Consider the following 140,560-nt stretch of genomic DNA (forward strand, 5'->3'; position numbering starts at 1 on the left):
TGGTGTCAGTGAATGTCTTTGTTACTTGGTGTCAGTGAATGTCTTTGTTAGTTGGTGTAAGTGTGTGTCTGTGTTACTGGGTATCAGTGAATGTCTTTGTTACTTGGTGTCAGTGTATGCCTTGTTACTGGGTGTCAGTATATGTTTTTGTGAATGGGTGTCATTGTATGTCTTTGTTACTTGGTGTCAGTGTGTGCCTTTGTTACTTGGTGTCATTGTGTGTTTTTGTTACTGGGCGACATTGTATGTCTTTGTGACTTGGTGTAATTGTGAGTCTGTGTTAGTTGGTGTAAGTGTGTGTCTGTGTAACTGGGTATCAGTATATGTCTTTGTTACTTGTTGTAAGTGTGTGTCTGCGTTCCTGGGTGTCAGTGTATGTCTTTGTTACTTGGTGTCAGTGTATGTCTGTGTACTTGGTGTAAGTGTATGTCTTTGTTACTTGGTGTCAGTGTATGTCTTTGTTACTGGGTGTAAGTGTGTGTCTGTGTTACTGAGTATCAGTGTATGTCTTTGTTACTTGGTGTAAGTGTGTGTCTGTGTTACTGGGTATCAGTGCATGGCTTTGTTCCTTGGTGCAAGTGTATGTCTTTGTTACTTGGTGTCAGTGTATGTCTCTGTTACTTGGTGTAAGTGTGTGTCTGAGTTACTGGGTATCAGTGTATGTCTTTGTTACTTGGTCTCATTGTCTGTCTTTGTTACTTGGTGTAAGTGTGTGTCTGTGTTAATGGGTATCAGTGTCTGTCTTTGTTACTTGGTGTTAGTGCATGTCTTTGTAACTTGGTGTCAGTGTATGTCTGTGTTACTTGGTGTTAGTGTGTGTCTGTGTTACTGGGTATCAGTGTATGTCTTTGTTACCTGGTGTCAGTGTATGTCTTTGTTACTTGGTGTAACTGTATGTCTTTGTTACTTGGTGTCAGTGCTTGTCTTTGTTACTTGGTGTAAGTGTATGTCTTTGTTACTTGGTGTAAGTGTATGTCTTTGTTACTTGGTGTCAGTGTATGTCTCTGTTACTTGGTGTAAGTGTGTGTCTGTGTTACTGGTATCAGTGTATGTCTTTGTTACTTGGTGTCATTGTCAGTCTTTGTTACTTGGTGTAAGTGTGTGTCTGTGTTACTGGGTATCAGTGTATGTCTTTGTTACTTGGTGTCAGTGTCTGTCCTTGTTACTTGGTGTCAGTGTATGTCTGTGTTACTTGGTGTAAGTGTGTGTCTGTGTTACTGAGTATCAGTGTATGTCTTTGTTACTTGGTGTAAGTGTGTGTCTGTGTTACTGGGTATCAGTGTATGTCTTTGTTACTTGGTGTCAGTGTCTGTCCTTGTTACTTGGTGTCCGTGTGTGTCTATGTTACTGCGTGTCAGTGTATCTCTTTGTTACTTGGTGTCAGTGTATGTCCTTGTTACTAGGTGTAAGTGTGTGTCTGTGTTACTGGGTATCAGTGTATGTCTTTGTTACTTGGTGTCAGTGTATGTCTTTGTTACTAGGTGTCTGTGTATGTCTATGTTACTTGGTGTAAGTGTGTGTCTGTGTTACTGGGTATCAGTGTATGTCTTTGTTACTTGGTGTCAGTGTATGTCTTTGTTACTTGGTGTAAGTGTATGTCTTTGTTACTTGGTGTCAGTGTATGTCTTTGTTACTTGTGTAAGTGTGTGTCTGTGTTACTGAGTATCAGTGTATGTCTTTGTTCCTTGGTGTAAGTGTGTGTCTGTGTTACTGGGTATCAGTGTATGTCTTTGTTACTTGGTGTCAGTGTATGTCTTTGTTACCTGGTGTCAGTGTGTGTCTGTGTTACTGGGTATCAGTGAATGTCTTTGTTACTTGGTGTCAGTGTATGTCTTTGTTACTGGGTGTCAGTGTATGCCTTTGTTACTTGGTGTCAGTGTCTGTCTTTGTTACTTGGTGTAGGTGTTTGTCTGTGTTGCTGGGTATCAGTTTCTGTCTTTGTTAATTGGTGCAAGCGTGTGTCTGTGTTACTGGGTGTCAGTGTATGTCTTTGTTACTTGGTGTCAGTGTATGTCTGTGTACTTGGTGTAAGTGTGTGTCTTTGTTACTTGGTTTCAGTGTATGTCTGTGTTACTTGGTGGAAGTGTATGTCTTTGTTACTTGGTGTCATTGTCTGTCTTTGTGACTTGATGGAAGTGTGTGTCTGTGTTCCTGGGTATCAGTGTATGTCTTTGCTACTTGGTGTCAGTGTATGTCTGTGTACTTGGTGTAAGTGTGTGTCTTTGTTTTCTTGGTGTCATTGTCTGTCTTTGTTACTTGGTGTAAGTCTGTGTCTGTGTTACTGGGTATCAGTGTATGTCTTTGTTACTTGGTGTCAGTGTATGTCTTTGTTACTTGGTGTCTGTGTATGTCTGTGTTACTTGGTGTAAGTGTGTGTCTGTGTTCCTGGGTATCCGTGTATGTCTTTGTTACTTGTTGTAAGTGTATGTCTGTGTTACTGAGTATCAGTGTATGTCTTTGTTCCTTGGTGTAAGTGTGTGTCTGTGTTACTGGGTATCAGTGTATTTCTTTGTTACTTGGTGTCAGTGTATGTCTTTGTTACTTGGTGTAAGTGTGTGTCTATGTTACAGGGTATCAGTGAATGTCTTTGTTACTTGGTGTCAGTGTATGTTTTTGTTACTTGGAGTCCGTGTGTGTCTGTGTTACTTGGTGTCTGTGTATGTCTTTGTTACTGGGTGTCCGTGTATTCCTTTGTTACTTGGTGTCAGTGTATGTCTTTGTTACTTGGTGTAAGTGTGTGTCTGTGTTACTGGGTATCAGTGTATGTCTTTGTTACTTGGTGTCAGTGAATGTCTTTGTTACTTGGTGTCAGTGAATGTCTTTGTTAGTTGGTGTAAGTGTGTGTCTGTGTTACTGGGTATCAGTGAATGTCTTTGTTACTTGGTGTCAGTGTATGCCTTGTTACTGGGTGTCAGTATATGTTTTTGTGAATGGGTGTCATTGTATGTCTTTGTTACTTGGTGTCAGTGTGTGCCTTTGTTACTTGGTGTCATTGTGTGTTTTTGTTACTGGGCGACATTGTATGTCTTTGTGACTTGGTGTAATTGTGAGTCTGTGTTAGTTGGTGTAAGTGTGTGTCTGTGTAACTGGGTATCAGTATATGTCTTTGTTACTTGTTGTAAGTGTGTGTCTGCGTTCCTGGGTGTCAGTGTATGTCTTTGTTACTTGGTGTCAGTGTATGTCTGTGTACTTGGTGTAAGTGTGTGTCTTTGTTACTTGGTGTAAGTGTGTGTCTGTGTTACTGAGTATCAGTGTATGTCTGTGTTACTGAGTATCAGTGTATGTCTGTGTTCCTGGGTATCAGTGTATGTCTTTGTTTCTTGGTGTCAGTGTATGTCTTTGTTACTTGGTGTCAGTGTATGTCTTTGTTAATTGTTGCAAGTGTGTGTCTGTGTTACTGGGAATCAGTGAATGTCTTTGTTACTTGGTGTCAGTGTATGTCTTTGTTACTTGGTGTCAGTGTATGTCTTTGTTACTTGGTGTCCGTGTGTGTCTGTGTTACTGGGTGTCAGTGTATGTCTTTGTTACTGGGTGTCAGTGTATGCCTTTCTTACTTGGTGTCAGTGTATGTCTTTGTTATTTGGTGTAGGTTTGTGTCTGTGTAACTGAGTATCAGTGTATGTCTTTGTTACTTGGTGTAAGTGTGTGTCTGTGTTACTGGGTATCAGTTTCTGTCTTTGTTACTTGGTGTAAGTGTGTGTCTGTGTTACTGGGTGTCAGTGTATGTCATTGTTACTTGGTGTCAGTGCATGTCTGTGTCCTTGGTGTAAGTGTGTGTCTTTGTTACTTGATGTCAGTGTATGTTTGTGTTACTTGTTGTAAGTGTATGTCTTTGTTACTTGGTGTAAGTGTATGTCTTTGGTACTTGGTGTCAGTGCATGGCTTTGTTCCTTGGTGCAAGTGTATGTCTTTGTTACTTGGTGTCAGTGTCTGTCTCTGTTACTTGGTGTAAGTGTGTGTCTGAGTTACTGGGTATCAGTGTATGTCTTTGTTACTTGGTCTCATTGTCTGTCTTTGTTACTTGGTGTAAGTGTGTGTCTGTGTTAATGGGTATCAGTGTCTGTCTTTGTTACTTGGTGTTAGTGTATGTCTTTGTAACTTGGTGTCAGTGTATGTCTGTGTTACTTGGTGTAAGTGTGTGTCTGTGTTACTGGGTATCAGTGTATGTCTTTGTTACCTGGTGTCAGTGTATGTCTTTGTTACTTGGTGTAACTGTATGTCTTTGTTACTTGGTGTCAGTGTATGTCTCTGTTACTTGGTGTAAGTGTGTGTCTGTGTTACTGGGTATCAGTGTATGTCTTTGTTACTTGGTCTCATTGTCTGTCTTTGTTACTTGGTGTAAGTGTGTGTCTGTGTTACTGGGTATCAGTGTCTGTCTTTGTTACTTGGTGTTAGTGCATGTCTTTGTAACTTGGTGTCAGTGTATGTCTGTGTTACTTGGTGTTAGTGTGTGTCTGTGTTACTGGGTATCAGTGTATGTCTTTGTTACCTGGTGTCAGTGTATGTCTTTGTTACTTGGTGTAACTGTATGACTTTGTTACTTGGTGGAAGTGTTTGTCTGTGTTACTTGGTGTAAGTGTGTGTCTTTGTTACTTGGTGTCAGTGTATGTTTTTGTTACTTGGTGTCAGTGTATGCCTTGTTACTGGGTGTCAGTATATGTTTTTGTGAATGGGTGTCATTGTATGTCTTTGTTACTTGGTGTCAGTGTGTGCCTTTGTTACTTGGTGTCATTGTGTGTTTTTGTTACTGGGCGACATTGTATGTCTTTGTGACTTGGTGTAATTGTGAGTCTGTGTTAGTTGGTGTAAGTGTATGTCTTTGTTACTTGGTGTCAGTGCTTGTCTTTGTTACTTGGTGTAAGTGTATGTCTTTGTTACTTGGTGTAAGTGTATGTCTTTGTTACTTGGTGTCAGTGTATGTCTTTGTTACTTGGTGTCAGTGTCTGTCCTTGTTACTTGGTGTCAGTGTATGTCTGTGTTACTTGGTGTAAGTGTGTGTCTGTGTTACTGAGTATCAGTGTATGTCTTTGTTACTTGGTGTAAGTGTGTGTCTGTGTTACTGGGTATCAGTGTATGTCTTTGTTACTTGGTGTCAGTGTATGTCTTTGTTACTTGGTGTCAGTGTATGTCTTTGTTACTTGGTGTAAGTGTGTGTCCGTGTTATTGGGTATCAGTGAATGTCTTTGTTACTTGGTGTCAGTGTATGCCTTGTTACTGGGTGTCAGTGTATGATTTTGTTAATGGGTGTCAGTGTATGTCTTTGTTACTTGGTGTCCGTGTGTGTCTATGTTACTGCGTGTCAGTGTATCTCTTTGTTACTGGGTGTCAGTGTATGCCTTTGTTACTTGGTGTCAGTGTATGTCCTTGTTACTTGGTGTAAGTGTCTGTCTGTGTTACTGGGTATCAGTGTATGTCTTTGTTACTTGGTGTCAGTGTATGTCTTTGTTACTAGGTGTCTGTGTATGTCTATGTTACTTGGTGTAAGTGTGTGTCTGTGTTCCTGGGTATCAGTGTATGTCTTTGTTCCTTGGTGTAAGTGTGTGTCTGTGTTACTGGGTATCAGTGTATATCTTTGTTACTTGGTGTCAGTGTATGTCTTTGTTACCTGGTGTCAGTGTATGTCTTTGTTACTTGGTGTCAGTGTATGTCTTTGTTACTTGGTGTAAGTGTATGTCTTTGTTACTTGGTGTCAGTGTATGTCTTTGTTACTTGTGTAAGTGTGTGTCTGTGTTACTGAGTATCAGTGTATGTCTTTGTTCCTTGGTGTAAGTGTGTGTCTGTGTTACTGGGTATCAGTGTATATCTTTGTTACTTGGTGTCAGTGTATGTCTTTGTTACCTGGTGTCAGTGTGTGTCTGTGTTACTGGGTATCAGTGAATGTCTTTGTTACTTGGTGTCAGTGTATGTCTTTGTTACTGGGTGTCAGTGTATGCCTTTGTTACTTGGTGTCAGTGTCTGTCTTTGTTACTTGGTGTAGGTGTTTGTCTGTGTTGCTGGGTATCAGTTTCTGTCTTTGTTACTTGGTGCAAGCGTGTGTCTGTGTTACTGGGTGTCAGTGTATGTCTTTGTTACTTGGTGTCAGTGTATGTCTGTGTACTTGGTGTAAGTGTGTGTCTTTGTTACTTGGTGTCAGTGTATGTCTGTGTTACTTGGTGGAAGTGTATGTCTTTGTTACTTGGTGTCATTGTCTGTCTTTGTGACTTGATGGAAGTGTGTGTCTGTGTTCCTGGGTATCAGTGTATGTCTTTGCTACTTGGTGTCAGTGTATGTCTGTGTACTTGGTGTAAGTGTGTGTCTTTGTTACTTGGTGTCAGTGTATGTCTGTGTTACTTGGTGGAAGTGTATGTCTTTGTTACTTGGTGTCATTGTCTGTCTTTGTTACTTGGTGTAAGTGTGTGTCTGTGTTACTGGGTATCCGTGTATGTCTTTGTTACTTGTTGCAAGTGTATGTCTTTGTTACTTGGTGTCAGTGTATGTCTTTGTTACTTGGTGTAAGTGTGTGTCTGTGTTACTGAGTATCAGTGTATGTCTTTGTTCCTTGGTGTAAGTGTGTGTCTGTGTTACTGGGTATCAGTGTATTTCTTTGTTACTTGGTGTCAGTGTATGTCTTTGTTACTTTTTGTAAGTGTGTGTCCATGTTACAGGGTATCAGTGAATGTCTTTGTTACTTGGTGTCAGTGTATGTTTTTGTTACTTGGTGTCAGTGGATGTCTTTGTTACTTGGAGTCCGTGTGTGTCTGTGTTACTTGGTGTCTGTGTATGTCTTTGTTACTGGGTGTCCGTGTATTCCTTTGTTACTTGGTGTCAGTGTATGTCTTTGTTACTTGGTGTAAGTGTGTGTCTGTGTTACTGGGTATCAGTGTATGTCTTTGTTACTTGGTGTCAGTGAATGTCTTTGTTACTTGGTGTCAGTGAATGTCTTTGTTACTTGGTGTAAGTGTGTGTCTTTGTTACTGGGTATCAGTGAATGTCTTTGTTACTTGGTGTCAGTGTATGCCTTGTTACTGGGTGTCAGTATATGTTTTTGTGAATGGGTGTCATTGTATGTCTTTGTTACTTGGTGTCAGTGTGTGCCTTTGTTACTTGGTGTCATTGTGTGTTTTTGTTACTGGGCGACATTGTATGTCTTTGTGACTTGGTGTAATTGTGAGTCTGTGTTAGTTGGTGTAAGTGTGTGTCTGTGTAACTGAGTATCAGTATATGTCTTTGTTACTTGTTGTAAGTGTGTGTCTGCGTTACTGGGTGTCAGTGTATGTCTTTGTTACTTGGTGTCAGTGTCTGTCTGTGTACTTGGTGTAAGTGTGTGTCTTTGTTACTTGGTGTCAGTGTATGTCTGTGTTACTTGGTGTTAGTGCATGTCTTTGTTACTTGGTGTCCGTGTGTGTCTGTGTTACTGGGTGTCAGTGTATGTCTTTGTTTCTTGGTGTCAGTGTATGTCTTTGTTACTTGGTGTCAGTGTATGTCTTTGTTAATTGTTGCAAGTGTGTGTCTGTGTTACTGGGAATCAGTGAATGTCTTTGTTACTTGGTGTCAGTGTATGTCTTTGTTACTTGGTGTCCGTGTGTGTCTGTGTTACTGGGTGTCAGTGTATGTCTTTGTTACTGGGTGTCAGTGTATGCCTTTCTTACTTTGTGTCAGTGTATGTCTTTGTTACTTGGTGTAGGTTTGTGTCTGTGTAACTGAGTATCAGTGTATGTCTTTGTTACTTGGTGTAAGTGTGTGTCTGTGTTACTGGGTATCAGTTTCTGTCTTTGTTACTTGGTGTAAGTGTGTGTCTGTGTTACTGGGTGTCAGTGTATGTCTTTGTTACTTGGTGTCAGTGCATGTCTGTGTCCTTGGTGTAAGTGTGTGTCTTTGTTACTTGGTGTCAAGTGTATGTTTGTATTACTTGTTGTAAGTGTATGTCTTTGTTACTTGGTGTAAGTGTATGTCTTTGGTACTTGGTGTCAGTGCATGTCTTTGTTACTTGGTGTAAGTGTATGTCTTTGTTACTTGGTGTAAGTGTATGTCTTTGTTACTTGGTGTCAGTGTATGTCTTTGTTACTTGGTGTCAGTGTATTTCTTTGTTACTGGGTGTAAGTGTGTGTCTGTGTTACTGAGTATCAGTGTATGTCTTTGTTACTTGGTGTAAGTGTGTGTCTGTGTTACTGGGTATCAGTGAATGTCTTTGTTACTTGGTTTCAGTGTATGCCTTGTTACTGGGTGTCAGTGTATGTCTTTGTTAATTGTTGTAATTGTGTGTCTGTGTTACTGGGTATCAGTGTATGTCTTTGTTACTGGGTGTCAGTGTATGTTTCTGTTAATGGGTGTAAGTGTATGTCTTTGTTACTTGGTGTCAGTGGATGTCTTTGTTACTGGGTGTAAGTGTGTGTCTGTGTTACTGAGTATCAGTGTATGTCTTTGTTACTTGGTGTAAGTGTGTGTCTGTGTTACTGGGTGTCAGTGAATGTCTTTGTTACTTGGTGTCCGTGATTGTCTGTGTTACTGGGTGTCAGTGTATGTCTTTGTTACTGGGTGTCAGTGTATGCCTTTGTTACTTGTTGTCAGTGTATGTCTTTGTTACTTGGTGTAGGTGTGTGCCTGTGTAACTGAGTATCAGTGTATGTCTTTGTTACTTGGTGTAAGTGTGTGTCTGTGATACTGGGTATCAGTTTCTGTCTTTGTTACTTGGTGTAAGTGTGTGTCTGTGTTACTGGGTGTCAGTGTATGCCTTTGTTACTTGGTGTCAGTGTATGTCTGTGTACTTGGTGTAAGTGTGTGTCTTTGTTACTTGGTGTCAGTGTATGTTTGTGTTACTTGGTGTAAGTGTATGTCTTTGTGACTTGGTGTCAGTGTATGTTTTTGTTACTTGGTGTAAGTGTATGTCTTTGTTACGTGGTGTCAGTGCATGTCTTTGTTCCTTGGTGCAAGTGTATGTCTTTGTTACTTGGTGTCATTGTATGTCTCTGTTACTTGGTGTAAGTGTGTGTCTGTGTTACTGGGTATCAGTGTATGTCTTTGTTACTTGGTCTCATTGTCTGTCTTTGTTACTTGGTGTAAGTGTGTGTCTGTGTTACTGGGTATCAGTGTCTGTCTTTGTTACTTGGTGTTAGTGTATGTCTTTGTAACTTGGTGTCAGTGTATGTCTGTGTTACTTGGTGTAAGTGTGTGTCTGTGTTACTGGGTATCAGTGTATGTCTTTGTTACCTGGTGTCAGTGTATGTCTTTGTTACTTGGTGTAACTGTATGTCTTTGTTACTTGGTGTCAGTGTATGTCTCTGTTACTTGGTGTAATGTGTGTCTGTGTTACTGGGTATAAGTGTATGTCTTTGTTACTTGGTCTCATTGTCTGTCTTTGTTACTTGGTGTAAGTGTGTGTCTGTGTTACTGGGTATCAGTGTCTGTCTTTGTTACTTGGTGTTAGTGCATGTCTTTGTAACTTGGTGTCAGTGTATGTCTGTGTTACTTGGTGTTAGTGTGTGTCTGTGTTACTGGGTATCAGTGTATGTCTTTGTTACCTGGTGTCAGTGTATTGCTTTGTTACTTGGTGTAACTGCATGTCTTTGTTACTTGGTGGAAGTGTTTGTCTGTGTTACTTGGTGTAAGTGTGTGTCTTTGTTACTTGGTGTCAGTGTATGTTTTTGTTACTTGGTGTAAGTGTATGTCTTTGTTACTTGGTGTCAGTGCTTGTCTTTGTTACTTGGTGTAAGTGTATGTCTTTGTTACTTGGTGTAAGTGTATGTCTTTGTTACTTGGTGTCAGTGTATGTCTTTGTTACTTGGTGTCAGTGTATGTCTCTGTTACTTGGTGCAAGTGTGTGTCTGTGTTACTGGTATCAGTGTATGTCTTTGTTACTTGGTGTCATTGTCTGTCTTTGTTACTTGGTGTAAGTGTGTAACTGTGTTACTGGGTATCAGTGTATGTCTTTGTAACTTGGTGTCAGTGTCTGTCCTTGTTACTTGGTGTCAGTGTATGTCTGTGTTACTTGGTGTAAGTGTGTGTCTGTGTTACTGGGTATCAGTGTATGTCTTTGTTACTTGGTGTCAGTGTATGTCTTTGTTACTTGGTGTCAGTGTATGTCTTTGTTACTTGGTGTAAGTGTGTGTCCGTGTTATTGGGTATCAGTGAATGTCTTTGTTACTTGGTGTCAGTGTATGCCTTGTTACTGGGTGTCAGTGTATGATTTTGTTACTTGGTGTCAGTGTATGTCTTTGTTACTTGGTGTCCGTGTGTGTCTGTGTTACTGGGTGTCAGTGTATGTCTTTGTTACTGGGTGTCAGTGTATGCCTTTCTTACTTGGTGTCAGTGTATGTCTTTGTTACTTGGTGTAGGTTTGTGTCTGTGTAACTGAGTATCAGTGTATGTCTTTGTTACTTGGTGTAAGTGTGTGTCTGTGTTACTGGGTATCAGTTTCTGTCTTTGTTACTTGGTGTAAGTGTGTGTCTGTGTTACTGGGTGTCAGTGTATGTCTTTGTTACTTGGTGTCAGTGCATGTCTGTGTCCTTGGTGTAAGTGTGTGTCTTTGTTACTTGGTGTCAGTGTATGTTTGTGTTACTTGTTGTAAGTGTATGTCTTTGTTACTTGGTGTAAGTGTATGTCTTTGGTACTTGGTGTCAGTGCATGTCTTTGTTACTTGGTGTAAGTGTATGTCTTTGTTACTTGGTGTAAGTGTATGTCTTTGTTACTTGGTGTCAGTGTATGTCTTTGTTACTTGGTGTCAGTGTATTTCTTTGTTACTGGGTGTAAGTGTGTGTCTGTGTTACTGAGTATCAGTGTATGTCTTTGTTACTTGGTGTAAGTGTGTGTCTGTGTTACTGGGTATCAGTGAATGACTTTGTTACTTGGTTTCAGTGTATGCCTTGTTACTGGGTGTCAGTGTATGTCTTTGTTAATTGTTGTAATTGTGTGTCTGTGTTGCTGGGTATCAGTGTATGTCTTTGTTACTGGGTGTCAGTGTATGTTTCTGTTAATGGGTGTAAGTGTATGTCTTTGTTACTTGGTGTCAGTGGATGTCTTTGTTACTGGGTGTAAGTGTGTGTCTGTGTTACTGAGTATCAGTGTATGTCTTTGTTACTTGGTGTAAGTGTGTGTCTGTGTTACTGGGTGTCAGTGAATGTCTTTGTTACTTGGTGTCCGTGATTGTCTGTGTTACTGGGTGTCAGTGTATGTCTTTGTTACTGGGTGTCAGTGTATGCCTTTGTTACTTGTTGTCAGTGTATGTCTTTGTTACTTGGTGTAGGTGTGTGCCTGTGTAACTGAGTATCAGTGTATGTCTTTGTTACTTGGTGTAAGTGTGTGTCTGTGATACTGGGTATCAGTTTCTGTCTTTGTTACTTGGTGTAAGTGTGTGTCTGTGTTACTGGGTGTCAGTGTATGCCTTTGTTACTTGGTGTCAGTGTATGTCTTTGTTACTTGGTGTCAGTGTATGTCTTTGTTACTTGGTGTCAATGTATGTCTCTGTTACTTGGTGCAAGTGTGTGTCTGTGTTACTGGTATCAGTGTATGTCTTTGTTACTTGGTGTCATTGTCTGTCTTTGTTACTTGGTGTAAGTGTGTGTCTGTGTAACTGGGTATCAGTGTATGTCTTTGTAACTTGGTGTCAGTGTCTGTCCTTGTTACTTGGTGTCAGTGTATGTCTGTGTTACTTGGTGTAAGTGTGTGTCTGTGTTACTGACTATCAGTGTATGTCTTAGTTACTTGGTGTAAGTGTGTGTCTGTGTTACTGGGTATCAGTGTATGTCTTTGTTACTTGGTGTCAGTGTATGTCTTTGTTACTTGGTGTCAGTGTATGTCTTTGTTACTTGGTGTAAGTGTGTGTCCGTGTTATTGGGTATCAGTGAATGTCTTTGTTACTTGGTGTCAGTGTATGCCTTGTTACTGGGTGTCAGTGTATGATTTTGTTACTTGGTGTCAGTGTATGTCTTTGTTACTTGGTGTCCGTGTGTGTCTGTGTTACTGGGTGTCAGTGTATGTCTTTGTTACTGAGTGTCAGTGTATGCCTTTCTTACTTGGTGTCAGTGTATGTCTTTGTTACTTGGTGTAGGTTTGTGTCTGTGTAACTGAGTATCAGTGTATGTCTTTGTTACTTGGTGTAAGTGTGTGTCTGTGTTACTGGGTATCAGTTTCTGTCTTTGTTACTTGGTGTAAGTGTGTGTCTGTGTTACTGGGTGTCAGTGTATGTCTTTGTTACTTGGTGTCAGTGCATGTCTGTGTCCTTGGTGTAAGTGTGTGTCTTTGTTACTTGGTGTCAGTGTATGTTTGTGTTACTTGTTGTAAGTGTATGTCTTTGTTACTTGGTGTAAGTGTATGTCTTTGGTACTTGGTGTCAGTGCATGTCTTTGTTACTTGGTGTAAGTGTATGTCTTTGTTACTTGGTGTAAGTGTATGTCTTTGTTACTTGGTGTCAGTGTATGTCTTTGTTACTTGGTGTCAGTGTATTTCTTTGTTACTGGGTGTAAGTGTGTGTCTGTGTTACTGAGTATCAGTGTATGTCTTTGTTACTTGGTGTAAGTGTGTGTCTGTGTTACTGGGTATCAGTGAATATCTTGGTTACTTGGTTTCAGTGTATGCCTTGTTGCTGGGTGTCAGTGTATGTCTTTGTTAATTGTTGTAATTGTGTGTCTGTGTTACTGGGTATCAGTGTATGTCTTTGTTACTGGGTGTCAGTGTATGTTTCTGTTAATGGGTGTAAGTGTATGTCTTTGTTACTTGGTGTCAGTGGATGTCTTTGTTACTGGGTGTAAGTGTGTGTCTGTGTTACTGAGTATCAGTGTATGTCTTTGTTACTTGGTGTAAGTGTGTGTCTGTGTTACTGGGTGTCAGTGAATGTCTTTGTTACTTGGTGTCCGTGATTGTCTGTGTTACTGGGTGTCAGTGTATGTCTTTGTTACTGGGTGTCAGTGTATGCCTTTGTTACTTGTTGTCAGTGTATGTCTTTGTTACTTGGTGTAGGTGTGTGCCTGTGTAACTGAGTATCAGTGTATGTCTTTGTTACTTGGTGTAAGTGTGTGTCTGTGATACTGGGTATCAGTTTCTGTCTTTGTTACTTGGTGTAAGTGTGTGTCTGTGTTACTGGGTGTCAGTGTATGCCTTTGTTACTTGGTGTCAGTGTATGTCTGTGTACTTGGTGTAAGTGTGTGTCTTTGTTACTTGGTGTCAGTGTATGTTTGTGTTACTTGGTGTAAGTGTATGTCTTTGTGACTTGGTGTCAGTGTATGTTTTTGTTACTTGGTGTACGTGTATGTCTTTGTTACGTGGTGTCAGTGCATGTCTTTGTTCCTTGGTGCAAGTGTATGTCTTTGTTACTTGGTGTCAGTGTATGTCTCTGTTACTTGGTGTAAGTGTGTGTCTGTGTTACTGGGTATCAGTGTATGTCTTTGTTACTTGGTCTCATTGTCTGTCTTTGTTACTTGCTGTAAGTGTGTGTCTGTGTTACTGGGTATCAGTGTCTGTCTTTGTTACTTGGTGTTAGTGTATGTCTTTGTAACTTGGTGTCAGTGTATGTCTGTATTACTTGGTGTAAGTGTGTGTCTGTGTTACTGGGTATCAGTGTATGTCTTTGTTACCTGGTGTCAGTGTATGTCTTTGTTACTTGGTGTAACTGTATGTCTTTGTTACTTGGTGTCAGTGTATGTCTCTGTTACTTGGTGTAATGTGTGTCTGTGTTACTGGGTATAAGTGTATGTCTTTGTTACTTGGTCTCATTGTCTGTCTTTGTTACTTGGTGTAAGTGTGTGTCTGTGTTACTGGGTATCAGTGTCTGTCTTTGTTACTTGGTGTTAGTGCATGTCTTTGTAACTTGGTGTCAGTGTATGTCTGTGTTACTTGGTGTTAGTGTGTGTCTGTGTTACTGGGTATCTGTGTATGTCTTTGTTACCTGGTGTCAGTGTATTGCTTTGTTACTTGGTGTAACTGCATGTCTTTGTTACTTGGTGGAAGTGTTTGTCTGTGTTACTTGGTGTAAGTGTGTGTCTTTGTTACTTGGTGTCAGTGTATGTTTTTGTTACTTGGTGTAAGTGTATGTCTTTGTTACTTGGTGTCAGTGCTTGTCTTTGTTACTTGGTGTAAGTGTATGTCTTTGTTACTTGGTGTAAGTGTATGTCTTTGTTACTTGGTGTCAGTGTATGTCTTTGTTACTTGGTGTCAGTGTATGTCTCTGTTACTTGGTGCAAGTGTGTGTCTGTGTTACTGGTATCAGTGTATGTCTTTGTTACTTGGTGTCATTGTCTGTCTTTGTTACTTGGTGTAAGTGTGTGTCTGTGTTACTGGGTATCAGTGTATGTCTTTGTAACTTGGTGTCAGTGTCTGTCCTTGTTACTTGGTGTCAGTGTATGTCTGTGTTACTTGGTGTAAGTGTGTGTCTGTGTTACTGACTATCAGTGTATGTCTTAGTTACTTGGTGTAAGTGTGTGTCTGTGTTACTGGGTATCAGTGTATGTCTTTGTTACTTGGTGTCAGTGTATGTCTTTGTTACTTGGTGTCAGTGTATGTCTTTGTTACTTGGTGTAAGTGTGTGTCCGTGTTATTGGGTATCAGTGAATGTCTTTGTTACTTGGTGTCAGTGTATGCCTTGTTACTGGGTGTCAGTGTATGATTTTGTTAATGGGTGTCAGTGTATTTCTTTGTTACGTGGTGTCCGTGTGTGTCTATGTTACTGCGTGTCAGTGTATCTCTTTGTTACTGGGTGTCAGTGTATGCCTTTGTTACTTGGTGTCAGTGTATGTCCTTGTTACTTGGTGTAAGTGTGTGTCTGTGTTACTGGGTATCAGTGTATGTCTTTGTAACTTGGTGTCAGTGTATGTCTTTGTTACTTGGTGTCTGTGTATGTCTATGTTACTTGGTGTAAGTGTGTGTCTGTGTTACTGGGTATCAGTGTATGTCTTTGTTACTTGGTGTCAGTGTATGTCTTTGTTACTTGGTGTAAGTGTATGTCTTTGTTACTTGGTGTCAGTGTATGTCTTTGTTACATGTGTAAGTGTGTGTCTGTGTTACTGAGTATCAGTGTATGTCTTTGTTCCTTGGTGTAAGTGTGTGTCTGAGTTACTGGGTATCAGTGTATGTCTTTGTTACTTGGTGTCAGTGTATGTCTTTGTTACCTGGTGTCAGTGTGTGTCTGTGTTACTGGGTATCAGTGAATGTCTTTGTTACTTGGTGTCAGTGTATGTCTTTGTTACTGGGTGTCAGTGTATGCCTTTGTTACTTGGTGTCAGTGTCTGTCTTTGTTACTTGGTGTAGGTGTTTGTCTGTGTTGCTGGGTATCATTTTCTGTCTTTGTTACTTGGTGCAAGTGTGTTTCTGTGTTACTGGGTGTCAGTGTATGTCTTTGTTACTTGGTGTCAGTGTATGTCTGTGTACTTGGTGTAAGTGTGTGACTTTGTTACTTGGTGTCAGTGTATGTCTGTGTTACTTGGTGGAAGTGTATGTCTTTGTTACTTGGTGTCATTGTCTGTCTTTGTTACTTGGTGTAAGTGTGTGTCTGTGTTACTGGGTATCAGTGTATGTCTTTGTTACTTGTTGTCAGTGTATGTCTTTGTTACTTGGTGTCTGTGTATGTCTGTGTTACTTGGTGTAAGTGTGTGTCTGTGTTCCTGGGTATCCGTGTATGTCTTTGTTACTTGGTGTCAGTGTATGTCTTTGTTACTTGGTGTAAGTGTATGTCTTTGTTACTTGGTGTCAGTGTATGTCTTTGTTACTTGTGTAAGTGTGTGTCTGTGTTACTGAGTATCAGTGTATGTCTTTGTTCCTTGGTGTAAGTGTGTGTCTGTGTTACTGGGTATCAGTGTATGTCTTTGTTACTTGGTGTCTGTGTATGTCTTTGTTACTTGGTGTCCGTGTGTGTCTGTGTTGCTGGGTGTCAGTGTATGTCTTTGTTACTGGGTGTCAGTGTATGCCTTTGTTACTTGGTGTCAGTGTATGCCTTTGTTACTGGGTGTCAGTGTATGCCTTTGTTACTTGGTGTCAGTGTATGTCTTTGTTACTGGGTGTCAGTGTATGCCTTTGTTACTTGGTGTCAGTGTCTGTCTTTGTTACTTGGTGTAGGTGTTTGTCTGTGTTGCTGGGAATCAGTTTCTGTCTTTGTTACTTGGTGTCAGTGCATGTCTGTGTACTTGGTGTAAGTGTGTGTCTTTCTTACTTGGTGTCAGTGTATGTCTGTGTTACTTCGTGGAAGTGTATGTCTTTGTTACTTGGTGTCATTGTCTGTCTTTGTTACTTGATGGAAGTGTGTGTCTTTGTTACTGGGTATCATTGTATGTCTTTGCTACTTGGTGTCAGTGTATGTCTGTGTACTTGGTGTAAGTGTGTGTCTCTGTTACTTGGTGTCAGTGTATGTCTGTGTTACTTGGTGGAAGTGTACGTCTTTGTTACTTGGTGTCATTGTCTGTCTTTGTTACTTGGTGTCAGTGTATATCTTTGTTACTTGGTGTCTGTGTATGTCTGTGTTACTTGGTGTAAGTGTGTGTCTGTGTTCCTGGCTATCCGTGTATGTCTTTGTTACTTGGTGTAAGTGTATGTCTTTGTTACTTGGTGTCTGTGTATGTCTTTGTTACTTGGTGTAATTGTTTGTCTGTGTTACTGAGTATCAGTGTATGTCTTTGTTCCTTTGTGTAAGTGTGTGTCTGTGTTACTGGGTATCAGTGTATTTCTTTGTTACTTGGTGTCAGTGTCTGTCTTTGTTACTTGGTGTAAGTGTGTGTCTATGTTACTGGGTATCAGTGAATGTCTTTGTTACTTGGTGTCAGTGTATGTCTTTGTTACTTGGTGTCAGTGGATGTCTTTGTTACTTGGAGTCCGTGTGTGTCTGTGTTACTTGGTGTCAGTGTATGTCTTTGTTACTTGGTGTAAGTTTGTGTCTGTGTTACTGGGTATCAGTTTCTGTCTTGGTTACTTGGTGTAAGTGTGTGTCTGTGTTACTGGGTGTCATTGTATGTCTTTGTTACTTGGTGTCAGTGTATGTCTGTGTACTTGGTGTAAGTGTGTGTCTTTGTTACTTGGTGTCAGTGTATGTTTGTGTTAGCTGGTGTAAGTGTATGTCTTTGTTACTTGGTGTAAGTGTATGTCTTTGTTACTTGGTGTCAGTGCCTGTCTTTGTTACTTGGTGTAAGTGTATGTCTTTGTTACTTGGTGTCAGTGTATGTCTCTGTTACTTGGTGTAAGTGTGTGTCTGTGTTACTGGGTATCAGTGCATGTCTTTGTTACTTGGTGTCATTGTCTGTCTTTGGTACTTGGTGTAAGTGTGTGTCTGTGTTACTGGGTATCAGCGTATGTCTTTGTTACTTGATGTCAGTGTATGTCTGTGTTACTTGGTGTAAGTGTGTGTCTGTGTTACTGGTTATCAGTGCATGTCTTTGTTACTTGGTGTAATTGTGTGTCTGTGTTACTGGGTATCAGTGTATGTCTTTGTGACTTGGTGTCAGTGAATGTCTTTGTTACTTGGTGTCAGTGTATGTCTTTGTTACTTGGTGTAAGTGTGTGTCTGTGTTACTGGGTATCAGTGAATGTCTTAGTTACTTGGTGTCAGTCTATGCCTTGTTACTGGGTGTCAGTGTATGTTTTTGTTAATGGGTGTAAGTGTATGTCTTTGTTACTTGGTGTCTGTGTGTGCCTTTGTTACTTGGTGTCATTGTGTGTTTTTGTTACTGGGTGTCAGTGTATGTCTTTGTGACTTGGTTTAAATGTGTGTCTGTGTTGCTGGGTATCAGTGTATGTCTTTGTTACTTGGGGTCAGTGTATGTCTGTGTTAGTTGGTGTAAGTGTGTGTCTGTGTAACTGGGTATCAGTGTATGTCTTTGTTACTTGGTGTAAGTGTGTGTCTGTGTTACTGGGTGTCAGTGTATGTCTTTGTTACTTGGTGTCAGTGTAGGTCTGTGTACTTTGTGTAAGTGTCTGTCTTTGTTACTTGGTGTCAGTGTATGTCTGTGTTACTTGGTGTAAGTGTATGTCTTTGTTACTTGGTGTCATTGTGTGTCTTTGTTACTTGGTGTAAGTGTGTGTCTGTGTTACTGGGTATCAGTGTATGTCTTTGTTACTTGGTGTCAGTGTATGTCTTTGTTACTTGGTTTCAGTGCATGTCTTTGTTACTTAGTGTCAGTGTATGTCTTTGTTACTTGGTGTCAGTGTATGTCTTTGTTACTTGGTGTCAGTGTATGTCTCGGTAACTTGGTGTAAGTGTGTGTCTGTGTTACTGAGTATCAGTGTATGTCTGTGTTCCTGGATATCAGTGTGTGTCTGTGTTACTGGGTATCAGTGCATGTCTTTGTTACCTGGTGTCAGTGTATGTCTTTGTTACTTGGTGGAAGTGATTGCCTGTGTTACTTGGTGCAAGTGTGTGTCTTTGTTACTTGGTGTCAGTGTATGTTTTTGTTACTTGGTGTAAGTTAATGTCTTTGTTACTTGGTGTCAGTGCTTGTCTTTGTTACTTGGTGTAAGTGTATGTCTTTGTTACTTGGTGTAAGTGTATGTCTTTGTTCCTTGGTGTAAGTGTGTGTCTGTGTTACTGGGTATCAGTGTATTTCTTTGTTACTTGGTGTCAGTGTCTGTCTTTGTTACTTGGTGTAAGTGTGTGTCTATGTTACTGGGTATCAGTGAATGTCTTTGTTACTTGGTGTCAGTGTATGTCTTTGTTACTTGGTGTCAGTGGATGTCTTTGTTACTTGCAGTCCGTGTGTGTCTGTGTTACTTGGTGTCAGTGTATGTCTTTGTTACTTGGTGTAAGTTTGTGTCTGTGTTACTGGGTATCAGTTTGTGTCTTGGTTACTTGGTGTAAGTGTGTGTCTGTGTTACTGGGTGTCATTGTATGTCTTTGTTACTTGGTGTCAGTGTATGTCTGTGTACTTGGTGTAAGTGTGTGTCTTTGTTACTTGGTGTCAGTGTATGTTTGTGTTACCTGGTGTAAGTGTATGTCTTTGTTACTTGGTGTAAGTGTATGTCTTTGTTACTTGGTGTCAGTGCCTGTCTTTGTTACTTGGTGTAAGTGTATGTCTTTGTTACTTGGTGTCAGTGTATGTCTTTGTTACTAGGTGTAAGTGTATGTCTTTGTTACTTGGTGTAAGTGTATGTCTTTGTTACTTGGTGTAAGTGTATGTCTTTGTTACTTGGTGTCAGTGCCTGTCTTTGTTACTTGGTGTAAGTGTATGTCTTTGTTACTTGGTGTAAGTGTATGTCTGTGTTACTTGGTGGAAGTGTTTGTTTTTGTTACTTGGTGTAAGTGTGTGTCTGTGTTACTGGGTATCAGTTTGTGTCTTGGTTACTTGGTGTAAGTGTGTGTCTGTGTTACTGGGTGTCATTGTATGTCTTTGTTACTTGGTGTCAGTGTATGTCTGTGTACTTGGTGTAAGTGTGTGTCTTTGTTACTTGGTGTCAGTGTATGTTTGTGTTACCTGGTGTAAGTGTATGTCTTTGTTACTTGGTGTAAGTGTATGTCTTTGTTACTTGGTGTCAGTGCCTGTCTTTGTTACTTGGTGTAAGTGTATGTCTTTGTTACTTGGTGTCAGTGTATGTCTTTGTTACTTGGTGTAAGTGTATGTCTTTGTTACTTGGTGTCAGTGTATGTCTTTGTTACTTGGTGTAAGTGTATGTCTTTGTTACTTGGTGTCAGTGCCTGTCTTTGTTACTTGGTGTAAGTGTATGTCTTTGTTACTTGGTGTAAGTGTATGTCTTTGTTACTTGGTGGAAGTGTTTGTCTTTGGTACTTGGTGTAAGTGTGTGTCTGTGTTACTGGGTATCAGCGTATGTCTTTGTTACTTGATGTCAGTGTATGTCTGTGCTACTTGGTGTAAGTGTGTGTCTGTGTTACTGGGTATCAGTGCATGTCTTTGTTACTTGGTGTAAGTGTGTGTCTGTGTTACTGGGTATCAGTGTATGTCTTTGTGACTTGGTGTCAGTGAATGTCTTTGTTACTTGGTGTCAGTGTATGTCTTTGTTACTTGGTGTAAGTGTGTGTCTGTGTTACTGGGTATCAGTGAATGTCTTAGTTACTTGGTGTCAGTCTATGCCTTGTTACTGGGTGTCAGTGTATGTTTTTGTTAATGGGGGTCAGTGTATGTCTTTGTTACTTGGTGTCATTGTGTGTTTTTGTTACTGGGTGTCAGTGTATGTCTTTGTGACTTGCAGTAAGTGTGTGTCTGTGTTACTGTGTATCAGTGTATGTCTTTGTTACTTAGGGTCAGTGTATGTCTGTGTTAGTTGGTGTAAGTGTGTGTCTGTGTAACTGGGGATCAGTGTATGTCTTTGTTACTTGGTGTAAGTGTGTGTCTGTGTTACTGGGTGTCAGTGTATGTCTTTGTTACTTGGTGTCAGTGTATGTCTGTGTACTTGGTGTAAGTGTGTGTCTTTGTTACTTGGTGTCAGTGTATGTCTGTGTTACTTGGTGTAATTGTATGTCTCTGTTACTTGGTGTCATTGTGTGTCTTTGTTACTTGGTGTAAGTGTGTGTCTGTGTTACTGGGTATCAGTGTATGTCTTTGTTACTTGGTGTCAGTGTGTGTCTGTGTTACTGGGTATCAGTGTATGTCTTTGTTACTTGGTGTCAGTGCATGTCTTTGTTACTTAGTGTCAGTGTATGTCTTTGTTACTTGGTGTCAGTGTATGTCTTTGTTACTTGGTGTCAGTGTATGTCTCGGTTACTTGGTGTAAGTGTGTGTCTGTGTTACTGAGTATCAGTGTATGTCTGTGTTCCTGGATATCAGTGTGTGTCTGTGTTACTGGGTATCAGTGTATGTCTTTGTTACCTGGTGTCAGTGTATGTCTTTGTCACTTGGTGTAACTGTATGTCTTTGTTACTTGGTGGAAGTGTTTGTCTGTGTTACTTGGTGTAAGTGTGTGTCTTTGTTACTTGGTGTCAGTGTATGTTTTTGTTACTTGGTGTAAGTGTATGTCTTTGTTACTTGGTGTCAGTGCTTGTCTTTGTTACTTGGTGTAAGTGTATGACTTTGTTACTTGGTGTAAGTGTATGACTTTGTTACTTGGTGTCAGTGTATGTCTTTGTTACTTGGTGTAAGTGTGTGTCTGTGTTACTGGTATCAGTGTATGTCTTTGTTACTTGGTGTCATTGCCTGCATTTGTTACTTGGTGTAAGTGTGTGTCTATGTTACTGGGTATCAGTGTATGTCTTTGTTACTTGGTGTCAGTGTCTGTCCTTGTTACTTGGTGTCAGTGTATGTCTTTGTTACTGGGTGTCAGTGTATTCCTTTCTTACTTGGTGTCAGTGTATTCCTTTGTTACTTGGTGTCAGTGTATGTCTTTGTTACTTGGTGTTGGTGTGTGTCTTGGTGTCAGTGTCTGTCCTTGTTACTTGGTGTCAGTGTATGTCTTTGTTACTGGGTGTCAGTGTATTCCTTTGTTACTTGGTGTCAGTGTATTCCTTTGTTACTTGGTGTCAGTGTATGTCTTTGTTACTTGGTGTAGGTGTGTGTCTTTGTTACTTGGTGTCATTGTCTGTCTTTGGTACTTGGTGTAAGTGTGTGTCTGTGTTACTGGGTATCAGCGTATGTCTTTGTTACTTGATGTCAGTGTATGTCTGTGTTACTTGGTGTAAGTGTGTGTCTGTGTTACTGGTTATCAGTGCATGTCTTTGTTACTTGGTGTAATTGTGTGTCTGTGTTACTGGGTATCAGTGTATGTCTTTGTGACTTGGTGTCAGTGAATGTCTTTGTTACTTGGTGTCAGTGTATGTCTTTGTTACTTGGTGTAAGTGTGTGTCTGTGTTACTGGGTATCAGTGAATGTCTTAGTTACTTGGTGTCAGTCTATGCCTTGTTACTGGGTGTCAGTGTATGTTTTTGTTAATGGGTGTAAGTGTATGTCTTTGTTACTTGGTGTCTGTGTGTGCCTTTGTTACTTGGTGTCATTGTGTGTTTTTGTTACTGGGTGTCAGTGTATGTCTTTGTGACTTGGTTTAAATGTGTGTCTGTGTTGCTGGGTATCAGTGTATGTCTTTGTTACTTGGGGTCAGTGTATGTCTGTGTTAGTTGGTGTAAGTGTGTGTCTGTGTAACTGGGTATCAGTGTATGTCTTTGTTACTTGGTGTAAGTGTGTGTCTGTGTTACTGGGTGTCAGTGTATGTCTTTGTTACTTGGTGTCAGTGTAGGTCTGTGTACTTTGTGTAAGTGTCTGTCTTTGTTACTTGGTGTCAGTGTATGTCTGTGTTACTTGGTGTAAGTGTATGTCTTTGTTACTTGGTGTCATTGTGTGTCTTTGTTACTTGGTGTAAGTGTGTGTCTGTGTTACTGGGTATCAGTGTATGTCTTTGTTACTTGGTGTCAGTGTATGTCTTTGTTACTTGGTTTCAGTGCATGTCTTTGTTACTTAGTGTCAGTGTATGTCTTTGTTACTTGGTGTCAGTGTATGTCTTTGTTACTTGGTGTCAGTGTATGTCTCGGTAACTTGGTGTAAGTGTGTGTCTGTGTTACTGAGTATCAGTGTATGTCTGTGTTCCTGGATATCAGTGTGTGTCTGTGTTACTGGGTATCAGTGCATGTCTTTGTTACCTGGTGTCAGTGTATGTCTTTGTTACTTGGTGGAAGTGATTGCCTGTGTTACTTGGTGCAAGTGTGTGTCTTTGTTACTTGGTGTCAGTGTATGTTTTTGTTACTTGGTGTAAGTTAATGTCTTTGTTACTTGGTGTCAGTGCTTGTCTTTGTTACTTGGTGTAAGTGTATGTCTTTGTTACTTGGTGTAAGTGTATGTCTTTGTTCCTTGGTGTAAGTGTGTGTCTGTGTTACTGGGTATCAGTGTATTTCTTTGTTACTTGGTGTCAGTGTCTGTCTTTGTTACTTGGTGTAAGTGTGTGTCTATGTTACTGGGTATCAGTGAATGTCTTTGTTACTTGGTGTCAGTGTATGTCTTTGTTACTTGGTGTCAGTGGATGTCTTTGTTACTTGCAGTCCGTGTGTGTCTGTGTTACTTGGTGTCAGTGTATGTCTTTGTTACTTGGTGTAAGTTTGTGTCTGTGTTACTGGGTATCAGTTTGTGTCTTGGTTACTTGGTGTAAGTGTGTGTCTGTGTTACTGGGTGTCATTGTATGTCTTTGTTACTTGGTGTCAGTGTATGTCTGTGTACTTGGTGTAAGTGTGTGTCTTTGTTACTTGGTGTCAGTGTATGTTTGTGTTACCTGGTGTAAGTGTATGTCTTTGTTACTTGGTGTAAGTGTATGTCTTTGTTACTTGGTGTCAGTGCCTGTCTTTGTTACTTGGTGTAAGTGTATGTCTTTGTTACTTGGTGTCAGTGTATGTCTTTGTTACTAGGTGTAAGTGTATGTCTTTGTTACTTGGTGTAAGTGTATGTCTTTGTTACTTGGTGTAAGTGTATGTCTTTGTTACTTGGTGTCAGTGCCTGTCTTTGTTACTTGGTGTAAGTGTATGTCTTTGTTACTTGGTGTAAGTGTATGTCTGTGTTACTTGGTGGAAGTGTTTGTTTTTGTTACTTGGTGTAAGTGTGTGTCTGTGTTACTGGGTATCAGTTTGTGTCTTGGTTACTTGGTGTAAGTGTGTGTCTGTGTTACTGGGTGTCATTGTATGTCTTTGTTACTTGGTGTCAGTGTATGTCTGTGTACTTGGTGTAAGTGTGTGTCTTTGTTACTTGGTGTCAGTGTATGTTTGTGTTACCTGGTGTAAGTGTATGTCTTTGTTACTTGGTGTAAGTGTATGTCTTTGTTACTTGGTGTCAGTGCCTGTCTTTGTTACTTGGTGTAAGTGTATGTCTTTGTTACTTGGTGTCAGTGTATGTCTTTGTTACTTGGTGTAAGTGTATGTCTTTGTTACTTGGTGTCAGTGTATGTCTTTGTTACTTGGTGTAAGTGTATGTCTTTGTTACTTGGTGTCAGTGCCTGTCTTTGTTACTTGGTGTAAGTGTATGTCTTTGTTACTTGGTGTAAGTGTATGTCTTTGTTACTTGGTGGAAGTGTTTGTCTTTGGTACTTGGTGTAAGTGTGTGTCTGTGTTACTGGGTATCAGCGTATGTCTTTGTTACTTGATGTCAGTGTATGTCTGTGCTACTTGGTGTAAGTGTGTGTCTGTGTTACTGGGTATCAGTGCATGTCTTTGTTACTTGGTGTAAGTGTGTGTCTGTGTTACTGGGTATCAGTGTATGTCTTTGTGACTTGGTGTCAGTGAATGTCTTTGTTACTTGGTGTCAGTGTATGTCTTTGTTACTTGGTGTAAGTGTGTGTCTGTGTTACTGGGTATCAGTGAATGTCTTAGTTACTTGGTGTCAGTCTATGCCTTGTTACTGGGTGTCAGTGTATGTTTTTGTTAATGGGGGTCAGTGTATGTCTTTGTTACTTGGTGTCATTGTGTGTTTTTGTTACTGGGTGTCAGTGTATGTCTTTGTGACTTGCAGTAAGTGTGTGTCTGTGTTACTGTGTATCAGTGTATGTCTTTGTTACTTAGGGTCAGTGTATGTCTGTGTTAGTTGGTGTAAGTGTGTGTCTGTGTAACTGGGGATCAGTGTATGTCTTTGTTACTTGGTGTAAGTGTGTGTCTGTGTTACTGGGTGTCAGTGTATGTCTTTGTTACTTGGTGTCAGTGTATGTCTGTGTACTTGGTGTAAGTGTGTGTCTTTGTTACTTGGTGTCAGTGTATGTCTGTGTTACTTGGTGTAATTGTATGTCTCTGTTACTTGGTGTCATTGTGTGTCTTTGTTACTTGGTGTAAGTGTGTGTCTGTGTTACTGGGTATCAGTGTATGTCTTTGTTACTTGGTGTCAGTGTGTGTCTGTGTTACTGGGTATCAGTGTATGTCTTTGTTACTTGGTGTCAGTGCATGTCTTTGTTACTTAGTGTCAGTGTATGTCTTTGTTACTTGGTGTCAGTGTATGTCTTTGTTACTTGGTGTCAGTGTATGTCTCGGTTACTTGGTGTAAGTGTGTGTCTGTGTTACTGAGTATCAGTGTATGTCTGTGTTCCTGGATATCAGTGTGTGTCTGTGTTACTGGGTATCAGTGTATGTCTTTGTTACCTGGTGTCAGTGTATGTCTTTGTCACTTGGTGTAACTGTATGTCTTTGTTACTTGGTGGAAGTGTTTGTCTGTGTTACTTGGTGTAAGTGTGTGTCTTTGTTACTTGGTGTCAGTGTATGTTTTTGTTACTTGGTGTAAGTGTATGTCTTTGTTACTTGGTGTCAGTGCTTGTCTTTGTTACTTGGTGTAAGTGTATGACTTTGTTACTTGGTGTAAGTGTATGACTTTGTTACTTGGTGTCAGTGTATGTCTTTGTTACTTGGTGTAAGTGTGTGTCTGTGTTACTGGTATCAGTGTATGTCTTTGTTACTTGGTGTCATTGCCTGCATTTGTTACTTGGTGTAAGTGTGTGTCTATGTTACTGGGTATCAGTGTATGTCTTTGTTACTTGGTGTCAGTGTCTGTCCTTGTTACTTGGTGTCAGTGTATGTCTTTGTTACTGGGTGTCAGTGTATTCCTTTCTTACTTGGTGTCAGTGTATTCCTTTGTTACTTGGTGTCAGTGTATGTCTTTGTTACTTGGTGTTGGTGTGTGTCTTGGTGTCAGTGTCTGTCCTTGTTACTTGGTGTCAGTGTATGTCTTTGTTACTGGGTGTCAGTGTATTCCTTTGTTACTTGGTGTCAGTGTATTCCTTTGTTACTTGGTGTCAGTGTATGTCTTTGTTACTTGGTGTAGGTGTGTGTCTGTGTAACTGAGTATCAGTGTATGTCTTTGTCACTTGGTGTAAGTTTGTGTCTGTGTTACTGGGTATCAGTTTCTGTCTTGGTTACTTGGTGTAAGTGTGTGTCTGTGTTACTGGGTGTCATTGTTTGTCTTTGTTACTTGGTGTCAGTGTATGTCTGTGTACTTGGTGTAAGTGTGTGTCTTTGTTACTTGGTGTCAGTGTATGTTTGTGTTACCTGGTGTAAGTGTATGTCTTTGTAACTTGGTGTAAGTGTATGCCTTTGTTACTTGGTGTCAGTGCCTGTCTTTGTTACTTGGTGTAAGTGTATGTCTTTGTTACTTGGTGTCAGTGTATGTCTCTGTTACTTGGTGTATGTGTGTGTCTGTGTTACTGGGTATCAGTGCATGTCTTTGTTACTTGGTGTCATTGTCTGTCTTTGGTACTTGGTGTAAGTGTGTGTCTGTGTTACTGGATATCAGTGTATGTCTTTGTTACTTGGTGTCTGTGTATGTCTTTGTTACTTGGTTTCAGTGTATGTTTGTGTTACTTGGTGTAAGTGTGTGTCTGTGTTACTGGGTATCAGCGTATGTCTTTGTTACTTGATGTCAGTGTATGTCTGTGTTACTTGGTGTAAGTGTGTGTCTGTGTTACTGGGTATCAGTGCATGTCTTTGTTACTTGGTGTAAGTGTGTGTCTGTGTTACTGGGTATCAGTGTATGTCTTTGTGACTTGGTGTCAGTGAATGTCTTTGTTACTTGGTCTCAGTGTATGTCTTTGTTACTTGGTGTAAGTGTGTGTCTGTGTTACTGGGTATCATTGAATGTCTTAGTTACTTGGTGTCAGTCTATGCCTTGTTACTGGGTGTCAGTGTATGTTTTTGTTAATGGGTGTCAGTGTATGTCTTTGTTACTTGGTGTCAGTGTGTGCCTTTGTTACTTGGTGTCATTGTGTGTTTTTGTTACTGGGTGTCAGTGTATGTCTTTGTGACTTGGTGTAAGTGTGTGTCTGTGTTACTGGGTATCAGTGTATGTCTTTGTTACTTGGGGTCAGTGTTGTCTGTGTTAGTTGGTGTAAGTGTGTGTCTGTGTAACTGGGTATCAGTGTATGTCTTTGTTACTTGGTGTAAGTGTGTGTCTGTGTTACTGGGTGTCAGTGTATGTCTTTGTTACTTGGTGTCAGTGTATGTCTGTGTACTTGGTGTAAGTGTGTGTCTTTGTTACTTGGTGTCAGTGTATGTCTGTGTTACTTGGTGTAAGTGTATGTCTTTGTTACTTGGTGTCATTGTGTGTCTTTGTTACTTGGTGTAAGTGTGTGTCTGTGTTACTGGGTATCAGTGTATGTCTTTGTTACTTGGTGTCAGTGCCTGTCTTTGTTACTTGGTGTAAGTGTATGTCTTTGTTACTTGGTGTCAGTGTATGTCTTTGTTACTAGGTGTAAGTGTATGTCTTTGTTACTTGGTGTAAGTGTATGTCTTTGTTACTTGGTGTAAGTGTATGTCTTTGTTACTTGGTGTCAGTGCCTGTCTTTGTTACTTGGTGTAAGTGTATGTCTTTGTTACTTGGTGTAAGTGTATGTCTGTGTTACTTGGTGGAAGTGTTTGTTTTTGTTACTTGGTGTAAGTGTGTGTCTGTGTTACTGGGTATCAGTTTGTGTCTTGGTTACTTGGTGTAAGTGTGTGTCTGTGTTACTGGGTGTCATTGTATGTCTTTGTTACTTGGTGTCAGTGTATGTCTGTGTACTTGGTGTAAGTGTGTGTCTTTGTTACTTGGTGTCAGTGTATGTTTGTGTTACCTGGTGTAAGTGTATGTCTTTGTTACTTGGTGTAAGTGTATGTCTTTGTTACTTGGTGTCAGTGCCTGTCTTTGTTACTTGGTGTAAGTGTATGTCTTTGTTACTTGGTGTCAGTGTATGTCTTTGTTACTTGGTGTAAGCGTATGTCTTTGTTACTTGGTGTCAGTGTATGTCTTTGTTACTTGGTGTAAGTGTATGTCTTTGTTACTTGGTGTCAGTGCCTGTCTTTGTTACTTGGTGTAAGTGTATGTCTTTGTTACTTGGTGTAAGTGTATGTCTTTGTTACTTGGTGGAAGTGTTTGTCTTTGGTACTTGGTGTAAGTGTGTGTCTGTGTTACTGGGTATCAGCGTATGTCTTTGTTACTTGATGTCAGTGTATGTCTGTGTTACTTGGTGTAAGTGTGTGTCTGTGTTACTGGGTATCAGTGCATGTCTTTGTTACTTGGTGTAAGTGTGTGTCTGTGTTACTGGGTATCAGTGTATGTCTTTGTGACTTGGTGTCAGTGAATGTCTTTGTTACTTGGTGTCAGTGTATGTCTTTGTTACTTGGTGTAAGTGTGTGTCTGTGTTACTGGGTATCAGTGAATGTCTTAGTTACTTGGTGTCAGTCTATGCCTTGTTACTGGATGTCAGTGTATGTTTTTGTTAATGGGGGTCAGTGTATGTCTTTGTTACTTGGTGTCATTGTGTGTTTTTGTTACTGGGTGTCAGTGTATGTCTTTGTGACTTGCAGTAAGTGTGTGTCTGTGTTACTGTGTATCAGTGTATGTCTTTGTTACTTAGGGTCAGTGTATGTCTGTGTTAGTTGGTGTAAGTGTGTGTCTGTGTAACTGGGGATCAGTGTATGTCTTTGTTACTTGGTGTAAGTGTGTGTCTGTGTTACTGGGTGTCAGTGTATGTCTTTGTTACTTGGTGTCAGTGTATGTCTGTGTACTTGGTGTAAGTGTGTGTCTTTGTTACTTGGTGTCAGTGTATGTCCGTGTTACTTGGTGTAATTGTATGTCTCTGTTACTTGGTGTCATTGTGTGTCTTTGTTACTTGGTGTAAGTGTGTGTCTGTGTTACTGGGTATCAGTGTATGTCTTTGTTACTTGGTGTCAGTGTGTGTCTGTGTTACTGGGTATCAGTGTATGTCTTTGTTACTTGGTGTCAGTGCATGTCTTTGTTACTTAGTGTCAGTGTATGTCTTTGTTACTTGGTGTCAGTGTATGCCTTTGTTACTTGGTGTCAGTGCCTGTCTTTGTTACTTGGTGTAAGTGTATGTCTTTGTTACTTGGTGTCAGTGTATGTCTCTGTTACTTGGTGTATGTGTGTGTCTGTGTTACTGGGTATCAGTGCATGTCTTTGTTACTTGGTGTCATTGTCTGTCTTTGGTACTTGGTGTAAGTGTGTGTCTGTGTTACTGGATATCAGTGTATGTCTTTGTTACTTGGTGTCTGTGTATGTCTTTGTTACTTGGTTTCAGTGTATGTTTGTGTTACTTGGTGTAAGTGTGTGTCTGTGTTACTGGGTATCAGTGCATGTCTTTGTTACTTGGTGTAAGTGTGTGTCTGTGTTACTGGGTATCAGTGTATGTCTTTGTGACTTGGTGTCAGTGAATGTCTTTGTTACTTGGTCTCAGTGTATGTCTTTGTTACTTGGTGTAAGTGTGTGTCTGTGTTACTGGGTATCATTGAATGTCTTAGTTACTTGGTGTCAGTCTATGCCTTGTTACTGGGTGTCAGTGTATGTTTTTGTTAATGGGTGTCAGTGTATGTCTTTGTTACTTGGTGTCAGTGTGTGCCTTTGTTACTTGGTGTCATTGTGTGTTTTTGTTACTGGGTGTCAGTGTATGTCTTTGTGACTTGGTGTAAGTGTGTGTCTGTGTTACTGGGTATCAGTGTATGTCTTTGTTACTTGGGGTCAGTGTTGTCTGTGTTAGTTGGTGTAAGTGTGTGTCTGTGTAACTGGGTATCAGTGTATGTCTTTGTTACTTGGTGTAAGTGTGTGTCTGTGTACTTGGTGTAAGTGTGTGTCTGTGTTACTTGGTATCAGTGTATGTCTTTGTTACTTGGTGTCAGTGTCTGTCCTTGTTACTTGGTGTCAGTGTATGTCTGTGTTACTTGGTGTAAGTGTGTGTCTGTGTTACTGAGTATCAGTGTATGTCTTTGTTACTTGGTGTAAGTGTGTGTCTGTGTTACTGGGTATCAGTGTATGTCTTTGTTACTTGGTGTCAGTGTATGTCTTTGTTACTTGGTGTAAGTGTGTGTCCGTGTTATTGGGTATCAGTGAATGTCTTTGTTACTTGGTGTCAGTGTATGCCTTGTTACTGGGTGTCAGTGTATGATTATGTTAATGGGTGTCTGTGTATGTCTTTGTTACTTGGTGTCCGTGTGTGTCTATGTTACTGCGTGTCAGTGTATCTCTTTGTTACTGGGTGTCAGTGTATGCCTTTGTTACTTGGTGTCAGTGTATGTCCTTGTTACTTGGTGTAAGTGTGTATCTGTGTTACTGGGTATCAGTGTATGTCTTTGTTACTTGGTGTCAGTGTATGTCTTTGTTTCTTGGTGTCTGTGTATGTCTATGTTACTTGGTGTAAGTGTGTGTCTGTGTTACTGGGTATCAGTGTATGTCTTTGTTACTTGGTGTCAGTGTATGTCTTTGTTACTTGTGTAAGTGTGTGTCTGTGTTACTGAGTATCAGTGTATGTCTTTGTTCCTTGGTGTAAGTGTGTGTCTGTGTTACTGGGTATCAGTGTATGTCTTTGTTACTTGGTGTCAGTGTATGTCTTTGTTACCTGGTGTCAGTGTGTGTCTGTGTTACTGGGTATCAGTGAATGTCTTTGTTACTTGGTGTCAGTGTATGTCTTTGTTACTGGGTGTCAGTGTATGCCTTTGTTACTTGGTGTCAGTGTCTGTCTTTGTTACTTGGTGTAGGTGTTTGTCTGTGTTGCTGGGTATCAGTTTCTGTCTTTGTTACTTGGTGCAAGTGTGTGTCTGTGTTACTGGGTGTCAGTGTATGTCTTTGTTACTTGGTGTCAGTGTATGTCTGTGCACTTGGTGTAAGTGTGTGTCTTTGTTACTTGGTGTCAGTGTATGTCTGTGTTACTTGGTGGAAGTGTATGTCTTTGTTACTTGGTGTCATTGTCTGTCTTTGTTACTTGATGGAAGTATGTGTCTGTGTTACTGGGTATCAGTGTATGTCATTGCTACTTGGTGTCAGTGTATGTCTGTGTACTTGGTGTAAGTGTACGTCTTTATTACTTGGTGTCAGTGTATGTCTGTGTTACTTGGTGGAAGTGTATGTCTTTGTTACTTGGTGTCATTGTCTGTCTTTGTTACTTGGTGTAAGTGTGTGTCTGTGTTACTGGGTATCAGTGTATGTCTTTGTGACTTGGTGTCAGTGTATGTCTTTGTTACTTGGTGTCTGTGTATGTCTGTGTTACTTGGTGTAAGTGTGTGTCTGTGTTCCTGGGTATCCGTGTATGTCTTTGTTACTTGTTGTAAGTGTATGTCTTTGTTACTTGGTGTCAGTGTATGTCTTTGTTACTTGGTGTAAGTGTGTGTCTGTGTTACTGAGTATCAGTGCATGTCTTTGTTCCTTGGTGTAAGTGTGTGTCTGTGTTACTGGGTATCAGTGTATTTCTTTGTTACTTGGTGTCAGTGTCTGTCTTTGTTACTTGGTGTAAGTGTGTGTCTATGTTACTAGGTATCAGTGAATGTCTTTGTTACTTGGTGTCAGTGTATGTCTTTGTTACTTGGTGTCAGTGGATGTCTTTGTTACTTGGAGTCCGTGTATGTCTGTGTTACTTGGTGTCTGTGTATGTCTTTGTTACTGGGTGTCAGTGTATTCCTTTGTTACTTGGTGTCAGTGTATGTCTTTGTTACTTGGTGTAGGTGTGTGTCTGTGTTACTGGGTATCAGTGTATGTCTTTGTTACTTGGTGTCAGTGTATGTCTTTGTTACTTGGTGTCAGTGTATGTCTTTGTTACTTGGTGTAAGTGTGTGTCCGTGCTATTGAGTATCAGTGAATGTCTTTGTTACTTTGTGTCAGTGTATGCCTTGTTACTGGGTGTCAGTGTATGTTTTTGTTAATGGGCGTCAGTGTATGTCTTTGTTACTTGGTGTCCGTGTGTGTCTATGTTACTGGGTGTCAGTGTATGCCTTTGTTACTGGGTATCAGTGTATGTCTTTGTTACTTGGTGTCAGTGTATGTCTTTGTTACTTGGTGTCTGTGTATGTCTTTGTTACTTGGTGTCAGTGTATGTCTTTGTTACTTGGTGTAAGTGTATGTCTTTGTTACTTGGTGTCAGTGTATGTCTTTGTTACTTGTGTAAGTGTGTGTCTGTGTTACTGAGTATCAGTGTATGTCTATGTTCCTTGGTGTAAGTGTGTGTCTGTGTTACTGGGTATCAGTGTATGTCTTTGTTACTTGGTGTCAGTGTATGTCTTTGTTACTTGGTGTCCGTGTGTGTCTGTGTTACTGGGTGTCAGTGTATGTCTTTGTTACTGGGTGTCAGTGTATGTCTTTGTGACTTGGTGTAAGTGTGTGTCTGTGTTACTGGGTATCAGTGTATGTCTTTGTTACTTGGGGTCAGTGTATGTCTGTGTTAGTTGGTGTAAGTGTGTGTCTGTGTAACTGGGTATCAGTGTATGTCTTTGTTACTTGGTCTAAGTGTGTGTCTGTGTTACTGGGTGTCAGTGTATGTCTTTGTTACTTGGTGTCAGTGTATGTCTGTGTACTTGGTGTAAGTGTGTGTCTTTGTTACTTGGTGTCAGTGTATGTCTGTGTTACTTGGTGTAAGTGTATGTCTTTGTTACTTGGTGTCATTGTGTGTCTTTGTTACTTGGTGTAAGTGTGTGTCTGTGTTACTGGGTATCAGTGTATGTCTTTGTTACTTGGTGTCAGTGCATGTCTTTGTTACTTGGTGTCAGTGTATGTCTTTGTTACTTGGTGTCAGTGTATGTCTCGGTTACTTGGTGTAAGTGTGTGTCTGTGTTACTGAGTATCAGTGTATGTCTGTGTTCCTGGATATCAGTGTGTGTGTGTGTTACTGGGTATCAGTGTATGTCTTTGTTACCTGGAGTCAGTGTATGTCTGTGTTACTTGGTGTATCTGTATGTCTTTGTTACTTGGTGGAAGTGTTTGTCTGTGTTACTTGGTGTAAGTGTGTGTCTTTGTTACTTGGTGTCAGTGTATGTTTTTGTTAATTGGTGTAAGTGTATGTCTTTGTTACTTGGTGTCAGTGCTTGTCTTTGTTACTTGGTGTAAGTGTATATCTTTGTTACTTGGTGTAAGTGTATGTCTTTGTTACTTGGTGTCAGTGTATGTCTTTGTTACTTGGTGTCAGTGTATGTCTCTGTTACTTGGTGCAAGTGTGTGTCTGTGTTACTGGTATCAGTGTATGTCTTTGTTACTTGGTGTCATTGTCTGTCTTTGTTACTTGATGTAATTGTGTGTCTGTGTTACTTGGTATCAGTGTATGTCTTTGTTACTTGGTGTCAGTGTCTGTCCTTGTTACTTGGTGTCAGTGTATGTCTGTGTTACTTGGTGTAAGTGTGTGTCTGTGTTACTGAGTATCAGTGTATGTCTTTGTTACTTGGTGTAAGTGTGTGTCTGTGTTACTGGGTATCAGTGTATGTCTTTGTTACTTGGTGTCAGTGTATGTCTTTGTTACTTGGTGTAAGTGTGTGTCCGTGTTATTGGGTATCAGTGAATGTCTTTGTTACTTGGTGTCAGTGTATGCCTTGTTACTGGGTGTCAGTGTATGATTATGTTAATGGGTGTCTGTGTATGTCTTTGTTACTTGGTGTCCGTGTGTGTCTATGTTACTGCGTGTCAGTGTATCTCTTTGTTACTGGGTGTCAGTGTATGCCTTTGTTACTTGGTGTCAGTGTATGTCCTTGTTACTTGGTGTAAGTGTGTATCTGTGTTACTGGGTATCAGTGTATGTCTTTGTTACTTGGTGTCAGTGTATGTCTTTGTTACTTGGTGTCTGTGTAAGTCTATGTTACTTGGTGTAAGTGTGTGTCTGTGTTACTGGGTATCAGTGTATGTCTTTGTTACTTGGTGTCAGTGTATGTCTTTGTTACTTGGTGTAAGTGTATGTCTTTGTTACTTGGTGTCAGTGTATGTCTTTGTTACTTGTGTAAGTGTGTGTCTGTGTTACTGAGTATCAGTGTATGTCTTTGTTCCTTGGTGTAAGTGTGTGTCTGTGTTACTGGGTATCAGTGTATGTCTTTGTTACTTGGTGTCAGTGTATGTCTTTGTTACCTGGTGTCAGTGTGTGTCTGTGTTACTGGGTATCAGTGAATGTCTTTGTTACTTGGTGTCAGTGTATGTCTTTGTTACTGGGTGTCAGTGTATGCCTTTGTTACTTGGTGTCAGTGTCTGTCTTTGTTACTTGGTGTAGGTGTTTGTCTGTGTTGCTGGGTATCAGTTTCTGTCTTTGTTACTTGGTGCAAGTGTGTGTCTGTGTTACTGGGTGTCAGTGTATGTCTTTGTTACTTGGTGTCAGTGTATGTCTGTGCACTTGGTGTAAGTGTGTGTCTTTGTTACTTGGTGTCAGTGTATGTCTGTGTTACTTGGTGGAAGTGTATGTCTTTGTTACTTGGTGTCATTGTCTGTCTTTGTTACTTGATGGAAGTGTGTGTCTGTGTTACTGGGTATCAGTGTATGTCTTTGCTACTTGGTGTCAGTGTATATCTGTGTACTTGGTGTAAGTGTACGTCTTTATTACTTGGTGTCAGTGTATGTCTGTGTTACTTGGTGGAAGTGTATGTCTTTGTTACTTGGTGTCATTGTCTGTCTTTGTTACTTGGTGTAAGTGTGTGTCTGTGTTACTGGGTATCAGTGTATGTCTTTGTTACTTGGTGTCAGTGTATGTCTTTGTTACTTGGTGTCTGTGTATGTCTGTGTTACTTGGTGTAAGTGTGTGTCTGTGTTCCTGGGTATCCGTGTATGTCTTTGTTACTTGTTGTAAGTGTATGTCTTTGTTACTTGGTGTCAGTGTATGTCTTTGTTACTTGGTGTAAGTGTGTGTCTGTGTTACTGAGTATCAGTGCATGTCTTTGTTCCTTGGTGTAAGTGTGTGTCTGTGTTACTGGGTATCAGTGTATTTCTTTGTTACTTGGTGTCAGTGTCTGTCTTTGTTACTTGGTGTAAGTGTGTGTCTATGTTACTAGGTATCAGTGAATGTCTTTGTTACTTGGTGTCAGTGTATGTCTTTGTTACTTGGTGTCAGTGGATGTCTTTGTTACTTGGAGTCCGTGTATGTCTGCGTTACTTGGTGTCTGTGTATGTCTTTGTTACTGGGTGTCAGTGTATTCCTTTGTTACTTGGTGTCAGTGTATGTCTTTGTTACTTGGTGTAGGTGTGTGTCTGTGTTACTGGGTATCAGTGTATGTCTTTGTTACTTGGTGTCAGTGTATGTCTTTGTTACTTGGTGTCAGTGTATGTCTTTGTTACTTGGTGTAATTGTGTGTCCGTGCTATTGGGTATCAGTGAATGTCTTTGTTACTTTGTGTCAGTGTATGCCTTGTTACTGGGTGTCAGTGTATGTTTTTGTTAATGGGTGTCAGTGTATGTCTTTGTTACTTGGTGTCCGTGTGTGTCTATGTTACTGGGTGTCAGTGTATGCCTTTGTTACTGGGTATAAGTGTATGTCTTTGTTACTTGGTGTCAGTGTATGTCTTTGTTACTTGGTGTCTGTGTATGTCTTTGTTACTTGTGTAAGTGTGTGTCTGTGTTACTGAGTATCAGTGTATGTCTTTGTTCCTTGGTGTAAGTGTGTGTCTGTGTTACTGGGTATCAGTGTATGTCTTTGTTACTTGGTGTCAGTGTATGTCTGTGTTACTTGGTGTAAGTGTGTGTCTGTGTTACTGGGTATCAGTGTATGTCTTTGTTACTTGGTGTCAATGTATGTCTTTGTTACTTGGTGTCAGTGTATGTCTTTGTTACTTGGTGTAACTGTATGTCTTTGTTACTTGTTGTCAGTGTATGTCTTTGTTACTTGGTGTAAGTGTGTGTCTGTTACTTAGTATATGTGTATGTCTTTGTTACTTGGTGTAAGTGTATGTCTTTGTTACTTGGTGTAAGTGTATGTCTTTGTTACTTGGTGTCAGTGTATGTCTTTGTTACTTGGTGTCAGTGTATGTCTTTGTTAATGGGTGTAAGTGTGTGTCTGTGTTACTGAGTATCAGTGTATGTCTTTGTTACTTGGTCTAAGAGTGTGTCTGTGTTACTGGGTATCAGTGTATGTCTTTGTTACTTGGTGTCAGTGTATGTCTTTGTTACTTGGTGTCAATGTATGTTTGTGTTACTTGGTGTAAGTGTATGTCTTTGTTACTTGGTGTCAGTGTATGTTTTTGTTACTTGGTGTCAGTGTATGTTTTTGTTACTTGGTGTAAGTGTATGTCTTTGTTACTTGGTGTCAGTGTATGTCTTTGTTACTTGGTGTCAGTGTATGTCTTTGTTACTTGGTGTCAGTGTATGTCTCTGTTACTTGGTGTCAGTGTATGTCTTTGTAACTTGGTGTCAGTGTATGTCTGTGTTACTGGGTATCAGTGTATGTCTTTGTTACTTGGTGTCAGTGTATGTCTTTGTTACTTGGTGTCAGTGTATGTTTTTGTTACTTGGTGTCAGTGTATATTTTTGTTACTTGGTGTAAGTGTATGTCTTTGTTACTTGGTGTCAGTGTATGTCTTTGTTACTTGGTGTCAGTGTATGTCTCTGTTACTTGGTGTCAGTGTATGTCTTTGTAACTTGGTGTCAGTGTATGTCTGTGTTACTGGGTATCAGTGTATGTCTTTGTTACTTGGTGTCAGTGTATGTCTTTGTTACTTGGTGTCAGTGTATGTTTTTGTTACTTGGTGTCAGTGTATGTTTTTGTTACTTGGTGTAAGTGTATGTCTTTGTTACTTGGTGTCAGTGTATGTCTTTGTTACTTGGTGTAAGTGTGTGTCTGTTACTTAGTATATGTGTATGTCTTTGTTACTTGGTGTAAGTGTATGTCTTTGTTACTTGGTGTAAGTGTATGTCTTTGTTACTTGGTGTCAGTGTATGTCTTTGTTAATGGGTGTAAGTGTGTGTCTGTGTTACTGAGTATCAGTGTATGTCTTTGTTACTTGGTCTAAGAGTGTGTCTGTGTTACTGGGTATCAGTGTATGTCTTTGTTACTTGGTGTCAGTGTATGTCTTTGTTACTTGGTGTCAGTGTATGTTTGTGTTACTTGGTGTAAGTGTATGTCTTTGTTACTTGGTGTCAGTGTATGTTTTTGTTACTTGGTGTCAGTGTATGTTTTTGTTACTTGGTGTCAGTGTATGTCTTTGTTACTTGGTGTCAGTGTATGTCTTTGTTACTTGGTGTCAGTGTATGTCTCTGTTACTTGGTGTCAGTGTATGTCTTTGTAACTTGGTGTCAGTGTATGTCTGTGTTACTGGGTATCAGTGTATGTCTTTGTTACTTGGTGTCAGTGTATGTCTTTGTTACTTGGTGTCAGTGTATGTCTTTGTTACTTGGTGTAACTGTATGTCTTTGTTACTTGGTGTAAGTGTGTGTCTGGGTTACTGAGTATCTGTGTATGTCTTTGTTACTTGGTGTAAGTGTGTGTCTGTGTTACTGGGTATCAGTGCATGTCTTTGTTACTTTGTGTCAGTGTATGCCTTCGTTACTTGGTGTAGGTGTGTGTCTGTGTAACTGAGTATCAGTGTATGTCTTTGTTATTTGGTGTAAGTGTGTGTCTGTGATACTGTGTATCAGTTTCTGTCTTTGTTACTTGGTGTAAGTGTGTGTCTGTGATACTGTGTATCAGTTTCTGTCTTTGTTACTTGATGTAAGTGTGTGTCTTTGTTACTTGGTGTCAGTGTATGTCTTTGTTACTTGGTGTAAGTGAATGTTTTTGTTACTTGGTGTAAGTGTATGTTTTTGTTACTTGGTGTCAGTGCATGTCTTTGTTACTTGGTGTCAGTGCATGTCTTTGTTACTTGGTGTAAGTGTATGTCTCGGTTACTTGGTGTCAGTGTATGTCTCGGTTGCTTGGTGTAAGTGTGTGTCTGTGTTCCTGGGTATCAGTGTATGTCTTTGTTACTTGGTGTCAGTGTATGTCTGTGTTACTTGGTGTAAGTGTGTGTCTGTGTTACTGGGTGTCAGTGTATGTCTTTGTTACTTGGTGTAACTGTATGTCTTTGTTACTTGGTGTAAGTGTATGTCTGTTACTGAGTATATGTGTATGTCTTTGTTACTTGGTGTAAGTGTGTGTCTGTGTTACTTGGTGTAAGTGTATGTCTTTGTTACTTGGTGTAAGTGTATGTTTTTGTTACGTGGTGTAAGTGTATGTTTTTGTTACTTGGTGTCAGTGCATGTCTTTGTTACTTGGTGTCAGTGCATGTCTTTGTTACTTGGTGCAAGTGTATGTCTCGGTTACTTGGTGTCAGTGTATGTCTCGGTTGCTTGGTGTAAGTGTGTGTCTGTGTTACTGGGTATCAGTGTATGTCTTTGTTACTTGGTGTCAGTGTATGTCTGTGTTACTTGGTGTAAGTGTGTGTCTGTGTTACTGGGTGTCAGTGTATGTCTTTGTTACTTGGTGTAACTGTATGTCTTTGTTACTTGGTGTAAGTGTATGTCTGTTACTGAGTATATGTGTATGTCTTTGTTACTTGGTGTAAGTGTGTGTCTGTCTTAATTGGTGTAAGTGTATGTCTTTGTTACTTGGTGTAAGTGTATGTCTTTGTTACTTGGTGTAAGTGTATGTTTTTGTTACTTGGTGTAAGTGTATGTCTTTGTTACTTGGTGTCAGTGCATGTCTTTGTTACTTGGTGTCAGTGCATGTCTCTGTTACTTGGTGTAAGTGTGTGTCTGTGTTACTGGGTATCAGTGTATGTCTTCGTTACTTGGTGTCATTGTCTCTCTTGGTTACTTGGTGTAAGTGTGTGTCTGTGTTACTGGGTGTCAGTGTATGTTTTTGTTACTTGGTGTCAGTGTATGTCTTTGTTACTTGCTGTCAGTGTATGTCTTTCTTACTGGGTATCAGTGTATGTCTTTGTTACTTGGTGTCAGTGTATGTCTTTGTTACTTGGTGTCAGTGTATGTCTTTGTGACTTGGTGTCAGTGTATGTCTTTGTGACTTGGTGTAAGTGTATGTTTTTGTTACTTGGTGTCAGTGTATGTTTTTGTTACTTGGTGTCAGTGTATGTCTTTGTTACTTGGTGTCAGTGCATGTCTTTGTTACTTGGTGTCAGTGTATGTCTTTGTTACTTGGTTTCAGTGTATGTCTCTGTTACTTGGTGTCAGTGTATGTCTTTGTAACTTGGTGTCAGTGTATGTCTGTGTTACTGGGTATCAGTGTATGTCTTTGTTACTTGATGTCAGTGTATGTCTTTGTTAATGGGTGTAAGTGTGTGTCTGTGTTACTGAGTATCAGTGTATGTCTTTGTTACTTGGTGTCAGTGTGTGTCTGTGTTACTGGGTATCAGTGTATGTCTTTGTTACTGGGTATCAGTGTATGTCTTTGTTACTTGGTGTCAGTGTATGTCTTTGTGACTTGGTGTAAGTGTATGTTTTTGTTACTTGGTGTCAGTGTATGTTTTTGTTACTTGGTGTCAGTGTATGTCTTTGTTACTTGGTGTCAGTGCATGTCTTTGTTACTTGGTGTCAGTGTATGTCTTTGTTACTTGGTGTCAGTGTATGTCTCTGTTACTTGGTGTCAGTGTATGTCTCTGTTACTTGGTGTCAGTGTATGTCTTTGTTACTTGGTGTCAGTGTATGTCTTTGTTACTTGGTGTAACTGTATGTCTTTGTTACTTGATGTAAGTGTATGTCTTTGTTACTTGGTGTCAGTGTATGTCTGTGTACTTGGTGTAAGTGTGTGTCTTTGTTACTTGGTGTCAGTGTATGTTTGTGTTACTTGGTGTAAGTGTATGTTTGTGTTACTTGGTGTAAGTGTATGTTTTTGTTACTTGGTGTAAGTGTATGTCTTTGTTACTTGGTGTCAGTGCATGTCTTTGTTACTTGGTGTCAGTGCATGTCTTTGTTACTTGGTGTCAGTGTATGTCTCGGTTACTTGGTGTCAGTGTATGTCTCGGTTACTTGGTGTAAGTGTGTGTCTGTGTTACTGGGTATCAGTGTATGTCTTTGTTACTTGGTATCAGTGTATGTCTGTGTTACTTGGTGTAAGTGTGTGTCTGGGTTACTGAGTATCTGTGTATGTCTTTGTTACTTGGTGTAAGTGTGTGTCTGTGTTACTGGGTATCAGTGCATGTCTTTGTTACTTTGTGTCAGTGTATGTCTGTGTTACTTGGTGTAAGTGTGTGTCTGGGTTACTGAGTATCTGTGTATGTCTTTGTTACTTGGTGTAAGTGTGTGTCTGTGTTACTGGGTATCAGTGCATGTCTTTGTTACTTTGTGTCAGTGTATGCCTTCGTTACTTGGTGTAGGTGTGTGTCTGTGTAACTGAGTATCAGTGTATGTCTTTGTTACTTGATGTAAGTGTGTGTCTGTGATACTGTGTATCAGTTTCTGTCTTTGTTACTTGGTGTAAGTGTGTGTCTGTGATACTGTGTATCAGTTTCTGTCTTTGTTACTTGATGTAAGTGTGTGTCTTTGTTACTTGGTGTCAATGTATGTTTGTGTTACTTGGTGTAAGTGTATGTTTTTGTTACTTGGTGTAAGTGTATGTTTTTGTTACTTGGTGTAAGTGTATGTCTTTGTTACTTGGTGTCAGTGCATGTCTTTGTTACTTGGTGTCAGTGCATGTCTTTGTTACTTGGTGTCAGTGTATGTCTCGGTTAATTGGTGTCAGTGTCTGTCTCGGTTACTTGGTGTAAGTGTGTGTCTGTGTTACTGGGTATCAGTGTATGTCTTTGTTACTTGGTGTCTGTGTATGTCTTTGTTACTTGGTGTCTGTGTATGTCTGTGTTACTTGGTGTAAGTGTGTGTCTGTGTTACTGGGTGTCAGTGTATGTCTTTGTTACTTGGTGTAACTGTCTGTCTTTGTTACTTGGTGTAAGTGTGTGTCTGTTACTGAGTATATGTGTATGTCTTTGTTACTTGGTGTAAGTGTGTGTCTGTGTTACTTGGTGTAAGTGTATGTCTTTGTTACTTGGTGTAAGTGTATGTCTTTGTTACTTGGTGTAAGTGTATGTCTTTGTTACTTGGTGTCAGTGCATGTCTTTGTTACTTGGTGTCAGTGCATGTCTCTGTTACTTGGTGTAAGTGTGTGTCTGTGTTACTGGGTATCAGTGTATGTCTTCGTTACTTGGTGTCATTGTCTCTCTTTGTTACTTGGTGTAAGTGTATGTCTTTGTTACTGGGTGTCAGTGTATGTCTTTGTTACTTGGTGTCAGTGTATGTCTTTGTTACTTGGTGTCAGTGTATGTTTGTGTTACTTGGTGTAAGTGTATGTCTTTGTTACTGGGTGTCAGTGTATGTCTTTGTTACTTGGTGTAAGTGTATGTCTTTGTTACTTGGTGTCAGTGCATGTCTTTGTTACTTGGTGTCAGCGCATGTCTTTGTTACTTGGTGTAAGTGTATGTCTCGGTTACTTGGTGTAAGTGTGTGTCTGTGTTACTGGGTATCAGTGTATGTCTTTGTTACTTGGTGTCAGTGTATGTCTGTGTTACTTGGTGTAAGTGTGTGTCTGTGTTACTGGGTGTCAGTGTATGTCTTTGTTACTTGGTGTAACTATATGTCTTTGTTACTTGTTGTCAGTGTATGTCTTTGTTACTTGGTGTAAGTGTGTGTCTGTTACTGAGTATATGTGTATGTCTTTGTTACTTGGTGTAAGTGTGTGTCTGTGTTACTTGGTGTAAATGTATGTCTTTGTTACTTGGTGTAAGTGTATGTCTTTGTTACTTGGTGTAAGTGTATGTTTTTGTTACTTGGTGTAAGTGTATGTTTTTGTTACTTGGTGTAAGTGTATGTCTTTGTTACTTGGTGTCAGTGCATGTCTTTGTTACTTGGTGTCAGTGCATGTCTCTGTTACTTGGTGTAAGTGTGTGTCTGTGTTACTTGTTGTCAGTGTATGTCTTCGTTACTTGGTGTCATTGTCTCTCTTTGTTACTTGGTGTAAGTGTGTGTCTGTGTTACTGGGTATCAGTGTATGTCTTTGTTACTTGGTGTCAGTGTATGTCTGTGTTACTTGGTGTAAGTGTGTGTCTTTTTTACCTGGTGTCAGTGTATGTCTTTGTTACTTGGTGTAACTGTATGTCTTTGTTACTTGTTGTCAGTGTATGTCTTTGTTACTTGGTGTAAGTGTGTGTCTGTTACTGAGTATATGTGTATGTCTTTGTTACTTGGTGTAAGTGTGTGTCTGTGTTACTTGGTGTAAGTGTATGTCTTTGTTACTTGGTGTCAGTGCATGTCTTTGTTACTTGGTGTCAGTGCATGTCTCTGTTACTTGGTGTAAGTGTGTGTCTGTGTTACTGGGTATCAGTGTATGTCTTCGTTACTTGGTGTCATTGTCTCTCTTTATTACTTGGTGTAAGTGTGTGTCTGTGTTACTGGGTATCAGTGTATGTCTTTGTTACTGGGTGTCAGTGTATGTCTTTGTTACTTGGTGCCAGTGTATGTCTTTGTTACTTGGTGTCAGTGTATGTCTTTGTTAATGGGTGTAAGTGTGTGTCTGTGTTACTGAGTATCAGTGTATGTCTTTGTTACTTGGTCTAAGTGTGTGTCTGTGTTACTGGGTATCAGTGTGTGTCTGTGTTACTGGGTATCAGTATATGTCTTTGTTACTTGGTGTCAGTGTATGTCTTTGTTACTTGGTGTCAGTGTATGTTTGTGTTACTTGGTGTAAGTGTATGTCTTTGTTACTTGGTGTAAGTGTGTGTCTGTGTTACTGGGTATCAGTGTATGTCTTTGTTACTTGGTGTCAGTGTATGTCTTTGTTACTTGGTGTCAGTGTGTGTCTGTGATACTGGGTGTCAGTTTCTGTCTTTGTTACTTGGTGTCAGTGTATGTCTGTGTTACTGGGTATCAGTGTATGTCTTTGTTACTTGGTGTCAGTGTATGTCTTTGTTACTTGGTGTCAGTGTATGTTTTTGTTACTTGGTGTCAGTGTATGTTTTTGTTACTTGGTGTAAGTGTATGTCTTTGTTACTTGGTGTCAGTGTATGTCTTTGTTACTTGGTGTAAGTGTGTGTCTGTTACTTAGTATATGTGTATGTCTTTGTTACTTGGTGTAAGTGTATGTCTTTGTTACTTGGTGTAAGTGTATGTCTTTGTTACTTGGTGTCAGTGTATGTCTTTGTTACTTGGTGTCAGTGTATGTCTTTGTTAATGGGTGTAAGTGTGTGTCTGTGTTACTGAGTATCAGTGTATGTCTTTGTTACTTGGTCTAAGAGTGTGTCTGTGTTACTGGGTATCAGTGTATGTCTTTGTTACTTGGTGTCAGTGTATGTCTTTGTTACTTGGTGTCAGTGTATGTTTGTGTTACTTGGTGTAAGTGTATGTCTTTGTTACTTGGTGTCAGTGTATGTTTTTGTTACTTGGTGTCAGTGTATGTTTTTGTTACTTGGTGTAAGTGTATGTCTTTGTTACTTGGTGTCAGTGTATGTCTTTGTTACTTGGTGTCAGTGAATGTCTTTGTTACTTGGTGTCAGTGTATGTCTCTGTTACTTGGTGTCAGTGTACGTCTTTGTAACTTGGTGTCAGTGTATGTCTGTGTTACTGGGTATCAGTGTATGTCTTTGTTACTTGGTGTCAGTGTATGTCTTTGTTACTTGGTGTCAGTGTATGTCTTTGTTACTTGGTGTAACTGTATGTCTTTGTTACTTGGTGTAAGTGTGTGTCTGGGTTACTGAGTATCTGTGTATGTCTTTGTTACTTGGTGTAAGTGTGTGTCTGTGTTACTGGGTATCAGTGCATGTCTTTGTTACTTTGTGTCAGTGTATGCCTTCATTACTTGGTGTAGGTGTGTGTCTATGTAACTGAGTATCAGTGTATGTCTTTGTTATTTGGTGGAAGTGTGTGTCTGTGATACTGTGTATCAGTTTCTGTCTTTGTTACTTGGTGTAAGTGTGTGTCTGTGATACTGTGTATCAGTTTCTGTCTTTGTTACTTGATGTAAGTGTGTGTCTTTGTTACTTGGTGTCAGTGTATGTTTTTGTTACTTGGTGTAAGTGTATGTTTTTGTTACTTGGTGTAAGTGTATGTTTTTGTTACTTGGTGTCAGTGCATGTCTTTGTTACTTGGTGTCAGTGCATGTCTTTGTTACTTGGTGTAATTGTATGTCTCGGTTACTTGGTGTCAGTGTATGTCTCGGTTGCTTGGTGTAAGTGTGTGTCTGTGTTCCTGGGTATCAGTGTATGTCTTTGTTACTTGGTGTCAGTGTATGTCTGTGTTACTTGGTGTAAGTGTGTGTCTGTGTTACTGGGTGTCAGTGTATGTCTTTGTTACTTGGTGTAACTGTATGTCTTTGTTACTTGGTGTAAGTGTATGTCTGTTACTGAGTATATGTGTATGTCTTTGTTACTTGGTGTAAGTGTGTGTCTGTGTTACTTGGTGTAAGTGTATGTCTTTGTTACTTGGTGTAAGTGTATGTCTTTGTTACTTGGTGTAAGTGTATGTTTTTGTTACGTGGTGTAAGTGTATGTTTTTGTTACTTGGTGTCAGTGCATGTCTTTGTTACTTGGTGTCAGTGCATGTCTTTGTTACTTGGTGCAAGTGTATGTCTCGGTTACTTGGTGTCAGTGTATGTCTCGGTTGCTTGGTGTAAGTGTGTGTCTGTGTTACTGGGTATCAGTGTATGTCTTTGTTACTTGGTGTCAGTGTATGTCTGTGTTACTTGGTGTAAGTGTGTGTCTGTGTTACTGGGTGTCAGTGTATGTCTTTGTTACTTGGTGTAACTGTATGTCTTTGTTACTTGGTGTAAGTGTATGTCTGTTACTGAGTATATGTGTATGTCTTTGTTACTTGGTGTAAGTGTATGTCTTTGTTACTTGGTGTAAGTGTATGTTTTTGTTACTTGGTGTAAGTGTATGTCTTTGTTACTTGGTGTCAGTGCATGTCTTTGTTACTTGGTGTCAGTGCATGTCTCTGTTACTTGGTGTAAGTGTGTGTCTGTGTTACTGGGTATCAGTGTATGTCTTCGTTACTTGGTGTCATTGTCTCTCTTGGTTACTTGGTGTAAGTGTGTGTCTGTGTTACTGGGTGTCAGTGTATGTTTTTGTTACTTGGTGTCAGTGTATGTCTTTGTTACTTGCTGTCAGTGTATGTCTTTCTTACTGGGTATCAGTGTATGTCTTTGTTACTTGGTGTCAGTGTATGTCTTTGTTACTTGGTGTCAGTGTATGTCTTTGTGACTTGGTGTAAGTGTATGTTTTTGTTACTTGGTGTCAGTGTATGTTTTTGTTACTTGGTGTCAGTGTATGTCTTTGTTACTTGGTGTCAGTGCATGTCTTTGTTACTTGGTGTCAGTGTATGTCTTTGTTACTTGGTGTCAGTGTATGTCTCTGTTACTTGGTGTCAGTGTATGTCTTTGTAACTTGGTGTCAGTGTATGTCTGTGTTACTGGGTATCAGTGTATGTCTTTGTTACTTAATGTCAGTGTATGTCTTTGTTAATGGGTGTAAGTGTGTGTCTGTGTTACTGAGTATCAGTGTATGTCTTTGTTTCTTGGTGTCAGTGTGTGTCTGTGTTACTGGGTATCAGTGTATGTCTTTGTTACTGGGTATCAGTGTATGTCTTTGTTACTTGGTGTCAGTGTATGTCTTTGTGACTTGGTGTAAGTGTATGTTTTTGTTACTTGGTGTCAGTGTATGTTTTTGTTACTTGGTGTCAGTGTATGTCTTTGTTACTTGGTGTCAGTGCATGTCTTTGTTACTTGGTGTCAGTGTATGTCTTTGTTACTTGGTGTCAGTGTATGTCTCTGTTACTTGGTGTCAGTGTATGTCTCTGTTACTTGGTGTCAGTGTATGTCTTTGTTACTGGGTATCAGTGTATGTCTTTGTTACTTGGTGTCAGTGTATGTCTTTGTTACTTGGTGTAACTGTATGTCTTTGTTACTTGATGTCAGTGTATGTCTTTGTTACTTGGTGTCAGTGTATGTCTGTGTACTTGGTGTAAGTGTGTGTCTTTGTTACTTGGTGTCAGTGTATGTTTGTGTTACTTGGTGTAAGTGAATGTTTGTGTTACTTGGTGTAAGTGTATGTCTTTGTTACTTGGTGTCAGTGCATGTCTTTGTTACTTGGTGTCAGTGCATGTCTTTGTTACTTGGTGTCAGTGTATGTCTCGGTTACTTGGTGTCAGTGTATGTCTCGGTTACTTGGTGTAAGTGTGTGTCTGTGTTACTGGGTATCAGTGTATGTCTTTGTTACTTGGTGTAAGTGTGTGTCTGTGTTACTTGGTGTAAGTGTATGTCTTTGTTACTTGGTGTAAGTGTATGTCTTTGTTACTTGGTGTCAGTGCATGTCTTTGTTACTTGGTGTCAGTGCATGTCTCTGTTACTTGGTGTAAGTGTGTGTCTGTGTTACTGGGTATCAGTGCATGTCTTCGTTACTTGGTGTCATTGTCTCTCTTTGTTACTTGGTGTAAGTGTATGTCTTTGTTACTGGGTGTCAGTGTATGTCTTTGTTACTTGGTGTCAGTGTATGTCTTTGTTACTTGGTGTCAGTGTATGTTTGTGTTACTTGGTGTAAGTGTATGTCTTTGTTACTGGGTGTCAGTGTATGTCTTTGTTACTTGGTGTAAGTGTATGTCTTTGTTACTTGGTGTCAGTGCATGTCTTTGTTACTTGGTGTCAGCGCATGTCTTTGTTACTTGGTGTAAGTGTATGTCTCGGTTACTTGGTGTAAGTGTGTGTCTGTGTTACTGGGTATCAGTGTATGTCTTTGTTAATTGTTGTCAGTGTATGTCTGTGTTACTTGGTGTAAGTGTGTGTCTGTGTTACTGGGTGTCAGTGTATGTCTTTGTTACTTGGTGTAACTGTATGTCTTTGTTACTTGTTGTCAGTGTATGTCTTTGTTACTTGGTGTAAGTGTGTGTCTGTTACTGAGTATATGTGTATGTCTTTGTTACTTGGTGAAAGTGTGTGTCTGTGTTACTTGGTGTAAGTGTATGTCTTTGTTACTTGGTGTAAGTGTATGTCTTTGTTACTTGGTGTAAGTGTATGTTTTTGTTACTTGGTGTAAGTGTATGTTTTTGTTACTTGGTGTAAGTGTATGTCTTTGTTACTTGGTGTCAGTGCATGTCTTTGTTACTTGGTGTCAGTGCATGTCTCTGTTACTTGGTGTAAGTGTGTGTCTGTGTTACTTGTTGTCAGTGTATGTCTTCGTTACTTGGTGTCATTGTCTCTCTTTGTTACTTGGTTTAAGTGTGTGTCTGTGTTACTGGGTATCAGTGTATGTCTTTGTTACTTGGTGTCAGTGTATGTCTGTGTTACTTGGGGTAAGTGTGTGTCTGTGTTACTGTGTGTCAGTGTATGTCTTTGTTACTTGGTGTAACTGTATGTCTTTGTTACTTGTTGTCAGTGTATGTCTTTGTTACTTGGTGTAAGTGTGTGTCTGTTACTGAGTATATGTGTATGTCTTTGTTACTTGGTGTAAGTGTGTGTCTGTGTTACTGGGTATCAGTGTATGTCTTCGTTACTTGGTGTCATTGTCTCTCTTTATTACTTGGTGTAAGTGTGTGTCTGTGTTACTGGGTATCAGTGTATGTCTTTGTTACTGGGTGTCAGTGTCTGTCTTTGTTACTTGGTGTCAGTGTATGTCTTTGTTACTTGGTGTCAGTGTATGTCTTTGTTAATGGGTGTAAGTGTGTGTCTGTGTTACTGAGTATCAGTGTATGTCTTTGTTACTTGGTCTAAGTGTGTGTCTGTGTTACTGGGTATCAGTGTGTGTCTGTGTTACTGGGTATCAGTCTATGTCTTTGTTACTTGGTGTCAGTGTATGTCTTTGTTACTTGGTGTCAGTGTATGTTTGTGTTACTTGGTGTAAGTGTATGTCTTTGTTACTTGGTGTAAGTGTGTGTCTGTGTTACTGGGTATCAGTGTATGTCTTTGTTACTTGGTGTCAGTGTATGTCTTTGTTACTTGGTGTCAGTGTGTGTCTGTGATACTGGGTATCAGTTTCTGTCTTTGTTACTTGGTGTCAGTGTATGTCTGTGCACTTGGTGTAAGTGTATGTCTTTGTTACTTGGTGTCAGTGTATGTTTTTGTTACTAGGTATCAGTGTATGTTTTTGTTACTTGGTGTCAGTGCATGGCTTTGTTACTTGGTGTAAGTGTATGTCTTTGTTACTTGGTGTCTGTGCATGTCTCTGTTACTTGGTGTAAGTGTGTTTCTGTGTTACTGGGTATCAGTGTATGTCTTTGTTACTTGGTGTCATTGTCTGTCTTTGTTACTTGGTGTAAGTGTGTGTCCGTGTTACTGGATATCAGTGTATGTCTTTGTTACTTGGTGTCTGTGTATGTCTTTGTTACTTGGTGTCAGTGTATGTTTGTGTTACTTGGTGTAAGTGTGTGTCTGTGTTACTGGGTATCAGTGTATGTCTTTGTTACTTGGTGTCAGTGTATGTCTTTGTTACTTGGTGGAAGTGTGTGTCTTTGTTACTTGGTGTCAGTGTATGTCTTTGTTACTTGGTGTCAGTGTATGTCTGTGTTACTTGTTGTAAGTGTATGTCTTTGTTACTTGGTGTCTGTGTATGTCTTTGTGACTTGGTGTAAGTGTGTGTCTGTGTTACTGGGTATCAGTGTATGTCTTTGTTACTTGGGGTCAGTGTATGTCTGTGTTAGTTGGTGTAAGTGTGTGTCTGTGTAACTGAGTATCAGTGTATGTGTTTGTTACTTGGTGTAAGTGTGTGTCTGTGTTACTGGGTGTCAGTGTATGTCTTTGTTACTTGGTGTCAGTGTATGTCTTTGTACTTGGTGTAAGTGTGTGTCTTTGTTACTTGGTGTAAGTGTGTGTCTTTGTTACTTGGTGTCAGTGTATGTCTGTGTTACTTGGTGTCAGTGTATGTCTTTGTTGCTTGATGTAAGTGTGTGTCTGTGTTACTGCGTATCAGTGTATGTCTTTGTTACTTGGTGTCAGTGTATGTCTTTGTTACTTGGTGTCAGTGTATGTCTTTGTTAATTGTTGCAAGTGTGTGTCTGATTTACTGGGTATCAGTGAATATCTTTGTTAATGGGTGTCAGTGTATGTCTTTGTTACCGGGTGTCCGTGATTGTCTGTGTTACTGGGTGTCAGTGTATGTCTGTGTTACTGGGTGTCAGTGTATGCCTTTGTTACTTGTTATCAGTGTATGTCTTTGTTACTTGGTGTAGGTGTGTGTCTGTGTAACTGAGTCTCAGTGTATGCCTTTGTTACTTGGTGTAAGTGTTTGTCTGTGATACTGGGCATCAGTTTCTGTCTTTGTTCCTTGGTGTAAGTGTGTGTCTTTGTTACTTGGTGTCAGTGCATGTTTGTGTTACTTGGTGTAAGTGTATGTCTTTGTTACTTGGTGTCAGTGCATGTCTTGGTTACTTGGTGGAAGTGTATGTCTTTGTTACTTGGTGTCAGTGTATGTCTCTGTTACTTGGTGTAAGTGTGTGTCTTTGTTACTTGGTCTCATTGTCTGTCTTTGTTACTTGGTGTAAGTGTGTGTCTGTGTTACTGGGTATTAGTGTATGTCTTTGTTACTTGGTGTCAGTGTATGTCTTTGTTACTTGGTGTCAGTGTATGTCTTTGTTACTTGGTTGAAGTGTGTGTCTGTGATACTGGGTATCAGTTTCTGTCTTTGTTCCTTGGTGTAAGAGTGTGCCTGTGTTACTGGGTGTCAGTGTATGTCTTTGTTACTTGGTGTCAGAGTATGTCTGTGTACTTGGTGTCAGTGTATGTCTTTGTTACTTGGTGTCAGTTTATGTTTTTGTTACTTGGTGTATGTGTATGACTTTGTTACTTTGTGTCAGTGCATGGCTTTGTTACTTGGTGTCAGTGTATGTCTTTGTTACTTGGTGTCAGTGTATGTCTCTGTTACTTGGTGCAAGTATGTGTCTGTGTTACTGGGTATCAGTGTATGTCTTTGTTACTTGGTGTCAGTGTATGTCTTTGCTACTTGGTGGAAGTGTATGCCTTTGTTACTTGGTGTCAGTGCATGTCTTTGTTACTTGGTGTAAGTGTGTTTCTTTGTTACTTGGTGTAAGTGTGTGTCTTTGTTACTTGGTGTAAGTGTGTGTCTTTGTTACTTGGTGTCAGTGTATGTCTCAGTTACTTGGTGTAAGTGTGTGTCTGTGTTACTCGGTATCAGTGTCTGTCTTTGTTACTTGGTGTCTGTGTATGTCTTTGTTACTTGGTGTCAGTGTCTGTCTTTGTTACTTGGTGTCAGTGTATGTCTTTGTTACTTGGTGTAAGTGTGTGTCTGTGTTACTGGGTATCAGTGTATGTCTTTGTTACTTGGTGTCAGTGTATGCAGTGAATGTCTTTGTTACTTGGTGTAAGTGTATGTCTTTGTTACTTGGTGTCAGTGTATGTCTTTGTTACTTGGTGTCAGTGTATGTCTGTGTTACTTGTTGTAAGTGTATGTCTTTGTTACTTGGTGTCAGTGTATGTCTTTGTTACTTGTTGTAAGTGTATGTCTTTGTTACTTTGTGTCTGTGTATTTCTTTGTTACTTGGTGTAAGTGTATGTCTTTGTTACTTTGTGTCTGTGTATGTCTTTGATACGTGGTGTAAGTGTATGTCTGTGTTCCTGGGTATCAGTGTCTGTCTTTGTTATTTGGTGTAAGTGTGTGTCTGTGTTGCTGGGTATCAGTGTATGTCCTTGTTACTGGGTGAAAGTGTGTGTCTGTTTTACTTGGTGTCTGTGTATGTCTTTGTTACTTGGTGTCAGTGTGTGTCATTGTGACTTGGTGTCAGTGTGTGTCTTTGTTACTGGGTGTCAGTGTTTGTCTTTGTTACTGGGTGTCAGTGTATGTCTTTGTGACTTGGTGTTAGCGTGTGTCTGTGTTACTGGGTATCAGTGTGTGTCTGTGTTACTGGGTATCAGTGTATGTCTTTGTTACTTGGTGTCAGTGTATGTCCTTGTTACTTGGTGTCAGTGTATGTCTGTGTTACTTGGTGTAAGTGTGTGTCTGTGTTACTGGGTATCAGTGTATGTCTTTGTTACTTGGTGTCAGTGTATGTCTTTGCTACTTGGTGGAAGTGTATGCCTTTGTTACTTGGTGTCAGTGCATGTCTTTGTTACTTGGTGTAAGTGTGTTTCTTTGTTACTTGAGGTAAGTGTGTGTCTTTGTTACTTGGTGTAAGTGTGTGTCTTTGTTACTTGGTGTCAGTGTATGTCTCTGTTACTTGGTGTAAGTGTGTGTCTGTGTTACTGGGTATCAGTGTCTTTCTTTGTTACTTGGTGTCTGTGTATGTCTTTGTTACTTGGTGTCAGTGTCTGTCTTTGTTACTTGGAGTCAGTGTATGTCTTTGTTACTTGGTGTAAGTGTGTGTCTGTGTTACTGGGTATCAGTGTATGTCTTTGTTACTTGGTGTCAGTGTATGCAGTGTATGTCTTTGTTACTTGGTGTAAGTGTATCTCTTTGTTACTTGGTGTCAGTGTATGTCTTTGTTACTTGGTGTCAGTGTATGTCTTTGTTACTTGTTGTAAGTGTATGTCTTTGTTACTTTGTGTCTGTGTATTTCTTTGTTACTTGGTGTAAGTGTATGTCTTTGTTACTTTGTGTCTGTGTATGTCTTTGATACGTGGTGTAAGTGTATGTCTGTGTTCCTGGGTATCAGTGTCTGCCTTTGTTATTTGGTGTAAGTGTGTGTCTGTGTTGCTGGGTATCAGTGTATGTCCTTGTTACTGGGTGAAAGTGTGTGTCTGTTTTACTTGGTGTCTGTGTATGTCTTTGTTACTTGGTGTCAGTGTGTGTCATTGTGACTTGGTGTCAGTGTGTGTCTTTGTAACTGGGTGTCAGTGTTTGTCTTTGTTACTGGGTGTCAGTGTATGTCTTTGTGACTTGGTGTTAGCGTGTGTCTGTGTTACTGGGTATCAGTGTGTGTCTGTGTTACTGGGTATCAGTGTATGTCTTTGTTACTTGGTGTAAGTGTATGTCTTTGTTACTTGGTATAAGTGTATGTCTTTGTTACTTGGTGTCAGTGTATGTCTGTGTTACTTGTTGTAAGTGTGTGTCTTTGTTACTTGGTGTCAGTGTACGTTTGTGTTACTTGTTGTAAGTGTATGTTTTTGTTACTTGGTGTAAGTGTATGTCTTTGTTACTTGGTGTCAGTGCATGTCTTTGTTACTTGGTGTCAGTGCATGTCTTTGTTACTTGGTGTAAGTGTATGTCTCGGTTACTTGGTGTAAGTGTATGTCTCGGTTACTTGGTGTCAGTGTATGTCTCGGTTACTTGGTGTAAGTGTGTGTCTGAGTTACTGGGTATCAGTGTATGTCTTTGTTACTTGGTGTCAGTGTATGTCTGTGTTACTTGGTGTAAGTGTGTGTCTGTGTTACTGGGTGTCAGTGTATGTCTTTGTTACTTGGTGTCAGTGTATGTCTTTGTTACTTGGTGTAACTGTATGTCTTTGTTACTTGTTGTCAGTGTATGTCTTTGTTACTTGGTGTAAGTGTGTGTCTGTGTTACTGAGTATATGTGTATGTCTTTGTTACTTGGTGTAAGTGTGTGTCTGTGTTACTTGGTGTAAGTGTATGTCTTTGTTACTTGGTGTAAGTGTATGTTTTTGTTACTTGGTGTAAGTGTATGTCTTTGTTACTTGGTGTCAGTGCATGTCTTTGTTACTTGGTGGAAGTGTATGTCTTTGTTACTTGGTGTCAGTGTATGTCTCTGTTACTTGGTGTAAGTGTGTGTCTGTGTTGCTGGGTATCAGTGTATGTCTTTGTTACTTGGTGTCATGGTCTCTCTTTGTTACTTGGTGTAAGTGTGTGTCTGTGTTACTGGGTATCACTGTATGTCTTTGTTACTTGATGTCAGAGTATGTCTTTGTTGGGTGTAAGTGTGTGTCTGTGTTACTGAGTATCAGTGTATGTCTTTGTTACTTGGTCTAAGTGTGTGTCTGTGTTACTGGGTATCAGTGTATGTCTTTGTTACTTGGTGTCAGTGTATGTCTTTGTTACTTGGTGTCAGTGTATGTTTGTGTTACTTGGTGTAAGTGTATGTCTTTGTTACTTGGTGTCAGTGTATGTCTTTGTTACTTGGTGTAAGTGTATGTCTTTGTTACTTGGTGTCAGTGCATGTCTTTGTTACTTGGTGTCAGTGTATGTCTCTGTTACTTGGTGTCAGTGTATGTCTCTGTTACTTGGTGTCAGTGTGTGTCTGTGTTACTTGGTGTAAGTGTGTGTCTGTTACTGGGTATCAGTGTGTGTCTGTGTTACTGAGTATCTGTGTATGTCTTTGTTACTCGGTGTAAGTGTGTGTCTGTGTTACTGGGTATCAGTGCATGTCTTTGTTCCTTTGTGTCAGTGTATGTCTTTGTTACTTTGTGTCAGTGTATGTCTTTGTTACTTGGTGTCAGTGTATGTCTTTGTTAATTGGTGTCAGTGTGTGTCTGTGATACTGGGTATCAGTTTCTGTCTTTGTTACTTGCTGTCAGTGTATGTCTGTGTACTTGGTGTAAGTGTATGTCTTTGTTACTTGGTGTCAGTGTATGTTTTTGTTACTTGGTGTCAGTGTTTGTTTTTGTTACTTGGTGTCAGTTCATGGCTTTGTTACTTGGTGTCAGTGCATGGCTTTGTTACTTGGTGTAAGTGCATGTCTTTGTTACTTGGTGTCAGTGCATGTCTCTGTTACTTGGTGTAAGTGTGTGTCTGTGTTACTGGGTATCAGTGTATGTCTTCGTTACTTGGTGTCATTGTCTCTCTTGGTTACTTGGTGTAAGTGTGTGTCTGTGTTACTGGGTATCAGTGTATGTCTTTGTTACTGTGTGTCAGTGTATGTCTGTTACTTGGTGTCAGTGTATGTCTTTGTTACTTGGTGTCATTGTCTGTCTTTGTTACTTGGTGTAAGTGTGTGTCTGTGTTACTGGATATCAGTGTATGTCTTTGTTACTTGGTGTCATTGTCTGTCTTTGTTACTTGGTGTAAGTGTGTGTCTGTGTTACTGGATATCAGTGTATGTCTTTGTTACTTGGTGTCTGTGTATGTCTTTGTTACTTGGTGTCAGTGTATGTTTGTGTTACTTGGTGTAAGTGTGTGTCTGTGTTACTGGGTATCAGTGTATGTCTTTGTTACTTGGTGTCAGTGCATGTCTTTGTTACTTGGTGTCAGTGCATGTCTCTGTTACTTGGTGTAAGTGTGTGTCTGTGTTACTGGGTATCAGTGTATGTCTTCGTTACTTGGTGTCATTGTCTCTCTTGGTTACTTGGTGTAAGTGTGTGTCTGTGTTACTGGGTATCAGTGTATGTCTTTGTTACTGTGTGTCAGTGTATGTCTGTTACTTGGTGTCAGTGTATGTCTTTGTTACTTGGTGTCAGTGTATGTCTTTGTTACTTGATGTCAGTGTATGTCTTTGTTAATGGGTGTAAGTGTGTGTCTGCGTTACTGAGTATCAGTGTATGTCTTTGTTACTTGGTGTCAGTGTGTGTCTGTGTTACTGGGTATCAGTGTATGTCTTTGTTACTTGGTGTCAGTGTATGTCTTTGTGACTTGGTGTAAGTGTATGTTTGTGTTACTTGGTGTAAGTGTATGTCTTTGTTACTTGGTGTCAGTGTATGTTTTTGTTACTTGGTGTCAGTGTATGTTTTTGTTACTTGGTGTCAGTGTATGTCTTTGTTACTTGGTGTCAGTGCATGTCTTTGTTACTTGGTGTCAGTGTATGTCTTTGTTACTTGGTGTCAGTGTATGTCTCTGTTACTTGGTGTCAGTGTATGTCTTTGTAACTTGGTGTCAGTGTATGTCTGTGTTACTGGGTATCAGTGTATGTCTTTGTTACTTGGTGTCAGTGTATGTCTTTGTTACTTGGTGTCAGTGTATGTCTTTGTTACTTGGTGTAACTGTATGTCTTTGTTACTTGGTGTAAGTGTGTGTCTGGGTTACTGAGTATCTGTGTATGTCTTTGTTACTTGGTGTAAGTGTGTGTCTGTGTTACTGGGTATCAGTGCATGTCTTTGTTACTTTGTGTCAGTGTATGCCTTCGTTACTTGGTGTAGGTGTGTGTCTGTGTAACTGAGAATCAGTGTATGTCTTTGTTACTTGGTGTAAGTGTGTGTCTGTGATGCTGTGTATCAGTTTCTGTCTTTGTTACTTGATGTAAGTGTATGTCTTTGTTATTTGGTGTCAGTGTATGTCTGTGTACTTGGTGTAAGTGTGTGTCTTTGTTACTTGGTGTCAGTGTATGTTTGTGTTACTTGGTGTAAGTGTATGTTTTTGTTACTTGGTGTTAGTGTATGTCTTTGTTACTTGGTGTCAGTGCATGTCTTTGTTACTTGGTGTCAGTGCATGTCTGTGTTACTTGGTGTCAGTGTATGTCTTTGTTACTTGGTGTCAGTGTATGTCTGTGTTACTTGGTGTAAGTGTGTGTCTGTGTTACTGGGTGTCAGTGTATGTCTTTGTTACTTGGTGTAACTGTATGTCTTTGTTACTTGGTGTAAGTGTGTGTCTGTTACTGAGTATATGTGTATGTGTTTGTTACTTGGTGTAAGTGTGTGTCTGTGTTACTTGGTGTAAGTGTATGTCTTTGTTACTTGGTGTAAGTGTATGTTTTTGTTACTTGGTGTAAGTGTATGTCTTTGTTACTTGGTGTCAGTGCATGTCTTTGTTACTTGGTGTCAGTGCATGTCTCTGTTACTTGGTGTAAGTGTGTGTCTGTGTTACTGGGTATCAGTGTATGTCTTCGTTACTTGGTGTCATTGTCTCCCTTTGTTACTTGGTGTAAGTGTATGTCTTTGTTACTGGGTGTCAGTGTATGTCTTTTTTACTTGGTGTCAGTGTATGGCTTTGTTACTTGGTGTCAGTGTATGTTTGTGTTACTTGGTGTAACTGTATGTCTTTGTTACTGGGTGTCAGTGTATGTCTTTGTTACTTGGTGTAAGTGTATGTCTTTGTTACTTGGTGTCAGTGCATGTCTTTGTTACTTGGTGTCAGTGCATGTCTTTGTTACTTGGTGTAAGTGTATGTCTCGGTTACCTGGTGTCAGTGTATGTCTTTGTTACTTGGTGTCAGTGTATGTCTGTGTTACTTGGTGTAAGTGTGTGTCTGTGTTACTGGGTGTCAGTGTATGTCTTTGTTACTTGGTGTAACTGTATGTCTTTGTTACTTGTTGTCAGTGTATGTCTTTGTTACTTGGTGTAAGTGTGTCTGTTACTGAGTATATGTGTATGTCTTTATTACTTGGTGTAAGTGTGTGTCTGTGTTACTTGGTGTAAGTGTATGTCTTTGTTACTTGGTGTAAGTGTATGTCTTTGTTACTTGGTGTAAGTGTATGTCTTTGTTACTTGGTGTAAGTGTATGTTTTTGTTACTTGGTGTAATTGTATGTCTTTGTTACTTGGTGTCAGTGCATGTCTTTGTTACTTGGTGTCAGTGCATGTCTCTGTTACTTGGTGTACGTGTGTGTCTGTGTTACTGGGTATCAGTGTATGTCTTCGTTACTTGGTGTCATTGTCTCTCTTTGTTACTTGGTGTAAGTGTATGTCTGTGTTACTGGGTATCAGTGTATGTCTGTGTTACTTGGTGTAAGTGTGTGTCTGTGTTACTGGGTGTCAGTGTATGTCTTTGTTACTTGGTGTAACTGTATGTCTTTGTTACTTGTTGTCAGTGTATGTCTTTGTTACTTGGTGTAAGTGTGTGTCTGTGTTACTTGGTGTAAGTGTATGTCTTTGGTACTTGGTGTAAGTGTATGTCTTTGTTACTTGGTGTCAGTGCATGTCTTTGTTACTTGGTGTCAGTGCATGTCTCTGTTACTTGGTGTAAGTGTGTGTCTGTGTTACTGGGTATCAGTGTATGTCTTCGTTACTTGGTGTCATTGTCTCTCTTTGTTACTTGGTGTAAGTGTGTGTCTGTGTTACTGGGTATCAGTGTATGTCTTTGTTACTGGGTGTCAGTGTATGTCTTTGTTACTTGGTGTCAGTGTATGTCTTTGTTACTTGGTGTCAGTGTATGTCTTTGTTACTTGGTGTCAGTGTATGTCTTTGTTACTTGATGTCAGTGTATGTCTTTGTTAATGGGTGTAAGTGTGTGTCTGTGTTACTGAGTATCAGTGTATGTCTTTGTTACTTGGTCTAAGTGTGTGTCTGTGTTACTGGGTATCAGTGTATGTCTTTGTTACTTGGTGTCAGTGTATGTCTTTGTTACTTGGTGTCAGTGTATGTTTGTGTTACTTGGTGTAAGTGTATGTCTTTGTTACTTGGTGTAAGTGTGTGTCTGTGTTACTGGGTATCAGTGTACGTCTTTGTTACTTGGTGTCAGTGTATGTCTTTGTTACTAGGTGTCAGTGTGTGTCTGTGATACTGGGTATCAGTTTCTGTCTTTGTTACTTGGTGTCAGTGTATGTCTGTGTACTTGGTGTAAGTGTATGTCTTTGTTACTTGGTGTCAGTGTATGTCTTTGTTACTTGGTGTCAGTGTATGTTTTTGTTACTTGGTGTCAGTGTATGTTTTTGTTACTTGGTGTCAGTGTATGTTTTTGTTACCTGGTGTCAGTGCATGGCTTTGTTACTTGGTGTAAGTGTATGTCTTTGTTACTTGGTGTCAGTGCATGTCTCTGTTACTTGGTGTAAGTGTGTGTCTGTGTTACTGGGTATCAGTGTATGTCTTTGTTACTTGGTGTAAGTGTATGTCTTTGCTACTTGGTGTAAGTCTTTGTCTTTGTTACTTGGTGTCAGTGCATGTCTCTGTTACTTGGTGTAAGTGTGTTTCTGTGTTACTGGATATCAGTGTATGTCTTTGTTACTTGGTGTCTGTGTATGTCTTTGTTACTTGGTGTCAGTGTATGTTTGTGTTACTTGGTGTAAGTGTGTGTCTGTGTTACTGGGTATCAGTGTATGTCTTTGTTACTTGGTGTCAGTGTATGTCTTTGTTACTTGGTGTAAGTGTATGTCTTTGTTACTTGGTGTCAGTGTATGTCTGTGTTACTTGTTGTAAGTGTATGTCTTTGTTACTTGGTGTCTGTGTATGTCTTTGTGACTTGGTGTAAGTGTGTGTCTGTGTTACTGGGTATCAGTGTATGTCTTTGTTACTTGGGGTCAGTGTATGTCTGTGTTAGTTGGTGTAAGTGTGTGTCTGTGTAACTGAGTATCAGTGTATGTCTTTGTTACTTGGTGTAAGTGTGTGTCTGTGTTACTGGGTGTCAGTGTATGTCTTTGTTACTTGGTGTCAGTGTATGTCTTTGTACTTGGTGTAAGTGTGTGTCTTTGTTACTTGGTGTAAGTGTGTGTCTTTGTTACTTGGTGTCAGTGTATGTCTGTGTTACTTGGTGTCAGTGTATGTCTTTGTTACTTGATGTAAGTGTGTGTCTGTGTTACTGCGTATCAGTGTATGTCTGAGTTACTGGGTATCAGTGTGTGTCTGTGTTACTGGGTATCAGTGTATGTCTTTGTTACTTGGTGTCAGTGTATGTCTTTGTTACTTGGTGTCAGTGTATGTCTTTGTTAATTGTTGCAAGTGTGTGTCTGATTTACTGGGTATCAGTGAATATCTTTGTTAATGGGTGTCAGTGCATGTCTCTGTTACTGGGTGTCCGTGATTGTCTGTGTTACTGGGTGTCAGTGTATGTCTGTGTTACTGGGTGTCAGTGTGTGCCTTTGTTACTTGTTATCAGTGTATGTCTTTGTTACTTGGTGTAGGTGTGTGTCTGTGTAACTGAGTCTCAGTGTATGCCTTTGTTACTTGGTGTAAGTGTGTGTCTGTGATACTGGGTATCAGTTTCTGTCTTTGTTCCTTGGTGTAAGTGTGTGTCTTTGTTACTTGGTGTCAGTGTATGTTTGTGTTACTTGTTGTAAGTGTATGTCTTTGTTACTTGGTGTCAGTGCATGTCTTTGTTACTTGTTGGAAGTGTATGTCTTTCTTACTTGGTGTCAGTGTATGTCTCTGTTACTTGGTGTAAGTGTGTGTCTGTGTTACTTGGTGTAAGTGTATGTCTTTGTTACTTGGTCTCATTGTCTGTCTTTGTTAATAGGTGTAAGTGTGTGTCTGTGTTACTGGGTATCAGTGTCTGTCTTTGTTACTTGGTGTCAGTGTATGTCTTTGTAACTTGGTGTCAGTGTATGTCTTTGTTACTTTGTGTCTGTGTATTTCTTTGTTACTTGGTGTAAGTGTATGTCTTTGCTACTTGGTGTCAGTGTATGTCTTTGATACTTGGTGTAAGTGTATGTCTGTGTTCCTGGGTATCAGTGTCTGTCTTTGTTATTTGGTGTAAGTGTGTGTCTGTGTTGCTGGGTATCTCGAGAGACAATGGATACGCGCCTGGAGGTGGTCAGTGGTTTGTGAAGCAAACCATACAGACACAAAGTAACAAAGACATACACTTACAACAAGTAAGAGTGTGTAAGAGTGTGTCTTTGTTACTTGGTGTGAGTGTCTGTCTCTGTTACTTGGTGTAAGTGTGTGTCTGTGTTACTGGGTATCAGTGTCTGTCTTTGTTACTTGGTGTCTGTGTCTGTCTTTGTTACTTGGTGTCTGTGTATGTCTTTGTTACTTGGTGTCAGTGTCTGTCTTTGTTACTTGGTGTCAGTGTGTGTCTTTGTTACTTGGTGTAAGTGTATGTCTTTGTTACTTGGTGTCAGTGTGTGTCTTTGTTACTTGGTGTAAGTGTATGTCTTTGTTACTTGGTGTCAGTGTATGTCTTTGTTACTTGTTGTAAGTGTATGTCTTTGTTACTTTGTGTCTGTGTATTTCTTTGTTACTTGGTGTAAGTGTATGTCTTTGCTACTTGGTGTCAGTGTATGTCTTTGATACTTGGTGTAAGTGTATGTCTGTGTTCCTGGGTATCAGTGTCTGTCTTTGTTATTTGGTGTAAGTGTGTGTCTGTGTTGCTGGGTATCAGTGTATGTCCTTGTTACTGGGTGTCTGTGTATGTCTTTGTTACTTGGTGTCAGTGTATGTCTGTGTTACTTGGTGTCAGTGTATGTCTTTGTTACTTGATGTAAGTGTGTGTCTGTGTTACTGCGTATCAGTGTATGTCTGAGTTACTGGGTATCAGTGTGTGTCTGTGTTACTGGGTATCAGTGTATGTCTTTGTTACTTGGTGTCAGTGTATGTCTTTGTTACTTGGTGTCAGTGTATGTCTTTGTTAATTGTTGCAAGTGTGTGTCTGATTTACTGGGTATCAGTGAATATCTTTGTTAATGGGTGTCAGTGCATGTCTCTGTTACTGGGTGTCCGTGATTGTCTGTGTTACTGGGTGTCAGTGTATGTCTGTGTTACTGGGTGTCAGTGTGTGCCTTTGTTACTTGTTATCAGTGTATGTCTTTGTTACTTGGTGTAGGTGTGTGTCTGTGTAACTGAGTCTCAGTGTATGCCTTTGTTACTTGGTGTAAGTGTGTGTCTGTGATACTGGGTATCAGTTTCTGTCTTTGTTCCTTGGTGTAAGTGTGTGTCTTTGTTACTTGGTGTCAGTGTATGTTTGTGTTACTTGTTGTAAGTGTATGTCTTTGTTACTTGGTGTCAGTGCATGTCTTTGTTACTTGTTGGAAGTGTATGTCTTTCTTACTTGGTGTCAGTGTATGTCTCTGTTACTTGGTGTAAGTGTGTGTCTGTGTTACTTGGTGTAAGTGTATGTCTTTGTTACTTGGTCTCATTGTCTGTCTTTGTTAATAGGTGTAAGTGTGTGTCTGTGTTACTGGGTATCAGTGTCTGTCTTTGTTACTTGGTGTCAGTGTATGTCTTTGTAACTTGGTGTCAGTGTATGTCTTTGTTACTTTGTGTCTGTGTATTTCTTTGTTACTTGGTGTAAGTGTATGTCTTTGCTACTTGGTGTCAGTGTATGTCTTTGATACTTGGTGTAAGTGTATGTCTGTGTTCCTGGGTATCAGTGTCTGTCTTTGTTATTTGGTGTAAGTGTGTGTCTGTGTTGCTGGGTATCTCGAGAGACAATGGATACGCGCCTGGAGGTGGTCAGTGGTTTGTGAAGCAAACCATACAGACACAAAGTAACAAAGACATACACTTACAACAAGTAAGAGTGTGTAAGAGTGTGTCTTTGTTACTTGGTGTGAGTGTCTGTCTCTGTTACTTGGTGTAAGTGTGTGTCTGTGTTACTGGGTATCAGTGTCTGTCTTTGTTACTTGGTGTCTGTGTCTGTCTTTGTTACTTGGTGTCTGTGTATGTCTTTGTTACTTGGTGTCAGTGTCTGTCTTTGTTACTTGGTGTCAGTGTGTGTCTTTGTTACTTGGTGTAAGTGTATGTCTTTGTTACTTGGTGTCAGTGTGTGTCTTTGTTACTTGGTGTAAGTGTATGTCTTTGTTACTTGGTGTCAGTGTATGTCTTTGTTACTTGTTGTAAGTGTATGTCTTTGTTACTTTGTGTCTGTGTATTTCTTTGTTACTTGGTGTAAGTGTATGTCTTTGCTACTTGGTGTCAGTGTATGTCTTTGATACTTGGTGTAAGTGTATGTCTGTGTTCCTGGGTATCAGTGTCTGTCTTTGTTATTTGGTGTAAGTGTGTGTCTGTGTTGCTGGGTATCAGTGTATGTCCTTGTTACTGGGTGTCTGTGTATGTCTTTGTTACTTGGTGTCTGTGTATGTCTTTGTTACTTGGTGTCAGTGTGTGTCATTGTGACTTGGTGTCAGTGTGTGTCTTTGTTACTGGGTGTCAGTGTTTGTCTTTGTTACTGGGTGTCAGTGTATGTCTTTGTGACTTGGTGTCAGCGTGTGTCTGTGTTACTGGGTATCAGTGTGTGTCTGTGTTACTGGGTATCAGTGTATGTCTTTGTTACTTGGTGTCAGTGTATGTCTTTGTTACTTGGTATAAGTGTATGTCTTTGTTACTTGGTGTCAGTGTACGTTTGTGTTACTTGGTGTAAGTGTATGTCTTTGTTACTTGGTGTCAGTGCATGTCTTTGTTACTTGGTGTCAGTGCATGTCTTTGTTACTTGGTGTAAGTGTATGTCTCGGTTACTTGGTGTCAGTGTATGTCTCGGTTACTTGGTGTAAGTGTGTGTCTGAGTTACTGGGTATCAGTGTATGTCTTAGTTACTTGGTGTCAGTGTATGTCTGTGTTACTTGGTGTAAGTGTGTGTCTGTGTTACTGGGTGTCAGTGTATGTCTTTGTTACTTGGTGTCAGTGTATGTCTTTGTTACTTGTTGTCAGTGTATGTCTTTGTTACTTGGTGTAAGTGTGTGTCTGTGTTACTGAGTATATGTGTATGTCTTTGTTACTTGGTGTAAGTGTGTGTCTGTGTTACTTGGTGTAAGTGTATGTCTTTGTTACTTGGTGTAAGTGTATGTCTTTGTTACTTGGTGTAAGTGTATGTCTTTGTTACTTGGTGTCAGTGCATGTCTTTGTTACTTGGTGGAAGTGTATGTCTTTGTTACTTGGTGTCAGTGTATGTCTCTGTTACTTGGTGTAAGTGTGTGTCTGTGTTACTGGGTATCAGTGTATGTCTTTGTTACTTGGTGTCATTGTCACTCTTTGTTACTGGGTGTAAGTGTGTGTCTGTGTTACTGAGTATCAGTGTATGTCTTTGTTACTTGGTCTAAGTGTGTGTCTGTGTTACTGGGTATCAGTGTATGTCTTTGTTACTTGGTGTCAGTGTATGTCTTTGTTACTTGGTTTCAGTGTATGTTTGTGTTACTTGGTGTAAGTGTATGTCTTTGTTACTTGGTGTCAGTGTATGTCTTTGTTACTTGGTGTAAGTGTATGTCTTTGTTACTTGGTGTCAGTGCATTTCTTTGTTACTTGGTGTCTGTGTATGTCTCTGTTACTTGGTGTCAGTGTATGTCTCTGTTACTTGGTGTCAGTGTGTGTCTGTGTTACTTGGTGTAAGTGTGTGTCTGTTACTGGGTATCAGTGTGTGTCTGTGTTACTGAGTATCTGTGTATGTATTTGTTACTCGGTGTAAGTGTGTGTCTGTGTTACTGGGTATCAGTGCATGTCTTTGTTACTTTGTGTCAGTGTATGTCTTTGTTACTTTGTGTCAGTGTATGTCTTTGTTACTTGGTGTCAGTGTATGTCTTTGTTACTTGGTGTCAGTGTGTGTCTGTGATACTGGGTATCAGTTTCTGTCTTTGTTACTTGCTGTCAGTGTATGTCTGTGTACTTGGTGTAAGTGTATGTCTTTGTTACTTGGTGTCAGTGTATGTTTTTGTTACTTGGTGTCAGTGTATGTTTTTGTTACTTGGTGTCAGTGCATGGCTTTGTGACTTGGTGTCAGTGCATGGCTTTGTTACTTGGTGTAAGTGTATGTCTTTGTTACTTGGTGTCAGTGCATGTCTCTGTTACTTGGTGTAAGTGTGTTTCTGTGTTACTGGGTATCAGTGTATGTCTTTGTTACTTGGTGTCATTGTCTGTCTTTGTTACTTGGTGTAAGTGTGTGTCTGTGTTACTGGATATCAGTGTATGTCTTTGTTACTTGGTGTCTGTGTATGTCTTTGTTACTTGGTGTCAGTGTATGTTTGTGTTACTTGGTGTAAGTGTATGTCTTTGTTACTTGGTGTCAGTGTATGTCTTTGTTACTTGGTGTAAGTGTATGTCTTTGTTACTTGGTGTCAGTGTATGTCTTTGTTACTTGGTGTCAGTGTATGTCTGTGTTACTTGTTGTAAGTGTATGTCTTTGTTACTTGGTGTCTGTGTATGTCTTTGTGACTTGGTGTAAGTGTGTGTCTGTGTTACTGGGTATCAGTGTATGTCTTTGTTACTTGGGGTCAGTGTATGTCTGTGTTAGTTGGTGTAAGTTTGTGTCTGTGTAACTGAGTATCAGTGTATGTCATTGTTACTTGGTGTAAGTGTGTGTCTGTGTTACTGGGTGTCAGTGTATGTCTTTGTTACTTGGTGTCAGTGTATGTCTTTGTACTTGGTGTAAGTGTGTGTCTTTGTTACTTGGTGTAAGTGTGTGTCTTTGTTACTTGGTGTAAGTGTGTGTCTTTGTTACTTGGTGTCAGTGTATGTCTGTGTTACTTGGTGTAAGTGTATGTCTGTGTTCCTGGGTATCAGTGTCTGTCTTTGTTATTTGGTGTCAGTGTATGTCTTTGTTACTTGATGTAAGTGTGTGTCTGTGTTACTGGGTATCAGTGAATATCTTTGTTACTTGGTGTCAGTGTATGTCTTTGTTACTGGGTGTCAGTGTATGTTTCTGTTAATGGGTGTCAGTGTATGTCTTTGTTACTTGGTGTCCGTGATTGTCTGTGTCACTGGGTGTCAGTGTATGTCTGTGTTACTGGGTGTCAGTGTATGCCTTTGTTACTTGTTATCAGTGTATGTCTTTGTTACTTGGTGTAGGTGTGTGTCTGTGTAACTGAGTCTCAGTGTATGCCTTTGTTACTTGGTGTAAGTGTGTGTCTGTGATACTGGGTATCAGTTTTTGTCTTTGTTACTTGGTGTAAGTGTGTGTCTGTGTTACTGGGTGTCAGTGTATGTCTTTGTTACTTGGTGTCAGTGTATGTCCGTGTACTTGGTGTAAATGTGTGTCTTTGTTACTTGGTGTCAGTGTATGTTTGTGTTACTTGGTGTCAGTGTATGTCTTTGTTACTTGGTGTCAGTGCATGTCTTTGTTACTTGGTGTCTGTGCATGTCTTTGTTACTTGGTGGAAGTGTATGTCTTTGTTACTTGGTGTCAGTGTATGTCTCTGTTACTTGGTGTAAGTGTGTGTCTGTGTTACTTGGTGTAAGTGTATGTCTTTGTTACTTGGTCTCATTGTCTGTCTTTGTTAATTGGTGTAAGTGTGTGTCTGTGTTACTGGGTATCTGTGTCTGTCTTTGTTACTTGGTGTCAGTGTATGTCTTTGTAACTTGGTGTCAGTGTATGTCTGTGTTACTTGGTGTAAGTGTGTGTCTGTGTTACTTGGTGTAAGTGTGTGTCTGTGTTACTGGGTATTAGTGTATGTCTTTGATACTTGGTGTCAGTGTATGTCTTTGTTACTTGGTGTAACTGTATGTCTTTGTTACTTGGTGTCAGTGTATGTCTTTGTTACTTGGTGTCAGTGTATGTCTTTGTTACTTGGTGTAAGTGTGTGTCTGTGATACGGGGTATCAGTTTCTGTCTTTGTTCCTTGGTGTAAGTGTGTGCCTGTGTTACTGCGTGTCACTGTATGTCTTTGTAACTTGGTGTCAGTGTATGTCTGTGTACTTGGTGTAAGTGTATGTCTTTGTTCCCTGGTGTCAGTGTATGTTTTTGTTACTTGGTGTATGTGTATGAATTTGTTACTGGGTGTCAGTGCATGGCTTTGTTACTTGGTGTCAGTGTATGTCTTTGTTACTTGGTGTCAGTGTATGTCTCTGTTACTTGGTGTCAGTGTGTGTCTGTGTCACTGGGTATCAGTGTATGTCTTTGTTACTTGGTGTCAGTGTATGTCTTTGCTACTTGGTGTAAGTGTATGTCTTTGTTACTTGGTGTCAGTGCATGTCTTTGTTACTTGGTGTAAGTGTGTGTCTTTGTTACTTGGTGTAAGTGTGTGTCTTTGTTACTTGGTGTCAGTGTATGTCTCTGTTACTTGGTGTAAGTGTGTGTCTGTGTTACTGGGTATCAGTGTATGTCTTTGTTACTTGGTGTAAGTGTGTGTCTGTGTTACTGGATATCAGTGTATGTCTTTGTTACTTGGTGTCAGTGTATGTCTTTGTTACTTGGTGTCAGTGTATGTCTGTGTTACTTGGTGTAAGTGTGTGTCTGTGTTACTGGGTATCAGTGTATGTCTTTGTTACTTGGTGTCAGTGTATGTCTTTGTTACTTGGTGTAAGTGTATGTCTTTGTTACTTGGTGTCAGTGCATGTCTTTGTTACTTGGTGTCAGTGTATGTCTGTGTTACTTGTTGTCAGTGTATGTCTGTGTTACTTGTTGTAAGTGTATGTCTTTGTTACTTGGTGTAAGTGTATTTCTTTGTTACTTGGTGTAAGTGTCTGTCTTTGCTACTTGGTGTCAGTGTATGTCTTTGATACTTGGTGTAAGTGTATGTCTGTGTTCCTGGGTATCAGTGTCTGTCTTTGTTATTTGGTGTCAGTGTATGTTTTTGTTACTTGGTGTATGTGTATGACTTTGTTACTTGGTGTCAGTGCATGGCTTTGTTACTTGGTGTAAGTGTATGTCTTAGTTACTTGGTGTCAGTGTATGTCTCTGTTACTTGGTGTAAGTGTGTGTCTGTGTTACTGGGTATCAGTGTATGTCTTTGTTACTTGGTGTCAGTGTATGTCTCTGTTACTTGGTGTAAGTGTGTGTCTTTGTTACTTGGTGTCAGTGTATGTCTCTGTTACTTGGTGTAAGTGTGTGTCTGTGTTACTGGGTATCAGTGTATGTCTTTGTTACTTGGTGTCATTGTCTGTCTTTGTTACTTGTTGTAAGTGTGTGTCTGTGTTACTGGATATCAGTGTATGTCTTTGTTACTTGGTGTCAGTGTATGTCTGTGTTACTTGGTGTAAGTGTGTGTCTGTGTTACTGGGTATCAGTGTATGTCTTTGTTACTTGGTGTCAGTGTATGTCTTTGTTAATTGGTGTAAGTGTATGTCTTTGTTACTTGGTGTCAGTGCATGTCTTTGTTACTTGGTGTCAGTGTATGTCTGTGTTACTTGTTGTAAGTGTATGTCTTTGTTACTTGGTGTCAGTGTATGTCTTTGTTACTTGGTGTCAGTGTATGTCTTTGTTACTTGGTGTCAGTGTATGTCTTTGTTACTTGTTGAAAGTGTATGTCTTTGTTACTTGGTGTAAGTGTATTTCTTTGTTACTTGGTGTCAGTGTATGTCTTTGATACTTGGTGTAAGTATATGTCTGTGTTCCTGGTTATCAGTGTCTGTCTTTGTTATTTGGTGTAAGTGTGTGTCTGTGTTGCTGGGTATCAGTGTATGTCCTTGTTACTGGGTGAAAGTGTGTGTCTGTTTTACTGGGTATCGGTGTCTGTCTTTGTTACTTGGTGTCTGTGTATGTCTTTGTTACTTGGTGTCAGTGTGTGTCATTGTGACTTGGTGTCAGTGTGTGTCATTGTGACTTGGTGTCAGTGTGTGTCTTTGTTACTTGGTGTCAGTGTATGTCTTTGTTACTTGGTATAAGTGTATGTCTTTGTTACTTGGTGTCAGTGTATGTCTGTGTTACTTGTTGTAACTGTATGTCTTTGTTACTTGGTGTCAGTGTATGTCTTTGTTACTTGGTGTCATTGTATGTCTTTGCTACTTGGTGTCAGTGTATGTCTTTGATACTTGGTGTCAGTGTATGTCTTTGATACTTGGTGTAATTGTGTGTCTGTGTTACTGGGTATCTGTGTATGTCTTTGTTACTTGGTGTCATTGTGTGTCTTTGTTACTGAGTGTCAGTGTATGTCTTTGTTACTGGGTGTCAGTGTGTGTCTTTGTGACTTGGTGTAAGTGTGTGTCTGTGTTACTGGATGTCAGTGTCTGTCTTTGTTACTTGCTGTAAGCGTGTGTCTGTGTTACTGGGTATCAGTGTCTGTCTTTGTTACTGGGTGTCAGTGTGTGTCTTTGTTACTTGGTGTCAGTGTATGTCTGTTATTTGGTGTCAGTGTATGTCTTTGATACTTGGTGTCAGTGTATGTCTTTGATACTTGGTGTAAGTGTATGTCTGTGTTCCTGGGTATCAGTGTCTGTCTTTGTTATTTGGTGTAAGTGTGTGTCTGTGTTGCTGGATATCAATGTATGTCCTTGTTACTTGGTGAAAGTGTGTGTCTGTTTTACTGGGTATCGGTGTTTGTCTTTGTTACTTGGTGTCTGTGTGTGTCATTGTGACTTGGTGTCAGTGTGTGTCTTTGTTACTGGGTGTCTGTGTTTGTCTTTGTTACTGGGTGTCAGTGTATGTCTTTGTGACTTGGTGTTAGTGTGTGTCTGTGTTACTGGGTATCAGTGTCTGTCTTTGTTACTTAGTGTAAGAGTGTGTCTGTGTTACTGGGTATCAGTGTATGTCTTTGTTACTTTGTGTCAGTGTATGTCTTTGTTAAGTGGTGTAAGTGCATGTCTTTGTTACTTGGTGTCAGTGCATGTATCTGTTACTTGGTGTAATTGTGTGTCTGTGTTACTGGGTATCAGTGTATGTCCTTGTTACTTGGTGTCATTGTCTGTCTTTGTTACTTGGTGTAAGTGTATGTCTTTGTTACTTGGTGTAAGTGTTTGTCTGTGTTACTGGGTATCAGAGCATGTCTTTGTTACTTGGTGTCAGTGTATGTCTTTGTTACTTGGTGTAAGTGTATGTCTTTGTTACTTGGTTTCAGTGTATGTCTTTGTTACTTGGTGTAAGTGTGTGTCTGTGTTACTGGGTATCAGTGTATGTCTTTGTTACTTGGTGTCAGTGTATGTCTTTTTTACTTGGTGTAATTGTGTGTCTGTGTTACTGGGTATCAGTATATGTCTTTGTTACAAGGTGTCAGTGTGAGTCTTTGTTACTGGGTGTCAGTGTATGTCTTTGTTACTGGGTGTCAGTGTGTCTTTGTGACTTGGTGTAAGTGTGTGTCTGTGTTACTGGATGGCAGTGTCTGTCTTTGTTACTTGGTGTAAGTGTATGTCTGTGTTACTGGGTATCAGTTTCTGTCTTTGTTACTGGGTGTCAGTGTGTGTCTTTGTGACCTGGTGTAAGTGTGTGTCTGTATTACTGGGTGTCAGTGTCTGTCTTTGTTACTTGGTGTAAGTGTGTGTCTTTGTTACTGGGTATGAGCGTATGTCTTTGTTACTTGGTGTCAGTGTCTGTCCGTGTGACTTGTTGGAAGTGTGTGTCTTTGTTAATTGGTGGAAGTGTATGTCTGTCTTACTTGGTGTAAGTGTATGTCTTTGTTACATGGTGTCAGTGGATGTCTTTGCTACTTGGTGGAAGTGAATGTCTTTGTTACTTTGTGTCAGTGGATGACTGTTAGTTGGTGTAAGTGTGTGTCTGTGTTATTGGGTATCAGTGTATGTCTTTGTTACTTGCTGTAAGTGTGTGTCTGTGTTACTGGGTATCAGTGTATGTCTTTGTTACTTGGTGTCAGTGTATGTCTTTGTTACTTGGTGTATTTGTCTGTCTTTGTTACTTTGTGTCACAGTCTGTCTTTGTTACCTGGTGTAAGTGTGTGTCTGTGTTACTGGGTATCAGTGTATGTCTTTGCTACTTGGTGTAAGTGTGTGTCTGTGTTACTGGGTATCAGTGTCTGTCTTTGTTACTTATTGTCAATGTATGTCTTTGTTCCTGGGTGTCAGTGCGTGTCTGTGATACTGGGTATCATTGTATGTCTTTGTTGCTTGGTGTCAGTGTATGTCTTTGTACTTGGTGTAAGTGGATGTCTTTGTTACTTGGTGTCAGTGTGTGTCTTTGTTACTTGGTGTCAGTGTTTCTATGTTACTGGGTGTCACTGTGTATCTTTGTTACTGGGTGTCACTGTGTATCTGTGTTCCTGGGTGTCAGTGAATGTCTTTGTTACTTGTTGTCAGTGGATGTCCGTGAAACTTGGTGCAAGTGTGTTTCTGTGTTACTGGGTATCAGCGTATGTCTTTGTTACTTGGTGTGTGTGTCTGTGTTACTGGGTATCAGTGTATGTCTTTGTTACTTGGTGTCAGTGTATGTCTTTGTAACTTCGTGTAAATGTATGTCTTTGTTACTTGGTTTCAGTGTATGTCTTTGTTACTTGGTGTAAGTGTGCGTCTGTGTTACTGGATGTCAGTGTCTGTCTTCGTTACTTGGTGTAAGCGTGTGTCTGTGTTACTGGGTATCAGTGTCTGTCTTTGTTACTGGGTATCAGTGTCTGTCTTTGTTACTGGGTGTCAGTGTGTGTCTTTGTGACTTGGTGTCAGTGAATGTCCGTGTTACTTGTTGGAAGTGTGTGTCTTTGTTAATTGGTGGATGTGTATGTCTGTCTTACTTGGTGTAAATGTATGTCTTTGTTACTTAGTGTAAGTGTATGTCTTTGTTACTTGGTGTCAGTGTATGTCTTTGATTCTTGGTGTAAGTGCGTGTCTGTGTTACTGGGTATCAGTGTCTGTCTTTGTTACTGTGTGTAAGAGTGTGTCTGTGTTGCTGGGTATCAGTGTATGTCTTTGTTACTTGGTGTCAGTGTAGGTCTTTGTTACTGAGTGTCAGTATGTGTCTGTGTTACTGGGTATCAGTGTATGTCTTTGTGACTTGGTATCAGTGTATGTCTTTGTTACTGAGTGTCAGTGCGTGTCTGTGTTACTGGGTATCAGTGTATGTCTTTGTGACTTGGTATCAGTGTATGTCTTTGTTACTGAGTGTCAGTTTGTGTCTGTGTTACTGGGTATCAGTGTATGTCTTTGTGACTTGGTATCAGTGTATGTCTTTGTTACTGGGTTTCAGTGTGTGTCTGTGTTCCTGGGTATCAGTGTGTGTCTGTGTTACTTGGTGTAAGTGTGTGTCTTTGTGACTTGGTGTCAGTGTATGTCTTTGTTACTTGGTGTAAGTGTGTGTCTGTGATACTGGGTATCAGTGTATGTTTGTGTTAATGGCTGTCAGTGTATGTCTTTGTTACTTGGTGTCAGTGTATTTCAAAATACTTGGTGTAAGTGCATGTCTTTGTTACTTGGTGTAAGTGCAGGTCTTTGTTACTTGGTGTCAGTGTATGTCTTTGTTACTTGGTGACAGTGTCTGTCTGTGTTACTTGGTGTAAGTGTGTCTGTGTTACTTGGTGTAAGTGTGTGTCTTTGTTACTTGGTGTCAGTGTATGTCTTTGTTACTTGGTGTCAGTGTGTGTCTGTTTACTGGGTATCAGTGCATGTCTTTGTGACTTGGTATCAGTGTATGTCTTTGTTACTGGGTATCAGTGTGTGTCTGTGTTACTTGGTGTAAGTGTGTGTCTTTGTGACTTGGTGTCAGTGTATGTCTTTGTTACTTGGTGTAAGTGTGTGTCTGTGTATCAGTGTATGTCTTTGTGACTTGATGTCAGTGTATGTCTTTGTTACTGGGTGACAGTGTGTGTCTTTGTGACTTGGTATCAGTGTATGTCTGTGTTACTGGGGGTCCTTGTATGTCTTTGTTACTTGGTGTCAGTGTATGTGTTTGTTACTGTTTATTCGTGTTTCTCTGTGTTCCTGTGTGTCAGTGTGTGTTCGTTTGTCACACTGGGTGTCAGTGTGTATCTGTGACACTAGGTGTCAATATTTAGTTTAGTTTAGAGATACGGCACTGAAACAGGCCCTTCGGCCCACCGAGTCTGTGCCGACCATCAACCACCCATTTATGCTAATCCTACACTAATCCCGTATTCCTATCACATCCCCACCTGTCCCTATATATTTCCCTACCACCTACCTATACTCGGGGCAATTTATGATGGCCAATTAACCGATCAACCTGCAAGTCCTTGGCATGTGGGAGGAAACCGGAGCACCCGGAGGAAACCCACGCAGTCACAGGGAGAACTTGCAAACTCCGCACAGGCTGTACCCAGAATCGAACCCGGGTCCCTGGAGCTGTGAGGCTGCGGTGATAACCACTGCGCCAATGTGCCCCCCTCCCCACCCAACGTGTGCCTGTGTTACTGGGTATCAGTGTAGGTCTTTATTACTTGGTGTCAGTGCATGTCTGTGTTACTTCGTGTCAGTGTGTATGTTTGTGTTACTGGGTGTCAGTGTGTGTCTGTGTTACTTGGTGTAAGTGTGTGTCTTTGTTACTTGGTGTCCGTGTGTGTCTGTGTTAATGGGTGTAAGTGTGTGTCTGTGTTACTTGGTGTCAGTGTGTGTCTGTGTTACTTGGTGTAAGTCTGTGTCTTTGTTACTTGGTGTCCGTGTGTGTCTGTGTTACTGGATATCAGTGCATGTCTTTGTTACTTGGTGTCAGTGTATGTCTGAGTTAATTGGTGTCATTGTGTGTCTGTGTTACTGGGTGTCAGTGTCTTTCTTTGTTACTTGGTGTCCGTGTGTGTCTTTGTTACTGGGTGTCAGTGTGTGTCTTTGTTACTTGGTGACCGTGTGTGTCTTTGTTACTGGGTGTCAGTGTATGTCTTTGTTACTTGGTGTAAGTATGTGTCTGTGTTACTGGATATCAGTGCATGTCTTTGTTACTTGGTGTCAGTGTATGTCTGAGTTACTTGGTGTCATTGTGTGTCTGTGTTACTGGGTATCAGTGTATGTTTGTGTTAATGGGTATCAGTGTATGTCTTTGTTACTTGGTGTCAGCGTATGTCAACATACTTGGTGTAAGTGTATTCTTTGTTACTTGGTGTAATTGTCTGCCTTTGTTACTTGGTGTAAGTGCATGTCTTTGTTTCTTGGTATCAGTGTATGTCTTTCTTACTTGGTGACAGTGTATGTCTGTGTGACTTGGTGTAAGTGTGTGTCTTTGTTACTGGGTATCAGTGTATTTCTTTGTGACTTGGTATCAGTGTATGTCTTTGTTACTGGATGTCAGTGTGTGTCTGTGTTCCTGGGTATCAGTGTATGTCTTTGTGACTTGGTGTCAGTGTATGTCTTTGTTACTGGGTGTCAGTGTGTGTCTTTGTGACTTGGTTTCAGTGTATGTCTTTGAAACTTGGTGTAAGTGTGTGTCTGTGTTACTGGGTATCAGTGTATGGTTGTGTTAATGGGTATCAGTGTATGTCTTTGTTACTTGGTGTCAGCGTATGTCAACATACTTGGTGTAAGTGTATGTCTTTGTTACTTGGTGTAATTGTCTGCCTTTGTTACTTGGTGTAAGTGCATGTCTTTGTTACTTGGTGTCAGTGTATGTCTTTGTTACTTGGTGTCAGTGTATGTCAAAATACTTGGTGTAAGTGTTTGTCTTTGTTACTTGGTGTAAGTGTGTGTCTTTGTTACTTGTTGTAAGTGTAAAAAGAACAAAGAACAAAGAACAAAGATCACTCCAGCACAGGAACAGGCCCTTCGGCCCTCCAAGCCTGCGCCGATCCAGATCCTCTCTCTAAACATGTCGCCTATTTTCTAAGCTTCTGTATCTCTTTTTTTCCTGCCCATTCATGTATCTGTCTAGATACATCTTAAAAGACTCCATCGTGCCCGCATCTACCACCTCCGCTGGCAATGCGTTCCAGGTACCCACCACACTCTGCGTAAAGAACTTTCCACGCATATCCCCCCCTAAACTTTTCCCCTTTCACTTTGAACTCGTGTCCTCTAGTAATTGAAACCCCCACTCTGGGAAAAGGCTTCTTGCTATCCACCCTGTCTATACCTCTCATGATTTTGTACACCTCAATCAGGTCCCCCCTCAACCTCCGTCTTTCTAATGAAAATAATCCTAATCTACTCAACCTCTCTTCATAGCTAGCGCCCTCCATACCAGGCAACATCCTGGTGAACCTCCTCTGCACCCTTTCCAAAGCATCCACATCCTTTTGATAATGTGGCGACCAGAACTGTACGCAGTATTCCAAATGTGGCCGAACCAAAGTCCTATACAACTGTCACATGACCTGCCAACTCTTGTACTCAATGCCCCGTCCGATGAAGGAAAGCATGCCGTATGCCTTCTTGACCACTCTATTTACCTGCGTTGCCACCTTCAGGGAACAGTGGACCTGAACACCCAAATCTCTCTGGACATCAATTTTCCCCAGGACTTTTCCATTTACTGTATAGTTCACTCTTGAATTGGATCTTCCAAAATGCATCACCTCGCATTTGCCCTGATTGAACTCCATCTGCCATTTCTCTGCCCAACTCTCCAATCTATCTATATTCTGCTGTATTCTCTGACAGTCCCCTTCACTATCTGCTGCTCCACCAATCTTAGTGTCGTCTGCAAACTTGCTGATCAGACCACCTATACTTTCCTCCAAATCATTTATGTATATCACAAACAACAGTGGTCCCAGCACGGATCACTGTGGAACACCACTGGTCACACGTCTCCATTTTGAGAAACTCCCTTCTACTGCTATTCTCTGTCTCCTGTTGCCCAGCCAGTTCTTTATCCATCTAACTAGTACACCCTGGACCCCATGCGACTTCACGTTCTCCATCAGCCTACCATGGGGAACCTTATCAAACGCCTTACTGAAGTCCATGTATATGACATCTACAGCCCTTCCCACATCAATCAACTTTGTCACTTCCTCAAAGAATTCTATTAAGTTGGTAAGACATGACCTTCCCTGCACAAAACCTTGTTGCCTATCACTGATAAGCCCATTTTCTTCTAAATGGGAATAGATCCTATCCCTCAGTATCTTCTCCAGCAGCTTCCCTACCACTGACGTCAGGCTCACCGGTCTATAATTACCTGGATTATCCCTGCTACCCTTCTTAAACAAGGGGACAACATTAGCAATTCTCCAGTCCTCCGGGACCTCACCCGTGTTTAAGGATGCTGCAAAGATATCTGTTAAGGCCCCAGCTATTTCCTCTCTCGCTTCCCTCAGTAACCTGGGATAGATCCCATCCGGACCTGGGGACTTGTCCACCTTAATGCCCTTTAGAATACCCAACACTTCCTCCCTCCTTATGCCGACTTGACCTAGAGTAATCAAACATCTGTTCCTAACCTCAACATCCGTCATGTCCCTCTCCTCGGTGAATACCGATGCAAAGTACTCGTTTAGAATCTCACCCATTTTCTCTGAGTCCAAGCATAACATTCCTCCTTTGTCCTTTAGTGGGCCAATCCTTTCTCAAGTTACCCTCTTTCTCCTTATATATGAATAAAAGGCTTTGGGATTTTCCTTAACCCTGTTTGCTAAAGATATTTCATGACCCCTTTTAGCCGTCTTAATTCCTCGTTTCAGATTGGTCCTACATTCCCGATATTCTTTCAAAGCTTCGTCTTTCTTCAGCCTCCTAGACCTTATGTATGCTTCCTTTTTCCTCTTAGCTAGTCTCACAATTTCACCTGTCATCCATGGTTCTCTAATCTTGCCATTTCTATCCCTCATTTTCACAGGAACATGTCTCTCCTGCACGCTAATCAACCTCTCTTTAAAAGCCTCCCACATATCACATGTGGATTTACCTTCAAACAGCTGCTCCCAATCTACATTTCCCAGCTCCTGCCGAATATAGTTGGCCTTCCCCCAATTTAGCACTCTTCCTTTAGGACCACTCTCGTCTTTGTCCATGAGTATTTTAAAGCTTACGGAATTGTGATCACTATTCCCAAAGTAGTCCCCTACTGAAACTTCAACAACCTGGCCGGGCTCATTCCCCAACACCACGTCCAGTATGGCCCCTTCCCGAGTTGGACTATTTACATACTGCTCTAGAAAACCCTCCTGGATGCTCCTTACAAATTCTGATCCATCTAGACCTCTAACATTAAGCGAATCCCAGTCAATGTTGGGAAAATTAAAATCTCCTATCACCACCACCCTGTTGCTCCTACATCTTTCCATAATCTGTTTACATATTTGTACCTCTATCTCACGCTCGCTGTTGGGAGGCCTGTAGTACAGCCCCAACATTGTTACCGCACCCTTCCTATTTCTGAGTTCTGTCCATATTGCCTCACTGCTCGAGTCCTCCATAGTGCCCTCCTTCAGCACAGCTGTGATATCCTCTTTGACCAGTAATGCAACTCCTCCACCCCTTTTACCTCCCTCTCTATCCCGCCTGAAGCATCGATATCCTGGGATATTTAGTTGCCAATCATGCCCTTCCCTCAACCAAGTCTCAGTAATAGCAATAACATCATACTCCCAGGTACTAATCCAAGCCCTAAGTTCATCTGCCTTACCAACTACACTTCTTGCATTAAAATAAATGCACCTCAGACCACCAGTCCCTTTATATTCATCATCTGCTCCCTGCCTGCTCTTCCCCTTAGTCACACTGACTTCATTTTCTAGTTTCTTACAGGCTTTTGTTACTACCTCCTCACTGTCAACTGACCTCAATTGGTTCCCATCCCCCTGCCACATTAGTTTAAACCTTCCCCAACAGCGTTAGCAAAAGCACCTCCAAGGACATTGGTTCCAGTCCGGCCCAGGTGTAGACCGTCCAATTTGTAATAGTCCCACCTCCCCCAGAACCGGTCCCAATGTCCCAAAAATCTGAACCCCTCCTTCCTGCACCATCTCTCAAGCCACGCATTCATCCTGACTATTCTTTCATTTTTACTCTGACTATCACGTGGCACTGGTAGTAATCCTGAGATTACTACCTCTGAGGTCCTACTTTTTAACTTGGCTCCTAACTCCCTAAACTCAGCTTGTAGGACCTCATCCCGTTTTTTACCTATATCATTAGTGCCTATGTGCACAATGACAACTGGCTGTTCACCCTCCCCCTTTAGAATGTTCTGCAGCCGATCTGAGACATCCCTGACCCGTGCACCTGGGAGGCAACATACCATTCGGGAGCCTCGTTTTCGACCACAGAACCGCCTATCTACTCCCCTTACAATCGAATCCCCTACGACTAAAGCCCTTCCACTCTTTTTCCCGCCCTTCTGAGCAGCAGAGCCAGCCACGGTGCTATGGACCTGGCTACTGCTGCCTTCCCCTGGTGAGCCATCTCCCTCAACAGTATCCAAAACGGTATACTTGTTTTGGAGGGAGATGACCGCAGGGGACTCCTGCGCTGCCTTCCTGCTCTTTCTCTGCCTTTTGGTCACCCATTCCCTTTCTCCCTCAGCAATCTTAATCTGCGGTGTGACCAATTCACTAAACGTGCTATCCACAACCTCCTCAGCATCGCGCATGCTCCAAAGTGAGTCCATCCGCAGCTCGAGAGCCGTCATGCGGTCTAACAAGAGCTGCAGCTGGACACACTTCCTGCACGTGAAGGAGTCAGGGTCATCAGCCATGTCCCTGAGCTCCCACATTGAGCAAGAGGAGCATGATACGGGTCTGAGATCTCCTGCCATTTATAATCTTAAGTTTAAACTTAGTTAAATGAAAAAGGAACGAAAAGTTTTTACCAATCACAATAAAACCAGAGAAATCGAAAAAGTCTTACCTTATAAACACCCCACCGAGTCCTTTTTTTTTTTGGTTAGAGGAGGAGGGCGGGTGGGAGACACTACAAGTGTGGTGTCTCGGGTTCAGAAACCGCCCAAATATATAGTGTTTTACTTACCCAGCAGCCCCCTGGCCTCCGCCGAAAAACAAAAGGAAATTAAATGTACTTTCAAACTGACTTTCCCAGCTGCTCACTCGCTCACACGCTGCTCCCGAAAAAGCTGCTGCACTGAAAGGAAAGTTATTTTAAACCGCCCAAATATATAGTGTTTTACTTACCCAGCAGCCCCCTGGCCTCCGCCGAAAAACAAAAGGAAATTAAATGTACTTTCAAACTGACTTTCCCAGCTGCTCACTCGCTCACACGCTGCTCCCGAAAAAGCTGCTGCACTGAAAGGAAAGTTATTTTAAACCGCCCAAATATATAGTGTTTTACTTACCCAGCAGCCCCCTGGCCTCCGCCGAAAAACAAAAGGAAATTAAATGTACTTTCAAACTGACTTTCCCAGCTGCTCACTCGCTCACACGCTGCTCCCGAAAAAGCTGCTGCACTGAAAGGAAAGTTATTTTAAACCGCCCAAATATATAGTGTTTTACTTACCCAGTAGCCCCCTGGCCTCCGCTGAAAAACAAAAGGAAATTAAATGTACTTTCAAACTGACTTTCCCAGCTGCTCACTCGCTCACACGCTGCTCCCGAAAAAGCTGCTGCACTGAAAGGAAAGTTATTTTAAACCGCCCAAATATATAATGTTTTACTTACCCAGCAGCCCCCTGGCCTCCGCCGAAAAACAAAAGGAAATTAAATGTACTTTCAAACTGACTTTCCCAGCTGCTCACTCGCTCACACGCTGCTCCCGAAAAAGCTGCTGCACTGAAAGGAAAGTTATTTTAAACCGCCCAAATATATAGTGTTTTACTTACCCAGCAGCCCCCTGGCCTCCGCCGAAAAACAAAAGGAAATTAAATGTACTTTCAAACTGACTTTCCCAGCTGCTCACTCGCTCACACGCTGCTCCCGAAAAAGCTGCTGCACTGAAAGGAAAGTTATTTTAAACCGCCCAAATATATAGTGTTTTACTTACCCAGTAGCCCCCTGGCCTCCGCTGAAAAACAAAAGGAAATTAAATGTACTTTCAAACTGACTTTCCCAGCTGCTCACTCGCTCACACGCTGCTCCCGAAAAAGCTGCTGCACTGAAAGGAAAGTTATTTTAAACCGCCCAAATATATAATGTTTTACTTACCCAGCAGCCCCCTGGCCTCCGCCGAAAAACAAAAGGAAATTAAATGTACTTTCAAACTGACTTTCCCAGCTGCTCACTCGCTCACACGCTGCTCCCGAAAAAGCTGCTGCACTGAAAGGAAAGTTATTTTAAACCGCCCAAATATATAGTGTTTTACTTACCCAGCAGCCCCCTGGCCTCCGCCGAAAAACAAAAGGAAATTAAATGTACTTTCAAACTGACTTTCCCAGCTGCTCACTCGCTCACACGCTGCTCCCGAAAAAGCTGCTGCACTGAAAGGAAAGTTATTTTAAACCGCCCAAATATATAGTGTTTTACTTACCCCGCAGCCCCCTGGCCTCCGCCGAAAAACAAAAGGAAATTAAATGTACTTTCAAACTGACTTTCCAAGCTGCTCACTCGCTCACACGCTGCTCCCGAAAAAGCTGCTGCACTGAAAGGAAAGTTATTTTAAACCGCCCAAATATATAGTGTTTTACTTACCCAGCAGCCCCCTGGCCTCCGCCGAAAAACAAAAGGAAATTAAATGTACTTTCAAACTGACTTTCCCAGCTGCTCACTCGCTCACACGCTGCTCCCGAAAAAGCTGCTGCACTGAATGTATGTCTTTGTTACATGGTGTCAGTGTATGTCTTTGTGACTTGGTATCAGTGTATGTCTTTGTGACTGAGTGTCAGTGTGTGTCTGTGTTACTGGGTATCAGTGTATGTCTTTGTCACTTGGTATCAGTGTATGTCTTTGTTACTGGGTGTCAGTGTGTGTCTGTGTTACTGGGTATCAGTGTATGTCTTTGTGACTTGGTATCAGTGTCTGTCTTTGTTACTGGGTGTCAGTGTGTGTCTGTGTTACTGGGTATGAGTGTATGTCTTTGTGACTTGGTATCAGTGTAAGTCTTTGTTACTGGGTGTCAGTGTGTGTCTGTGATGCTGGGTATCAGTGTAAGTCTTTCTTACTTGGTGTCAGTGTATGTCTGTGTTACTTGGTGTAAGCGTGTGTCTGTGTATCAGTGTATGTCTTTGTGACTTGATGTCAGTGTATGTCTTTGTTACTGGGTGTCAGTGTGTGTCTTTGTGACTTGGTATCAGTGTATATCTGTGTTACTGGGGGTCAGTGCGTGTCTGTGTTACTGGGTATCAGTGTATGTCTTTGTTACTTGATGTAAGTGTATGTCTTTGTTACTTGGTGTCAGTGTATGTGTTTGTGACTTGGTGTCATTGTATGTCTTTGTTACTTTGTGTCAGTGTATGTCTTTGTTACTTGGTGTCAGTGTGTGTCTGTGTTACTGGTATCAGTGTATGTCTTTGTTACTTGGTGTCATTGTCTGTCTTTGTTACTTGATGTAAGTGTGTGTCTGTGTTACTTGGTATCAGTGTATGTCTTTGTTACTTGGTGTCAGTGTATGTGTTTGTGACTTGGTGTCATTGTATGTCTTTGTTACTGTTTATTCGTGTTTCTCTGTGTTACTGGGTGTCAGTGTGTATCTGTGACACTAGGTGTCAGTATTTAGTTTAGAGATATGGCACGAAAACAGGCCCTTCGGCCCACCGAGTCTGTGCCGACCATCAACCACCCATTTATACTAATCCTACACTAATCCCGTATTCCTGTCCCTATATATTTCCCTACCACCTACCTATACTAGGGGCAATTTATGTTGGCCAATTAACCAATCAACCTGCAAGTCTTTGGCATGTGGGAGGAAACCGGAGCACCCGGAGGAAACCCACGCAGACACAGGGAGAACTTGCAAACTCCGCACAGGCAGTACTCAGAATCGAACCCTGTTCCCTGGAGCTGTGAGGCTGCGGTGCTAACCACTGCGCCAATGTGCCCCCACCCAACGTGTGCCTGTGTTACTGGGTATCAGTTTATGTCTTTGTTACTTGGTGTCAGTTGATGTCTATGTTACTTGGTGTAAGTGTGTGTCTGTGTATCAGTGTATGTCTTTGTGACTTGATGTCAGTGTATGACTTTGTTACTGGCTGTCAGTGTGTGTCTGTGTTACTGGGTATCAATGTATGTCTTTGTGACTTGGTATCAGTGTATGTCTTTGTTACTGGGTGTCAGTGTGTGTCTGTGTTACTGGGTATCAGTGTGTGTCTTTGTGACTTGGTATCAGTGTATGTCTTTGTTACTCGGTGTCAGTGTGTGTCTGTGTTCCTGGGTATCAGTGTATGTCTGTGTTACTTGGTGTAAGTGTGTGTCTTTGTGACTTGGTGTCAGTGTATGTCTTTGTTACTTGGTGTAAGTGTGTGTCTGTGATACTGGGTATCAGTGTATGTCTTTCTTACTTGGTGTCAGTGTATGTATGTGTTTCTTGGTGTAAGTGTGTGTCTGTGTATCAGTGTATGTCTTTGTGACTTGATGTCAGTGTATGTCTTTGTTACTGGGTGTCAGTGTGTGTCTTTGGGACTTGGTATCAGTGTATGTCTGTGTTACTGGGGGTCAGCGCGTGTCTGTGTTACTGGCATTCAGTGTATGTCTTTGTTACTTGGTGTCAGTGTATGTGTTTGTGACTTGGTGTCAGTGTATGTCTTTGTTACTGTTTATTAGTTTTTCTCTGTTTTACTGGGAGTCAGTGTGTGTTAGTTTGTGTTACTGGGTGTCAGTGTGTATCTCTGACACTAGGTGTCAGTATTTAGTTTAGTTTAGAGATACAGCACTTTAACAGTCCCTTCGGCCCACCGAGTCTGTGCCGACCATCAACCACCCATTTATACTAATCCTACACTAATCCCGTATTCCTATCACATCCCCACCTGTCCCTATATATTTCCCTACCACCTACCTATACTAGGGGCAATTTATGATGGCCAATTAACCTATCAACCTGCAAGTCTTTGGCATGTGGGAGGAAACCGGAGCACCAGGAGGAAACCCACGCGGACACAGGGAGAACTTGCAAACTCCGCAGAGGCAGTACCCAGAATCGAACCCGGGTCCCTGGAGCTGTGAGACTGCGGTGCTAACCACTGCGACAATGTGTCCCCCCTCCCCCCAAACGTGTGCCTGTGTTACTGGGTATCAGTGTATGTCTTTGTTACTTGGTGTCAGCGCATGTCTGCGTTACTTGGTGTCAGTGTGTTTGTTTGTGTCAGTGGGTGTCAGTGTGTGTCTGTGTTACTTGGTGTCAGTGTGTGTCTTTGTTACTTGGTGTCCGTGTGTGTCTGTGTTAATGGGTGTATGTGTGTGTCTGTGTTACTGGGTGTCAGTGTGTGTCTGTGTTACTTGGTGTAAGTCAGTGTCTTTGTTACTTGGTGTCCCTGTGTGTCTGTGTTACTGGGTGTCAGTGCATGTCTTTGTTACTGGGTGTCAGTGTATGCCTTTGTTACTTGGTGTAAGTTGTGTCTGTGTTACTGGGTATCAGTCTCTGTCTTTGTTACTTGGTGTATGTGTGTGTCTGTGTTACTGGGTATCAGTGTATGTCTTTGTTACTTGGTTTCAGTGTATGTCTGAGTTACTTGGTGTCATTGTGTGTCTGTGTTACTGGGTATCAGTGTATGTCTTTGTGACTTGGTGTCAGTGTATGTCTTTGTTACTGGGTGTCAGTGTGTGTCTTTGTGACTTGGTTTCAGTTTATGTCTTTGTTACTTGGTGTAAGTGTGTGTCTGTGTTACTGGGTATCAGTGTATGTCTTTGTGACTTGGTGTCAGTGTATGTCTTTGTTACTGGGTATCAGTGTATGTCTTTGTGACTTGGTATCAGTGTATGTCTTTGTTACTGCGTGTCAGTGTGTGTCTGTGTTCCTGGGTATCAGTGTATGTCTGTGTTACTTGGTGTAAGTGTGTGTCTTTGTGACTTGGTGTCAGTGTATGTCTTTGTTACTTGGTGTAAGTGTGTGTCTGTGATACTGGGTATCAGTGTCTGTCTTTCTTACTTGGTGTCCGTGTGTGTCTGTGTTACTGGGTGTCAGTGTATGTCTTTGTTACTGTGTGTCAGTGTATGTCTTAGTTACTTGGTGTAAGTGTGTGTCTGTGTTACTGGGTATCAGTCTCTGTCTTTGTTACATGGTGTAAGTGTGTGTCTGTTTTACTGGGTATCACTGTATGTCTTTGTTAATTGGTGTCAGTGTATGTCTTTGTTACTGGGTGTCAGTGTGTGTCTTTGTGACGTGGTTTCAGTGTATGTCTTTGTTACTTGGTGTAAGTGTGTGTCTGTGTGACTGGGTGTCAGTGTATGTTTGTGTTCATGGGTATCAGTGTATGTCTTTGTTACTTGGTGTCAGTGTATGTCAAAATACTTGGTGTAAGTGTATGTCTTTGTTACTTGGTGTAAGTGTGTGTCTTTGTTACTTGTTGTAAGTGTATGTCTTTGTTACTTGGTGTCAGTGTATGTCTTTGTGACTTGGTATCAGTGTATGTCTTTGTTACTGAGTGTCAGTGGGTGTCTGTGGTACTGGGTATCAGTGTATGTGTTTGTGACTTGGTATCAGTGTTTGTCTTTGTTACTGGGTGTCAGTGTGTGTCTGTGTTACTGGGTATCAGTGTATGTCTTTGTGACTTGGTATCAGTGTATGTCTTTGTTACTGGGTGTCAGTGTGTGTGTGTGTTCCTGGGTATCAGTGTATGTCTTTGTTACTTGGTGTAAGTGTGTGTCTTTGTGACTTGGTGTCAGTGTATGTCTTTGTTACTTGGTGTAAGTGTGTGTCTGTGATACTGGGTATCAGTGTCTGCCTTTCTTACTTGGTGTCAGTGTATGTCTGTGTTACTTGGTGTAAGTGTGTGTCTTTGTATCAGTGTATGTATTTGTGACTTGATGTCAGTGTATGTCTTTGTTGCTGGGTGTCAGTCTGTGTCTTTGTGACTTGGTGTCAGTGTATGTCTGCGTTGCTGGGGGTCAGTGCGTGTCTGTGTTACTGGGTATCAGTGTATGTCTTTGTTACTTGGTGTAAGTGTATGTCTTTGTTACTTGGTGTAAGTGGATATGTTTGTGACTTGGTGTCACTGTATGTCTTTGTTACTGTTTATTAGTTTTTCTCTGTGTTACTGCGTGTCAGTGTGTGTTTTTTTGTGTTGCTGGGTGGCAGTGTGTATCTGTGACACTAGGTGTCAGTATTTAGTTTAGTTTAGAGATACAGCACTTAAACAGGCCCTTCGGCCCACCGAGTCTGTGCCGACCATCAACCACCCATTTATACTAGAACAAAGAACAAAGATAATTACAGCACAGGAACAGGCCCTTCGGCCCTCCGAGGCTGCGCCGATCCAGATCCTCTCTCTAAACATGTCGCCTATTTTCTAAGTTTCTGTATCTCTTTTCTTCCTGCCCATTCATGTATCTGTCTAGATACATCTTAAAAGACTCCATCGTGCCCGCATCTACCACCTCCGCTGGCAACGCGTTCCAGGTGCCCACCACCCTCTGCGTAAAGAACTTTCCACGCATATCCCCCCTAAACATTTCCCCTTTCACTTTGAACTCGTGTTCTCCAGTAATTGAAACCCCCACTCTGGGAAAAAGCCTCTTGCTGTCCACCCTGTCTATACCTCTCATGATTTTGTACACCTCAATCAGGTCCCCCCTCAACCTCCGTCTTTCTAATGAAAATCTTCTTCTTCTTTGGGCCTCCTTATCTCGAGAGACAATGGATACGCGCCTGGAGGTGGTCAGTGGTTTGTGAAACAGCGCCTGGAGTGGCTATAAAGGCCAATTCTGGAGTGACAGGCTCTTCCACAGGTGCTGCAGAGAAATTTGTTTGTCGGGGCTGTTGCACAGTTGGCTCTCCCCTTGCGCCTCTGTCTTTTTTCCTGCCAACTACTAAGTCTCTTCGACTCGCCACAATTTAGCCCTGTCTTTATGGCTGCCCGCCAGCTCTGGCGAATGCTGGCAACTGACTCCCACGACTTGTGATCAATGTCACACGATTTCATGTCGCGTTTGCAGACGTCTTTATAACGGAGACATGGACGGCCGGTGGGTCTGATACCAGTGGCGAGCTCGCTGTACAATGTGTCTTTGGGGATCCTGCCATCTTCCATGCGGCTCACATGGCCAAGCCATCTCAAGCGCCGCTGACTCAGTAGTGTGTATAAGCTGGGGGTGTTGGCCGCTTCAAGGACTTCTGTGTTGGAGATGTAGTCCTGCCACCTGATGCCAAGTATTCTCCGAAGGCAGCGAAGATGGAATGAATTGAGACGTCGCTCTTGGCTGGCATACGTTGTCCAGGCCTCGCTGCCGTAGAGCAAGGTACTGAGGACACAGGCCTGATACACTCGGACTTTTGTGTTCCGTGTCAGTGCGCCATTTTCCCACACTCTCTTGGCCAGTCTGGACATAGCAGTGGAAGCCTTACCCATGCGCTTGTTGATTTCTGCATCTAGAGACAGGTTACTGGTGATAGTTGAGCCTAGGTAGGTGAACTCTTGAACCACTTCCAGAGCGTGGTCGCCAATATTGATGGATGGAGCATTTCTGACATCCTGCCCCATGATGTTCGTTTTCTTGAGGCTGATGGTTAGGCCAAATTCATTGCAGGCAGACGCAAACCTGTCGATGAGACTCTGCAGGCATTCTTCAGTGTGAGATGTTAAAGCAGCATCGTCAGCAAAGAGGAGTTCTCTGATGAGGACTTTCCGTACTTTGGACTTCGCTCTTGGACGGGCAAGGTTGAACAACCTGCCCCCTGATCTTGTGTGGAGGAAAATTCCTTCTTCAGAGGATTTGAACGCATGTGAAAGCAGCAGGGAGAAGAAAATCCCAAAAAGTGTGGGTGCGAGAACACAGCCCTGTTTCACACCACTCAGGATAGGAAAGGGCTCTGATGAGGAGCCACCATGTTGAATTGTGCCTTTCATATTGTCATGGAATGGGGTGATGATACTTAGTAGCTTTGGTGGACATCCGATCTTTTCTAGTAGTCTGAAGAGACCACGTCTGCTGACGAGGTCAAAGGCTTTGGTGAGATCAATGAAAGCAATGTAGAGGGGCATCTGTTGTTCACGGCATTTCTCCTGTATCTGACGAAGGGAGAACAGCATTTCAATAGTCGATCTCTCTGCACGAAAGCCACACTGTGCCTCAGGGTAGACACGCTCGGCCAGCTTCTGGAGCCTGTTCAGAGCGACTCGAGCAAAGACTTTCCCCACTATGCTGAGCAGGGAGATTCCACGGTAGTTGTTGCAGTCACCGCGGTCACCTTTGTTTTTATAGAGGGTGATGATGTTGGCATCGCGCATGTCCTGGGGTACTGCTCCCTCGTCCCAGCACAGGCACAGCAGTTCATGTAGTGCTGAGAGTATAGCAGGCTTGGCACTCTTGATTATTTCAGGGGTAATGCTGTCCTTCCCAGGGGCTTTTCCGCTGGCTCGGGAATCAATGGCATCACTGAGTTCCGATTTGGTTGGCTGTATGTCCAGCTCATCCATGACTGGTAGAGGCTGGGCTGCATTGAGGGCAGTCTCAGTGACAGCATTCTCCCTGGAGTACAGTTCTAGGTAGTGTTCAACCCAGCGGTCCATCTGTTTGCGTTGGTCAGTGATTATGTCCCCCGATTTAGAGATGAGAGGGGCGATCTTCCTGATGGTTGGCCCAAGAGCTCTCTTCATGCCATCATACATTCCTCTGATGTTTCCGGTGTCTGAGGCCAGCTGAATATGACTGCATAGGTGTTGCCAGTAGTCGTTTGCGCAACGCCTAGCTGTTCTTTGTGCAGTACTTCTGGCTGCTTTAAGTGCTGCGGATGTTAAATCGCTGGGGGCTTTCTTGTAGTTCAAAAGTGCAGTGCGCTTAGCGGCTATGACAGGTTCCAGCTCTTCATTATGAGATTGAAACCAGTCTGCATTTCTCTTCGCACTTTTGCCGTAGGTGGTCAAAGCTGACTCATAGATGGCGTCTCTGATGTGGGCCCACTTGGTCTCAGCATCCCCTGTGGGAGTGTTTTGAAGGGCTGTTACAAGTGAATTTAGAAATTTTTGTAACAGCTGTGGGGGAGAAATTCTGCTCGTGTTGATGCGCGGGTGGCCCTTCTGCTTGGAATGATGCAACTTATTTGGTCTGAGTCTAACCTTGCTGCACACCAGGGAGTGGTCGGTGTCGCAGTCCGCACTGTAGAAGCTGCGTGTGATTTGAACACTGTTTAAGGCGGCTCGCCTTGTGACAATGAGGTCTAGCTGGTGCCAACGACGTGATCTTGGGTGCCTCCATGAAACCTGGTGACAGGGTTTAGTGTGAAAGAACGAGTTGGTGATGCAGAGGTTATGATAGGTACACAACTCAAGCAGTCTCTGCCCGTTCTCATTCATCCTTCCAACGCCATAGCGCCCAAGGCAGGAGGGCCATGGGTCATGGTCGGCCCAACCCTGGCATTAAAGTCCCCCTGCAGGAATAGGTGTTCGGTGTTGGGGATGCTGCTAATGATGTTATGGAGTTGTTCATAGAACTGGTCTTTAGCTTCAGGTGCGGAGCAGAGTGTTGGAGCATAGATGCTGAGTATGTGTACTGGACCAGATGTGGTGAGCAGTCGGATGGACAGTATGCGTTCCGAGCCATTTGAGGGAGGCTCTATCATGCTGAGCAAGGAGTTTCTGATGGCGAAGCCCACTCCATGCTGTCATGGTTCTTCAGGATCCCTGCCCTGCCAGAAGAAGGTGCAGTCTTGCTCTGCTAGAGAGCCACTCGCGGGGAGGCGAGTCTCCTGAAGTGCTGCAATGTCTACATTGAGTCTACTGAGCTCGTTGTTAATGATGGCGGTCTTCCGAGAATCGTTGATTTGTGTAAGGTCTTCCGACAGGCCAGGACACATAGTTCTGACGTTCCAGCTTGCAAAGCGAAGGGCTGGTACCTTCTTTCCTTTTTTCATGTTGTTTGGTGCGGTGTATCAGTCCACCTTTCGGGCAATGACCCTGAGCTCCAAGCACCCATTGAAGCAGGCAGACTGTGGCGGGACAGAACCTTATTGACCGGGGGCTGCCCGGTTTGAGGCGGGCGGTAGCTGTCCAGTGAGGTGCAATGACCTCTCCCACCGACAAAGGCAACCCGTGGCGCCCAGTTTCTACGCCAATTTATCTGGACTTATAACCCGTAACTGCTGCCTTCCGTGTTGTTTTAGTCGCTGTGAGGCAACTATGGAGTGACCTCTCCATGGCGCATGCCTGGGCAATTTTATGGAGGTTGAGAGTTGCCCAGTCGTCAAAACCCCCCTCTCGGCCTTTCTGGTGGGGTCCAAAGGAGTGCAGGACACGACGTTTGGCACCAGTATGGCTGCAGGAACTGCCGGAAACATGCCAAAGGTGACACATGACCGCCTACGGGGTTCCGCTCCGGATTTTCTTTTAGGGTTTACTCCCTTAGCCTTGGTCTCTCCCGAGACGCCCACAAGGCAGTGGGGTTGTTGGGGCCCCTACACAGGTGTAGGATGGTGCCGGTGGGAGGAGGGGATGCAAGGGGGAGGGGTAGAGGGAGGGGGTGGGGGGGGTGCAGGGGAAGGGGGTGCGGGGTGAAGATGGTGCGAGGGGGGGGAGTGCTGGGACGGGGTTGTGAGGGGGTGCGCTGAGAGGGTGGAGCAGGGAAGGGGACGGGGGTGGGGGGGGGGGTGGAAGGGGGGTAAAGGGGGGAGGGGGGGTGGAATCTGGTGCAGGTAATAAGCCATTTCCTCAGTGCCCACCCATTAATGAAAATAATCCTAATCTAATCAACCTCTCTTCAAAGCTAGCGCGCTCCATACCAGGCAACATCCTGGTGAAACTCCTCTGCACCCTCTCCAAAGCATCCACATCCTTTTGATAATGTGGCGACCAGAACTGTACGCAGTATTCCAAATGTGGCCGAACCAAAGTTCTATACAACTGTCACATGACCTGCCAACTCTTGTACTCAATGCTCCGTCCGATGAAGGAAAGCATGCCGTATGCCTTCTTGACCACTCTATTTACCTGCGTTGCCACCTTCAGGGAACAGTGGACCTGAACACCCAAATCTCTCTGGACATCAATTTTCCCCAGGACTTTTCCATTTACTGTATAGTTCACTCTTGAATTGGATCTTCCAAAATGCATCACCTCGCATTTGCCCTGATTGAACTCCATCTGCCATTTCTCTGCCCAACTCTCCAATCTATCTCTATTCTGCTGTATTCTCTGACAGTCCCCTTCACTATCTGCTACTCCACCAATCTTAGTGTCGTCTGCAAACTTGCTAATCAGTCCACCTATAGTTTCCTCCAAATCATTAATGTATATCACAAACAACAGTGGTCCCAGCACGGATCCCTGTGGAACACCACTGGTAACACGTCTCCATTTTGAGAAACTCCCCTCGACTGCTACTCTCTGTCTCCTGTTGCCCAGCCAGTTCTTTATCCATCTAGCTAGTAATCCTTGGACCCCAAGCGCCTTCACTTTCTCCATCAGCCTGCCATGGGGAACCTTATCAAACGCCTTACTGAAGTCCATGAATATGACATCGACAGCCCTTCCCTCATCAATCAACTTTGTCACTTCCTCAAAGAATTCTATTAAATTGGTAAGACATGACCTTCCCTGCACAAAACCATGTTGCCTATCACTGATGAGCCCATTTTCTTCCAAATGGGAATAGATCCTATCCCTCAGTATCTTCTCCAGCAGCTTCCCTACCACTGACGTCAGGCTCACCGGTCTATAATTACCTGGATTATCCCTGCTAACCTTCTTAAACAAGGGGACAACATTAGCAATTCAAATCCTAATCCTACACTGATCCCGTATTCCTGTCCCTATATATTTCCCTACCACCTACCAATACTAGGGGCAATTTATGATGGCCAATTAACCTATCAACCAGCATGTCTTTGGCATGTGGGAGGAAACCGGAGCACCGGGAGGAAACCCACGCAGACACAGGGAGAACTTGCAAACTCCGCACAGGCAGTACCCAGAATCGAACCCGGGTCCCTGGAGCTGTGAGGCTGCTGTGCTAACCACTGCGCCAATGTGCCCCCCTACCCCCCAGTGTGTGCCTGTGTTACTGGGTATCAGTGTATGTTTTTGTTACTTGCTGTCAGTGTATGTCTGTGTTACTTTGTGTCAGTGTGATTGTTTGTGTTACTGGGTGTCAGTGTGTGTCTTTGTTACTTGGTGTAAGTGTGTGTCTTTGTTACTTGGTGTCAGTGTATGCCTTTGTTACTTGGTGTAAGTGTGTGTCTGTGTTAATGGGTATCAGTGTCTGTCTTTTTTACTTGGTGTAAGTGTGTGTCTGTGTTCCTGGGTATCAGTGTATGTCTTTGTTACTGGGTGTCAGTGTATGTCTTTGTTACTTGGTGTTTGTGTGTGTCTGTGTTAATGGGTATCAGTGTCTGTCTTTTTTACTTGGTGTAAGTGTGTGTCTGTGTTACTGGGTATCAGTGTATGTCTTTGTTACATGGTGTCAGTGTATGTCAAAATACTTGTTGTAAGTGTGTGTCTTTGTTACTTGGTGTCAGTGTATGTCTGTGTTACTGGGTGTCAGTGTATGTCTTTGTTACTTGGTGTAAGTGCGTGTCTGTGTTACTTGGTGTAAGTGTATGTCTTTGTTACTGGGTGTCAGTGTATGTCTTTGTTACTTGGTGTCAGTGTGTGTCTGTGTTACTGGGCATCAGTGTATGTCTTTGTGACTTTGTATCAGTGTATGCCTTTGTGACTTGGTGTCAGTGTATGTCTTTTTTACTGGGTGTCAGTGTGTGTCTGTCTTACTTGGTCTCAGTGCATGTCTTTGTTACTGTGTATCAGTGTTTCTCTGTGTTACTGGGAGTCAGTGTGTGTTTGTTTGTGTTACTGGGTATCATTGTGTCTCTGTGACACTCGGTATCAGTATTTCGTTTAGTTTAGAGATGCAGCACTTTAACAGGCCCTTCGGCCCACCGAGTCTGTGCCGACCATCAACCACCCATTTATACTAATCCTACACCAATCCCGTATTCCTATCACATCCCCACCTATCGCTATATATTTCCCGACCACCTACCTATACTAGGGGCAATTTATGATGGCCAATTAACCTATCAACCAGCATGTCTTTGGCATGTGGGAGGAAACCGGAACACCGGGAGGAAACCCACGCAGACACAGGGAGAACTTGCAAACTCCGCACAGGCAGTACCCAGAATCGAACCCGGGTCCCTGGAGCTGTGAGGCTGCGGTGCTAACCACTGCGCCAATGTGCCACACCTCCACCACCCCCCCCCCGCCCCCCCCCCCCCCGCAGTGTGTGCCTGTGTTACTGGGTATCAGTGTATGTCTTTGTTAGTTGCAGTCAGTGTATGTCTGTGTTACTTGGTGTCAGTGTGTTTGTTTGTGTTACTGGGTGTCAGTGTGTGTCTGTGTTACTTGGTGTAAGTGTGTGTCTTTGTTACTTGGTGTCAGTGTATGTCTTTGTTACTTGGTGTAAGTGTGTGTCTGTGTTAATGGGTATCTGTGTCTCTCTTTTTTACTTGGTGTAAGTGTGTGGCTGTGTTACTTGGGTATCAGTGTATGTCTTTGTTACTGGGTGTCAGTGTATGTCTTTGTTACTTTGTGTTTGTGTGTGTCTGTGTTACTGGGTATCAGTGTCTGTCTTTGTTACTTGGTGTAAGTGTGTGTCTGTGTTACTGGGTATCAGTGTATGTCTTTGTTACATGGTGTCAGTGTATGTGAAAATACTTGGTGTAAGTGTATGTCTTTGTTACTTGGTGTAATTGTGTGTCTTTGTTACTTGGTGTCAGTGCCTGTCTGTGTTACTTGGTGTAAGTGTGTGTCTTTGTTACTTGGTGTAAGTGTATGTCTTTGTTACTGGGTGTCAGTGTATGTCTTTGTTACTGGGTGTCAGTGTATGTCTTTGTTACTTGGTGTAAGTGTGTGTCTGTGTTACTTGGTGTAAGTGTATGTCTTTGTTACTGAGTGTCAGTGTATGTCTTTGTTACTTGGTGTAAGTGTGTGTCTGTGTTTTTGGGTGTCAGTGTATGTCTTAGTTACTTGGTGTAAGTGTGTGTCTGTGTTACTGGGTATCAGTGCATCTCTTTGTTACTTGGTGTCAGTGTATGTCTGTGTTACTTGGTGGAAGTGTGTGTCTGTGTTACTGGGTATCAGTGTATGTCTTTGTGACTTCGTGTCAGTGTATGTCTTTGTTACTGGGTGTCAGTGTGTGTCTTTGTGACTTATTGTCATTGTATGTATTTGTTACTTGCTGTAAGTGTGTGTCTGTGTTACTGGGTATCAGTGTATCTCTTTGTTACTTGGTGTCAGTGTATGTCTAAATACTTGGTGTAAGTCTATGTCTTTGTTACTTGGTGTAATTGTCTGTCTTTGTTACTTGGTGTCAGTGTATGTCTGTGTTACTTGGTGTAAGTGTGTGTCTTTGTTACTGGGCATCAGTATCTATCTTTGTGATTTGGTATCAGTGTATTTGTTTTTGACTTGTTGTCAGTGTATGCCTTTTTTACTGGGTGTCAGTGTGTGTCTGTGTTACTTTTTGTCAGTGTATGTCTTTGTTACTGTGTATCTGTGTTTCTCTGTGTTACTGGGTGTCAGTGTGTGTTTGTTTCTGTTACTGGGTGTCAGTGTGTGTCTGTGACACTAGGGGTCAGTATTTAGTTTAGTTTCGAGATACAGCACTTAAACAGGCCCTTCGGCCCACCGAGTCTGTGCCGACCATCAACATCCCATTTATACTAATCCTTCCCTAATGCCGTATTCGTATCGCATCCCCACCGGTCCCTATATATTTCTCTACCACCTCCCTATAATAGGGGCAATTTATAATGGCCCATTAACCTTTCAACCTGCAAGTCTTTTTATGTGGGAGGAAACCGGAGCACCCGGAGGAAACCCACGCAGACACAGGGAGAACTTGCAAACTCCGCACAGGCAGTACCCAGAATCGAACCCGCGTCCCTGGAGCTGTGAGGCTGCGGTGCTAACCACTGCGCCAATGTGCTCCCCCCCCCCCACCCCACCCCCCGCACAACAGTGTGTGCCTGTGTTACTGGGTATCAGTGTCTGTCTTTTTTACTTGGTGTAAGTATGTGTCTGTGTTACTGGGTATCAGTGCATGTCTTTGTTACTTGATGTCAGTGTGTGTCTGTGTTTCTGGGTATCAGTGTATGTCTTTGTTACTTGTTGTAAGTGTATGTCAAAATACTTGCTGTAAGTGTATGTCTTTGTTACTTGGTGTCAGTGCATGTCTGTGTTACTTGGTGTAAGTGTGTGTCTTTGTTACTTGGTGTAAGTGTATGTCTTTGTTACTTGGTGTCAGTGTATGTCTGCGTTACTTGGTGTCAGTGTGTTTGTTTGTGTTACTGGGTGTCAGTGTATGTCTGTGTTACTTGGTGTAAGTGTGTGTCTGTGTTACTGGGTATCAGTGTCTGTCTTTGTTACTTGGTGTCAGTGTGTGTCTGTGTTACTGGGCATCAGTGTATGTCTTTGTGACTTTGTATCAGTGTATGCCTTTGTGACTTGGTGTCAGTGTATGTCTTTTTTACTGGGTGTCACTGTGTGTCTGTCTTACTTGGTGTCATTGTATGTCTTTGTTACTGTGTATCAGTGTTTCTCTGTGTTACTGGGTGTCAGTGTGTGTTTGTTTGTGTTACTGGGTATCATTGTGTCTCTGTGACACTCGGTGTCAGTATTTAGTTTAGTTTAGAGTTACAGCACTTAAACAGGCCCTTCGGCCCACCGAGTCTGTGCCGACCATCAATAACCCATTTCTACTCATCCTACACTAATCCCGTATTCCTATCACATCCCCACCTTTCCCTATATATTTCCCTACCACCTACCTATACTAGGGGCAATTTATGATGGCCAATTAACCTATCAACCAGCATGTCTTTGGCATGTGGGAGGAAACCGGAGCACCGGGAGGAAACCCACGCAGACACAGGGAGAACTTGCAAACTCCGCACAGGCAGTACCCAGAATCGAACCCGGGTCCCTGGAGCTGTGAGGCTGCTGTGCTAACCACTGCGCCAATGTGCCCCCCTACCCCCCAGTGTGTGCCTGTGTTACTGGGTATCAGTGTATGTTTTTGTTACTTGCTGTCAGTGTATGTCTGTGTTACTTTGTGTCAGTGTGATTGTTTGTGTTACTGGGTGTCAGTGTGTGTCTTTGTTACTCGGTGTAAGTGTGTGTCTTTGTTATTTGGTGTCAGTGTATGCCTTTGTTACTTGGTGTAAGTGTGTGTCTGTGTTAATGGGTATCAGTGTCTGTCTCTTTTACTTGGTGTAAGTGTGTGTCTGTGTTCCTGGGTATCAGTGTATGTCTTTGTTACTGGGTGTCAGTGTATGTCTTTGTTACTTGGTGTTTGTGTGTGTCTGTGTTAATGGGTATCAGTGTCTGTCTTTTTTACTTGGTGTAAGTGTGTGTCTGTGTTACTGGGTATCAGCGTATGTCTTTGTTACATGGTGTCAGTGTATGTCAAAATACTTGGTGTAAGTGTGTGTCTTTGTTAATTGGTGTCAGTGTATGTCTGTGTTACTGGGTGTCAGTGTATGTCTTTGTTACTTGGTGTAAGTGCGTGTCTGTGTTACTTGGTGTAAGTGTATGTCTTTGTTACTGGGTGTCAGTGTATGTCTTTGTTACTTGGTGTAAGTGTGTGTCTGTGTTACTGGGTATCAGTGCATCTCTTTGTGACTTCGTGTCAGTGTATGTCTTTGTTACTGGGTGTCAGTGTGTCTCTTTGTGACTTGTGTCAGTGTATGTCTTTGTTACTGGGTGTCAGTGTGTCTCTTTGTGACTTGTGTCAGTGTATGTCTTAGTTACTTGGTGTAAGTGTGTGTCTGTGTTTCTGGGTATCAGTGCATCTCTTTGTGACTTCGTGTCAGTGTATGTCTTTGTGACTTGGTGTCAGTGTGTCTCTTTGTGACTTGTGTCAGTGTATGTCTTTGTTACTTGCTGTAAGTGTGTGCCTGTGTTGCTGGGTATCAGTGCATGTCTTTGTTATGTCTTTGTGACTTGGCGTCAGTGTATGTCAAAATACTTGGTGTAAGTGTATGTCTTTGTTACATGCAGTAAGTGTGTGTCTTTGTTACTTGGTGTCCGTGTGTGTCTGTGTTACTGGCTGTCAGTGTATGTCTTTGTTACTGGGTGTCAGTGTATGTATTTGTTACTTGGTGTAAGTGTGTGTCTGTGTTACTGGGTATCAGTGTCTGTCTTTTTTACTTGGTGTAAGTGTGTGACTGTTTTACTAGGTATCAGTGCATGTCTTTGTTACTTGGTGTCATTGTATATCTGTGTTACTTGGTGTAGGTGTGTGTCTGTGTTACTTGGCATCAGTGTATGTCTTTGTTACTTGGTGTCAGTGTATGTCAAAATACTTGGTGTAAGTGTATGTCTTTGTTACTTGGTGTAATTGTCTGTCTTTGTTACTTGGTGTCAGTGTATGTCTGTGTTACTTGGTGTAAGTGTGTGTCTTTGTTACTTGGTGTAAGTGTATGTCTTTGTTACTTGGTGTCAGTGTATGTCTTTGTTACTTGGTGTCATTGTGTGTCTGTGTTACTGGGCATCAGTGTATGTCTTTGTGACTAGGTATCAGTGTATGTCTTTGTGACTTGGTGTCAGTGCATGTCTCTTTTACTGGGTGTCAGTGTGTATCTGTGTTACTGGGTTTCAGTGTGTGTTTGTTTGTGTTACTGGGTGTCAGAGTGTGTCTGTGACACTAGGTGTCAGTATTTAGTTTAGATTCGAGATCCAGCACTTAAACAGGCCCATTGGCACACCGAGTCTGTGCCGACCATCAAAAACCCATTTATACTAATCCTACACTAATCCCGTATTCCTATCACATCCCCACCTATCCCTATATATTTCCCTACCACCTACCTATACTAGGGGCAATTTATGGTGGCCAATTAACCTATCAACCTGCAACTCTTTGGCAGGTGGGAGGAAACCGGAGCACCGGGAGGCAACCCACGCAGACACAAGGAGAACTTGCAAACTCCGCACAGGCAGTACCCAGAATCGAACCCGGGTCCCAGGAGCTGTGAGGCTGCGGTGCTAACCACTGCGCCAATGTGCCCCCCCCCCCCCAACAGTGTGTGCCTGTGTTACTGGGTATCAGTGTATGTCTTTGTTACTTGGTGTCAGTGTGTGTCTGTGTTACTGGGCATCAGTGTATGTCTTTGTGACTTGGTATCAGTGTATGTCTTTGTGACCTGGTGTCAGTGTATGTCTTTGTTACTGTGTATCAGTGTTTCTCTGTGTTACTGGGTGTCAGTGTGTGTCTGTGATTCTGGGTATCAGTGTATGTCTTTCTTACTTGGTGTCAGTGTATGCCTGTGTTACTGGGGGTCAGTGCGTGTCTGTGTTACTGGGTATCAGTGTGTGTCTTTGTTACTTGGTGTAAGTGTGTGTCTTTGTTACATGGTGAAAGTGTATGTCTTTGTTACTTGGTGTCAGAGTATGTCTTTGTTACTGTATATTAGTGTTTCTCTGTGTTACTGGGTGTCAGTGTGTGTTTGTTTGTGTTACTGGGTGTCAGTGTGCATCTGTGACACTAGGTGTCAGTATTTAGTTTATTTCGAGATACAGCACTTAAACAGGCCCTCCGTCCCACCGAGTCTGTGCCGACCATCAACCACCCATTTATACTAATCCTACATTAATCCCGTATTCCTGTCCCTATATATTTCCCTACCACCTCCCTATACTAGTGGCAATTTATGATGGCCAATTAACCTATCAACCTGCAAGTCTTTGGCATGTGGGAGTAAACCGGAGCACCCGGAGGAAACCCACGCAGACACAGGGAGAACTTGCAAACTCCGCGCAGGCAGTACCCAGAATCGAACCCGGGTCCCTGGAGCTGTGAGGCTGCTGTGCTAACCACTGCGCCAATGTGCCCCCTCCCCCACACCCCCCAGTCTGTGCCTGTGTTACTGGGTATCAGTGTATGTTTTTGTTACTTGCTGTCAGTGTATGTCTGTGTTACTTTGTGTCAGTGTGTTTGTTTGTGTTACTGGGTGTCAGTGTGTGTCTTTGTTACTTGGTGTAAGTGTGTGTCTTTGTGACTTGGTATCAGTGTATGTCTTTGTTACTGGGTGTCAGTGTGTGTCTGTGTTACTGGGTATCAGTGTATGTCTTTGTGATTTGGTGTAGGTGTGTGTCTGTGTTCCTGGGTATCAGTGTATGTCTTTGTTACTGGGTGCCAGTGTATGTCTGTGTTACTTGGTGTAAGTGTGTGTCTTTGTGACTTGGTGTCAGTGTATGTCTTTGTTACTTGGTGTAAGTGTATGTCTGTGTATCAGTGTATGTCTTTGTGACTTGCTGTCAGTGTATGTCTTTGTTACTGGGTATCAGTGTGTGTCTTTGTGACTTGGTATCAGTGTATGTCTGTGTTACTGGTGGTCAGTGCGTGTCTGTGTTACTGGGTATCAGTGTATGTCTTTGTTACTATTTGTACGTGGTTCTCTGTGTTGCTGGGTGTCAGTGTGTGTTTGTTTGTGTTACTGGGTGTCAGTGTGTATCTTTGACACTAGGTGTCAGTATTTAGTTTAGTTTAGAGATACAGCACTTTAACAGGCGCTTCGGCCCACCGAGTCTGTGCCGACCATCAACCACACATTTATTCTAATCCTACACTAATCCCGTATTCCTATCACATCCCCACCTCTCCCTATATATTTCCCTACCACCTACCGATACTGGGGGCAGTTTATGATGGCCAATTAACCTATCAACCTGCAAGTCTTTGGCATGTGGGAGGAAACCGGAGCACCCGGAGGCAACCCACGCAGACACAAGGAGAACTTGCAAACTCCGCACAAGCAGTACCCAGAATCAAACCCGGGTCCCTGGAAATGTGAGGCTGCGGTGCTAACCACTGCGCCAATCTGCCCCCCTCCCCCACCCCCCAGTGTGTGCCTGTGATACTGGGTATCAGTGTATGTCTTTGTTACTTGGTATCAGTGTGTTTATCTGTGTTACTGGGTGTGAGTGTGTGTCTGTGTTACTTGGTGTAAGTGTGTGTCTTTGTTTTTTGGTATCAGTGTATGTCTTTGTCGCTTGGTGTCAGTGTATGGCTTTGTTACTGGGTGTCAGTGTGTGTCTGTGTTAATTGGTGTCAGTGTATGTCTTTGTTACTGTGTATCAGTGTTTCCCTGTGTTACTGGGTGTCAGTGTGTGTCTGCGATTCTGGGTATCAGTGTATGTCTTTCTTACTTGGTGTCAGTGTATGTCTGTGTGACTTGGTGTAAGTGTGTGTCTGTGTATCAGTGTATGTCTTTGTGACTTGATGTCAGTGTATGTCTTTGTTACTGGGTGTCAGTGTGTGTCTTTGTGACTTGGTATCAGTGTATGACTGTGTTACTGGGGGTCAGTGCGTGTCTGTGTTACTGGGTATCAGTGAATGTCTTTGTTACTTGGTGTAAGTGTATGTCTTTGTTACTTGGTGTCAGTGTATGTCTTTGCTACTTGGGGCAAGTGTGTGTCTGTGATACTGGGTATCAGTGCATGTCTTTGTTCCTTGGTGTCAGTGCATGTCTTTGTTACTGGGTGTCAGTGTGTGTCTTTGTGACTTGGTGTCAGTGTATGTCTGTGTTACTGGGGGTCAGTGTGTGTCTGTTTTACTGGGGGTCAGTGTGTGTTTCTAACTGGGTGTCAGTGTGTGTCTGTGTTACTGGGTATCAGTGTATGTCTTTGTTACTTCGTGTCAGTGTATGTCTGTGTTACATGGTGTCAGTGTGTTTGTTTGTGTTACTGGGTGTCGGTGTGTGTCTGTGTTACTTGGTGTAATTGTGTGTCTTTGTTACTTGGTGTCCGTGTGTGTCTGTGTTAATGGGTGTAAGTGTGTGTCTGTGTTACTGGGTGTCAGTGTGTGTCTGTGCTAAATGGTGTAAGTCTGTGTATTTGTTACTTGGTGTCCGTGTGTGTCTGTGTTACTGGGTGTCAGTGTATGTCTTTGTTACTGGGTGTCAGTGTATGTCTTTGTTACTTGGTGTAAGTGTGTGTCTGTGTTACTGGGTATCAGTGTCTGTCTTTGTTACTTGGTGTAAGTGTGTGTCTGTGTTACTGGGTATCAGTGTATGTCTTTGTTACTTGGTGTCAGTGTATGTCTGAGTTACTTGGTGTTAGTGTGTGTCTGTGTTACTGGGTATCAGTGTATGTCTTTGTGACTTGGTGTCAGTGTATGTCTTTGTACTGGGTGTCAGTGTGTGTCTTTGTGACTCGGTGTCAGTGTATGTCTTTGTTACTTGGTGACTGTGTATGTCTGTGTTACTTGGTGTAAGTGTGTGTCTTTGTTACTTGGTGTAAGTGTATGTCTTTGTTACTTGGTGTCAGTGTATATCAAAATACTTGGAGTAAGTGTATGTCTTTGTTACTTGGTGTAATTGTCTGTCCTTGTTACTTGGTGTAAGTGCTTGTCTTTGTTACTTGGTGTCAGTGTATGTCTTTGTTACTTGGTGACTGTGTATGTCTGTGTTACTGGGTATCAGTGTATGTCTTTGTGACTTGGTATCAGTGTATGTATTTGTGACTGGGTGTCAGTGTGTGTCTTTGTTACTTGGTGTCAGAGTATGTCTTTGTTACTTGGTGTCAGTGTGTGTCTGTGTTACTGTGTATCAGTGAATGTCTTTGTGACTTGGTATCAGTGTATGTCTTTGTTACTGGGTGTCAGTGTGTGTCTGTGTTACTGGGTATCAGTGCATGACTTTGTGACTTGGTATCAGTGTATGTCTTTGTTACTGGGTGTCAGTGTGTGTCTGTGTTACTGGGTATCAGTGTATGTCTTTGTGACTTGGCATCAGTGTCTTTCTTTGTTACTGGGTGTCAGTGTGTGTCTGTGTTCCTGGGTATCAGTGTATGTCTTTGTGACTTGGTGTCATTATATGTCTTTGTTACTGTGTGTCAGTGTGTGTCTTTGTGACTTGGTGTCAGTGTATGTCTTTGTTACTTGGTGCAAGTGTGTGTCTATGATACTGGGTTTTCAGTGTATGTCTTTGTTACTTGGTGTCAGTGTATGTCTGTGTTACTTGGTGTAAGTGTGTGTCTGTGTATCAGTGTATGTCTTTGTGACTTGGTGTCAGTGTATGTCTTTGTGACTGGGTGTCAGTGTGTGTCTTTGTGACTTGGTGTCAGTGCAAGTCTGCGTTACTTGGTGTAAGTGTGTGTCTGTGTATCAGTTTATGTCTTTGTGACTTGGTGTCAGTGTATGTCTGTGTTACTGGGGGTCAGTGTGTGTCTGTTTTACTGGGGGTCAGTGTGTGTTTCTAACTGGGTGTCAGGGTGTGTCTGTGTTACTGGGCATCAATGTATGTCTTTGTTACTTGGTGCAAGTGTATGTCTTTGTTACTTGGTGTCAGTGTATGTGTTTGTGACTTGGTGTCAGCGTATGTCTTTGTTACTGTTTATTAGTGTTTCTCTGTGTTACTGCGTGTCAGTGTGTGTTTGTTTGTGTCACTGGGTGTCAGTGTTTAGTTTAGTTTAGAGATACAGCACTTTAACAGGCCCTTCGGCCCACCGAGTCTGTGCCGACCATCAACCACCCATTTATACAAATCCTACACTAATCCCGTATTCCTATCACATCCCCAACTGTCCCGATATATTTCCCTACCACCTACCTATACTAGGGGCAATTTATGATGGCCAATTAACCTATCAACCTGCAAGTCTTTGGCATGTGTGAGGAAACCGGAGCACCCGGAGGAAACCCACGCAGACACAGGGAGAACTTGCAAACTCCGCGCAGGCAGTACCCAGAATCGAACCCGGGTCCCTGGAGCTGTGAGGCTGCTGTGCTAACCACTGCGCCAATGTGCCCCCTCCCCCACACCCCCCAGTCTGTGCCTGTGTTACTGGGTATCAGTGTATGTTTTTGTTACTGGGTGTCAGTGTATGTCTTTGTTACTTGGTGTAAGTGTATGTCTTTGTTACTGGGTGTCAGTGTATGTCTTTGTTACTGGGTGTCAGTGTATGTCTTTGTTACTTGGTATAAATGTGTGTCTGTGTTACTGGGTATCAGTGTCTGTCTTTGTTACTTGGTGTCAATGTATGTCTGTGTTACTTGGTGTAAGTGTGTGTCTGTGTTACTGGGTGTCAGTGTGTGTCTGTGTTACTTGGTGTAAGTCTGTGTCTTTGTTACCTGGTGTCCGTGTGTGTCTGTGTTACTGGGTGTCAGTGTATGCCTTTGTTACTGGGTGTCAGTGTATGTCTTTGTTACTTGGTGTCAGTGTCTGTCTGTGTTACTTGGTGTTAGTGTGTGTCTGTGTTACTGGGTGTCAGTGTGTGTCTGTGTTACTTGGTGTCAGTGTATGTCTTTGTTACTGTGTATCAGTGTTTCTCTGTGTTACTGGGTGTCAGTGTGTGTTTGTTTGTGTTACTGGGTATCAGTGCATGTCTTTGTTGCTGTGTATCAGTGTATGTCTTTGTTGCTGTGAATCAGTGTTTCTCTGTGTTACTGGGTGTCAGTGTATGCCTTTGTTACTGGGTGTCAGTGTCTGTCTTTGTTAATTGGTGTCAGTGTATGTCTTTGTTACTTGGTGTAAGTGTGTGTCTGTGTTACTGGGTATCAGTGTATGTCTTTGTTACTTGGTGTCAGTGTATTCAAAATACTTGGTGTAGGTGTATGTCTTTGTTACTTGGTGTAACTGTCTGTCGTTGTTACTTGGTGTATGTGTATGTCTTTGTTACTTGGTTTCAGTGTATGTCTTTGTTACTTGGTGTCAGTGTGTGTCTGTGTTACTGGGTATCAGTGTATGCCTTTGTGACTTGGTATCAGTGTATGTCTTTGTGACTTGGTGTCAGTGTATGTCTTTGTTACTGGGTGTAAGTGTGTGTCTGTGTTACTTGGTGTCAGTGTATGTCTTTGTTACTGTTTATTAGTGTTGCTCTGTGTTACTGGGTCTCAGTGTGTGTTTGTTTGTGTTACTTGGTGTCAGTGTATGTCTTTGTTACTTGGTGTAAGTGTGTGTCTGTGTTACTGGGTATCAGTGTGTGTCTTTGTTACTTGGTGTAATTGTATGTCTTTGTTACTTGGTGTCAGTGTATTCAGTGTTACTTGGTGTAAGTGTATGTCTTCGTACTTGGTGTCAGTGTGTGTCTTTGTTACTTAGTGTCAGTGTATGTCTGTGTTACTTGGTGTCAGTGTGTTTGTTTGTGTCACTGGGTGTCAGTGTGTGTCTGTGTTACTTCGTGTAAGTGTGTGTCTTTGTTACTTGGTGTCCGTGTGTGTCTGTGTTACTGAGTGTCAGTGTATGCCTTTGTTACTGGGTGTCAGTGTATGTCTTTGTTACTTGGTGTAAGTGTCTGTCTGTGTTACTTGGTGTTAGTGTGTGTCTGTGTTACTGGGTGTCAGTGTGTGTCTGTGTTACTGTTTATTAGTGTTTCTCTGTGTTACTGGGTGTCAGTGTGTGTTTGTTTGTGTTACTGGGTATCAGTGCATGTCTTTGTTGCTGTGTATCAGTGTATGTCTTTGTTGCTGTGTGTCAGTGTTTCTCTGTGTTACTGGGTGTCAGTGTGTGTTTGTTTGTGGTACTGGGTGTCAGTGTGTGTCTGTGACACTAGGTGTCTGTATTTAGTTTAATTTAGAGATACAGCACTTAAACAGGCCCTTCGGCCCACCGAGTCTGTGCCGGCCATCAACCACGCATTTGTACTCATTTTACACTAATCCCGTATTCCTATCACATCCCCACCTAACCCGGAATATCTCCCTACCACCTACCTACACTAGGGGCAATTTATGATGGCCAATTAACCGATCAACCTGCAAGTCTTTGGCATGTGGGAGCAAACCGGAGCACCCGGAGGAAACCCACGCAGACACAGGGAGAACTTGCAAACTACGCACAGGCAGTACCCAGAATCGAACTCGGGTCCCTGGAGCTGTGATGATGCGGTGCTAACCACTGCGCCAATGTGCCCCCCCACCACCCAGTGTGTGCCTGTGTTACTGGGTATCAGTGTATGTCTTTGTTAGTTGGTGTCAGTGTGTTTATTTGTGTTACTGGGTGTCAGTGTGTGTCTGTGTTACTGGGTGTAAGTGTGTGTCTTTGTTACTTGGTGTCCGTGTGTGTCTGTGTTACTGGGTGTCAGTGTGTGTCTGTGTTACTTGGTGTAAGTCTGTGTCTTTGTTACCTGGTGTCCGTGTGTGTCTGTGTTACTGGGTGTCACTGTATGTCTTTGTTACTGCGTGTCAGTGTATGTCATTGTTACTTGGTGTCAGTGTGTGTCTGTGTTACTGGGTATCAGTGCCTGTCTTTGTTACTTGGTGTAAGTGTGTGTCTGTGTTACTGGGTATCAGAGTATGTCTTTGTTACTTGGTGTCAGTGTATGTCTGTGTTACTTGGTGTAAGTGTGTGTCTGTGTTACTGGGTATCAGTGTATGTCTTTGTGACTTGGTATCAGTGAGTGTCTTTGTTACTGGGTGTCAGTGTATGTCTTTGTTATTGGGTGTCAGTGTATGTCTTTGTTACTTGGTGTAAGTGTGTGTCTGTGTTACTGGGTATCAGTGTATGTCTTTGTTACTTGGTGTCAGTGTATGTCTTTGTTACTGTGTGTCAGTGTGTGTCTTTGTGACTTGGTGTCAGTGTATGTCTTTGTTACTTCGTGCAAGTGTGTGTCTATGATACTGGGTTTTCAGTGTATGTCTTTGTTACTTGGTGTCAGTGTATGTCTGTGTTACTTGGTGTAAGTGTGTGTCTGTGTATCAGTGTATGTCTTTGTGACTTGCTGTCAGTGTATGTCTTTGTGACTGGGTGTCCGTGTGTGTCTTTGTGACTTGGTGTCAGTGCATGTCTGCGTTACTTGGTGTAAGTGTGTGTCTGTGTATCAGTGTATGTCTTTGTGACTTGGTGTCAGTGTATGTCTGTGTTACTGGGGGTCAGTGCGTGTCTGTTTTACTGGGGGTCAGTGTGTGTTTCTAACTGGGTGTCAGGGTGTGTCTGTGTTACTGGGCATCAGTGTATGTCTTTGTTACTTGGTGTAAGTGTCTGTCTTTGTTACTTGGTGTCAGTGTATGTGTTTGTGACTTGGTGTCAGCGTATGTCTTTGTTACTGTTTATTAGTGTTTCTCTGTGTTACTGCGTATCAGTGTGTGTTTGTGTCACTGGGTGTCAGTGTTTAGTTTAGTTTAGAGATACAGCTCTTTAACAGGCCCTTCGGCCCACCGAGTCTGTGCCGACCATCAACCACCCATTTATACTAATCCTACACTAATCCCGTATTCCTATCACATCCCCAACTGTCCCGATATATTTCCCTACCACCTACCTATACTAGGGGCAATTTATGATGGCCAATTAACCTATCAACCTGCAAGTCTTTGGCATGTGTGAGGAAACCGGAGCACCCGGAGGAAACCCACGCAGTCACAAGTGTAAGTGTATGTCTTTGTTACTTGGTGTAAGTGTATGTCTTTGTTACTGGGTGTCAGTGTATGTCTTTGTTACTGGGAGTCAGTGTATGTCTTTGTTACTTGGTATAAATGTGTGTTTGTGTTACTGGGTATCAGTGTCTGTCTTTGTTACTTGGTGTCAATGTTTCTTCTTTTGGGCCTCCTTATCTCGAGAGACAATGGATACGCGCCTGGAGGTGGTCAGTGGTTTGTGAAGCAGCGCCTGGAGTGGCTATAAAGGCCAATTCTGGAGTGACAGGCTCTTCCACAGGTGCTGCAGAGAAATTTGTTTGTTGGGGCTGTTGCACAGTTGGCTCTCCCCTTGCGCCTCTGTCTTTTTTCCTGCCAACTACTAAGTCTCTTCGACTCGCCACAATTTAGCCCTGTCTTTATGGCTGCCCGCCAGCTCTGGCGAATGCTGGCAACTGACTCCCACGACTTGTGATCAATGTCACACGATTTCATGTCGCGTTTGCAGACGTCTTTATAACGGAGACATGGACGGCCGGTGGGTCTGATACCAGTGGCGAGCTCGCTGTACAATGTGTCTTTGGGGATCCTGCCATCTTCCATGCGGCTCACATGGCCAAGCCATCTCAAGCGCCGCTGACTCAGTAGTGTGTATAAGCTGGGGATGTTGGCCGCTTCAAGGACTTCTGTGTTGGAGATATAGTCCTGCCACCTGATGCCAAGTATTCTCCGAAGGCAGCGAAGATGGAATGAATTGAGACGCCGCTCTTGGCTGGCATACGTTGTCCAGGCCTCGCTGCCGTAGAGCAAGGTACTGAGGACACAGGCCTGATACACTCGGACTTTTGTGTTCCGTGTCAGTGCGCCATTTTCCCACACTCTCTTGGCCAGTCTGAACATAGCAGTGGAAGCCTTACCCATGCGCTTGTTGATTTCTGCATCTAGAGACAGGTTACTGGTGATAGTTGAGCCTAGGTAGGTGAACTCTTGAACCACTTCCAGAGCGTGGTCGCCAATATTGATGGATGGAGCATTTCTGACATCCTGCCCCATGATGTTCGTTTTCTTGAGGCTGATGGTTAGGCCAAATTCATTGCAGGCAGACGCAAACCTGTCGATGAGACTCTGCAGGCATTCTTCAGTGTGAGATGTTAAAGCAGCATCGTCAGCAAAGAGGAGTTCTCTGATGAGGACTTTCCGTACTTTGGACTTCGCTCTTAGACGGGCAAGGTTGAACAACCTGCCCCCTGATCTTGTGTGGAGGAAAATTCCTTCTTCAGAGGATTTGAACGCATGTGAAAGCAGCAGGGAGAAGAAAATCCCAAAAAGTGTGGCAGCACCTATGCAGTCATATTCAGCTGGCCTCAGACACCGGAAACATCAGAGGAATGTATGATGGCATGAAGAGAGCTCTTGGGCCAACCATCAAGAAGATCACCCCCCTCAAATCTAAATCGGGGGACATAATCACTGACCAACGCAAACAGATGGACCGTTGGGTTGAGCACTACCTAGAACTGTACTCCAGGGAGAATGCTGTCACTGAGACTGCCCTCAATGCAGCCCAGCCTCTACCAGTCATGGATGAGCTGGACATACAGCCAACCAAATCGGAACTCAGTGATGCCATTGATTCCCTAGCCAGCGGAAAAGCCCCTGGGAAGGACAGCATTACCCCTGAAATAATCAAGAGTGCCAAGCCTGCTATACTCTCAGCACTACATGAACTGCTATGCCTGTGCTGGGACGAGGGAGCAGTACCCCAGGACATGCGCGATGCCAACATCATCACCCTCTATAAAAACAAAGGTGACCGCGGTGACTGCAACAACTACCGTGGAATCTCCCTGCTCAGCATAGTGGGGAAAGTCTTTGCTCGAGTCGCTCTGAACAGGCTCCAGAAGCTGGCCGAGCGCGTCTACCCTGAGGCACAGTGTGGCTTTCGTGCAGAGAGATCGACTATTGACATGCTGTTCTCCCTTCGTCAGATACAGGAGAAATGCCGTGAACAACAGATGCCCCTCTACATTGCTTTCATTGATCTCACCAAAGCCTTTGACCTCGTCAGCAGACGTGGTCTCTTCAGACTACTAGAAAAGATCGGATGTCCACCAAAGCTACTAAGTATCATCACCTCATTCCATGACAATATGAAAGGCACAATTCAACATGGTGGCTCCTCATCAGAGCCCTTTCCTATCCTGAGTGGTGTGAAACAGGGCTGTGTCAATGTATGTCTGTGTTACTTGGTGTAAGTGTGTGTCTGTGTTACTGGGTGTCAGTGTGTGTCTGTGTTACTTGGTGTAAGTCTGTGTCTTTGTTACCTGGTGTCCGTGTGTGTCTGTGTTACTGGGTGTCAGTGTATGACTTTGTTACTGGGTGTCAGTGTATGTCTTTGTTACTTGGTGTCAGTGTCTGTCTGTGTTACTTGGTGTTAGTGTGTGTCTGTGTCACTGGGTGTCAGTGTGTGTCTGTGTTACTTGGTGTCAGTGTATGTCTTTGTTACTGTGTATCAGTGTTTCTCTGTGTTACTGGGTTTCAGTGTGTGTTTGTTTGTGTTACTGGGTATCAGTGCATGTCTTTGTTGATGTGTATCAGTGTATGTCGTTGTTGCTGTGTATCAGTGTTTCTCTGTGTTACTGGGTGTCAGTGTATGCCTTTGTTACTGGGTGTCAGTGCATGTCTTCGTACTTGGTGTCAGTGTCTGTCTTTGTTAATTGGTGTCAGTGTATGTCTTTGTTACTTGGTGTAAGTGTGTGTCTGTGTTACTGGGTATCAGTGTATGTCTTTGTTACTTGGTGTCAGTGTATGTCAAAATACTTGGTGTAGGTGTATGTCTTTGTTACTTGGTGTAACTGTCTGTCGTTGTTACTTGGTGTAAGTGTATGTCTTTGTTACTTGGTTTCAGTGTATGTCTTTATTACTTGGTGTCAGTGTGTGTCTGTGTTACTGGGTATCAGTGTATGCCTTTGTGACTTGGTATCAGTGTATCTCTTTGTGACTTGGTGTCAGTGTATGTCTTTGTTACTGGGTGTAAGTGTGTGTCTGTTTACTTGGTGTCAGTGTATGTCTTTGTTACTGTTTATTAGTGTTTCTCTGTGTTACTGGGTGTCAGTGTGTGTTTGTTTGTGTTACTTGGTGTCAGTGTATGTCTTTGTTACTTGGTGTAAGTGTGTGTCTGTGTTACTGGGTATCAGTGTGTTTCTTTGTTACTTGGTGTAAGTGTGTTTCTTTGTTACTTGGTGTAATTGTATGTCTTTGTTACTTGGTGTCAGTGTATGTCAGTGTTACTTGGTGTAAGTGTATGTCTTCGTACTTGGTGTCAGTGTGTGTCTTTGTTACTTAGTGTCAGTGTATGTCTGTGTTACTTGGTGTCAGTGTGTTTGTTTGTGTCACTGGGTGTCAGTGTGTGTCTGTGTTACTTCGTGTAAGTGTGTGTCTTTGTTACTTGGTGTCCGTGTGTGTCTGTGTTACTGAGTGTCAGTGTATGCCTTTGTTACTGGGTGTCAGTGTATGTCTTTGTTACTTGGTGTAAGTGTCTATCTGTGTTACTTGGTGTTTGTGTGTGTCTGTGTTACTGGGTGTCAGTGTGTGTCTGCGTTACTGTTTATTAGTGTTTCTCTGTGTTGCTGGGTGTCAGTGTGTGTTTGTTTGTGTTACTGGGTATCAGTGCATGTCTTTGTTGCTGTGTATCAGTGTATGTCTTTGTTGCTGTGTATCAGTGTTTCTCTGTGTTACTGGGTGTCAGTGTGTGTTTGTTTGTGGTACTGGGTGTCAGTGTGTGTCTGTGACACTAGGTGTCGGTATTTAGTTTAATTTAGAGATACAGCACTTAAACAGGCCCTTCGGCCCACCGAGTCTGTGCCGGCCATCAACCACGCATTTGTACTCATTTTACACTAATCCCGTATTCCTATCACATCCCCACCTAACCCGGAATATCTCCCTACCACCTACCTACACTAGGGGCAATTTATGATGGCCAATTAACCGATCAACCTGCAAGTCTTTGGCATGTGGGAGCAAACCGGAGCACCCGGAGGAAACCCACGCAGACAGAGGGAGAACTTGCAAACTACGCACAGGCAGTACCCAGAATCGAACTCGGGTCCCTGGAGCTCTGATGATGCGGTGCTAACCACTGCGCCAATGTGCCCCCCCACCACCCAGTGTGTGCCTGTGTTACTGGGTATCAGTGTATGGCTGTGTTACTTGGTGTAAGTGTGTGTCTTTGTTACTTGATGTCCGTGTGTGTCTGTGTTACTGGGTGTCAGTGTGTGTCTGTGTTAATTGGTGTAAGTCTGTGTCTTTGTTACCTGGTGTCCGTGTGTGTCTGTGTTACTGGGTGTCACTGTATGTCTTTGTTACTGCGTGTCAGTGTATGTCATTGTTACTTGGTGTAAGTGTGTGTCTGTGTTACTGGGTATCAGTGCCTGTCTTTGTTACTTGGTGTAAGTGTGTGTCTGTGTTACTGGGTATCAGAGTATGTCTTTGTTACTTGGTGTCAGTGTATGTCTGTGTTACTTGGTGTAAGTGTGTGTCTGTGTTACTGGGTATCAGTGTATGTCTTTGTGACTTGGTATCAGTGAGTGTCTTTGTTCCTGGGTGTCAGTGTATGTCTTTGTTATTGGGTGTCAGTGTATGTCTTTGTTACTTGGTGTAAGTGTGTGTCTGTGTTACTGGGTATCAGTGTATGCCTTTGTTACTTGGTGTCAGTGTATGTCTTTTTTACTTGGTGTAAGTGTATGTCTTTGTTACTTGGTGTCAGTGTATGTCTTTGTTACTTGGTGTAAGTGTGTGTCTGTGTTACTGGGTATCAGTGTATGTCTTTGTTAATTGGTGTCAGTGTATGTCTTTGTTACTTGGTGTAAGTGTGTGTCTGTGTTACTGGGTATCAGTGTATGTCTTTGTTACTTGGTGTCAGTGTATGTCAAAATACTTGGTGTAGGTGTATGTCTTTGTTCCTTGGTGTAACTGTCTTTCTTTGTTACTTGGTGTAAGTGTATGTCTTTGTTACTTGGTGTCAGTGTATGTCTTTGTTACTTGGTGTCAGTGTGTGTCTGTGTTACTGGGTATCAGTGTATGCCTTTGTGACTTGGTGTCAGTGTATGTCTTTGTGATTTGGTGTCAGTGTATGTCTTTGTTACTGGGTGTAAGTGTGTGTCTGTGTTACTGGGTGTCAGTGTATGTCTGTGTTAATTGGTGTAAGTCTGTGTCTTTGTTACCTGGTGTCCGTGTGTGTCTGTGTTACTGGGTGTCACTGTATGTCTTTGTTACTGCGTGTCAGTGTATGTCATTGTTACTTGGTGTAAGTGTGTGTCTGTGTTACTGGGTATCAGTGCCTGTCTTTGTTACTTGGTGTAAGTGTGTGTCTGTGTTACTGGGTATCAGAGTATGTCTTTGTTACTTGGTGTCAGTGTATGTCTGTGTTACTTGGTGTAAGTGTGTGTCTGTGTTACTGGGTATCAGTGTATGTCTTTGTGACTTGGTATCAGTGAGTGTCTTTGTTCCTGGGTGTCAGTGTATGTCTTTGTTATTGGGTGTCAGTGTATGTCTTTGTTACTTGGTGTAAGTGTGTGTCTGTGTTACTGGGTATCAGTGTATGTCTTTGTTACTTGGTGTCAGTGTATGTCTTTTTTACTTGGTGTAAGTGTATGTCTTTGTTACTTGGTGTCAGTGTATGTCTTTGTTACTTGGTGTAAGTGTGTCTGTGTTACTGGGTATCAGTGTATGTCTTTGTTAATTGGTGTCAGTGTATGTCTTTGTTACTTGGTGTAAGTGTGTGTCTGTGTTACTGGGTATCAGTGTATGTCTTTGTTACTTGGTGTCAGTGTATGTCAAAATACTTGGTGTAGGTGTATGTCTTTGTTCCTTGGTGTAACTGTCTTTCTTTGTTACTTGGTGTAATGTATGTCTTTGTTACTTGGTGTAAGTGTATGTCTTTGTTACTTGGTGTCAGTGTATGTCTTTGTTACTTGGTGTCAGTGTGTGTCTGTGTTACTGGGTATCAGTGTATGCCTTTGTGACTTGGTATCAGTGTATGTCTTTGTGATTTGGTGTCAGTGTATGTCTTTGTTACTGGGTGTAAGTGTGTGTCTGTGTTACTGGGTGTCAGTGTATGTCTTTGTTACTGTTTATTAGTGTTTCTCTCTGTTACTGGGTGTCAGTGTGTGTTTGTTTGTGTTACTTGGTGTCAGTGTATGTCTTTGTTACTTGGTGTAAGTGTGTGTCTGTGTTACTGGGTATCAGTGTCTGTCTTTGTTACTTAGTGTAAGTGTGTGTCTTTGGTACTTGGTGTAATTGTATGTCTTTGTTACTTGGTGTCAGTGTATGTCTTCGTACTTGGTGTCAGTGTGTGTCTTTGTTACTTAGTGTCAGTGTATGTCTGTGTTAATTGGTGTCAGTGTGTTTGTTTGTGTCACTGGGTGTCAGTGTGTGTCTGTGTTACTTGGTGTAAGTGTGTGTCTTTGTTACTTGGTGTCCGTGTGTGTCTGTGTTACTGGGTATCAGTGTCTGTCTTTGTTACTTGGTGTAAGTGTGTGTCTGTGTTACTGGGTATCAGTGCATGTCTTTGTTACTTGGTGTCAGTGTATGTCTGTTACTTGGTGTAAGTGTGTGCTTCTGTGTTACTGGGTGTCAGTGTGTGTCTGTGTTACTTGGTGTAAGTCTGTGTCTTTGTTACTTGGTGTCCGTGTGTGTCAGTGTCACTGGGTGTTAGTGTATGTCTTTGTTACTGGGTGTCAGTGCATGTCTTTGTTACTTGGTGTAAGTGTGTGTCTGTGTTACTGTGTATCAGTGTCTGTCTTTGTTACTTGGTGTAAGTGTGTGTCTGTGTTACTGGGTATCAGTGCATGTCTTTGTTAATTGGTGTCAGTGTATGTCTTTGTTACTTGGTGTAATTGTCTGTCTTTGTTACTTGGTGTCAGTGGATGTCTGTGTTACTTGGTGCAAGTGTGTGTCTTTGTTACTGGGCATCAATGCATGTCTTTGTGACTTGGTAGCAGTGTAGGTCTTTGTGACTTGGTGTCAGTGTATGTCTTTTTTACTGGGTGTCAGTGTGTGTCTGTGTTACTTGGTGTCAGTGTTTGTCTTTGTTACTGTGTATCAGTGTTTCTCTGTGTTACTGGGTGTCAGTGTGTGTTTGTTTGTGTTACTGCGTGTCAGTGTGTGTCTGTGACACTAGGTGTCAGTATTTAGTTTAGTTTACAGATACAGCACTGAAACAGGCCCTTCGGCCCACCGCGTCTCTGCCGACCATCAACACCCCATTTATACTAATCCTACACTAGTCGCGTATTCCGATCACATCCCCACCGGTCCCTATATATTTCCCTACCACCTACGTGTACTAGGGGCAATTTATAATGGCCCATTAACCTATCAACCTGCATGTCTTTGGCATGTGGGAGGAAACCGGAGCACCCGGAGGAAACCCACGGAGACACAGGGAGAACTTGCAAACAGGCAGTACCCAGAATCGAACCCGGGTACCTGGAGCTGTGTTGCTGCGGTGCTAAGCACGGCGCCAATGAGCAACCCCTCCCCCCTCACCACTGTGTGCCTGTGTTACTGGGTATCAGTGTATGTCTTTGTTACTTGGTGTCAGTGCATGTCTGTGTTACTTGGTGTCAGTGCGTTTGTTTGTGTTACTGGGTGTTAGTGTGTGTCTGTGTTACTTGGTGTAAGTGTGTGTCTTTGTTACTTGGTGTCCGTGTGTGTCTGTGTTACTGGGTATCAGTGCCTGTCTTTGTTACTTGGTGTAAGTGTGTGTCTGTGTTACTGGGTATCAGATATGTCTTTGTTACTTGGTGTCAGTGTATGTCTGTGTTACTTGGTGTAAGTGTGTTTCTGTGTTACTGGGTATCAGTGTATGTCTTTGTGACTTGGTATCAGTGAGTGTCTTTGTTACTGGGTGTCAGTGTATGTCTTTGTTATTGGGTGTCAGTGTATTTCTTTGTTACTTGGTGTAAGTGTGTGTCTGTGTTCCTGGGTATCAGTGTATGTCTTTGTTACTTGGTGTCAGTGTATGTCTTTTTTACTTGGTGTAAGTGTATGTCTTTGTTACTAGGTGTCAGTGTATGTCTTTGTTACTTGGTGTAAGTGTGTGCCTTTGTTACTTGGTGTAATTGTCTGTCTTTGTTACTTGGTGTCAGTGTATGTCTGTGTTACTTGGTGTAAGTGTGTGTCTTTGTTACTTGATGTAAGTGTATGTCTTTGTTACTTGGTGTCAGTGTATGTCTTTGTTACTTGGTGTCAGTGTGTGTCTGTGTTACTGGGCATCAGTGTATGTCTTTGTGACTTGGTATCAGTGTATGTCTTTGTGACTTGGTGTCAGTGTATGTCTTTGTTACTTGGTGTAAGTTTGTGTCTGTGTTACTGGGTGTCAGTGTATGTCTGTGTTACTTGGTGTAAGTGTGTGTCTGTGTTACTGGGCATCAGTTTATGTCTTTGTGACTTGGTATCAGTTTATGTCTTTGTTACTGGGTGTCAGTGTGTGTCTTTGTGACTTGTTGTCAGTGTATGTCTTTGTTACTTGGTGTAAGTGTGTGTCTGTGTTACTGGGTATCAGTGTATGTCTTTGTTACTTGGTGTCAGTGTATGTCAAAATACTTGGTGTCGGTGTATGTCTTTGTTCCTTGGTGTAATTGTCTGTCTTTGTTACTTGGTGTCAGTGTATGTCTTTGCTACTTGGTGTCAGTGTGTGTCTGTGTTACGGGGTATCAGTGTATGTTTTGTGACTTGGTATCAGTGTATGTCTTTGTGACTTGGTGTCAGTGTATGTCTTTGTTACTGGGTGTAAGTGTGTGTCTGTGTTACTTGGTGTCAGTGTATGTCTTTGTTACTGTTTATTAGTGTTTCGCTGTGTTACTGCATGTATGTGTGTGTTTGTTTGTGTTACATGGTGTCAGTGTATGTCTTTGTTACTTGGTGTAAGTGTTTGTCTGTGTTACTGGGTATCAGTGTTTGTCTTTGTTACTTGGTGTAAGTGTGTGTCTTTGTTACTGGGAATCAGTGTCTGTCTTTTTTACTTGGTGTTAGTCTGTGTCTGTGTTACTGGGTATCAGTGTCTGTCTTTGTTACTTGGTGTAAGAGTGTGTCTGTGTTACTGGGTATCAGTGCATGTCTTTGTTACTTGGTGTCAGTGTATGTCTGTGTTATTTGGTGTAAGTGTGTGAATGTGTTACTGGGTATCAGTGTATGTCTTTGTGACATGGTGTCAGTGTATGTCTTTGTTACTGGGTGTCAGTGTGTGTCTTTGTGACTTGGTGTCAGTGTATGTCAAAATACTTGCTGTAAGTGTATGTCTTTGTTACTTGGTGTAATTGTCTGTCTTTGTTACTTGGTGTCAGTGTATGTCTGTGTTACTTGGTGTAAGTGTGTGTCTTTGTTACTTGGTGTAGGTGTATGTCTTTGTTACTTGGTGTCAGTGTATGTCTTTGTTACTTGGTGTCAGTGTGTGTCTGTGTTACTGGGCATCAGTGTCTGTCTTTGTGACTTGGTATCAGTGTATGTCTTTGTTACTTGGTGTCCGTGTGTGTCAGTGTCACTGGGTGTTAGTGTATGTCTTTGTTACTGGGTGTCAGTGCATGTCTTTGTTACTTGGTGTAAGTGTGTGTCTGTGTTACTGGGTATCAGTGTCTGTCTTTGTTACTTGGTGTAAGAGTGTGTCTGTGTTACTGGGTATCAGTGCATGTCTTTGTTAATTGGTGTCAGTGTATGTCTTTGTTACTTGGTGTAATTGTCTGTCTTTGTTACTTGGTGTCAGTGGATGTCTGTGTTACTTGGTGCAAGTGTGTGTCTTTGTTACTGGGCATCAATGCATGTCTTTGTGACTTGGTATCAGTGTAGGTCTTTGTGACTTGGTGTCAGTGTATGTCTTTTTTACTGGGTGTCAGTGTGTGTCTGTGTTACTTGGTGTCAGTGTTTGTCTTTGTTACTGTGTATCAGTGTTTCTCTGTGTTACTGGGTGTCAGTGTGTGTTTGTTTGTGTTACTGCGTGTCAGTGTGTGTCTGTGACACTAGGTGTCAGTATTTAGTTTAGTTTACAGATACAGCACTGAAACAGGCCCTTCGGCCCACCGCGTCTCTGCCGACCATCAACACCCCATTTATACTAATCCTACACTAGTCGCGTATTCCGATCACATCCCCACCGGTCCCTATATATTTCCCTACCACCTACGTATACTAGGGGCAATTTATAATGGCCCATTAACCTATCAACCTGCATGTCTTTGGCATGTGGGAGGAAACCGGAGCACCCGGAGGAAACCCACGGAGACACAGGGAGAACTTGCAAACAGGCAGTACCCAGAATCGAACCCGGGTACCTGGAGCTGTGTTGCTGCGGTGCTAAGCACGGCGCCAATGAGCAACCCCTCCCCCCTCACCACTGTGTGCCTGTGTTACTGGGTATCAGTGTATGTCTTTGTTACTTGGTGTCAGTGCATGTCTGTGTTACTTGGTGTCAGTGCGTTTGTTTGTGTTACTGGGTGTCAGTGTGTGTCTGTGTTACTTGGTGTAAGTGTGTGTCTTTGTTACTTGGTGTCCGTGTGTGTCTGTGTTACTGGGTATCAGTGCCTGTCTTTGTTACTTGGTGTAAGTGTGTGTCTGTGTTACTGGGTATCAGATATGTCTTTGTTACTTGGTGTCAGTGTATGTCTGTGTTACTTGGTGTAAGTGTGTTTCTGTGTTACTGGGTATCAGTGTATGTCTTTGTGACTTGGTATCAGTGAGTGTCTTTGTTACTGGGTGTCAGTGTATGTCTTTGTTATTGGGTGTCAGTGTATTTCTTTGGTACTTGGTGTAAGTGTGTGTCTGTGTTCCTGGGTATCAGTGTATGTCTTTGTTACTTGGTGTCAGTGTATGTCTTTTTTACTTGGTGTAAGTGTGTGTCTTTGTTACTAGGTGTCAGTGTATGTCTTTGTTACTTGGTGTAAGTGTGTGCCTTTGTTACTTGGTGTAATTGTCTGTCTTTGTTACTTGGTGTCAGTGTATGTCTGTGATACTTGGTGTAAGTGTGTGTCTTTGTTACTTGATGTAAGTGTATGTCTTTGTTACTTGGTGTCAGTGTATGTCTTTGTTACTTGGTGTCAGTGTGTGTCTGTGTTACTGGGCATCAGTGTATGTCTTTGTGACTTGGTATCAGTGTATGTCTTTGTGACTTGGTGTCAGTGTATGTCTTTGTTACTTGGTGTAAGTGTGTGTCTGTGTTACTGGGTGTCAGTGTATGTCTGTGTTACTTGGTGTAAGTGTGTGTCTGTGTTACTGGGCATCAGTTTATGTCTTTGTGACTTGGTATCAGTTTATGTCTTTGTTACTGGGTGTCAGTGTGTGTCTTTGTGACTTGTTGTCTGTGTATGTCTTTGTTACTTGGTGTAAGTGTGTGTCTGTGTTACTGGGTATCAGTGTATGTCTTTGTTACTTGGTGTCAGTGTATGTCAAAATACTTGGTGTAGGTGTATGTCTTTGTTACTTGGTGTAATTGTCTGTCTTTGTTACTTGGTGTCAGTGTATGTCTTTGCTACTTGGTGTCAGTGTGTGTCTGTGTTACGGGGTATCAGTGTATGTTTTGTGACTTGGTATCAGTGTATGTCTTTGTGACTTGGTGTCAGTGTATGTCTTTGTTACTGGGTGTAAGTGTGTGTCTGTGTTACTTGGTGTCAGTGTATGTCTTTGTTACTGTTTATTAGTGTTTCGCTGTGTTACTGCATGTATGTGCGTGTTTGTTTGTGTTACATGGTGTCAGTGTATGTCTTTGTTACTTGGTGTAAGTGTGTGTCTGTGTTACTGGGTATCAGTGTTTGTCTTTGTTACTTGGTGTAAGTGTGTGTCTGTGTTACTGGGAATCAGTGTCTGTCTTTTTTACTTGGTGTAAGTCTGTGTCTGTGTTACTGGGTATCAGTGTCTGTCTTTGTTACTTGGTGTAAGAGTGTGTCTGTGTTACTGGGTATCAGTGCATGTCTTTGTTACTTGGTGTCAGTGTATGTCTGTGTTACTTGGTGTAAGTGTGTGACTGTGTTACTGGGTATCAGTGTATGTCTTTGTGACATGGTGTCAGTGTATGTCTTTGTTACTGGGTGTCAGTGTGTGTCTTTGTGACTTGGTGTCAGTGTATGTCAAAATACTTGCTGTAAGTGTATGTCTTTGTTACTTGGTGTAATTGTCTGTCTTTGTTACTTGGTGTCAGTGTATGTCTGTGTTACTTGGTGTAAGTGTGTGTCTTTGTTACTTGGTGTAGGTGTATGTCTTTGTTACTTGGTGTCAGTGTATGTCTTTGTTACTTGGTGTCAGTGTGTGTCTGTGTTACTGGGCATCAGTGTCTGTCTTTGTGATTTGGTATCAGTGTATGTCTTTGTGACTTGGTGTCAGTGTATGTCTTTGTTACTTGGTGTAAGTGTGTGTCTGTGTTACTGGGTGTCAGTGTATGTCTGTGTTACTTGGTGTAAGTGTGTGTCTGTGTTACTGGGTATCAGTCTATGTCTTTGTTACTTGGTGTCAGTTTATGTCTTTGTTACTGGGTGTCCGTGTGTGTCTTTGTGACTTGTTGTCAGTGTATGTCTTTGTTACTTGGTGTAAGTGTGTGTCTGTGTTACTGGGTATCAGTGTATGTCAAAATACTTGGTGTAGGTGTATGTCTTTGTTACTTGGTGTAATTGTCTGTCTTTGTTACTTGGTGTAAGTGTATGTGTTTGTTACTTGGTGTCAGTGTGTGTCTTTGTGACTGGGTGTCAGTGTGTGTCTGTGTTACTGGGTATCAGTGTATGTCTTTGTGACTTGGTATCAGTGTATGTCTTTGTGACTTGGTGTCAGTGTATGTCTTTGTTACTGGGTGTAAGTCTGTGTCTGTGTTACTTGGTGTCAGTTTATGACTTTGTTACTGTTTATTAGTGTTTCGCTGTGTTACTGGGTGTCAGTGTGTGTTTGTTCGTGTTACATGGTGTCAATGTATGTCTTTGTTAATTGGTGTAAGTGTGTGTCTGTTTTACTGGGTATCAGTGTTTGTCTTTGTTACTTGGTGTAAGTGTGTGTCTTTGTTACTTGGTGTAATTGTATGTCTTTGTTACTTGGTGTCAGTGTATGTCTGTGTTACTTGGTGTAAGTGTGTGTCTTTGTTACTTGGTGTAAGTGTGTGTCTGTGTTACTTTGTGTAAGTGTGTGTCTGTGTTCCTGGGTATCAGTGTATGTCTTTGTTACTTGGTGTCAGTGTATGTCTGTGTTACTTGGTGTAATTGTGTGTCTGTGTTACTGGGTATCAGTGTCTGTCTTTGTTACTTGGTGTAAGTGTGTGTCAGTGTTACTGGTTATCAGTGTATGTCTTTGTTACTTGGTGTCAGTGTATGTCTGTGTTACTTGGTGTAAGTGTGTGTCTGTGTGACTGGGTATCAGTGTATGTCTTTGTGACTTGGTGTCGGTGTATGTCTTTGTTACTGGGTGTCAGTTTGTGTCTTTGTGATTTGTTGTCAGTGTATGTCTTTGTTACTTGGTGTAAGTGTGTGTCTGTGTCACTGGGTATCAGTGTATGTCTTTGTTACTTGGTGTCAGCGTCAGTCAAAATACTTGGTGTAAGTGTATGTCTTTGTTACTTGGTGTCAGTGTATGTCTTTGTTACTTGGTATCAGTGTATGTCTTTGTGACTTGGTGTCAGTGTATGTCTTTGTTACTGGGTGTAAGTGTGTGTCTGTGTTACTTGGTGTCAGTGTATGTCTTTGTTTCTGTTTATTAGTGTTTCTCTGTGTTACTGGGTGTCAGTGTGTGTTTGTTTGTGTTACTTGGTGTCAGTGTATGTCTTTGATACTTGGTGTAAGTGTGTGTCTGTGTTACTGGGTATCAGTGTCTGTCTTTGTTACTTGGTGTAAGTGTGTGTCTTTGTTACTTGGTGTAATTGTATGTCTTTGTTACTTGGTGTCAGTGTATGTCTGTGTTAGGTGGTGTAAGTGTATGTCTTTGTTACTTGGTGTAAGTGTGTGTCTGTGTTACTTGGTGTAAGTGTATGTCTGTGTTCCTGGGTACCAGTGTATGTCTTTGTTACTTGGTGTCAGTGTATGCCTGTGTTACGTGGTGTACGTGTGTGTCTGTGTTACTGGGTATCAGTGTCTGTCTTTGTTACTTGGTGTAAGTGTGTGTCTGTGTTACTGGGTATCAGTGTATGTCTTTGTTACTGGGTATAAGTGTGTGTCTGTGTTACTTGGTGTCAGTGTATGTCTTTGTTACTGTTTATTAGTGTTTCGCTGTGTTACTGGGTGTCAGTGTGTGTTTGTTTGTGTTACATGGTGTCAATGTATGTCTTTGTTACTTGGTGTAAGTGTGTGTCTGTGTTACTGGGTATCAGTGTTTGTCTTTGTTACTTGGTGTAAGTGTGTGTCTGTGTTACTGGGTATCAGTGTATGTCTTTGTTACTTGGTGTAAGTGTGTGTATTTGTTACTTGGTGTGCTTGTGTGTCTCTGTTTCTGGGTGTCAGTGTATTTCTTTGTTACTGGGTGTCAGTGTATGTCTTTGTTACTTGGTGTAAGTGTGTGTCTGTGTTACTGGGTGTCAGTGTCTGTCTTTTTTCCTTGGTGTAAGTGTGTGTCTTTGTTACTGGATATCAGTGCATGTCTTTGTTACTTGGTGTCATTGTATGTCTGTGTTACTTGGTGTAAGTGCGTGTATGTGTTACTGGGTATCAGTGTGTATCTGTGTTACTTGGTGTAAGTGTGTGTCTGTGTTCCTGGGTATCAGTGTATGTCTTTGTTACTTGGTGTCAGTGTATGTCTGTGTTACTTGGTGTAGTTGTGTGTCTGTGTTACTGGTTATCAGTGTATGTCTTTGTTACTTGGTGTCAGTGTATGTCTGTGTTACTTGGTGTAAGTGTGTGTCTGTGTGACTGGGTATCAGTGTATGTCTTTGTGACTTGGTGTCGGTGTATGTCTTTGTTACTGGGTGTCAGTTTGTGTCTTTGTGACTTGGTGTCAGTGTATGTCTTTGTTACTTGGTGTAAGTGTGTGTCTGTGTCACTGGGTATCAGTGTATGTCTTTGTTACTTGGTGTCAGCGTCAGTCAAAATACTTGGAGTAAGTGTATGTCTTTGTTACTTGGTGTAATTGTCTGTCTTTGTTACTTGGTGTAAGTGTATGTCTTTGTTACTTGGTGTCAGTGTATGTCTTTGTTACTTGGTATCAGTGTATGTCTTTGTGACTTGGTGTCAGTGTATGTCTGTGTTAGGTGGTGTAAGTGTATGTCATTGTTACTTGGTGTAAGTGTGTGTCTGTGTTACTTGGTGTAAGTGTGTGTTTGTGTTCCTGGGTATCAGTGTATGTCTATGTTACTTGGTGTCAGTGTATGTCTGTGTTACTTGGTGTAAGTGTGTGTCTGTGTTACTGGGTGTCAGTGTATGTCTTTGTTACTGGGTGTCAGTGTATGTCTTTGTTACTTGTTGTAAGTGTGTGTCCGTGTTACTGGGTATCAGTGTCTGTCTTTGTTACTTGGTGTAAGTGTGTGTCTGTGTTACTGGGTATCAGTGTATGTCTTTGTTACTGGGTGTAAGTGTGTGTCTGTGTTACTTGGTGTCAGTGTATGTCTTTGTTACTGTTTATTAGTGTTTCGCTGTGTTACTGGGTGTCAGTGTGTGTTTGTTTGTGTTACATGGTGTCAATGTATGTCTTTGTTACTTGGTGCAAGTGTGTGTCTGTGTTACTGGGTATCAGTGTTTGTCTTTGTTACTTGGTGTAAGTGTGTGGCTTTGTTACTTGGTGTAATAGTATGTCTTTGTTACTTGGTGTCAGTGTATGTCTGTGTTACTTGGTGTAAGTGTATGTCTTTGTTACTGGGTATCAGTGTCTGTCTTTGTTACTTGGTGTAAGTGTGTGTCTGTGTTACTTGGTGTAAGTGTGTGTCTGTGTTCCTGGGTATCAGTGAATGTCTTTGTTACCTGGTGTCAGTGTATGTCTGTGTTACTTGGTGTAAGTGTGTGTCTGTGTTACTGGGTATCAGTGTCTGTCTTTGTTACTTGGTGTAAGTGTGTGTCAGTGTTACTGGGTATCAGTGTATGTCTTTGTTACTTGGTGTCAGTGTATGTCTGTGTTACTTGGTGTAAGTGTGTGTCTGTGTGACTGGGTATCAGTGTATGTCTTTGTGACTTGGTGTCGGTGTATGTCTTTGTTACTGGGTGTCAGTTGGTGTCTTTGTGACTTGGTGTCAGTGTATGTCTTTGTTACTTGGTGTAAGTGTGTGTCTGTGTTACTGGGTATCAGTGTATGTCTTTGTTACTTGGTGTCAGCGTCAGTCAAAATACTTGGAGTAAGTGTATGTCTTTGTTACTTGGTGTAATTGTCTGTCTTTGTTACTTGGTGTAAGTGTGTGTCTGTGTTACTTGGTGTAAGTGTGTGTCTGTGTTACTGGGTGTCAGTGTATGTCTTTGTTACTGGGTGTCAGTGTATATCTTTGTTACTTGTTGTAAGTGTGTGTCTGTGTTACTGGGTATCAGTGTCTGTCTTTGTTACTTGGTGTAAGTGTGTGTCTGTGTTACTGGGTATCAGTGTATGTCTTTGTTACTGGGTGTAAGTGTGTGTCTGTGTTACTTGGTGTAAGTGTGTGTCTGTGTTACTGGGTGTCAGTGTATGTCTTTGTTACTGGGTGTCAGTGTATGTCTTTGTTACTTGTTGTAAGTGTGTGTCTGTGTTACTGGGTATCAGTGTCTGTCTTTGTTACTTGGTGTAATTGTGTGTCTGTGTTACTGGGTATCAGTGTATGTCTTTGTTACTGGGTGTAAGTATGTGTCTGTGTTACTTGGTGTCAGTGTATGTCTTTGTTACTGTTTATTAGTGTTTCGCTGTGTTACTGGGTGTCAGTGTGTGTTTGCTTGTGTTACATGGTGTCAATGTATGTCTTTGTTACTTGGTGCAAGTGTGTGTCTGTGTTACTGGGTATCAGTGTTTGTCTTTGTTACTTGGTGTAAGTGTGTGTCTTTGTTACTTGGTGTAATTGTATGTCTTTGTTACTTGGTGTCAGTGTATGTCTGTGTTACTTGGTGTAAGTGTATGTCTTTGTTACTTGGTGTAAGTGTGTGTCTGTGTTACTTGGTGTAAGTGTGTGTCTGTGTTCCTGGGTATCAGTGTATGTCTTTGTTACCTGGTGTCAGTGTATGTCTGTGTTACTTGGTGTAAGTGTGTGTCTGTGTTACTGGGTATCAGTGTCTGTCTTTGTTACTTGGTGTAAGTGTGTGTCAGTGTTACTGGGTATCAGTGTATGTCTTTGTTACTTGGTGTCAGTGTATGTCTGTGTTACTTGGTGTAAGTGTGTGTCTGTGTGACTGGGTATCAGTGTATGTCTTTGTGACTTGGTGTCGGTGTATGTCTTTGTTACTGGGTGTCATTTGGTGTCTTTGTGACTTGGTGTCAGTGTATGTCTTTGTTACTTGGTGTAAGTGTGTGTCTGTGTCACTGGGTATCAGTGCATGTCTTTGTTACTTGGTGTCAGCGTCAGTCAAAATACTTGGTGTAAGTGTCTGTCTTTGTTACTTGGTGTAATTGTCTGTCTTTGTTACTTGGTGTAAGTGTATGTCGTTGTTACTTGGTGTCAGTGTGTGTCTGTGTTACTGGTTATCAGTGTATGTCTTTGTGACTTGATATCAGTGTATGTCTTTGTTACAGGGTTTCAGTGTGTGTCTGTGTTACTGGGTATCAGTGTATGTCATTGTGACTTGGTATCAGTGTACGTCTTTGTTACTGGGTGTCAGTGTATGTCTTTGTTACTGGGTGTCAGTGTATGTCTTTGTTACTTGGTGTAAGTGTGTGTCCGTGTTTCTGTGTATCAGTGTCTGTCTTTGTTACTTGGTGTAAGTGTGTGTCTGTGTTACTGGGTATCAGTGTATGTCTTTGTTACTGGGTGTAAGTGTGTGTCTGTGTTACTTGGTGTCAGTGTATGTCTTTGTTACTGTTTATTAGTGTTTCACTGTGTTACTGGGTGTCAGTGTGTGTTTGTTTGTGTTACATGGTGTCAATGTATGTCTTTGTTACTTGGTGCAAGTGTGTGTCTGTGTTACTGGGTATCAGTGTTTGTCTTTGTTACTTGGTGTAAGTGTGTGGCTTTGTGACTTGGTGTAATAGTATGTCTTTGTTACTTGGTGTCAGTGTATGTCTGTGTTACTTGGTGTAAGTGTATGTCTTTGTTACTTGGTGTAAGTGTGTGTCTGTGTTACTTGGTGTAAGTGTGTGTCTGTGTTCCTGGGTATCAGTGTATGTCTTTGTTACCTGGTGTCAGTGTATGTCTGTGTTACTTGGTGTAAGTGTGTGTCTGTGTTACTGGGTATCAGTGTCTGTCTTTGTTACTTGGTGTAAGTGTGTGTCAGTGTTACTGGGTATCAGTGTATGTCTTTGTTACTTGGTGTCAGTGTATGTCTGTGTTACTTGGTGTAAGTGTGTGTCTGTGTGACTGGGTATCATTGTATGTCTTTGTGACTTGGTGTCGGTGTATGTCTTTGTTACTGGGTGTCAGTTGGTGTCTTTGTGACTTGGTGTCAGTGTATGTCTTTGTTACTTGGTGTAAGTGTGTGTCTGTGTCACTGGGTATCAGTGTATGTCTTTGTTACTTCGTGTCAGCGTCAGTCAAAATACTTGGTGTAAGTGTATGTCTTTGTTACTTGGTGTAATTGTCTGTCTTTGTTACTTGGTGTAAGTGTGTGTCTGTGTTACTTGGTGTAAGTGTGTGTCTGTGTTACTGGGTGTCAGTGTATGTCTTTGTTACTGGGTGTCAGTGTATGTCTTTGTTACTTGTTGTAAGTGTGTGTCTGTGTTACTGGGTATCAGTGTCTGTCTTTGTTACTTGGTGTAAGTGTGTGTCTGCGTTACTGGGTATCAGTGTATGTCTTTGTTACTGGGTGTAAGTGTGTGTCTGTGTTACTTGGTGTAAGTGTGTGTCTGTGTTACTGGGTGTCAGTGTATGTCTTTGTTACTGGGTGTCAGTGTATGTCTTTGTTACTTGTTGTAAGTGTGTGTCTGTGTTACTGGGTATCAGTGTCTGTCTTTGTTACTTGGTGTAAGTGTGTGTCTGTGTTACTGGGTATCAGTGTATGTCTTTGTTACTGGGTGTAAGTGTGTGTCTGTGTTACTTGGTGTCAGTGTATGTCTTTGTTACAGTTTATTAGTGTTTCGCTGTGTTACTGGGTGTCAGTGTGTGTTTGTTTGTGTTACATGGTGTCAATGTATGTCTTTGTTACTTGGTGCAAGTCTGTGTCTGTGTTACTGGGTATCAGTGTTTGTCTTTGTTACTTGGTGTAAGTGTGTGTCTTTGTTACTTGGTGTAATTGTATGTCTTTGTTACTTGGTGTCAGTGTATGTCTGTGTTACTTGGTGTAAGTTTATGTCTTTGTTACTTGGTGTAAGTGTGTGTCTGTGTTACTTGGTGTAAGTGTGTGTCTGTGTTCCTGGGTATCAGTGTATGTCTTTGTTACCTGGTGTCAGTGTATGTCTGTGTTACTTGGTGTAAGTGTGTGTCTGTGTTACTGGGTATCAGTGTCTGTCTTTGTTACTTGGTGTAAGTGTGTGTCAGTGTTACTGGGTATCAGTGTATGTCGTTGTTACTTGGTGTCAGTGTATGTCTGTGTTACTTGGTGTAAGTGTGTGTCTGTGTGACTGGGTATCAGTGTATGTCTTTGTGACTTGGTGTCGGTGTATGTCTTTGTTACTGGGTGTCATTTGGTGTCTTTGTGACTTGGTGTCAGTGTATGTCTTTGTTACTTGGTGTAAGTGTGTGTCTGTGTCACTGGGTATCAGTGCATGTCTTTGTTACTTGGTGTCAGCGTCAGTCAAAATACTTGGTATAAGTGTATGGCTTTGTTACTTGGTGTAATTGTCTGTCTTTGTTACTTGGTGTAAGTGTATGTCGTTGTTACTTGGTGTCAGTGTATGCCTTTGTTACTTGGTGTCAGTGTGTGTCTGTGTTACTGGGTATCAGTGTATGTCTTTGTGACTTGATATCAGTGTATGTCTTTGTTACTGGGTTTCAGTGTGTGTCTGTGTTACTGGGTATCAGTGTATGTCATTGTGACTTGGTATCAGTGTATGTCTTTGTTACTGGGTGTCAGTGTATGTCTTTGTTACTGGGTGCCAGTGTATGTCTTTGTTACTTGGTGTAAGTGTGTGTCTGTGTTACTGGGTATCAGTGCATGTCTTTGTTACTTGGTGTCAGTGTATGTCTTTTTTACTTGGTGTAAGTGTATGTCTTTGTTACTTGGTGTCAGTGTATGTCTTTGAAACTTGGTGCAAGTGTGTGTCTGTGCTACTGGGTATCAGTGTCTGTCTTTGTTAATTTGTGTCAGTGTATGTCTTTGTTACTTGGTGTAAGTGTGTGTCAAAATACTTGGTGTAAGTGGATGTCTTTGTTACTTGGTGTCAGTGTATGGCTTTGTTACTTGGTGTCAGTGTGTGTCTGTGTTACTGGGTATCAGTGTATGCCTTTGTGAATTGGTATCAGTGTATGTATTTGTGACTTGGTGTCAGTGTATGTCTTTGTTACTGGGTGTAAGTGTGTGTCTGTGTTACTTGGTGTCAGTGTATGTCTTTGTTACTGTTTATTAGTGCTTCTCTGTGTTACTGGGTGTCAGTGTGTGTTTGTTTGTGTTACTTGGTGTCAGTGTATGTCTTTGTTACTTGGTGTAAGTGTGTGTCTGTGTTACTGGGTATCAGTGTCTGTCTTTGTTACTTGGTGTAATTGTGTGTCTTTGTTACTTGGTGTAATTGTATGTCTTTGTTACTTGGTGTCAGTGTATGTCTGTGTTAGCTGGTGTAAGTGTATGTCTTTGTTACTTGGTGTAAGTGTGTGTCTGTGTTACTTGGTGTAAGTGTGTGTCTGTGTTCCTGGGTATCAGTGTATGTCTTTGTTACTTGGTGTAAGTGTGTGTCTGTGTTACTTCGTGTAAGTGTGTGTCTGTGTTCCTGGGTATCAGTGTATGTCTTTGTTACTTGGTGTCAGTGTATGGCTGTGTTACGTGGTGTAAGTGTGTGTCTGTGTTACTGGGTATCAGTGTCTGTCTTCGTTACTTGGTGTAATTGTATGTCTTTGTTACTTGGTGTCAGTGTATGTCTTTGTTACTGGGTGTAAGTGTGTGTCTGTGTTACTTGGTGACAGTGTATGTCTTTGTTTCTGTTTATTACTGTTTCGCTGCGTTACTGGGTGTCAGTGTGTGTTTGTTTGTGTTACATGGTGTCAATGTATGTCTTTGTTACTTGGTGTAAGTGTGTGTCTGTGTTACTGGGTATCAGTGTTTGTCTTTGTTACTTGGTGTAAGTGTGTGGCTGTGTTACTGGGTATCAGTGTATGTCTTTGTTACTTGGTGTAAGTGTGTGTATTTGTTACTTGGTGTGCTTGTGTGTCTGTGTTACTGGGTGTCAGTGTATGTCTTTGTTACTGGGTGTCAGTGTATGTCTTTGTTACTTGGTGTAAGTGTGTGTCTGTGTTACTGGGTGTCAGTGTCTGTCTTTTTTACTTGGTGTAAGTGTGTGTCTTTGTTACTGGGTATCAGTGCATGTCTTTGTTACTTGGTGTCATTGATGTCTGTGTTACTTGGTGTAAGTGCGTGTCTGTGTTACTGGGTATCAGTGTGTGTCTGTGCTACTTGGTGTAAGTGTGTGTCTGTGTTCCTGGGTATCAGTGTATGTCTTTGTTACTTGGTGTCAGTGTATGTCTGTGTTACTTGGTGTAGTTGTGTGTCTGTGTTACTGGGTATCAGTGTCTGTCTTTGTTACTTGGTGCAAGTGTGTGTCAGTGTTACTGGTTATCAGTGTATGTCTTTGTTACTTGGTGTCAGTGTATGTCTGTGTTACTTGGTGGAAGTGTGTGTCTGTGTGACTGGGTATCAGTGTATGTCTTTGAAACTTGGTGTCGGTGTTTGTCTTTGTTACTGGGTGTCAGTTTGTGTCTTTGTGACTTGGTGTCAGTGTATGTCTTTGTTACTTGGTGTAAGTGTGTGTCTGTGTCACTGGGTATCAGTGTATGTCTTTGTTACTTGGTGTCAGCGTCAGTCAAAATACTTGGAGTAAGTGTATGTCTTTGTTACTTGGTGTAATTGTCTGTCTTTGTTACTTGGTGTAAGTGTATGTCGTTGTTACTTGGTGTCAGTGTATGTCTTTGTTACTTGGTGTCAGTGTGTGTCTGTGTTACTGGGAATCAGTGTATGTCTTTGTGACTTGATATCAGTGTATGTCTTTGTTACTGGATTTCAGTGTGTGTCTGTGTTACTGGGTATCAGTGTATGTCATTGTGACTTGGTATCAGTGTATGTCTTTGTTACTGGGTGTCAGTGTATGTCTTTGTTACTGGGTGTCAGTGTATGTCTTTGTTACTTGGTGTAAGTGTGTGTCTGTGTTACTGGGTATCAGTGTATGTCTTTGTTACTTGGTGTCAGTGTATGTCTTTTTTACTTGGTGTAAGTGTATGTCTTTGTTACTTGGTGTCAGTGTATGTCTTTGTTACTTGGTGTAAGTGTGTGTCTGTGCTACTGGGTATCAGTGTCTGTCTTTGTTAATTTGTGTCAGTGTATGTCTTTGTTACTTGGTGTAAGTGTGTGTCTGTGTTACTGTGTATCAGTGTATGTCTTTGTTACTTGGTGTCAGTTTGTCAAAATACTTGGTGTAAGTGTATGTCTTTGTTACTTGGTGTCAGTGTATTTCTTTGTTACTTGGTGTCAGTGTGTGTCTGTGTTACTGGGTATCAGTGTATGCCTTTGTTAATTGGTATCAGTGTATGTATTTGTGACTTGGTGTCAGTGTATGTCTTTGTTACTGGGTGTAAGTGTGTGTCTGTGTTACTTGGTGTCAGTGTATGTCTTTGTTACTGTTTATTAGTGCTTCTCTGTGTTACTGGGTGTCAGTGTGTGTTTGTTTGTGTTACTTGGTGTCAGTGTATGTCTTTGTTACTTGGTGTAAGTGTGTGTCTGTGTTACTGGGTATCAGTGTCTGTCTTTGTTACTTGGTGTAATTGTGTGTCTTTGTTACTTGGTGTAATTGTATGTCTTTGTTACTTGGTGTCAGTGTATGTCTGTGTTAGGTGGTGTAAGTGTATGTCTTTGTTACTTGGTGTAAGTGTGTGTCTGTGTTACTTGGTGTAAGTGTGTGTCTGTGTTCCTGGGTATCAGTGTATGTCTTTGTTACTTGGTGTAAGTGTGTGTCTGTGTTACTTCGTGTAAGTGTGTGTCTGTGTTCCTGGGTATCAGTGTATGTCTTTGTTACTTGGTGTCAGTGTATGTCTGTGTTACGTGGTGTAAGTGTGTGTCTGTGTTACTGGGTATCAGTGTCTGTCTTCGTTACTTGGTGTAATTGTATGTCTTTGTTACTTGGTGTCAGTGTATGTCTTTGTTACTGGGTGTAAGTGTGTGTCTGTGTTACTTGGTGACAGTGTATGTCTTTGTTTCTGTTTATTAGTGTTTCGCTGTGTTACTGGGTGTCAGTGTGTGTTTGTTTGTGTTACATGGTGTCAATGTATGTCTTTGTTACTTGGTGTAATTGTGTGTCTGTGTTACTGGGTATCAGTGTTTGTCTTTGTTACTTGGTGTAAGTGTGTGTATTTGTTACTTGGTGTGCTTGTGTGTCTGTCTTACTGGGTGTCAGTGTATGTCTTTGTTACTGGGTGTCAGTGTATGTCTTTGTTACTTGGTGTAAGTGTGTGTCTGTGTTACTGGGTGTCAGTGTCTGTCTTTTTTACTTGGTGTAAGTGTGTGTCTTTGTTACTGGGTATCAGTGCATGTCTTTGTTACTTGGTGTCATTGATGTCTGTGTTACTTGGTGTAAGTGCGTGTCTGTGTTACTGGGTATCAGTTTGTGTCTGTGCTACTTGGTGTAAGTGTGTGTATGTGTTCCTGGGTATCAGTGTATGTCTTTGTTACTTGGTGTCAGTGTATGTCTGTGTTACTTGGTGTAGTTGTGTGTCTGTGTTACTGGGTATCAGTGTCTGTCTTTGTTACTTGGTGCAAGTGTGTGTCAGTGTTACTGGTTATCAGTGTATGTCTTTGTTACTTGGTGTCAGTGTATGTCTGTGTTACTTGGTGGAAGTGTGTGTCTGTGTGACTGGGTATCAGTGTATGTCTTTGAAACTTGGTGTCGGTGTTTGTCTTTGTTACTGGGTGTCAGTTTGTGTCTTTGTGACTTGGTGTCAATGTATGTCTTTGTTACTTGGTGTAAGTGTGTGTCTGTGTCACTGGGTATCAGTGTATGTCTTTGTTACTTGGTGTCAGCGTCAGTCAAAATACTTGGAGTAAGTGTATGTCTTTGTTACTTGGTGTAATTGTCTGTCTTTGTTACTTGGTGTAAGTGTATGTCGTTGTTACTTGGTGTCAGTGTATGTCTTTGTTACTTGGTGTCAGTGTGTGTCTGTGTTACTGGGAATCAGTGTATGTCTTTGTGACTTGATATCAGTGTATGTCTTTGTTACTGGATTTCAGTGTGTGTCTGTGTTACTGGGTATCAGTGTATGTCATTGTGACTTGGTATCAGTGTATGTCTTTGTTACTGGGTGTCAGTGTATGTCTTTGTTACTGGGTGTCAGTGTATGTCTTTGTTACTTGGTGTAAGTGTGTGTCTGTGTTACTGGGTATCAGTGTATGTCTTTGTTACTTGGTGTCAGTGTATGTCTTTTTTACTTGGTGTAAGTGTATGTCTTTGTTACTTGGTGTCAGCGTATGTCTTTGTTACTTGGTGTAAGTGTGTGTCTGTGCTACTGGGTATCAGTGTATGTCTTTGTTAATTTGTGTCAGTGTATGTCTTTGTTACTTGGTGTAAGTGTGTGTCTGTGTTACTGTGTATCAGTGTATGTCTTTGTTACTTGGTGTCAGTGTGTCAAAATACTTGGTGTAAGTGTATGTCTTTGTTACTTGGTGTCAGTGTATTTCTTTGTTACTTGGTGTCAGTGTGTGTCTGTGTTACTGGGTATCAGTGTATGCCTTTGTGAATTGGTATCAGTGTATGTATTTGTGACTTGGTGTCAGTGTATGTCTTTGTTACTGGGTGTAAGTGTGTGTCTGTGTTACTTGGTGTCAGTGTATGTCTTTGTTACTGTTTATTAGTGCTTCTCTGTGTTACTGGGTGTCAGTGTGTGTTTGTTTGTGTTACTTGGTGTCAGTGTATGTCTTTGTTACTTGGTGTAAGTGTGTGTCTGTGTTACTGGGTATCTGTGTCTGTCTTTGTTACTTGGTGTAATTGTGTGTCTTTGTTACTTGGTGTAATTGTATGTCTTTGTTACTTGGTGTCAGTGTATGTCTGTGTTAGGTGGTGTAAGTGTATGTCTTTGTTACTTGGTGTAAGTGTGTGTCTGTGTTACTTGGTGTAAGTGTGTGTCTGTGTTCCTGGGTATCAGTGTATGTCTTTGTTACTTGGTGTAAGTGTGTGTCTGTGTTACTTCGTGTAAGTGTGTGTCTGTGTTCCTGGGTATCAGTGTATGTCTTTGTTACTTGGTGTCAGTGTATGTCTGTGTTACGTGGTGTAAGTGTGTGTCTGTGTTACTGGGTATCAGTGTCTGTCTTCGTTACTTGGTGTAATTGTATGTCTTTGTTACTTGGTGTCAGTGTATGTCTTTGTTACTGGGTGTAAGTGTGTGTCTGTGTTACTTGGTGACAGTGTATGTCTTTGTTTCTGTTTATTAGTGTTTCGCTGTGTTACTGGGTGTCAGTGTGTGTTTGTTTGTGTTACATGGTGTCAATGTATGTCTTTGTTACTTGGTGTAATTGTGTGTCTGTGTTACTGGGTATCAGTGTTTGTCTTTGTTACTTGGTGTAAGTGTGTGTATTTGTTACTTGGTGTGCTTGTGTGTCTGTGTTACTGGGTGTCAGTGTATGTCTTTGTTACTGGGTGTCAGTGTATGTCTTTGTTACTTGGTGTAAGTGTGTGTCTGTGTTACTGGGTGTCAGTGTCTGTCTTTTTTACTTGGTGTAAGTGTGTGTCTTTGTTACTGGGTATCAGTGCATGTCTTTGTTACTTGGTGTCATTGATGTCTGTGTTACTTGGTGTAAGTGCGTGTCTGTGTTACTGGGTATCAGTGTGTGTCTGTGTTACTTGGTGTAAGTGTGTGTCTGTGTTCCTGGGTATCAGTGTATGTCTTTGTTACTTGGTGTCAGTGTATGTCTGTGTTACTTGGTGTAGTTGTGTGTCTGTGTTACTGGGTATCAGTGTCTGTCTTTGTTACTTGGTGCAAGTGTGTGTCAGTGTTACTGGTTATCAGTGTATGTCTTTGTTACTTGGTGTCAGTGTATGTCTGTGTTACTTGGTGGAAGTGTGTGTCTGTGTGACTGGGTATCAGTGTATGTCTTTGTGACTTGGTGTCGGTGTATGTCTTTGTTACTGGGTGTCAGTTTGTGTCTTTGTGACTTGGTGTCAGTGTATGTCTTTGTTACTTGGTGTAAATGTGTGTCTGTGTCACTGGGTATCAGTGTATGTCTTTGTTACTTGGTGTCAGCGTCAGTCAAAATACTTGGAGTAAGTGTATGTCTTTGTTACTTGGTGTAATTGTCTGTCTTTGTTACTTGGTGTAAGTGTATGTCTTTGTTACTTGGTGTAAGTGTGTGTCTGTGTTACTGGGTATCAGTGTTTCTCTTTGTTACTTGGTGTAAGTGTGTGTCTGTGTTACTGGGTATCAGTGTCTGTCTTTGTTACTTGGTGCAAGTGTGTGTCAGTGTTACTGGTTATCAGTGTATGTCTTTGTTACTTGGTGTCAGTGTATGTCTGTGTTACTTGGTGGAAGTGTGTGTCTGTGTGACTGGGTATCAGTGTATGTCTTTGTGACTTGGTGTCGGTGTTTGTCTTTGTTACTGGGTGTCAGTTTGTGTCTTTGTGACTTGGTGTCAGTGTATGTCTTTGTTACTTGGTGTAAGTGTGTGTCTGTGTCACTGGGTATCAGTGTATGTCTTTGTTACTTGGTGTCAGCGTCAGTCAAAATACTTGGAGTAAGTGTATGTCTTTGTTACTTGGTGTAATTGTCTGTCTTTGTTACTTGGTGTAAGTGTATGTCGTTGTTACTTGGTGTCAGTGTATGTCTTTGTTACTTGGTGTCAGTGTGTGTCTGTGTTACTGGGTATCAGTGTATGTCTTTGTGACTTGATATCAGTGTATGTCTTTGTTACTGGGTTTCAGTGTGTGTCTGTGTTACTGGGTATCAGTGTATGTCATTGTGACTTGGTATCAGTGTATGTCTTTGTTACTGGGTGTCAGTGTATGTCTTTGTTACTGGGTGTCAGTGTATGTCTTTGTTACTTGGTGTAAGTGTGTGTCTGTGTTACTGGGTATCAGTGTATGTCTTTGTTACTTGGTGTCAGTGTATGTCTTTTTTACTTGGTGTAAGTGTATGTCTTTGTTACTTGGTGTCAGTGTATGTCTTTGTTACTTGGTGTAAGTGTGTGTCTGTGCTACTGGGTATCAGTGTCTGTCTTTGTTAATTTGTGTCAGTTTATGTCTTTGTTACTTGGTGTAAGTGTGTGTCTGTGTTACTGTGTATCAGTGTATGTCTTTGTTACTTGGTGTCAGTGTGTCAAAATACTTGGTGTAAGTGTATGTCTTTGTTACTTGGTGTCAGTGTATTTCTTTGTTACTTGGTGTCAGTGTGTGTCTGTGTTACTGGGTATCAGTGTATGCCTTTGTGAGTTGGTATCAGTGTATGTATTTGTGACTTGGTGTCAGTGTATGTCTTTGTTACTGGGTGTAAGTGTGTGTCTGTGTTACTTGGTGTCAGTGTATGTCTTTGTTACTGTTTATTAGTGCTTCTCTGTGTTACTGGGTGTCAGTGTGTGTTTGTTTGTGTTACTTGGTGTCAGTGTATGTCTTTGTTACTTGGTGTAAGTGTGTGTCTGTGTTACTGGGTATCAGTGTCTGTCTTTGTTACTTGGTGTAATTGTGTGTCTTTGTTACTTGGTGTAATTGTATGTCTTTGTTACTTGGTGTCAGTGTATGTCTGTGTTAGGTGGTGTAAGTGTATGTCTTTGTTACTTGGTGTAAGTGTGTGTCTGTGTTACTTGGTGTAAGTGTGTGTCTGTGTTCCTGGGTATCAGTGTATGTCTTTGTTACTTGGTGTAAGTGTGTGTCTGTGTTACTTCGTGTAAGTGTGTGTCTGTGTTCCTGGGTATCAGTGTATGTCTTTGTTACTTGGTGTCAGTGTATGTCTGTGTTACGTGGTGTAAGTGTGTGTCTGTGTTACTGTGTATCAGTGTCTGTCTTCGTTACTTGGTGTAATTGTATGTCTTTGTTACTTGGTGTCAGTGTATGTCTTTGTTACTGGGTGTAAGTGTGTGTCTGTGTTACTTGGTGACAGTGTATGTCTTTGTTTCTGTTTATTAGTGTTTGGCTGTGTTACTGGGTGTCAGTGTGTGTTTGTTTGTGTTACATGGTGTCAATGTATGTCTTTGTTACTTGGTGTAATTGTGTGTCTGTGTTACTGGGTATCAGTGTTTGTCTTTGTTACTTGGTGTAAGTGTGTGTATTTGTTACTTGGTGTGCTTGTGTGTCTGTGTTACTGGGTGTCAGTGTATGTCTTTGTTACTGGGTGTCAGTGTATGTCTTTGTTACTTGGTGTAAGTGTGTGTCTGTGTTACTGGGTGTCAGTGTCTGTCTTTTTTACTTGGTGTAAGTGTGTGTCTTTGTTACTGGGTATCAGTGCATGTCTTTGTTACTTGGTGTCATTGATGTCTGTGTTACTTGGTGTAAGTGCGTGTCTGTGTTACTGGGTATCAGTGTGTGTCTGTGTTACTTGGTGTAAGTGTGTGTCTGTGTTCCTGGGTATCAGTGTATGTCTTTGTTACGTGGTGTCAGTGTATGTCTGTGTTACTTGGTGTAGTTGTGCGTCTGTGTTACTGGGTATCAGTGTCTGTCTTTGTTACTTGGTGCAAGTGTGTGTCAGTGTTAATGGTTATCAGTGTATGTCTTTGTTACTTGGTGTCAGTGTATGTCTGTGTTACTTGGTGGAAGTGTGTGTCTGTGTGACTGGGTATCAGTGTATGTCTTTGTGACTTGGTGTCGATGTATGTCTTTGTTACTGGGTGTCAGTTTGTGTCTTTGTGACTTGGTGTCAGTGTATGTCTTTGTTACTTGGTGTAAGTGTGTGTCTGTGTCACTGGGTATCAGTGTATGTCTTTGTTACTTGGTGTCAGCGTCAGTCAAAATACTTGGAGTAAGTGTATGTCTTTGTTACTTGGTGTAATTGTCTATCTTTGTTACTTGGTGTAAGTGTATGTCTTTGTTACTTGGTGTAAGTGTGTGTCTGTGTTACTGGGTATCAGTGTTTCTCTTTGTTACTTGGTGTAAGTGTGTGTCTGTGTTACTGGGTATCAGTGTATGCCTTTGTTACTTGGTGTAAGTGTGTGTATTTGTTACTTGTTGTGCTTGTGTGTCTGTGTTACTGGGTGTCAGTGTATGTCTTTGTTACTGGGTGTCAGTGTATGTCTTTGTTACTTGGTGTAAGTGTGTGTCTGTGTTACTGGGTGTCAGTGTCTGTCTTTTTTACTTGGTGTAAGTGTGTGTCTTTGTTACTGGGTATCAGTGCATGTCTTTGTTACTTGGTGTCATTGTATGTCTGTGTTACTTGGTGTAAGTGCGTGTCTGTGTTACTGGGTATCAGTGTGTGTCTGTGTTACTTGGTGTAAGTGTGTGTCTGTGTTCCTGGGTATCAGTGTATGTCTTTGTTACTTGGTGTCAGTGTATGTCTGTGTTACTTGGTGTAATTGTGTGTCTGTGTTACTGGGTATCAGTGTCTGTCTTTGTTACTTGGTGTAAGTGTGTGTCAGTGTTACTTGTTATCAGTGTATGTCTTTGTTACTTGGTGTCAGTGTGTGTCTGTGTTACTGGGTATCAGTGTATGCCTTTGTTACTTGGTGTAAGTGTGTGTCTGTGTGGCTGGGTATCAGTGTATGTCTTTGTGACTTGGTGTCGGTGTATGTCTTTGTTACTGGGTGTCAGTTTGTGTCTTTGTGACTTGGTGCCCGTGTATGTCTTTGTTACTTGGTGTAAGTGTGTGTCTGTGTCACTGGGTATCTGTGTATGTCTTTGTTACTTGGAGTCAGCTTCAGTCAAAATACTTGGAGTAAGTGTATGTCTTTGTTACTTGGTGCAATTGTCTGTCTTTGTTACTTGGTGTAAGTGTATGTCTTTGTTACTTGGTGTCAGTGTATGTCTTTGTTACTTGGTATCAGTGTATGTCTTTGTGACTTGGTGTCAGTGTATGTCTTTGTTGCTGGGTGTAAGTGTGTGTCTGTGTTACTTGGTGTCAGTGTATGTCTTTGTTACTTGGTGTCAGTGTATGTCTGTGTTAGGTGGTGTAAGTGTATGTCTTTGTTACTTGGTGTAAGTGTGTGTCTGTGTTACTTGGTGTAAGTGTGTGTCTGTGTTCCTGGGTATCAGTGTATATCTATGTTACTTGGTGTCAGTGTATGTCTGTGTTACTTGGTGTAAGTGTGTGTCTGTGTTACTGGGTGTCAGTGTATGTCTTTGTTACTGGGTGTCAGTGTATGTCTTTGTTACTTGTTGTAAGTGTGTGTCCGTGTTACTGGGTATCAGTGTCTGTCTTTGTTACTTGGTGTAAGTGTGTGTCTGTGTTACTGGGTATCAGTGTATGTCTTTGTTACTGGGTGTAAGTGTGTGTCTGCGTTACTTGGTGTCAGTGTATGTCTTTGTTACTGTTTATTGGTGTTTCGCTGTGTTACTGGGTGTCAGTGTGTGTTTGTTTGTGTTACATGGTGTCAATGTATGTCTTTGTTACTTGGTGCAAGTGTGTGTCTGTGTTACTGGGTATCAGTGTTTGTCTTTGTTACTTGGTGTAAGTGTGTGTCTTTGTTACTTGGTGTAATTGTATGTCTTTGTTACTTGGTGTCAGTGTATGTCTGTGTTACTTGGTGTAAGTGTATGTCTTTATTACTTGGTGTAAGTGTGTGTCTGTGTTACTTGGTGTAAGTGTGTGTCTGTGTTCCTGGGTATCAGTGTATGTCTTTGTTACCTGGTGTCAGTGTATGTCTGTGTTACTTGGTGTAAGTGTGTGTCTGTGTTACTGGGTATCAGTGTCTGTCTTTGTTACTTGGTGTAAGTGTGTGTCAGTGTTACTGGGTATCAGTGTATGTCTTTGTTACTTGGTGTCAGTGTATGTCTGTGTTACTTGGTGTAAGTGTGTGTCTGTGTGACTGGGTATCAGTGTATGTCTTTGTGACTTGGTGTCGGTGTATGTCTTTGTTACTGGGTGTCAGTTGGTGTCTTTGTGACTTGGTGTCAGTGTATGTCTTTGTTACTTGGTGTAAGTGTGTGTCTGTGTCACTGGGTATCAGTGTATGTCTTTGTTACTTGGTGTCAGCGTCAGTCAAAATACTTGGTGTAAGTGTATGTCTTTGTTACTTGGTGTAATTGTCTGTCTTTGTTACTTGGTGTAAGTGTGTGTCTGTGTTACTTGGTGTAAGTGTGTGGCTGTGTTCCTGGGTATCAGTGTATGTCTATGTTACTTGCTGTCAGTGTATGTCTGTGTTACTTGGTGTAAGTGTGTGTCTGTGTTACTGGGTGTCAGTGTATGTCTTTGTTACTGGGTGTCAGTGTATGTCTTTGTTACTTGTTGTAAGTGTGTGTCCGTGTTACTTCGTATCAGTGTCTGTCTTTGTTACTTGGTGTAAGTGTGTGTCTGTGTTACAGGGTATCAGTGTATGTCTTTGTTACTGGGTGTAAGTGTGTGTCTGTGTTACTTGGTGTCAGTGTATGTCTTTGTTACTGTTTATTAGTGTTTCGCTGTGTTACTGGGTGTCAGTGTGTGCTTGTTTGTGTTACATGGTGTCAATGTATGTCTTTGTTACTTCGTGCAAGTGTGTGTCTGTGTTCCTGAGTATCAGTGTATGTCTTTGTTACCTGGTGTCAGTGTATGTCTGTGTTACTTGGTGTAAGTGTGTGTCTGTGTTACTGGGTATCAGTGTCTGTCTTTGTTACTTGGTGTAAGTGTGTGTCAGTGTTACTGGTTATCAGTGTATGTCTTTGTTACTTGGTGTCAGTGTATGTCTGTGTTATTTGGTGTAAGTGTGTGTCTGTGTGGCTGGGTATCAGTGTATGTCTTTGTGACTTGGTGTCGGTGTATGTCTTTGTTACTGGGTGTCAGTTTGTGTCTTTGTGACTTGGTGCCCGTGTATGTCTTTGTTACTTGGTGTAAGTGTGTGTCTGTGTCACTGGGTATCAGTGTATGTCTTTGTTACTTGGTGTCAGCGTCAGTCAAAATACTTGGAGTAAGTGTATGTCTTTGTTACTTGGTGTAATTGTCTGTCTTTGTTACTTGGTGTAAGTGTATGTCTTTGTTACTTGGTGTCAGTGTATGTCTTTGTTACTTGGTATCAGTGTATGTCTTTGTGACTTGGTGTCAGTGTATGTCTTTGTTGCTGGGTGTAAGTGTGTGTCTGTGTTACTTGGTGTCAGTGTATGTCTTTGTTACTTGGTGTCAGTGTATGTCTGTGTTAGGTGGTGTAAGTGTATGTCTTTGTTACTTGGTGTAAGTTTGTGTCTGTGTTACTTGGTGTAAGTGTGTGTCTGTGTTCCTGGGTATCAGTGTATGTCTATGTTACTTGGTGTCAGTGTATGTCTGTGTTACTTGGTGTAAGTGTGTGTCTGTGTTACTGGGTGTCAGTGTATGTCTTTGTTACTGGGTGTCAGTGTATGTCTTTGTTACTTGTTGTAAGTGTGTGTCCGTGTTACTGGGTATCAGTGTATGTCTTTGTTACTTGGTGTAAGTGTGTGTCTGTGTTACTGGGTATCAGTGTATGTCTTTGTTACTGGGTGTAAGTGTGTGTCTGTGTTACTTGTTGTAAGTGTGTGTCCGTGTTACTGGGTATCAGTGTATGTCTTTGTTACTTGGTGTAAGTGTGTGTCTGTGTTACTGGGTATCAGTGTATGTCTTTGTTACTGTTTATTGGTGTTTCGCTGTGTTACTGGGTGTCAGTGTGTGTTTGTTTGTGTTACATGGTGTCAATGTATGTCTTTGTTACTTGGTGCAAGTGTGTGTCTGTGTTACTGGGTATCAGTGTTTGTCTTTGTTACTTGGTGTAAGTGTGTGTCTTTGTTACTTGGTGTAATTGTATGTCTTTGTTACTTGGTGTCAGTGTATGTCTGTGTTACTTGGTGTAAGTGTATGTCTTTATTACTTGGTGTAAGTGTGTGTCTGTGTTACTTGGTGTAAGTGTGTGTCTGTGTTCCTGGGTATCAGTGTATGTCTTTGTTACCTGGTGTCAGTGTATGTCTGTGTTACTTGGTGTAAGTGTGTGTCTGTGTTACTGGGTATCAGTGTCTGTCTTTGTTACTTGGTGTAAGTGTGTGTCAGTGTTACTGGGTATCAGTGTATGTCTTTGTTTCTTGGTGTCAGTGTATGTCTGTGTTACTTGGTGTAAGTGTGTGTCTGTGTGACTGGGTATCAGTGTATGTCTTTGTGACTTGGTGTCGGTGTATGTCTTTGTTACTGGGTGTCAGTTGGTGTCTTTGTGACTTGGTGTCAGTGTATGTCTTTGTTACTTGGTGTAAGTGTGTGTCTGTGTCACTGGGTATCAGTGTATGTCTTTGTTACTTGGTGTCAGCGTCAGTCAAAATACTTGGTGTAAGTGTATGTCTTTGTTACTTGGTGTAATTGTCTGTCTTTGTTACTTGGTGTAAGTGTGTGTCTGTGTTACTTGGTGTAAGTGTGTGGCTGTGTTCCTGGGTATCAGTGTATGTCTATGTTACTTGCTGTCAGTGTATGTCTGTGTTACTTGGTGTAAGTGTGTGTCTGTGTTACTGGGTGTCAGTGTATGTCTTTGTTACTGGGTGTCAGTGTATGTCTTTGTTACTTGTTGTAAGTGTGTGTCTGTGTTACTTCGTATCAGTGTCTGTCTTTGTTACTTGGTGTAAGTGTGTGTCTGTGTTACTGGGTATCAGTGTATGTCTTTGTTACTGGGTGTAAGTGTGTGTCTGTGTTACTTGGTGTCAGTGTATGTCTTTGTTACTGTTTATTAGTGTTTCGCTGTGTTACTGGGTGTCAGTGTGTGCTTGTTTGTGTTACATGGTGTCAATGTATGTCTTTGTTACTTCGTGCAAGTGTGTGTCTGTGTTACTGGGTATCAGTGTTTGTCTTTGTTACTTGGTGTAAGTGTGTGTCTTTGTTACTTGGTGTAATTGTATGTCTTTGTTACTTGGTGTCAGTGTATGTGTGTGTTACTTGGTGTAAGTGTATGTCTTTGTTACTTGGTGCAAGTGTGTGTCTGTGTTACTTGGTGTAAGTGTGTGTCTGTGTTCCTGAGTATCAGTGTATTTCTTTGTTACCTGGTGTCAGTGTATGTCTGTGTTACTTGGTGTAAGTGTGTGTCTGTGTTACTGGGTATCAGTGTATGTCTGTGTTACTTGGTGTAAGTGTGTGTCTGTGTGACTGGGTATCAGTGTATGTCTTTGCGACTTGGTGTCGATGTATGTCTTTGTTACTGGGTGTCAGTTGGTGTCTTTGTGACTTGGTGTCAGTGTATGTCTTTGTTACTTGGTGTAAGTGTGTGTCTGTGTCACTGGGTATCAGTGTATGTCTTTGTTACTTGGTGTCAGCGTCAGTCAAAATACTTGGTGTAAGTGTATGTCTTTGTTACTTGGTGTAATTGTCTGTCTTTGTTACTTGGTGTAAGTGTATGTCTTTGTTACTTGGTGTCAGTGTATGTCTTTGTTACTTTGTGTCAGTGTATGTCAGTGTTATTTGATGTAAGTGTGTGTCTTTGTTACTTGGTGTAAGTGTATGTCGTTATTACTTGGTGTCAGTGTATGTCTTTGTTACTTGGTGTCAGTGTGTGTCTGTGTTACTGGGTATCAGTGTATGTCTTTGTGACTTGGTATCAGTGTATGTCTTTGTTACTGGGTTTCAGTGTGTGTCTGTGTTACTGGGTATCAGTGTATGTCATTGTGACTTGGTATCAGTGTATGTCATTGTTACTGGGTTTCAGTGTATGTCTTTGTTACTGGGTGTCAGTGTATGTCTTTGTTACTTGGTGTAAGTCTGTGTCTGTGTTACTGGGTATCAGTGTATGTCTTTGTTACTTGGTGTCAGTGTATGTCTTTTTTACTTGGTGTAAGTGTATGTCTTTGTTACTTGGTGTCAGTGTATGTCTTTGTTTCTTGGTGTAAGTGTGTGTCTGTGTTACTGGGTATCAGTGTCTGTCTTTGTGACTTGGTGTCAGTGTATGTCTTTGTTACTGGGTGTAAGTGTGTGTCTGTGTTACTTGGTGTCAGTGTATGTCTTTGTTACTGTTTATTAGTGCTTCTCTGTGTTACTGGGTGTCAGTGTGTGTTTGTTTGTGTTACTTGGTGTCAGTGTATGTCTTTGTTACTTGGTGTAAGTGTGTGTCTGTGTTACTGGGTATCAGTGTCTGTCTTTGTTACTTGGTGTAATTGTGTGTCTTTGTTACTTGGTGTAATTGTATGTCTTTGTTACTTGGTGTCAGTGTATGTCTGTGTTAGGTGGTGTAAGTGTATGTCTTTGTTACTTGGTGTAAGTGTTTGTCTGTGTTACTTGGTGTAAGTGTGTGTCTGTGTTCCTGGGTATCAGTGTATGTCTTTGTTACTTGGTGTCAGTGTATGTCTGTGTTACTTGGTGTAAGTGTGTGTCTGCGTTACTGGGTGTCAGTGTATGTCTTTGTTACTGGGTGTCAGTGTATGTATTTGTTACTTGGTGTAAGTGTGTGTCTGTGTTACTGGGTATCAGTGTCTGTCTTTGTTACTTGGTGTAAGTGTGTGTCTGTGTTACTGGGTATCAGTGTATGTCTTTGTTACTTTGTGTCAGTGTATGTCTGTGTTACTTGGTGTAAGTGTGTGTCTTTGTTACTTGGTGTAAGTGTATGTCGTTGTTACTTGGTGTCAGTGTATGTCTTTGTTACTTGGTGTCAGTGTGTGTCTGTGTTACTGGGTATCAGTGTATGTCTTTGTGACTTGGTATCAGTGTATGTCTTTGTTACTGGGTATCAGTGTGTGTCTGCGTTACTGGGTATCAGTGTATGTCATTGTGACTTGGTATCAGTGTATGTCTTTGTTACTGGGTGTCAGTGTATGTCTTTGTTACTGGGTGTCAGTGTATGTCTTTGTTACTTGGTGCCAGTGCATGTCTTTGTTTCTTGGTGTAAGTGTGTGTCTGTGTTACTGGGTATCAGTGTCTGTCTTTGTTAATTTGTGTCAGTGTATGTCTTTGTTACTTGGTGTAAGTGTGTGTCTGTGTTACTGTGTATCAGTGTATGTCTTTGTTACTTGGTTTCAGTGTATATCAAAATACTTGGTGTAAGTGTATGCCTTTGTGAATTGGTATCAGTGTATGTATTTGTGACTTGGTGTCAGTGTATGTCTTTGTTACTGGGTGTAAGTGTGTGTCTGTGTTACTTGGTGTCAGTGTATGTCTTTGTTACTGTTTATTAGTGCTTCTCTGTGTTACTGGGTGTCAGTGTGTGTTTGTTTGTGTTACTTGGTGTCAGTGTATGTCTTTGTTACTTGGTGTAAGTGTGTGTCTGTGTTACTGGGTATCAGTGTCTGTCTTTGTTACTTGGTGTAATTGTGTGTCTTTGTTACTTGGTGTATTTGTATGTCTTTGTTACTTAGTGTCAGTGCATGTCTGTGTTAGGTGGTGTAAGTGTATGTCTTTGTTACTTGGTGTAAGTGTGTGTCTGTGTTACTTGGTGTAAGTGTGTGTCTGTGTTCCTGGGTATCAGTGTATGTCTTTGTTACTTGGTGTCAGTGTATGTCTGTGTTACTTGGTGTAAGTGTGTGTCTGCGTTACTGGGTGTCAGTGTATGTCTTTGTTACTGGGTGTCAGAGTATGTATTTGTTACTTGGTGTAAGTGTGTGTCTGTGTTACTGGGTAGCAGTGTCTGTCTTTGTTACTTGGTGTAAGTGTGTGTCTGTGTTACTGGGTATCAGTGTATGTCTTTGTTACTTGGTGTCAGTGTATGTCTGTGTTACTTGCTGTAAGTGTGTGTCTGTGTGACTGGGTATCAGTGTATGTCTTTGTGACTTGGTGTCAGTGTATGTCTTTGTTACTTGGTGTAAGTGTGTGTCTGTGTTACTGGGTATCAGTGCCTGTCTTTGTTACTTGGTGTCAGTGTATGTCTTTGTTACTTGGTGTAAGTGTGTGTCTGTGTTACTGGGTATCAGTGTATGTCTTTGTTACTTGGTGTCAGTGTATGCCAAAATACTTGGTGTAGGTGTATGTCTTTGTTACTTGGTGTAATTGTCTGTCTTTGTTACTTGGTGTAAGTGTATGTCTTTGTTACTTGGTGTCAGTGTATGTCTTTGATACTTGGTGTCAGTGTGTGTCTTTGTTACTGGGTATCAGTGTATGCCTTTGTGACTGGGTATTAGTGTATGTCTTTGTGACTTGGTGTCAGTGTATGTCTTTGTTACTGGGTGTCAGTTTGTGTCTTTGTGACTTGGTGTCAGTGTATGTCTTTGTTACTTGTGTAAGTGTGTGTCTGTGTCAGTGGGTATCAGTGTATGTATTTGTTACTTGGTGTCAGCGTATGTCAAAATACTAGGTGTAAGTGTATGTCTTTGATACTTGGTGTAAATGTCTGTCTTTGTTACTTGGTGTAAGTGTATGTCTTTGTTACTTGGTGTCAGTGTATGTCTTTGTTACTTTGTGTCAGTGTATGTCTGTGTTACTTGGTGCAAGTGTGTGTCTTTGTTACTTGGTGTAAGTGTATGTCTTTGTTACTTGGTGTCAGTGTATGCCTTTGTTACTTGGTGTCAGTGTGTGTCTGTGTTACTGGGTATCAGTGTATGTCTTTGTGACTTGGTATCAGTGTATGTCTTTGTTACTGGGTTTCAGTGTGTGTCTGTGTTACTGGGTATCAGTGTCTGTCTTTGTTACTTGGTGTAAGTGTGTGTCTGTGTTACTGGGTATCAGTGCATGTCTTTGTTACTTGGTGTCAGTGTATGTCTGTGTTACTTGGTATAAGTGTGT

The sequence above is a fragment of the Heterodontus francisci genome, unplaced genomic scaffold, assembly GCF_036365525.1.
Source record: "Heterodontus francisci isolate sHetFra1 unplaced genomic scaffold, sHetFra1.hap1 HAP1_SCAFFOLD_102, whole genome shotgun sequence".
Taxonomy (NCBI): Eukaryota; Metazoa; Chordata; class Chondrichthyes; order Heterodontiformes; family Heterodontidae; genus Heterodontus; species Heterodontus francisci.